Source organism: Apium graveolens, chromosome 5 (assembly GCF_009905375.1).
Source record: "Apium graveolens cultivar Ventura chromosome 5, ASM990537v1, whole genome shotgun sequence".
NCBI classification, from domain to species: Eukaryota; Viridiplantae; Streptophyta; class Magnoliopsida; order Apiales; family Apiaceae; genus Apium; species Apium graveolens.
In genome coordinates this window covers 229,507,515-229,651,693 of record NC_133651.1, presented here as the reverse complement: position 1 = coordinate 229,651,693, position 144,179 = coordinate 229,507,515, and positions in this window count along the sequence as shown.

Sequence of the window (144,179 nt, the reverse complement as noted above, 5' to 3'; positions counted from 1 at the left end):
AATGTTACGTACCTCTAAAAATCATTTAAAAATAGACATAGTTCCCAAGGATACTTTCTAAATTATTCAAAATTTCTCGGAAGAGATCAATCATCTGAAACTTATCAAAACCTTAGGGAACTTAGTCTAGAAGCATGAAGATTTTGCTTCCTCGCTCAATGAAAAACAAGTGAACAATATATGTAAAACTCTACTACGGTTTAGGGTCGAAAACGATTTGAAATTCAAAACTCCGACAACTCCCAAGGATCAATTGCAATAAAAGTGACGGATAAATTACCTTGTTTAAAGGTCAACTAAGAACGATCTATTCCTTCCATAAAGGATTTTATGTAAATGATATAATTGTTTTGGGACTGGAATGTGGCCTACCCGGCACGGAGAGGTATCGGGTAGTGACCAAGCGCGGAGTGGCGCAGTATACAGTTATATGGTCTCTGTGACCATTGACTTTCGGACTTGCATGGAAATGGGCAACCAGCGTGTAATGTCTTGATAAGCCCAAAGGCGGCTAGGTTTGTATTCCTTCTACTAGTAGAGAAAATTTCGTATTCGGCTGATCACCGGTACGTGGTTTATTCCAGTATAGTCCCTTCCTCCACTTTGGATAAATTGTTGTGAAACATACAACAGAAGGCCGATAAGGCTGAGTTTTAAATAAGGATGTTGATGTACATATATCACATCCATATGAGAATCTTGGTTCAAGCATCATATTGAGATTTTGAGATAAAATGAGTACGAGTATAAGCCGATTAAACTGATACAGTTAAAGTTGAGTTTTTCATAAAATTGACAAGCATATAAACTTTTAGAAACCTTGGATATAAAATGCCTAATGGTTGTTTTTCCCTAAATGATTATATTGAGATAATGGATATCTATATCTTGCTGAGCATTAGTGCTCACTCTTGCTTTTATAAATATCATATCACAACAGATTACCAGCATGGCCCGAACCAGGATGACTGCCCGCAAACGGGTAGGGACGCACGTGAGTACCGTAGACTGTTCTTCCGCCAGCCACCTCAGGTAGACGAATAGAGATAGTTTCCTTTTGAGTACTTGAACCAAGACTATTTGTGACCCGAGTCAGTCTCATGTAGAGCTGTTCTCGGCATTCACTCTTTTGAGATAACTTCCTATTAGATATATTTGATAATGTCATGACTAATATGTTTTATGTTTAGATTTCAGATCTTACTTGAACAGGATAAATCAGTACTTAACTGTTAATCAGAACTTATACTGAAGGTCAGGACTTAAGGGATATCAGTACTTATGTTATCAGGAGATAATCATTAGAAGATAGATATCAGAACTTAAGTGCTGAAGGACGATCAGATAAGGACAATAGCTGATTAAAGTAAAGAAGATCAAGATAAACATAGGAAGAGATATGCATGAAGAAGGAATTCTGTAAAGAATGGAATACTTGGAAGAAAAGATATCTGATTGATATATTTTAGGAAGCATAATTATATTCCATATCAATTAGCAATTATCTTGTAACTGTGTAGTATATAAACACAGACATAGGGTTTACACTATAAGTGTTATCATTATCGAGAAGATTATTTATTGTAACCCTAGCAGCTCTCGTGATATTTTGTTCATCACTGAGAGGTAACAGTTCCATACTGTAACAGAGTTTATTGTTTCAATAAAGTTTGTTTTCTGTTACTTAATATACTAAAGTTTGATTTGATTGTATTATACACTGTATTCAACCCCCTTCTACAGTGTGTGTGACCTAACAAGTGGTATCAGAGCCTATCTGTTAACACACATACAGTTAAAGATCCAAACACAATCATGTTTGACACAGAAACTCCAACTAAGCCTACCAAAACTGAGGAACCATCAAAGACACAAATTCAGAGTCGGTATGAGACCATCAGAGTTCCCATACTGAGACCATCTGAATATCCCATATGGAAAGTAAGGATGACCATGTTCCTGGAAGCAACAGATCCAGAATACCTTGATAGAATCAAGGAAGGGCCTCACAAGCCAACCAAGCTCGCTGTTGCAGTTGCAGGTGAAGCAGCAAAGACCGTACCAAAGGAGAAGAGTGATTATACTGCCGAAGATATAGCATCAATTGCTAAGGATGCTAAGGTACGACATTTACTGCATAGTGCCATTGATAATGTAATGTCAAACAGGGTAATCAACTGCAAGACTGCTAAGGAGATATGGGATGCTCTGGAAACAAGGTGTCAAGGAACTGACACAATTAAGAAGAACAGGAAGACAATACTCACTCAAGAGTATGAACACTTTGACTCAAGGACTAATGAGTCATTGACTGATGTATATGATAGATTTGTCAAACTCTTGAATGATTTGTCATTGGTTAATAAGGAGTATGATCTTGAAGATTTAAACCTTAAATTCCTGTTAGCCCTTCCTGAATGTTGGGATTTGAAGGCAACAACAATAAGAGACAACTACAATCTTGATGAAACAACTCTTGATGAAATCTATGGAATGCTCAAGACTCATGAACTTGAGATGGAACAAAGAAGCAAGAGGAAAGGAGGAAAGTCAAGAATGGTTGCTCTTAAGGCTGAAGAAGAATCCCCCAAAGTTGCTACCTCGAGGAAGGACAAGGGTAAAGCTCTTTTTACAAAGTCTGATACTGAGTCATCAAGTTCTGAAAGTGATGATGACTCAGATTCTGAAAGCTTGCCTCAGACTGATGCTGATGAGGAGATGATGAAGCTGTGTGCTCTTATGGTGAAAGGAATCACAAAGATTGCATACAGGAAGTTCAAGAAGGGAAAGAAGTTTTCCAGGAAAGGCATAAGTTCTGATAAGAAGAATTTCAAAAGATCTGAAGGAAGAGGAGGAAAGTCTGACAGAGGAGATTACAATAATGTTAAATGCTATAATTGTGGTGAGAAAGGTCACATATCTCCTGATTGCAAGAAGGTAAAGGGTGACAAAGGCAAGGCTCTTATCACAAAGCAGAAAAGCTGGACAGACACCTCAGATTCTGAAAGTGAAGAAAATTATGCATTGATGGCAATTGCTGATAAAGAAAGTGGTGAGAGCAGTTCTGAAGCTGCTGAAACAAAGGTACCTCAGACTACTTATGCTTTTCATACTGATGATATTAATGAGTTGAGAAGATATCTTAAAACCATGTTTGTTAGTTATAGAGATCAAACATTAACATGTGAGAGATTAACTTCTGAAAACCTTGCTTTTAAGAAAAGAAATGATTTCTTAGAAAAAGAGTTAGTCATATTCCATCAAACTCAGAAGGATAGAGATGATGCTTTCTATGTTAGGGATGAAGTGCTAAAAATAAATGAATCTCTAAAAACTGAGTTAGAAAAGGAAAAAGAGATTATCAGGACTTGGACTAACTCTGGCAAAACAACTTAAAATTTGCTAAGTAGTGGAAACTGGAAAGAGGGCTTAGGTTATGGAGAAGATAAGAATGATAAAGGAACTGTAGAAATTAAGCCTGTTGATAAGCAAAAGCCAAAGTTTAAACCTGTTAAGTTTGTAACTGTAAAGTCTGAAAATGAGAAATCAGAAGTTAAAAAGGAATTAAATTCTGACAAACTAAAACAGGAAAAGACAGCTGAAGTAAACATAGGCTTAATGACAAAGAAGCAGCTTAAGCATAAGCTGAAAGATGTCAAGAATGCAAACAAGATAAAAACACCTAGGAAAAATAGGAATGGAAAGGAAGGTGTGAATAAAAGCAATGATTATAAACCTGTTCCTGATGCTCCTAGGAAGACATGTCATAACTGTGGAAGTTCTAACCATCTGGCTTCTTTTTGCAGGAAGAATAAGAATATTAACTCCTTACCTTCAAAATCAGGAGTTAAGAGTCAGTCTGTTAGATACAAACCACAAAATCCTTGTTTTCATTGTGGTAGTTTATGGCATTCCATTTATACTTGTAAGGAATATCATAGTTTGTACAATGATTATTATCAAATAAAACCTTCTTTGAAGAAAGTTTCCATTGTTCCTTCTAGTGTAAATTCTGATTCAAAGTCTGATAGTGTAAGTTCTGATAAGAAAAATGTTAACATAAATTCTGATGCTAAATCCGCTGCAAATGTTAACAAACTTAAAAAGGCCAAAGGATCCAAGCAAGTCTGGGTCCTTAAAACTAATAATTAGTGGTCTTTGTGATTGCAGGGCAACAGGAAAAATATTCTAGTTCTGGACAGTGGATATTCAGGACATATGACTGGAAATAAGGCCCTGCTGTCAGACTTTGTGGAGAAAGCTGGCCCAAGTGTTTCTTATGGAGATGGAAACATTGGAAAAACTTTGGGATATGGCAATATCAATCTTGGGAATGTCATCATTAAAGAAGTAGCTCTGGTCTCAGGACTTAAACACAACCTACTGAGTATAAGTCAAATCTGTGACAGAGGTTAATATGTTGATTTCTTTGCAGAACACTGTGAAATAGTTAGTAAATCTAAAGGAAAAGTTGTTCTGAAAGGATTCAGGCGTGGTAACATTTATGAAGCTAAGCTTTCAACAAGTTCTGATGGTTCTGCAATCTGTCTGATGAGTAGAGCATCAATTGAAGAAAGCTGGAAATGGCAAAAGAAACTCTCTCATTTAAATTTCAATAATATAAATGAACTGATCAAGAAAGATCTTGTGAGAGGACTGCCAAAGTCAGTATTTGCTCCTGATGGTCTTTGTGATTCATGTCAGAAGGCCAAACAAAGAAAATCTTCATTCAAGAGCAAGACTGAATCATCAATTCTCGAGCCTTATCATCTACTACATGTTGATCTATTTGGTCCAGTGAATGTCATGTCTATTGCAAAGAAGAAATATGCGTTGGTCATAGTGGATGAGTTCACCAGATACACATGGGTGTATTTCTTGCACACAAAAAGTGAAACTGCATCTATCTTGATTGATCATGTCAAACATCTGGATAAATTGGTCAAAGATTCTGTGAAAGTTTTAAGGAGTGATAATGGCACTGAGTTCAAGAATTTGATATTGGGAGAGTTCTGCAAAAATCATGGAATAAAGCAGGAATTTTCTGCTCCAGGAACTCCACAGCAAAATGGAGTTGTTGAAAGGAAGAATAGAACTCTCATTGAAGCTGCACGTACAATGCTTGAAGAAGCAAAGCTTCCAACCTATTTCTGGGATGAAGCTGTGCAGACTGCTTCTTTTACTCAAAATGCAACACTCATTAACAAGCATGGAAAAACACCATATGAGATGGTGAAGAAAAAGAAGCCGAATCTGAAATACTTTCATGTATTTGGATGCAAGTGTTTTGTCCTCAAGACTCATCCTGAACAGTTATCAAAGTTTGATCTAAAAGCTGATGAGGGAATCTTTGTTGGATATCCACTTTCCACAAAAGCCTTCAGAGTCTATAATTTGAGAACAAAAGTAGTCATGGAATCTATCAATGTCTATTTTGATGACAAGAAGATTACTGGTCTTGAAGATTTCATTGACCATAATCAGCTGAGATTTGAAAATGAAGACTCAAATTCTGATACTGAAAATCCGGACAGTCTAAGTCCTGATACTGTAAACTCTGATGGATTAAACTCTGATGTTATTGAAACTGTGGTGACTACGTCAAAGGAAGATGCACCAATGCAGGGGGAGCATACTCCAGATCTTACCACATCTCAAGAAACATCAGAACATACATCTGGCTCTTCAAGTTCTGATTCGTCAAGTTCTGATAAGCCAAGTTCTGATAGTGCTGAAAATATAAATACTGGAGAATCCAACTCAGAGAGCATAGTTTCAGGGGGGCATCAGAAAATGAAAATGAAGACAGCATGGATCATGGGGGAGCATCCAGTTCTAGAGAAAACCTTCCATCTGCAAGGAAGTGGACAAAATCACATACACCTGATTTGATAATTGGAAATCCTGATGCAGGTGTCAGAACTAGAACAGGTACTTCAAATGAATGTCTTTACAATTCTTTTCTCTCTCAGACTGAGCCAAAGAAAGTGGAAGAAGCTCTTCAAGATGCTGATTGGGTGCAAGCAATGCAGGAAGAGTTGAATCAATTTGAAAGAAACAAAGTCTGGACCCTAGTGCCAAGACCAAAGAATAGATCTGTTGTTGGTATAAAGTGGGTATTCAGAAACAAAACTGACAGTGATGGCATAATTACAAGGAACAAGGCAAGGCTGGTTGCAAAAGGATATTCTCAACAGGAGGGAATTGACTATGATGAAACATTTGCACCAGTTGCTAGGTTAGAAGCCATAAGGATATTCATGGCTTATGCTGCTCACAAAAAGTTTACTGTCTTTCAAATGGATGTGAAAAGTGCTTTTCTAAATGGAGAATTGGAGGAGGAAGTATATGTTGAACAACCTCCAGGCTTTGTAGATTCCAAACATCCAGATTATGTCTACAGGCTTGATAAAGCACTTTATGGACTTAAGCAAGCTCCTAGAGCATGGTATGAGACATTAGCTCAGTTTCTTCTGGAAAGTGGATTCAACAGAGGAACAATAGACAAAACACTGTTCTACCTCAACCATGGAAAGGACTTACTTCTCGTCCAGATTTATGTTGATGATATCATTTTTGGATCTCCAAATGACAAACTTTGCAAAAAGTTTGCCAAACTAATGCAGTCAAGATATCAGATGAGTATGATGGGGGAACTTAGCTATTTTCTGGGCCTTCAAGTCAAGCAGACTGAAGAAGGCACTTTTATTTGTCAAACCAAGTACACCAGAAACTTGCTGAAGAAATTTGGAATGCAAGATTGTTCAAATGCATCCACTCCCATGGCCACTGCAACAAAACTGGATAAGGATACTGGTAAATCAGTAGATATTACTGACTACAGAGGTATGATTGGCTCACTACTCTATCTAACTGCTTGTAGACCTGATATCATGTATGCTACCTGTCTTTGTGCAAGATTTCAAGCAGATCCAAGAGAACCTCACTTAACAGCTGTAAAAAGAATCTTTTAGTATCTTAAAGGAACAGCTGATCTGGGATTATGGTATCCTAGAGAATTAGATTTTAAATTAATAGGTTACTCAGATGCAGATTTTGCAGGTTGCAAAATTGACAGGAAAAGCACAAGTGGAAGCTGCCAATTTCTTGGAGGCAGATTGGATTCTTGGTACAACAAGAAACAAAAGTCAATTTCCACATCAACTGCAGAAGCAGAGTATATTGCTGCAGGAAGCTGTTGTGCACAGATTCTTTGGATGAAGAATCAGTTACTGGATTATGGGTTAACATATTTCAAAATCCCTATTTACTGTGATAATCAAAGTGCTATTGCTATGACAGGTAATCCAGTTCAACACTCTATGACAAAGCACATCAGCATCAGGTACCATTTCATCAGGGAACATGTGGATGAAGGTACAGTGGAATTGCGTTTTGTTCCCACAGATCAACAAATAGCAGATATCTTCACAAAACCACTGTGTGAAGCTAATTTTACAAGATTGGTAAATGAACTTGGAATGGTTTCAGGTTCTTTCTCTAAATCTGCTTAGACTTGTTCTGTGTTATCAGACTTTATGCTCAGTATTTACAGAATTAATCTCATCGTGTATTCTGTGCTTAGTTGATAAATGTCTTTAAGTACTGACTGTTGTCTGATATATGTTTCTAAACTCTGATAAGTAATATGTCTGTTTAAGTACCTATTCAATCCTATGAGGATAACAGTGCTAGATACTGACCTAGTAGTCTTTAATAAACAAATGATCCCACGTAAGAAGTAATTATTTCTATGGAAATCTTTTGACAAAAGCAAATTCTGATAATTGAGCTTAGTTGAGTTTAGTTTGTTTATCTTATTACTAAGTCACAAATTAGAATAATGCTACTCATCTGTTAAGTTCTGATTCTAGTAAAACTGCTGAATGTACTAAGTGCTGATAAACCTCACTTATTAAAGAAAAAGCAAAAAGATCAAAGAATAAAATCAGGTACTCCTTTGAGATCTAGAGTAAAAATGTGGAAGGGACGACCCAAGTGCATTGCTGGTATTAAGTAAATATGCATTAGAAAAGCAAAAATATTTTCTTGGTGACTTTTCACACTCTATGATTACTGGAGAAATACTCTGATATTAGCATAAATTCTGATAAGCAGTCGTGACTCACTTACACTGAGAAGCCACTGTAAAAGAGAATTTCAAAAGATGCATAAAATTAGCACACAATAGTTGAGGTGGACTCAAGCATGAACTCATTCATCAGTAGGATTCAGACTAATGACAGCTCTTTAGCAAAATTTTAATTATGCCTTGTTTCTAAGATGTACTGAAGTGAATCAGACATTACTCTTTGTCTGTTATTTAGCTTAACACACACACTAATCACTCCATCTGAATGATAAAAAATTACTGTGGAGGTCTATATTATTTTAGATAAATAGTCAATGTGTCAATTTGCACAAATTCTGAGGACAAGTTCTGGTTGCATATTCTGATGATTAAGTTCTGAAGAGTATAACTCAGAACTTGTATGAAGACTTACCAAAATAGACATTTCTTTTTCGAGTTAAGAAATTATGTTCTGATGACTGTTAAGTTTCTTCTTCCCAACCAAAGAGGACACAGAATGTTCCTCAAACATCTCAAAAGAGAAGGAGAATGGCATTGAGAGATGAATCTGATTCTGAGGAACCGGTTTCTGCTAGAGAAACTGTGATCACTGAAGCTGAGAGAAATATTTCTCAGAAGGATTCTAAAATTGGGGGATCTAGGCTTCTCAAGAGGCTTAGAAGAATGACAGTTCCTGAAACTCCCAAGGAATCTAAATTAACAAGGAAGTACAAGAAACAGAGGGCAAAAAGGCCAGTTTCAGATGATGAAGAGGAAGCTGCTAAGGAAGGGGATCAGGAATCTCTGATCTCACAAGACAAAGAATTTGCTCCAGTTACTTCTTCTCCATCAACTCCATCTCAGGAAGCTGTTTCTGAAAAGGCTAACACACCATCTGTGTCTCCTGTTGCACCAGGCACAAGTGCTGATATTGTTATTCAAAACTTGGTAGTGCCTGGAGTAATTCTCTTAGAAGCTCCAACAGCAACTAATCCTTCAACCACACCTGTTACTGATGCTGTTCAGACTCCAGAGTTATCTACAACACCTTCTCCGCATCAAGATGCTGATGATCAGACTTTAGGTGAGCATCAGGATATGGCTGTTGATCAGAACTTAGAACCAGATCAAAAATTAGAGGATGCTGAAGTCTCCATTGCTACTCACACTGTTGTTTTAGCAGAAGATACTGATTCTTCAAGTTCTGATGCTGCACATGTTGGAGATACTGGTGATGCTGCTCCAACTGTAGATGTTGATGAAGCATGTCCTTCAGGACATACTTCTCAACAGACTATTCCTAAGTCTGAACTTGTAAAGAAGTTTGTTATCAGGGATGCACCAGTGCCTTGGAGTGAAACTCCTGCAGGTCAGGAGTGGACTAAGGAATGGAACTCAGTTTCATGTGTTCCAAATGTTTTACATCTTGCTGAGCACTTGACTAAAGCTGATGAAATGTTAAATTCTGATGATTTAAAAACCCAGCTTAGAGTCACTGCATTGAGTACTAAACATTTACAAGGTCTTCATTCAACTACTCATGCAGAGCTACACAAGATTCAGGAAGAATTTATCAAACAGGAACAAATTTGGAAAATTGATAAGAAAAAGTTCTTCCAACCTTCTATTGATAGGATTGCTTACATTGAGAAGACTCAAGATCGTCAACAAGCACAGATTGATGAAATTCTAAACAATCAAGCTTCTCAGCAATCACAACTAACTGAAATCCAATCCTCAGTGGAATTGCTTATCTCTCTTCTACTTCCTGCTGATGCCAAAAAAGGGGAGAAAGTAATTAAGTCCAAATGCAAGACTGACAAGACACTGCAAGGAAAGGATGATGAAAGAGATGACAAGGAAAGGATGATGAAAGAGATGACCAAAGAAACTCTGGAATGGGTAGAGGTCATAGTCAAGGTAAAAGATTCTCATCAAGAGAAGCTGAAATTGCAAGTCACAGGATAAGTTCTGATACTGGTAAAAGAATAAGTTCTGATACTGGTAAAAGAATAAGTTCTGATGAACTTTTAGATCTTGATGAAGAAATGTCAAGACGGTTATTTCTTCAAGAAAATCCAGGAATGGACTTGGAAAGTTTAAAGGAAGAAGAAGCCAGACTTAAATCAGAGAAAGTCACATCTAAATCTGAAGCTTCTGGTAAAAAGTCACTTCCAAAACTTAAAGGCATTGTGATCAAAGAAAGGACACATACTGAAGCAACATTGGCTAGATCACAACCACAGATAGATCCAAGATCCAAGGGCAAAGAGAAAGTTGGTGAACCTATCAAGATTTATATGCCACCTGAGGATGAAGAAATTACTGATGAAAATGATAATCTTGCTCTGACTTCAAGAAAAGTTCTTAAAACAACCTCTGACATGGCTCAAGTTGTTCAGATTCAAGAAATTGTAAGTTCTGATATTCAAAAGAAGCAAGTAACCTCTGACATAGCTCAAGTTAACTTGATATCAGAAAATAGATCAAAGACACTCCTACCAGGATTCACTAAAGCAAAACAGACTCAACCTTTGAAGACTGCTGCAAGTGGTTTTGAAGCAAGAGTAATTACAGGAAAGGAAGCAAGAGACAAAACTGGATTGGGAAGTGTTAATGAAAGAAGAGTACATAATACTACCAAAGATCCGACTTCCTTGAGTGAACCAGGTATTGGAGCAACTCCTGAGAGATTGAATCAAGTGGAATCTGTACAGATGGTTTATCATACCTACTTGAAAGAATACATCATGTTATATTTCATGACAGATGGTAGGGTTTATCATATAAGACAAAATGCCATTCCATTGAAGTATTTTGAAGAATTGGAGCATGTACTTTTCTTACTTCAAGTGGGTGACATAATAACAGAGAATGCTGCAAACTACTTAAAAGAAAAGATTCAGAGACAGAAAAGGCTTTATTCTGTTAAGTCTGACAGCATATATGTTCCAAAGTACAGAGATCACAATTGTGATATTGTTGATATGAAGCCTAATACTGCACAGATCAGAACATATCTTAGTATTAAGGGACTTGAATTCAATCTAGAGTCTAACAAAGCTTATGTAATAAGACTAGATCAGGAGTTGAGAAAAGCAAAGATTAATGATCTCAGAGCTGCAATCTTTCAAACTGGTGAAGATACTGCAGAGCTTAAAGATGTCAAAAGGAGAATGATTGATGAACTCAGATATGCTGAGAAATGTTTGTTGAAGAACTATCTTAGAACAACTCCTGACATCAGAGAGATCAAAAAATGATGAAGCCAAGTCGAAGATCTACAACTGCTTAAATTCTGATATTTATACAGACTGAAGTTGTTATCAGAAGTTGAAATTGGTAAAAGCTTTAAGGACTGTAAGTTTTAGTTATCTAGTCTAATTCTCATGCATTTGTACTTAATGTTTTTGACATCATCAAATATCTGTTAAACTTGTATATTATGTTAATTTACAAGTTGGGGGAGATTGTTAGATATATTTGATAATGTCATGACTAATATGTTTTATGTTTAGATTTCAGATCTTACTTGAACAGGATAAATCAGTACTTAACAGTTAATCAGTACTTATACTGAAGGTCAGGACTTAAGGGATATCAGTACTTATGTTATCATGAGACAATCATCAGAAGATAAATATCAGAACTTAAGTGCTGAAGGACGATCAGATAAGGACAGTAGCTGATTAAAGTAAAGAAGATCAAGATAAACATAGGAAGAGATATGCATGAAGAAGGAATTCTGTAAAGAATGGAATACTTGGAAGAAAAGATATCTGATTGATATATTTTAGGAAGCAGAATTATATTCCATATCAATTAGCGATTATCTTGTAACTGTGTAGTATATAAACACAGACATAGGGTTTACACTATAAGTGTTATCATTATCGAGAAGATTATTTATTGTAACCCTAGCAGCTCTCGTGATATTTTGTTCATCACTAAGAGGTAACAGTTCCATACTGTAACAGAGTTTATTGTTTCAATAAAGTTTGTTTTCTGTTACTTAATATACTAAAGTTTGATTTGATTGTATTATACACTGTATTCAACCCCCTTCTACAGTGTGTGTGACCTAACACTTCCTTTGGTCTGTAATAACTTAAATACTTTAACGTTAATTTAGTTATGTTTTTGAGCATTTAACCTGTGTGTGTGTGAGTTTGGTTAAAAGGTCGAGTAATGATGTGAGAAGAGGATTAATTATTTATTAGTCAATATTAAGTGATCGTAACGACCCGAATTCCCGACCTTGAATTTGGTGGTGTTACACATTTCTATTTAAATCATTATTCATTCTTTCTTCTTCACTCCTGATTTGTTTATTCATGAATCCTTCCGATTATTTTCTTGTATTCTTATCCCTTACAAAAAGTTTCCAATCAGAATCATATACATAAATTCCTTCTTGTGTAAAGTCTATCCTTTAAATTTTTTAAAAAGAAAGTAAAACTGTATGTATCAGATGAGGTAAATGATCGCTTGGACAACGAAGACGAATGAAAAAACCCTTAATAATAACCAAATAATCGATTAATATGTTATGAAAATAAAGCATACCTCAATTATGTGGGAGATACTTGTCATAAAGATTCAAGATCGAGGAAATGCTAGTTACGAACAAACTTTGAGTGCGTTCGTCAAGGAATGATTGGGTTTTCACATTCTAGTAAGTGAATTGTGGTAAAATTAATGCTTGTAGCTGGGTCGGCAAAGAAAGTTCAATATGAAAAGACATAAGGGGGGATGAAGGTATGGTGGTGACATAATAAGTTTAGAAGGTGGAAGTGAGTTGGTATATTGAAGGTTGATGGTTGTTTGTTTGAATGACTGTTGGTTGCTTGATTGATTGTTGGTGTCGACTTGAGCCGACTAGTAGTCAATAATATAAAGGAGATGCTGCCAAATTTTCAGAAATTATCCTACTTTTGAAGATAGAAAGTATACTTTCGTGTGTTTTTGATAATTATGTTGATACTCCAAACAACTGTGATCTCGGTTCTTGAAAGAGATTGTTATAGCCAATCCGACTGTATATAATTGGTCTTTGATTTCGTTTAGCTAGTCATCACTTGGTGCAATTGATCAATTAAGTAAGTTAGTTGGTTAATTTTTCCAATTAATGGTTAGTTAGATGGAAATCGATTCCAAATAGATTAAGTCAATTTTGATGTGACTTTATAATTCGAAATCAAAGCAATGAGGAATTTGAAAAATGTATGAACACTAGTAGAATTCAGAAGTTGCCGCAAGTGCATGAGGCTTTAATTGGATGAATATGCCTTTGTAATAGACAAAAGAAATAAAAAGTTATTTGTATGAACAAGTGAGAAAAATATGTTTTCAAGAACCAAAGATTGAAGATAGAGCAAAGGGAAGGAAGGAAAGGAAGAAGAGAGGCGGACTAAAGAGGAGATTAATAATCACACCAATATGGATTTTATTAGACAGTCAAAGAGATTTTATCATCTACAACAAAGTTTTATCAAAGGATGTCTTGTTTCTAAATTGTTTTGATAATCATACAATAAATGATTTGTCAAGTATTTCTGTTTTGGATAAAGTATGAGTTACAGTTTTAATTCAGTTTCCGATTGATGTTGATAATTAGGTTGTTGTTAAATATCGAAAGTGGTATTAATATAGATGATTGATGTTTACTTCAGAATGGAATGTTGTGAGCATCAAAGTTCGTATTAATATCTAATTTGATATGACAGAAAAATGAGTATTAATGTCAAGAGTTCAGTTTGGAAGGAGCTATGAGAATGAAGAACGGAAATAGGAAAGGAAGTGGAATCAAAAAGGTTGATAAAGAAACTTTATAAGATGTCAGGATTACCTCTGGATCGAGAAATCGAATTCACTATTGATTTGGCACCAGTGTTGTTCATGAAGAAGAAATACGGTAGCAGGCGTTTTGTATCGATTATTATGAGCTGAATAAGTTAACTATCAAGGACAAATATCCTTCGCCCCAAATCGATGACTTATTTGATCAACTGAAAGGAGCAACATGGTTTTCAAAAATCGATTTACGATCAGGTTATTATCAATTGAAGATCAAGGCAGAAGATATTTCAAAGAATGCGTTCCGAACAAGATATGGACATTATGATTTTCTTGTGAGGGCGGTTGGATTAACTAGTGCACCAGCAGCCTTCATGGATTTGATGAATCGAGTATTCAAGGAATACCTGGATAAGTTTATCATTGTATTTATTGATGACATCTTGATCTATTCAAAGATTAAAGAAGAACATGCAGAGTACCTGAGAATGACATTGGAAACATTGATAAAGGACAACTTTATGTGAAATTTTCGAAATGTGAATATTAGATGAAGTGAAATTTCTAGGATAGATCATCAGTATTGAAGGAATTCAAGTTGATCCAACAAAGATTGAAGCTATTTTAAACTGGGAGAGACCAAAGACTCCAACGGAAGTCAGAAGTTTCTTGGGGTTAGCAGGTTATTACAAAAGATTTGTTAAAGATTTTGCAAAGATAGCCATGCCATTGACGAAGTTGACCCGGAAGAATGAAAAGTTTGAATGGAACGAGAAATGTGAAGAAAGTTTCCAAGAATTGAAGAATCGATTAGTAACCGCACCTGTACCTGTTTTACCAGACGATCAAGGAGATTTTGTCATTTACAGTGACACTTCTTATCAAGGACTTGGATGTGTTTTGATGCAACATGGCAAAATAATTGCATACGCTTCTAGACAGCTAAAGCCTCATGAACAAAAATATCCGACACATGATCTCGAACTAGCAGCAATTGTATTCGCAGTGAAGCTCTGGAGACACTATCTATATGATGAAAGATGTGAGATTACATGGATCATAAAAGTGGAAGTATATTTTCACTCAGAAAGAACTCAACATGAGACAACGACGTTGGTTAGAGCTAAAAAAAATAGGACGTATCCATCAATTATCATCCAGATAAAGCGAATGTTATAGCAGATGTACTGAGTCGAAAGATAAGATTTAACTTGTTAACATCTCAGAGGATTTGACTGAGGAATTTGATAAATTGGAAATTGTGATGTGGCATGGAGTACATGTGTCCATTGTATTGGATCGAGATCCCCGTTTTAATTTGAGATTTCGGAGATAATTCCAGGAATGTCTAGGAACCAAGTTAAATATGAGCACCGCTTACCATTTACAAATAGACGATAAGGTGAAAAGGACTATTCAGACAATTAAAGATATGCTACGTCTATACGTGATAGATTTTGAAAGCAATTGGGATGAGCACTTACCGCTAGTGGAATTCTCTTACAACAACAACTATCATGTGAGTATCGGAATGCCACCTTATGAAGCTTTGCATGGAAGAAAATGCAAATTACCTACATGTTGGGATGAAATTGGAGAGCGCAAGATTCTAAGTCCCGAAATAATTCTGCAAACCAAGGAAAAAGTAGAACTTATTCGCAAGTGACTCGAAGCAGCACAGAATCGACAGCATAAATATGCAAATCCAGCCAGAAAGAATGTGGATTATCAAGAAGGAGAACATGTATTGTTAAAAGTATCGCCATGGAAGGGATCAACTAGGTTTGGCAATAAGGGCAAGCTAAAGCCTCGTTACGTCGGTCCTTTTGAAATTTTGACGAGAGTTGGAAAAGTTGCATACGAATTAGCTTTACCACCCCATATGTAGTATATTCATAATGTATTCCATGTGTCCATGCTTAAGAAGTATAACTCTGATACAAGGAATGTAATAGAGTATGAACCGATAGAGCTTCAGACAGATTTGTTGTGATATCCCATATTTTTCAGAATTATTATTATTATTATTTGAATATGTTTAGGTGATTTTCTGATTAGGAAGGAATAAAATTGTGGATATTTTATTCTTATTTGATGAGTTTGTGTTAATTAAATTGTAATGTGTTAATTGTTAAGTGTTATATTAGTCCTTGTTAATTTTCAAAAATATTTACTTAATGTATTATTTTTAAAAGTTTATTTGAAAGCTGGTCATTTTATCGATATCGGTAAATTGGGTTCGTTTAGTGATATTAGGGATTGAATGGATATTCTCTCTGCTATGTGTTGTATGTAATATTAATTGTGTGGGACTCAGTTGTGATTGAGAATTATTTGTATTATTAATTACTCAGTCGTATCATTTTATTTTGTCTTTAAAAGTGATTTTATTGAAATTTAATTTCATAAATATTTAAATTATCTTTAAAATTATTTTTATGACTTTATAATTACAATAATTATTTTTGGAATTTTATAAAATTTAGAAATCAATATTTCATTAATTATTTAGCCCTGTATGATTTTCTGATTTCATTTATTTGTAAAATCCATATTTAATTCCAAAATTCTTCAAAAATTACGAAACTCATATTTATGTAAGTTTGGAATATTCGGAGAATTTTAAAATTATTTTGGAAATTTTTTGGATTAATTTCACCCGCGCGTTGATTCGTTTAATTGTTAAAAGCGGGTATAAATTTCGTTTCAAAAATTGTCCTAAAATTTCGAAATTTATGTTTTATTAAAATTCGGGATATTTATAACATTTTAAAAATTATTTTGGGATCATTCCGATTAATGTTTATTTGCAAATTATATCGTTAAAAGATTAAAACGATATAAAGTTGGGCCTGCACTCGGGAAAGGGGAGACGTGTTTAATCCTAGAGAACCAGGAAGAGGCGTGGCATGCTAATACAGGTTGTTTTATTTCTTTTATTTTCTTTATTTCCTTCCTCCAATGGCAGCAACATCGATCCCCTGTTTTCTCTGGAATCTCTCTTCTTCTTCGATTTCTTCCCTTCTTACAATCTCTTCCGTTTCTCTCTCTTTTACTCCCTTTTTCTTTCTTTCCTTTTCCCTGATTTTCTTCCCCCGACTTCGGGTAAGTTCCGGCTGCCTTCCTTTTTGTTTTCCGGCCACGTTGGTTTCAGTTCCGTTTTTGTTGATTAACGTATGTATATATGTTAGATATATTTGATAATGTCATGGCTAATATGATTTATGTTTAGTTTTCAGATCTTACTAACAGGACAAATCAGTACTTAACTGGGAATCAGTACCTATACTGGAAGTCAGGACTTAAGGATATCAATACTTATATTATCAGGAGATAATCATCAGAAGATGGATATCAGAACTTAAGTGCTGAAGGACGTTCAGATAAGGACAGTAGCTGATTAAAGGAAAGAAGATCGAGATAAACATAAGAAGAGATATGCATGAAGAAGGAATTCTATGAAGAATAAAATACTTGGAAGAAAAGATATCTGATTGATATATTTTAGGAAGCAGAATTATATTCCATATCAATTAGCGATTATCTTGTAACTTTGTAGTATATAAACACAGACATAGGGTTTACACTATAAGTGTTATTATATTCAAGAAGATTATTCATTGTAACCCTAGCAGCTCTCGTGATATTTGTTCATCACTGAGAGGTAACAGTTCCATACTGTAACAGAGTTTATTGTTTCAATAAAGTTTGTTTTCTGTTACTTGAAATATTAAAAGTTCGATTTGATTATATTTTACACTGTATTCACCCCCTCTACAGTGTGGGTGACCTAACAAGTGGTATCAGAGCCTATCTGTTAACACACATACAGTTAAAGATCCAAACACAATCATGTCTGACACAGAAACTCTAACTAAGCCTACCAAAACTGAAGAACCTCCAAAGACACAAATTCAAAGTCGGTATGAAACCATCAGAGTTCCCATACTGAGACCATCTGAATATACCATATGGAAGGTGAGGATGACCATGTTTCTGGAAGCTACAGATCCAGAATATCTTGATAGAATCAAGGAAGGGCCTCACAAACCAACCAAGCTCGCAGTTGCAGTTGCAGGTGAAGCAGCAAAGACCGTACCAAAGGAAAATAGTGATTATACTGCTGAAGATATCGCATCAATTGCTAAGGATGCTAAGGTACGACACTTACTGCATAGTGCTATTGATAATGTAATGTCAAATAGGATAATTAACTGCAAGACTGTTAAGGAGATTGGGATGCTCTGGAAACAAGGTGTCAGGGAACTGATACAATTAAGAAGAACAGGAAGACAATACTCACTCAAGAGTATGAACACTTTGACTCAAAGGCTAATGAATCATTGACTGATTTATATGATAGATTTGTCAAACTCTTGAATGATCTGTCACTGGTTAATAAGGAGTATGATCTTGAAGATTCAAACCTTAAATTCCTGTTAGCTCTTCCTGAATGTTGGGATTTGAAGGCAACAACAATAAGAGACAATTACAATCTTGATGAAACAACTCTTGATGAAATTTATGGAATGCTCAAGACTCATGAACTTGAGATGGAACAAAGAAGCAAGAGGAAATGAGGAAAGTCAAGGACAGTTGCTCTTAAGGCTGAAGAAGAATCCCCCAAGGAAGCTACCTCAAAGAAAGACAAGGGTAAAGCTCTTTTCACAAAGTCTGATACTGAGTCATCAAGTTCTGAAAGTGATGATGACTCAGATTCTGAAAGCTTGCCTGAGACTGATGCTGATGAGGAGATGATGAAGCTGTGTGCTCTTATGGTTAAAGGGATCACAAAGATTGCATACAGGAAGTTCAGGAAGGGAAAGAAGTTTTTCAGGAAAGGCATAAGTTCTGATAAGAAGAATTTCAGAAGATCTGAAGGCAGAGGAGGAAAGTCTGATAGAGGAGATTATATCAATGTCAAATGCTATAACTGTGGTGAGAAAGGCCACATATCTCCTGATTGCAAGAAGGTAAAGGGTGACAAAGGCAAGGCTCTTGTCACAAAGCAGAAAAGCTGGATAGACACCTCAGACTCTGAAAGTGAGGAGAACTATGCGTTGATGGCAAATGCTGATAAAGAAAGTGCTGAGAGCAGTTCTGAAGCTGCTGAAACAAAGGTACCTCAGACTACTTATGCTTTTCATACTGATGATATTAATGAGTTGAGAAGATATCTTAAAACCATGTTTGTTAGTTATAGAGATCAAACTTTAACATGTGAAAGATTAACTTCTGAAAATCTTGCTTTTAAGAAAAGAAATGATTTCTTAGAAAAAGAGTTAGTTATGTTCCATCAAACTCAGAAGGATAGAGATGATGCTTTTTATGTTTGGGATGAAGTGCTAAAAATGAATGAATCTCTAAAAACTGAGTTAGAAAAGGAAAGAGAGATAATCAGGACTTGGACTAACTCTGGCAGAACAACTCAAAATTTGCTAAGTAGTGAAAATTGGAAATAGGGCTTAGGTTATGGAGAGGATAAGAATGATAAAGGAACTGTAGAAATTAAGCATGTTATTAAGCAAAAGCCAAAGTTAAAACCTGTTAAGTTTGTAACTGTAAAGTCTGATAATGATAAATCAGAAATTAGAGAGGGATTAACTTCTGACAAACTAAAACATGAAAAGACAGCTGAAGTAAACATAGGCTTAATGACTAAGAAGCAGCTTAAGCATAAGCTGAAAGATGTTAAGAATGTAAACAAGGTAAAATCACCTAGGAAAAATAGGAATGGAAAGGAAGATGTGAATAAAAGCAATGATTATAAACCTGTTCCTGATGCTCCTAGGAAAACATATCATAACTGTGGAAGTTCTAACCATCTGGCTTCTTTTTGCAGGAAGAATAAGAACATTAACTCCTTACCTTCAAAATCAGGAGTTAAGAGTTAGTCTATTAGATATAAACCACAAAATCCTTGTTTTCATTGTGGTAGTTTATGGCATTCCATTTATACTTGTAAGGAATATCATAGTTTGTACTATGATTATTATCAATTAAAACCTTCTTTGAAGAAAGTTTCCATTGTTCCTTCTAGTGTAAATTCTGATTCAAAGTCTGATAGTGTAAGTTCTGATAAGAAAAATGTTAACATAGACTCTGATGCTAAATCCACTGCAAATGTTAACAAACTTGATAAGGCCAAAGGATCCAAGCTAGTCTGGGTCCTTAAAACTAATCATTAGTGGTCTTTGTGATTGCAGGGCAATAGGAAAAAAATTCTAGTTCTGGACAGTGGATGTTCAGGACATATGACTGGAAATAAAGCCCTGCTATCAGACTTTGTGGAAAAAGCTGGCCCAAGTGTTTCTTATGGAGATGGCAACATTGGAAAAACATTGGGATATGGCAATATCAATCTAGGGAATGTCATCATTAAAGATGTCGCTCTGGTCTCAGGACTTAAACATAATCTGCTGAGTATAAGTCAAATCTGTGATAGAGGTTATCATGTTGATTTCTTTGAAGAACAATGTGAAGTTGTGAGTAAATCCAAAGGCAAAGTTATTCTAAAAGGATACAGGCGTGGTAACATTTATGAAGCTAAGCTTTCAACAAGTACTGATGGTTCTTCAATCTGTCTGATGAATAGAGCATCAATTGAAGAAAGCTGGAATTGGTACAAGAAACTCTCTCATTTAAATTTTAACAATATAAATGATCTAGTCAAGAAAGATCTTGTGAGAGGACTGCCAAAGTCAGTATTTGCTCCTGATGGCCTTTGTGATTCTTGTCAGAAGGCCAAACAAAGAAAATCTTCATTCAAGAGCAAGACTGAATCATCAATTCTTGAGCCTTATCATCTACTACATGTTGATCTATTTGGTCCAGTGAATGTCATGTCTATTGCAAAGAAGAAATATGCGTTGGTTATAGTGGATGAGTTCACCAGATACACATGGGTGTATTTCTTGCACACAAAAAGTGAATCTGCATCTATCTTGATTGATCATATCAAACATTTGGATAAATTGGTCAAAGATTATGTGAAAACCATAAGGAGTCATAATGGCACTGAGTTCAAGAATTTGATAATGAAAGAGTTCTGCAAAAACCATGGAATTAAGCAGGAATTTTCTGCTCCTAGAACTCCACAGCAAAATGGAGTTGTTGAAAGGAAGAATAGAACTCTAATTGAAGCTGCACGTACAATGCTTGAAGAAGCAAAGCTTCCAACCTATTTCTGGGCTGAAGCTGTGCAGACTGCTTGTTTTACTCAAAATGCAACACTCATTAACAAGCAAGGAAAAACACCATATGAGCTGGTGAAGAAAAAGAAGCCAAATCTGAAGTACTTTCATGTATTTGGATGCAAGTGTTTTGTTCTCAAGACTCATCCTGAACAACTATCTAAATTTGATCTAAAAACTGATGAAGGAATCTTTGTTGGATATCCACTTTCCACAAAAGCCTTCAGAGTCTATAATTTGAGAACAAGAGTGGTCATGGAATCTATCAATGTCTCTTTTGATGACAAGAAAATTACTGGTCTTGAAGAATTTATTGACCATGATCAGCTGAGATTTGAAAATGAAGACTCAAATTCTGATACTGAAAATCTTGACAGTCTAAGTCCTGATACTGTAAACTCTGATGGATTAAACTCTGATGTTATTGAAACAGTGGTAACTATGCCAAAGGAAGACGCACCTATGCAGGGGGAGCATACTCAAGATCTTACCACATCTCAAGAAGCATCAGAACATACATCTGGCTCTTCAAGTTCTGATTCGTTAAGTTTTGATAAGCCAATTTCTGATAGTGCTGAAAATCTAAATTCTGAAGAATCCAACTCAGAGAGCATAATTTCAGGGGGAGCATCAGAAAATGAAATTGAAGACAGCATGGATCATGGGGGAGCATCCAGTTCTAGAGAAAACCTTCCATCTGCAAGGAAGTGGACTAAATCACATACACCTGATCTGATAATTGGAAATCCTGATGCAGGTGTCAGAACTAGAACAGGTACTTCAAGTGAATGTCTTTACAATTCTTTTCTCTCTCAGACTGAGCCAAAGAAAGTGGAAGAAGCTCTTCAAGATGCTGATTGGGTGCAAGCCATGCAGGAAGAGTTAAATGAATTTGAAAGAAACAAAGTCTGGACCCTAGTGCCAAGACCAAAGAATATATCTGTTGTTGGTACAAAGTGGGTATTCAGAAACAAAACTGACAGCGATGGCATAATTACAAGGAATAAGGCAAGGCTGGTTGCAAAAGGATATTCTCAACAGGAGGGAATTGATTATGATGAAACATTTGCACCAGTTGCTAGGTTAGAAGCCATAAGGATATTTTTGGCTTATGCTGCTCACAAAAAGTTTACTGTCTTTCAAATGGATGTGAAAAGTGCTTTTCTCAATGGAGAATTGGAGGAGGAAGTATATGTTGAACAACCTCCAGGCTTTGTAGATTCCAAACATCCAGATTATGTCTACAGGCTTGATAAAGCACTTTATGGACTTAAGCAAGCTCCTAGAGCATGGTATGAGACTTTAGCTCAGCTTCTTCTAGAAAGTGGATTCAACAGAAGAATAATAGACAAAACTTTGTTCTACCTCAACCATGGAAAGGACTTAATTCTGGTCCAGATTTATGTTGATGATATCATTTTTGGGTCTACAAATTACAGACTTTGCAAGAAGTTTGCCAAACTGATGCAGTCAAGGTATCAGATGAGTATGATGGGGGAACTTAGCTATTTTCTGGGCCTTCAAGTCAAGAAAAATGAAGAAGGCACTTTTATTTGTCAAACTATGTACACCTGAAACTTGCTGAAGAAATTTGGAATGCAAGATTGTTCAAGTGCATCCACTCGCATGGCCACTGCAACAAAACTGGATAAGGATACTGGTAAATCAGTAGATATTACTGATTACAAAGGTATGATTGGCTCTCTACTCTCTCTAACTGCTAGTAGACCTGATATCATGTATGCTACCTGTCTTTGTGCAAGATTTAAAGCAGATCCAAGAGAACCTCATTTAACAGTTGTGAAAAGAATTTTCAAGTATCTTAAGGGAACAGCTGATCTGGGATTGTGGTATCCCAGAGAATCAGATTTTAAACTAATAGGTTACTCAGATGCAGATTTTGCAGGTTGCAAAATTGACAGGAAAAGCACAAGTGGAAGCTGCCAATTTCTTGGAGGCAGATTTGTAATATCCGGGATATATCGTGTAATTATTTTTGATATTAAATAATTATTATGTGTGCTCAGTATCTATTCTGTGAGTTAATTGTTAAGTGTTATCTATACTTGAATATTCAAAAATAATATTAATTGAGTATTTTAATTTTTATATGTCCAAAATAAAATATAGATAATTGTCATATCTTCCTAATTATTTTTATGTTGATTTATGGATTTATAAGAATCATATGAAATTTCTAAAATCTTTTTCCGGGTAATTAAAATCTATTTTATAAAAACGGGAACCAACCGACGTCAACCGTTGTTACTTTTTTGGAACCCGAAACTCTTCCGAGAACTCCTTCCTAACCTAATTGTAATATTCCGAGCATTTTCCATGTTTCGACTTTTTCGATCCGGCGTACGGTTTGTCCTGCGCGGGTCCCGGCGCAACATTTTCGATACAATATTCGTTTCGGTAAATTAATAAAACCCGTATTTTCGATAAATGGGAGATTTTTATTAAACTATCCCAATTATCACTTCGTAATACGTGTAACCAGGCTGAGACCAAGACCGCAGTATAAATTGTACTGATCTGGATAATTATCCCGAAAACTGATACCGTTTGGATCAGTTTTTATAAATAAACGTACCATTTTATATCCGGAATGATCCAACGGGATACTAATTTTCCGTAATTATAAATAGCCTTTTACCGTATTTTATTTCGTATCAAAATCATTTGCAGACAGATAATTATATAATTTTCAGAGAAAAACCCTAATTTCCTAAAACTGTTCTAAGAATCAAACAGCAAAACGAAGGCGTTACCGATCTCTGTTTTCAAAGCTTGAGTAACCAAAACGAAGGATTTGAGGTGTTCTATCAGATTCTGAGCTTTGTTTCACTGCAGAAATCAAGGTTATTTTTCTAAAAATTTATTTATTTTCGAAATTATTTTATTAAAAATATGAATTTTTGTTCGGATGATTGTTTGTATGATTTGATGATTGCATGTTGTAGAGCTTGTTTTCCTGATGATTTTCATATGTCATACGTCTGATTTGGAGTTCAATAACATGTTCAAATTTGAGTTTAATTTTCGAATTTCAAAATTAGGGTTTATAACCCGTATGAATGTTCTTAATTGAAATTTGGGGGTTTCTTATTCTGTGATAGATTGATGTTGTGTTATAATGGGTTATGTTCTCTGTGAAATTTGCAATCTAGTCGTATAAGTTTCATGAACCAACGACGTCTGTAGAGAAGGGAGTTGTGTTTTGAAGTTTTCCGATGTTCGCCGGAAACTGGAAAATTTCACGGCCAAATTCCGGCCAACTCGGGGATTGTTAGGATGAATTGATTGCATGGTTGTGTTCCTGATGTTGTGTAGATGTGATCTGGAGGTGTTGGTGGGGTGAGGACGCCGGGAACGTGTTCTCCGGCCATCCCCGATTTTTTTTCCGGCGACTGGACTGCAAAATTGCAGTTTGGTCCCTGAAGTTTTGAAAACGATACAGTTAGGTCCCTGAAGTTTCCAGACTTTGCAAAAATTGGATTCCTGTTTTAAAAATGTTTAAAAATCATATTTCCTAATTATTTTTATTATAAAAATTCGTTTTTAATTTCTGAAAATTCTAAAAATTATTATTTTAATTCTGAAAATTATTTTTAATTCATAAATAAATCTTTAATTTCAGTTAATTTATAATTGATTAATTGGTCAATTAATTCGAAAATTAATTGATTAATTGATTTAATTAATTATTAATTGATTTTAATTAATTATTTAATTAGATTTAATTATTTAAAAATGATTTAAAAATTCTGAAAAATAGTTTCGAGCTTTAAAATATTATTCTAAATTATTTTCAAGGCTCGATAATTATTCTAAAATTGTTTCGGAGCCAGAATTGGCCAACCGAACCCTGTTTATTAACTCGAAATTGATCCAACGACCCGTTTTAATTCCGAAAAATATTTTAAAAATTATTTTAAATACCCGAAAGCACATTTATGACCCGAGACTTCTTTATAAATGATATGTCATTGATTACGTGATGTATTATGTGTTATACGTGACCTGTTGTTTGACTATCGGTCTATATATTCGGTGTTTACTTCGTTATTGCATGGATTTCAATCCGTTAATCGGATTTGGGTAAAACGAAGGGTAGATAGAAGTGTGTGCTGAATAGAATCTTGTGAGTTGATGATTGATAGATGCTTATGATATGTGAGCAGAAGAGGCAAGACGTAGGAAAGGAAAACAGATAGTTGAAGAGTAAGACGGTTGTGATTGGAAGCGAGTGCAGAGTAGTAAGCTAATACCAGACAAGTGTTCTGAACTTTCTCAAGATATTGTAATTCTTGATAGTCTTGTTGACATTACAAGTGCTTTGAAGCACAGAAACCTAAATCCTTATTTCAGTTATTGTTCTTGAGCCATGAACCATATTCTTTCTAAGCCATTGATTATTGTATACCCAAACACGAACCACAAATCTACGATACTACTCCACAAATACATACAAACTAAATACCAGACACTGAACTGGATTACTATATACTCAATCCATGATATCTTATGCTTTGAAAGACCAAATCCTTGAAACCCTGAAACGTTGTTTCCTTTGTTATCCAATTCTTTCATTACCCAGCATTCAAGCTTTGAAAGTACCTTATTGATCCTTACAAGGATTGAAACCCTTTCATTGTTAAATATTTATTATTGTTAATGATTTCGGTTATTTTTTATTATTGCATATTCTGTTATTATGTTAGAATTGGATTGTTTTTATAAAATTGTGGACCAGATTCGTGGTCAGACCATATAATGGTCAAGTTAGGCCAATGTGTGCCTTGGATCCAGTAGTTAGAGCAATGCTGTGTGCCTTGCTCGGGGTTAGTGCATGACTGATCAGCAGCCTAACCTTGGTTTTTAAATTAAAAGTATAATATCCAATTTTAAATCATAATCCAATGTTCACTTGATATCATAATCATATTCACCTGATGATCATTATTCTCAGTTTTGTCATTGTGACTTGCTGAGCTAGTTAGCTCATTTGTGCGATGTTGTTTATATTCTTTCCAGTTAAAAAGGAACCAGTTGGTAGCGAGGATCCCTAGTCCAGCGCGAGAGCGAGGGGTTCAGGTTGAGAAAGCTGAGCTAGTAGGTTTCTTTTGGAATAATTTAAGTTTGTAAAAGTTTGTAATAATGTTTGATACTCAGTGTGAGTTTGAAATAGCTGGGATTTGAACGGTTTGTAATATATTAGTGTGTTTGGCTTGTGTGCATACTTTAACCTGTTGCGGTCCGTGGTGGTTGGTAAGTAGGGTCACTGCATATATTATTATTATCTTTATTATTGTTATAAGCAGGTTATAATTAAGGTGTGTGTGGACCCCAAACTTCTGACCCGGGTTTGGAGGGCGCCACAGGTTTGGTATCAGAGCTACAGGTTATAAGTCACTGACACAAGCCTAGGTTAATGGGAATGGGTAGAGGGTTAGGATTAGAAGTAAGGCATAGGATGATAGAACGTTGAGAGGTTGAGTGTTTCAGTATATCAGATATTAGTATAGTTCGTGTTATGGTACGAGATTCTTATATGGCGATATGATTTCAGATAGCAGAGATGGCCGACTCTTTTATTCCCGTATCAGCTGATCACTCAGAGCCTTCAGTTGGAGCACCAGCATCGGATCCACGTCCTGTTATTCCACCAGCATTGGCTATTTTACCTCCACCTGTGTTGCAGCCCGTACCACTGCAGGCTATTCCACCTCCAGGCATGAGGCCACCTGTTAGAGGACCCCCACCTGCTGATTCCGGTTTTACTAGTCATTCAGTTACAGGAGTACCTTTTCAGTTCTCTTCTTATCCTGTCCCATATTATCAGTTTGAGGCTTGCCTTATGGAGCAACGATTCCTTCAGGGTCAGATTCAGGAGTTACTACATATCATGCGTACCAGAGAGGTTGGGAGTGGTGAGAGGCGACTCAGAGAGAGGCTACAGGCATTTCGTAGGACAGCTGCAGTGAGGATTGCTGAGGCTACACATGAGGACATCACCCCTGACTTCCTAGTGGAGTGGGCTAAGTGGGTTCTAGAGGAGCTTGAGGAGATTGGAGGTCCAGACTTGCCATGAGTCAGAGATTCAGAGATGGAGATACTGAGCAGTGTTGTATGGTTATGTAGTATGGACAGTAGTGTGTAGTGTGTATCAGTAGACTCTTGAGTTGTATTTATAGACTAGCTATGCTGACTAGTGAGTAGGTTGTTGTACCCTTTTTGCTTTTACTTTCGAAGCGTCTTTACGCTTGTACTACCCTAAAACTTTTGATCTATATATATCAGTACCTTTTTCCTTTCCAACACTGTCATTTATTTTATCGCACCTATTTTACTTTACCTTATTTATTGCACCAGTAAACCCTGTGATACCATGTACCCTGTTTTCCATAACTGTTTATATTCTGTAAAGAAGCATGCAATTTACTTAGTTACAACTGTTTTCAAAAAGAGATATTCCTGTTTTACAAAACTTTTCTTTTATGCAAATATTTGATTCAAAAGCTAAATAAATTGATTGATTCTTTACAGAAAATGCCTCCCAAAAGAAATACCCGCACCAACACCCGAAATGAAGAAACCAACAACAACAACAATCAAGATGATACAAACCCGAATGTGAACCCAGGACCTATGGACCCAGCAATAGCCCAGATTCTTCAAATCTTGGCCCAACAAACAGTTCACCTGGCACAACAACAACAAAGACAGACCAATCCCCAGGTAACCTTCAAAACTTTTCAGGCAATAAACCCACCAGAATTCAAGGGTTCCTTAGAGCCAATTGAAGAAAATGTTTGGTTAAAGGAAATAGAGAAGGCATTTGCCTTAGTGAAAGTAAAGGAAGAACAGAAGGTTGAGTTTGCAAGTTACTATTTGAAGAATGAGACCACCTATTGGTGGGAAATGGTGAAGACATTGGAAGGCACAGATGTTATTAGTTGGGAAAGGTTCAAGGAATTGTTTTTAGAAAAGTATTTTCCTCAGTTTGTTCAGGATCAAATGGAGCTGAAGTTTTTAGAGTTAAAGCAGGGGAATATGTCGGTAACAGATTATGAGGGGAAGTTTGAGGAATTGTCAAGGTATGTGCCGTCATATGTTGATACTGATAGAAAGAAAGCTAAGAGATTCCAGCAAGGCTTGAAGCCATGGATCAGAGGGAAGGTAGCTATTTTTGAATTAGATACCTATGCCGGGGTTGTACAGAAGGCTATGATCGCAGAGACAGAGAGTGAGATGTTCCAGAAAGATAAGGAAAGCAAGAAAAGGAAAGTTGAGGGAAGTGAGGGTCAGTCACAAACAGGGAAGTTTCCAAATTTTAAGAAGGGCAAGTTTCAGCCAGGGAGAAATTTTAATTTCAGGAGACAAAATGCAGGAGACGGAGGCCAGGGCAATCGTCCAGCTAATGTGAATCAGCCGAATCAGTTGAGATTAACTTTTCCAGATTGTCAAGTTTGTGGAAAGAAGCATGGAGGAGTTTGTAACAAGTTGAATGTGGTATGTTTTAAATGCAACTAGAAAGGGCACTATTCAAGGGAGTGTCGAAATCAGCAGCACATAAGGATCAGCTTATCCGGAATCCAGCAGTGAAGGTTCCAGTCATTGGATTCACATGCTTTAAATATGGGAAGCCAGGACATATGGTCAGGGATTGCAAGACACCAGCCCCAGTTAGTAATGCATTGAGAATTATGGGATCTACCCCAACAGTGAATGAGACTCCAAGGGCTAGAGTTTTTGACATATTGGTGAAGGATGCGATCCAGGATACGGATGTCGTGGCAGGTACGCTTAATGTGAATTCTTTATGTGCCAAAGTGTTAATAGACTCGGGAGCAACTCGATCGTTTGTTTCACAAGATTTTGTTAGAAAATTAAACTGTCCAGTTGAGTGCTTAAATGAAATAATGACTGTGGAATTAGCAAATCAAGAACGTGTAACTGTGAACCAAGTTTGTGGAAATTGTGAGATTGAGATTTCTGGTAGTAAGTTTTGTGTAGATTTGATACCATTTAAGTTAGGAGAATTTGATGTGATATTAGGGATGGATTGGTTATCTAAGCATGATGCTCAGATAGATTGTCAAAATAAGAAAGTAATGGTGAAAACGCCAGAGGAAAGAATAGTAACGTTCAAAGGTCAGAAACAAGTAAAGAAGTTCTTAACGATGATTCAAGCCAAGAAGTTACTACGACAAGGATGTGAGCATTTCGTAGCATATGTGATCGACAGAAGTCAGGAGCCAGCAAAACTTGAAGATATTCCAGTAGTGAATGAATTTCCAGACGTTTTTCCCGACGAGTTACCAGGACTTCCTCCAGATAGAGAAATTGAATTTGCGATCGACTTAGCACCTGGAACAGAACCTGTGTCCAAGGCCCCGTACAGAATGGCGCCTGTTGAGATGAAAGAGCTAGCAAAGCAATTGCAGGAATTGTTAGAGAAAGGAGTAATTAGACCCAGCGTATCCCCGTGGGGAGCCCCGGTATTATTTGTCAAGAAGAAAGATGGAAGCATGAGACTGTGCATCGACTATAGAGAGCTTAACAAGCTGACAATCAAGAACAAGTATCCGTTACCCAGAATCGATGATCTGTTTGACCAATTGAAGGGAGCCAAGTACTTCTCCAAAATTGATTTAAGATCGGGATATCATCAACTAAAGATCAAGCCAGAAGATATACCAAAGACAGCTTTCAGAACAAGGTATGGGCATTATGAATTTCTAGTGATGTCTTTTGGATTGACCAACGCCCCAGCAGCATTTATGGACCTGATGAACAGAATTTTCAAAGAGTATTTGGATAAGTTTGTTATTGTGTTTATAGACGATATTTTAATCTATTCCAAGACGGAAGAGGATCATGCGAAACATGTGAGAACGGCTTTGGAGATTTTAAGGAAAAAGAAGTTATATGCTAAATTCTCGAAGTGTGAGTTTTGGCTACAAGAAGTTCAGTTCTTAGGACACATAGTCAGTAACGAAGGGATCAAAGTGGACCCGACAAAGATCGAGGCAATTACGAATTGGGAGAGACCGAGAACACCCACTGAGGTAAGAAGTTTCTTGGGATTGGCAGGATATTATCGATGATTCATTCAGAATTTCTCAAGGATTGCCACACCATTAACAAAGCTTACACGAAAGAATGAAAAGTTTATATGGAACGACAAGTGCGAAGAAAGTTTTCAGGAGTTGAAGCGAAGATTAATTACGGCACCTGTTTTGTCACTTCCAGACGATCAAGGGAATTTCGTAATTTATAGCGATGCTTCTCATAAAGGATTAGGATGTGTTCTTATGCAGCACGACAAGGTGATTGCTTATGCGTCAAGGCAATTAAAACCACACGAACAAAAGTATCGTACTCATGACTTGGAGCTAGCAGCTATAGTTTTTGCTTTAAAGATTTGGAGACATTATTTGTATGGAGAAAAGTGCGAGATTTTCACGGATCACAAAAGCTTAAAGTACATATTCACACAAAAGGAACTTAATATGAGGCAAAGGAGATGGTTAGAGTTGATCAAAGACTATGATTGCTCGATTAATTATCATCCCGGTAAGGCGAACGTTGTAGCAGACGCGTTAAGTCGGAAAGAAAAGTTAAATGAGTTATCAGTACCTGAAGATATATATAAGGAATTTCAGAATTGGAATTGGAAATTAAAGTTTGCAAACCTGAGGAAGCGAAAATGTACAATATGACTTTCCAGCCGGAGTTGTTGGAGAAGATAAAGAAATGTCAGGAAAATGTAATGGACCAAGATATAAATCGTTTGGTAGGTGAAGAATTATGCACGCAGAAGGATGATCAAGGCATTTTGAGATTTTCATCTAGAATTTGGATTCCACCGGTGACGGAGTTAAAGAATGAAATTTTACAAGAAGCACATAGTTCAAGATATTCCATCCATCCAGGGAGTACCAAAATGTACAGAGATTTAAAGAAGAATTATTGGTGGCCAAATATGAAGAGGGAAATTGCGGAATGGGTTAGCAAATGCTATACCTGTCAAAAAGTTAAAGCAGAGCATCAGAGACCAAGCGGATTGCTACAGCCATTGGAAATTCCAGAGTGGAAATGGGAACATATTACCATGGATTTCATAGTCGGATTACCAAGGACAAGGGCTAATCATGATGCCATTTGGGTTATAGTGGATAGACTTACCAAGTCAGCTCATTTTCTGCCTATAAATGAAAGATTTTCGCTCGACAAGTTAGTCCATATGTACTTGAAAGAAATTGTAGTTCGTCATGGAGTTCCAGTGTCTATCGTATCTGATCGAGATCCAAGGTTTAATTCAAGATTCTGGAAGAGTTTTCAAGAATGTTTGGGAACAAGACTGAATATGAGTACAGCTTATCACCCCCAAATGGATGGCCAAAGTGAAAGAACGATCCAGACAATCGAGGATATGTTACGTGTTTGTGCGATTGATTTCAAAGGAAGTTGGGACGAACATTTACCTCTGGTAGAGTTTGCTTACAACAACAGTTATCATGCCAGCATTGGAATGCCACCCTATGAAGCCCTTTATGGATACAAATGTACATCTCCAATATATTGGGACGAAGTAGGAGAACGCAAGATACTTGGACCTGAACTGGTACAGCAGACAAAGGAAGTTGTTGAACTTATCCAGAAAAGATTAACAGCCACTCAAGATCGTCAGAGGAAATATGCAGACCAGTCAAGGAAAGACATGGAATTTGAAGAAGGAAGCTTGGTATTACTGAAAGTATCACCATGGAAAGGACAAACGAGGTTTGGAAAGAAAGGGAAGCTAAGCCCAAGATATGTCGGATCTTTTGAGATCCTAAAGCGCGTTGGCAAAGTATCTTACGAATTGGCGTTATCTCCGCACATGGAGCACATTCACAATGTTTTTCATGTATCGATGCTCAAGAAATATAATCCAGACTACAGGCATGTAATCGAATATGAGCCAATAGAGCTTCAGGCAGATTTATCATATGTAGAGAGTCCGATAGAGATTCTAGAGGCAAGAGAGAAAGTATTGAGAAATAAAGTGGTAAAGTTAGTAAGAGTATTGTGGAGAAACCCAAAGGTTGAAGAGTCAACCTGGGAGTTAGAAAGTGATATGAGAGAAAAGTACCCTCATTTGTTTTCTTAGGAGATTCTGAGGACAGAATCCTTTTAAGGGGGGAAGGATGTAATATCCGGGATATATCGTGTAATTATTTTTGATATTAAATAATTATTATGTGTGCTCAGTATCTATTCTGTGAGTTAATTGTTAAGTGTTATCTATACTTTAATATTCAAAAATAATATTAATTGAGTATTTTAATTTTTATATGTCCAAAATAAAATATAGATAATTGTCATATCTTCCTAATTATTTTTATGTTGATTTATGGATTTATAAGAATCATATGAAATTTCTAAAATCTTTTTCCGGGTAATTAAAATCTATTTTATAAAAACGGGAACCAACCGACGTCAACCGTTGTTACTTTTTTGGAACCCGAAACTCTTCCGAGAACTCCTTCCTAACCTAATTGTAATATTCCGAGCATTTTCCATGTTTCGACTTTTTCGATCCGGCGTACGGTTTGTCCTGCGCGGGTCCCGGCGCAACATTTTCGATACAATATTCATTTCGGTAAATTAATAAAACCCGTATTTTCGATAAATGGGAGCTTTTTATTAAACTATCCCAATTATCACTTCGTAATACGTGTAACCAGGCGCTGAGACCAAGACCGCAGTACAAATTGTACTGATCTGGATAATTATCCCGAAAACTGATACCGTTTGGATCAGTTTTTATAAATAAACGTACCATTTTATATCCGGAATGATCCAACGGGATACTAATTTTCCGTAATTACAAATAGCCTTTTACCGTATTTTATTTCATATAAAAATCATTTGCAGACAGATAATTATATAATTTTCAGAGAAAAACCCTAATTTCCTAAAACTGTTCTAAGAATCAAACAGCAAAACGAAGGCGTTACCGATCTCTGTTTTCAAAGCTTGAGTAACCAAAATGAAGGATTTGAGGTGTTCTATCAGATTCTGAGCTTTGTTTCACTGCAGAAATCAAGGTTATTTTTCTAAAAATTTATTTATTTTCGAAATTATTTTATTAAAAATATGAATTTTTGTTCGGATGATTGTTTGTATGATTTGATGATTGCATGTTGTAGAGCTTGTTTTCCTGATGATTTTCATATGTCATACGTCTGATTTGGAGTTCAATAACATGTTCAAATTTGAGTTTAATTTTCGAATTTCAAAATTAGGGTTTATAACCCGTATGAATGTTCTTAATTGAAATTTGGGGGTTTCTTATTCTGTGATAGATTGATGTTGTGTTATAGTGGGTTGTGTTCTCTGTGAAATTTGCAATCTAGTCGTATAAGTTTCATGAACCAACGAGGTCTGTAGAGAAGGGAGTTGTGTTTTGAAGTTTTCCGATGTTCGCCGGAAACTGGAAAATTTCACGGCCAAATTCCGGCCAACTCCGGGATTGTTAGGATGAATTGATTGCATGGTTGTGTTCCTGATGTTGTGTAGATGTGATCTGGAGGTGTTGGTGGGGTGAGGACGCCGGGAACGTGTTCTCCGGCCATCCCCGATTTTTTTTCCGGCGACTGGACTGCAAAATTGCAGTTTGGTCCCTGAAGTTTTGAAAACGATACAGTTAGGTCCCTGAAGTTTCCAGACTTTGCAAAAATTGGATTCCTGTTTTAAAAATATTTAAAAATCATATTTCCTAATTATTTTTATTATAAAAATTCGTTTTTAATTTCTGAAAATTCTAAAAATTATTATTTTAATTCTGAAAATTATTTTTAATTCATAAATAAATCTAAATTAATTAGTTAATTAATTTCAGTTAATTTATAATTGATTAATTGGTCAATTAATTCGAAAATTAATTGATTAATTGATTTAATTAATTATTAATTGATTTTAATTAATTATTTAATTAGATTTAATTATTTAAAAATGATTTAAAAATTCTAAAAAATAGTTTCGAGCTTTAAAATATTATTCTAAATTATTTTCAAGGCTCGATAATTATTCTAAAATTGTTTCGGAGCCAGAATTGGCCAACCGAACCCTGTTTATTAACTCGAAATTGATCCAACGACCCGTTTTAATTCCGAAAAATGTTTTAAAAATTATTTTAAATACCCGAAAGCACATTTATGACCCGAGACTTCTTTATAAATGATATGTCATTGATTAAGTGATGTATTATGTGTTATACGTGACCTGTTGTTTGACTATCGGTCTATATATTCGGTGTTTACTTCGTTATTGCATAGATTTCAATCCGTTAATCGGATTTGGGTAAAACGAAGGGTAGATAGAAGTGTGTGTTGAATAGAATCTTGTGAGTTGATGATTGATAGATGCTTATGATTTGTGAGCAGAAGAGGCAAGACGTAGGAAAGGAAAACAGATAGTTGAAGAGTAAGACGGTTGTGATTGGAAGCGAGTGCAGAGTAGTAAGCTAATACTAGGCAAGTGTTCTGAACTTTCTCGAGATATTGTAATTCTTGATAGTCTTGTTGACATTGCAAGTGCTTTGAAGCACAGAAACCTAAATCCTGATTTCAGTTATTGTTCTTGAGCCATGAACCATATTCTTTCTAAGCTATTGATTATTGTATACCCAAACACGAACCACAAATCTACGATACTACTCCACAAATACATACAAACAAAATACCAGACACTGAACTGGATTACTATATACTCAATCCATGATATCTTATGCTTTGAAAGACCAAATCCTTGAAACCCTGAAACGTTGTTTCCTTTGTTATCCAATTCTTTCATTACTCAACATTCAAGCTTTGAAAGTACCTTATTGATCCTTACAAGGATTGAAACCCTTTCATTGTTAAACATTTATTATTGTTAATGATTTCGGTTATTGTTTATTATTGCATATTCTGTTATTATCTTAGAATTGGACTGTTTTTATAAAATTGTGGACCAGATTCGTGGTCAGACCATATAATGGTCAAGTTAGGCCAATGTGTGCCTTGGATCCAGTAGTTAGAGCAATGCTGTGTGCCTTGCTTGGGGTTAGTGCGTGACTGATCAGCAGCCTAACCTTGGTTTTTAAATTAAAAGTATAATATCCAATTCTAAGTCATAATCCAATGTTCACTTGATATCATAATCATATTCACTTGATGATCATTATTCTCAGTTTTGTCATTGTGACTTGCTGAGCTAGTTAGCTCATTTGTGCGATGTTGTTTATATTCTTTCCAGTTAAAAAGGAACCAGTTGGTAGCGAGGATCCCCAGTCCAGTGCGAGAGCGAGGGGTTCAGGTTGAGAAAGCTGAGCTAGTAGGTTTCTTTTGGAATATATTAAGTTTGTAAAAGTTTGTAATAATGTTTGATACTCAGTGTGAGTTTGAAATAGTTGGGATTTGAACGGTTTGTAATATATTAGTGTGTTTGGCTTGTGTGCATACTTTAACCTGTTGCGGTCCGTGGTGGTTGGTAAGTAGGGTCACTGCATATATTATTATTATCTTTATTATTGTTATAAGCAGGTTATAATTAAGGTGTGTGTGTGGACCCCAAACTTCTGACCCGGGTTTGGAGGGCGCCACAAGATTGGTTTCTTGGTTTAGCAAGAAACAAAAGTCAATTTCCACATCAACTGCAGAAGCAGAATATATTGCTGCAGGAAGTTGTTGTGCACAGATTCTTTGGATGAAGAATCAGTTACTGGATTATGGGTTAACATATTTCAAAATCCCTATTTACTGTGATAATCAAAGTGCTATTGCTATGACAGGTAATCCAGTTCAACACTCTATGACAAAGCACATCAGCATCAGGTACCACTTCATCAGGGAACATGTAGATGAAGGTACAGTGGAGTTGCACTTTGTTCCAAAAGATCAACAACTAGCAGATATCTTCACAAAACCATTGTGTGAAGCTACCTTTACAAGATTGGTAAATGAACTTGGAATGGTTTCAGGTTCTTTCTCTAAATCTACTTAGTTTTGTTCTGTTGCATCAGACTTTATGATCAGTATTTACAGAATTTAATCTCTTTGTGTATTCTGTGTTTAATTGAAAAATGTGTTTAAGTACTGACTGTTGTCTGATATATGTTTCTACACTCTGATAAGTGATATGTCTGTTTAAGTAACTATTCAATCCTATGAGGATAACTGTGCTAGATGCTGAACTAGTAGTCTTCAATAAACAAGGGATCCCATGTAAGAAGTAATTATTTCTGTGGAAATCTATTGACACAAGCAAATTCTGATAATTGAGCTTAGTTGAGTTTACTTTGTCTATCTTATTACTAAGTCACAAACTAGAATAATGCTACTCATCTGTTAAGTTCTGATGCTAGTAAATCTGTTGAATGTACTAAGTGCTGATAAACCTCACTTATCAAAAGAAAAAGCAAAACAATCAAGGATTAAAAATCAGGTACTCCTTTGAGATCTAGAGTAAAAATGTGGAAGGGAAGACCCAAGTGCATTGCTGATATTAAGTAATTTGCATCAGAAAAGCAAATAAAATATTTTCTTGGTGACTTTTCACACTCTATGATTACTGGAGAAATACTCTGATAATAGCATAAATTCTGATAAGCGGTCGTGACTCACTTACACTGAGAAGCCACTGTAAAAAGGAATTTAAAAAGATGCACAAAATTAGCACACAATAGTTGAGGTGGACTCAAGCATGAACTCATTCATCAGTAGGTTTCAGGATAATGACAGCTCTTTAGCAAAGTTTTAGTTATGCCTTATTTCTAAGATGTACTGAATTGAATCAGACTTTACTCTTTGTCTGATATTTAGCTTAATGCACACCCTAATCACTCCATATGAATGATGAAAATTGTTGTGGTGATCTATGTTGTTTTAGATGAACAATCATTGTGTCACATTGCACAAATTCTGAGGACAAGTTCTGATTATATATTCTGATGATTAAGTTCTGAAGAATATAAATCAGAATTTGTGAGAGGACTTACTAAGATAGGCATTTCTTTTTCGAGTTAAGAAATTATGTTCTGATGACTGTTAAGTTCTGATATAAGTCTAAGTTCTGATATTAACGTATGATTCCTTACTTGACTTATTTGTGGATAAAATTTGGAAACAGTCTCAGTTTAAACCTGAATATGTTGAAGTGGAAGATTAATAGTCACTATGGTTAGGGTTAATGGTACTCGTACTTGAACAGTCAACTTTTACTTGCTTCTTGTGCGCATTAAATCATGTTTTCCCTTTCCAATGAATGTTTTTCTTTTTCCAAGTCTGGGGAGATGAGGTAAAATTAATTCTACCTGTCAGCATTAAATTTCTTTGCGTCTCCTAGCATTCTCCTGCCTATATAAGCAACCACTTCACTTCAGCCTTCCCATCAAATCTTTTCTCATAAACTCATCTTCATACTTTTTCTACCAAAAATACCATGGTCAGATACAATATGTTTTTGAACTACGAAACCTTCAACATGGAGCTGAGCTGTGCCGATTGGCAGCAGGAATGGCACGTCACTGCCATTCCTGATGAGATATGGGACTCTGTCCCATAGTAGGTACTCACCCACCTCCTGTTCTTCTATATGGATTACCATCGCCATCTGGAGCGATTGGAGGAGGAAAGGCATGAAGCTCTCCACCAGCAAGAGCGAATCATTCAACTCGCCATTCTGTTTGTCGAGAGTAGGAAGAAGAAATGATTTATTTTCTTCTTCCTGTTTTTCTTCATCATCAGCCTTGCCCTGCTTCTTGAGCTAGGACAAAGGCTGTTGACGTTAGGTTTAGTAGCTTAGGGAAATCTTGTATAAGTTCTGATGTAATTTCAATTTCATGAATGTATTATCTTGATATATTAATGAAATTTGTTTTTGTTTCAAGATTTTGTCTCTGAGATAATTTGTAATGCATTGGTAAATCCTGATAAATAATCATATTCTGATGACCATATAAATTCTGTTTTAATTTAAGTTCTGATTTTCCTTTATCAGTACTTACTCATCTGATTTATTTTGGTCATTCTCACTCGAATTTATTTTCAGAATATTGATGTTGCAGTGAGAAGTAATTAAATAAGTGGGAACAGTTTCAATTTTGAATTAAAACTGTTTCACCGTCATTAATGGAATAACTGGGTAAGTGGAACGGTTTTTCCTTGAAAAACTAAAAGTGGGTAAGTAATGATTACTGTTTTCTCGAGCCCAGTAACTATCCGTTATTACTGCATGTCTGACAGGTGTCCAACGGTAACATTTTTTTAAGAGTATAAGTAAGAGAGAGAGAGAGAGGATTTTTTTTAATCCTTTATTTCCCTTCATACTTTTTCTCTCTACTTGCTTTTACTCTCCTTCTTCTTCTAACGTTGATTTTTCATACAGACATTTTATCAAACACCTAACAGGCACTCTTAAATCTCAATTTTTCACATGGCACCTAAGGATTTAATCATTGATGGAGTTAAATTTGTTCAAAACAACTATGTTACAATTCTTGATCATGCTGAAGCTCCATCTGAATTACATTTTGTGCAAGATCTTCTTGCACACAGTGAGATTGGGTATGCATTGACCTAACCTTCAGTCTTTTCGAGTCAACAAGTTCTGACATTTTGGCGGACTGGGCACTTTGATAATGGTGGTACACATGGCACTCTCGAAGTGAGTGATTCTACATATGCAGTCACTCCTGGTACAATACGCAAGGCTCTACATCTCCCAGAAGGATGTACCTTTTCAATTCCAGAGGAATCAGCTCTTCAGGAGTTAATGACCAATTTTGGGTATGAACAGAGTTTGGAAAAGCTTGGGCAGTTGAAACGGGCTCATATCAGAAGAGAATGGAGCTTCTTCTTCGACTGCATCACTAAAGCTTTTGGGAACAAGTGTTCGAATTTTGATGTTATCCCTATTATGAGTCAGCACATCGGGTATGCTATTATAAACCAAACTCATTTTGATTTTGCAACTGCTATAATTGGTTTTATTGGGGATAGGATGACAGAGGATAGGAATGTTGTTTACTTTGCTAGATTCTGTCAACTTATATATACTTTTTGTACTGATGAACCTCAATTAGTCAGTTCCTCAACTCCACCTTTTAAGGTTGCAAAACGCTACTTTAATGACCTGATAAATGCTGACACTAAGAAATCAGTAGTTAGACCTTTACAGATTCCTCAGTCTATTAAACAGATCTTAGTAAATGCTGATCCTGATACTTATAGATCTGTTTATTCTGATGTCCAACCAACAACAACCTCCCAAACACCACAACAACCATCAGCACCTACCACTCATTCTACTCAACCTACCCTCAGGAAATATATCAAATCCTATCTCTCCACATCACAGACAGTTCAACCCTCTTCCTCAGCACCTACTGTGAAGCCTTCCTCTTCCAAACCTAAGAGGACAAAGAATGTTCCTCAAACACCTCAAAAGAGAAGGAGGATTATTTTGAGAGATGAATCTGATACTGAGGAACAGGTTCCTTCTTCAGAACCTGTTGTTACAGAAGCTGAGAAAGTGACTTCTCAGAAGGATTCTGGAATTGGGGGATCTAGGCTTCTCAAGAGGCTTAGAAGAATGACAGTTCCTGAAACTCCCAAGGAATCCAAATCTTCAAAGAGATACAAGAAACAGAGGGCAAAAAGACCTGTTTCAGATGATGAAGAAGCAGCAACTCAGGAAGGGTATCAGGAATCTCTGATCTCACAAGAAAAGGAATTTGCTAAAGTCACTTCTTCTCCATCAACTCCATCTCAGGAAGCTGTTTCTGAAAAGGTCAACACACTATCTGTATCTCCTGTTGATCCAGGCACAAGTGCTGATATTGATGTTCAAAACTTGGTTGTGCCTGAAATAATTCTCTTAGAAGCTTCAACAGCATATAATCCATCAACAACACCTGTTACTGATGCTGTTCAAACTCCAGAGTTATCTACTACACCTTCTCTGCATCTAGATGCTGATGATCAGAATATAGGTGAGCATCAGGATATGGCTGTTGATCAGAACTTAGAACTAGATCAGCAATTAGAGGATGCTAAAGCCTCCATTGCTACTCACACTGTTGTTTTATCAGAAGATTCTGATTCTGTAAGTTCTGATGCTGCAAATGCTGAAGATACTGGTGATGCTGCTCCAACTGCAGCTGCTGATGAAGCAGGTCCTTCAGGACATGCTCCTCAACAAACTATTCTTAAGTCTGAACTTGTTAAGAAGTTTGTTACCAGAGAAGCACCAGTGCCTTGGAGTGAAACTCCTGCAGGACAGGAGTGGACTAAGGAATGGAACTCAGTCACCTGTGTTCCAACTGCACAGAATCTGGCTGAGCAATTGACAAAAGCTGATGAGATGTTAAATACTGATGATTTCAAAACACAGCTTAGAGTCACTGCATTGAGTACTAAACATTTACAAGGTCTTCATTCAAATACTCATGCAGAGTTACATCTCGTAAGGGAAGAACTAATTAAGCAAGAACAAGTTCACAAGATTGATAAGAAAAAGTTCTTCCAACCTACCTTTGACAGGATTGCTTATATTGAGAAGGCTCAAGACACACAACAAGCTCAGAGTGATGATATTCTGAAAAATCAAGCTTCTCAGCAATCTCAACTTACTGAAATCCAAGCCTCAGTGGAATTGCTTGTCTCTCTTCTACTACCTGCTGATGCCAAAAAGGGGGAGAAAGTAATTAAGTCCAAATGCAAGACTGACAAGACACTAAAAGGGAAGGATAATGAAAAGGATGATCAAGGAAACTCTGGAATGGGTAGAGGTCAGTCCAAATGCAAGACTGACAAGACACTGAAAGGGAAGGATAATGAAAAGGATGATCAAGGAAGCTCTGGAATGGGTAGAGGTCATAGTCAAGGTAGAGGTTTCACATCAAGAAAAGCTGAAATCATAAGTCACAGGATAAGTTCTGATACTGGGAAAAGAATTAGTTCTGCTACTGGTAAAAGGATAAGTTCTGATGAACTTTTAGATCTTGATGAAGAAATGTCAAGACAGTTATTTCTTCAGGAAAATCCAGGAATGGACTTGGAGAATTTAATGGAAGAAGAAGCCAGACTTAAATCAGAAAAAGCCATATCTAAATCTGAGGCTTCTGGTAAAAAGACACTTGCAAAACTCAAAGGCATTGTGATAAAAGAAAGGACAAATACTGAAGCAACATTGGCTAAATCACAACCACAGATAGATCCTGTCACACCCCAACTTAAACAGCAGATTAAATATAGCTATTACAACATTTTAAAAGAAATAACATAACCAAATCCAAGATCTTACATTTTAGGGTTTGGAACAGCCCAACACTACCAATTATTACATCTGATTATAAATACCGAGTCCTCACACAAACTACTATCACTTATTCTACCTGAGCTCGAACATAAGCATCAGCATCACAGGTCTTACGGGCAGTCTGCTTGAATCTAACCATAGCTGCTAGCTGTAATATCAGGGTAAAGCAAGGAGTGAGCCAAATGCTCAACAAGTGCTAAACAATATGATACAAAACATAGATCGAGATATACATTAAAGAATGACAATGGAAAGACATAACCACTGATAATGAGGGATAAAACTTTGGGTGATGGCATCATTTTATTTGTATCAAAACAATTTCAAAATCATACCGTTTAATCAAAATCATTTTATGACGCTACGGATTACAGCCGGTGATCATCCGCGAAGTAATCCCGAACCTCGCTGGGTTCTAAAACATTAATGGGAATCCCTAGGCAACTTTTAAGCCTAATATAACTGTGGAAAGGACTCGCGTCTCAGTCCAGATCCACTATTCAAAGAAAACATTTATCCCCCATTGGGACTGAAAACCCACATTTTATTTATTTCAAAAACTGATGCCGAATTATAACAAAATCTCTTTTTACAGTAAACATCTTTATCGAGGGATTGTAGATCAACTCGAAACACGGGGAAATGGTACTAACTCTCAGAGCCATGAATCACAAAACTATACTCTATTAGGGTAACTGAATGGTTTTCATATTTCAAAGTTTGGACAAGGGAATTTAGTGAGGCTATTGGATATCATGAAGGGAAATGCCAAATTGGGCTTAAAGCAATGGTTTCTCATCAAGGTTCGAGTGCTGGATCATCAAGAAGGTAAGCTTCATGAATACTAAGGGTGTTAAGGTATGAAGAAATGATTTTTAGCTCAGGATATATCAGAATTGTCAAGCTTTAGGATAAGAAAGAGGGGTATCAATCAATGAGGAATCACTTTGATAAGTATCTGACTTTCAGGGTTCAAGGTAAGGTTCTATAGGGGTTCAAGTATCAGGATGAGATATCAATACTTAGGAATCATCAGCATGTTAATCAAGAGAATCAACCAAGAGTTATAATTGCCCTTTTCTTATATCATGGCATTCGAATTACTTTAATATACTATCATGATAAGACTACTTTACAATACATACTCGAGGGTTCATGGCAACATAAGATATGCTTGATTTAATATATCAAATGACACAGGATAGTTGCAACAATGTATGAACTATTAGCAGTAAATACGAAGGACAAGTTGAATCACTTACCTTGAGAAAGGCTGGTCTGGTCTGACTGGTAGGAGCAACTGGAGCTTCACTCGACCTTTATGGCAAGTTTTCACTCGTCTCGAGATCCTACATAAATAATAATAATCTTCATTATAATATACTCTCACCAACTAAACCTATTTACAACCCGAAATTAAACACGGATGGCACTTAGGCCTATATGCACTTAATTTTATATTCACCTTTAAATTACAATTGCACACACATAGCCACATAATCACATATCATATATTAATACCAAATAACACCATATACACCATAATGTAACACTAGGCTTGGATGATCTCGACTCACAACTTAAGTCACTTGGTCGCTAAACTAGACAAAGTCTTCAAATTTTGGCTTCCTAACTCGATGTGCCTTTACTAAACTATCCAAAACCTATTGACCCTCACTTGTGCCTTTTGCTCTACTGACCTTATACTATCTTACAACTATGTTGGTCAACCTAAATCTCACTCCTAAGTGTTCTAAAACTATGTGATAAGTGAAAGTGCTCACTGGTCCAAATTTCAGAATGACAACTATGGTTTCTTGAGTGCATTAGACACTCTTAAACTACAAGTATTCCTTCAAAACTTTTACACAAGACTCTCCTGACCTAAGGGCATCTCACAAACTTGATGTGGCTCAAGGGCCTGGCTTGGGCCTTCTTGGGCCTAAGCTAAAAGTCCAAGGTTCCCCTATTTTTCTGGGCAGACAACGCCCTGACTTGAATTAACTTGTGACACATGGTTCTAACTCATATCCTATGAACTATGATTGGAAAAACTTCTCTGACACTCCCTCTAACTAAGGCCCAACAGGTCCTAATGAGGGCCTACCCATGACATGGTCAAATCTCCCTATTTCTAAGTTGCAACAAAACTGTCCCCTGCTGGTCAGATTTTGTTATTCTACTTGTGCACCTAACCAAATGACATGCAAACCTCCAACCAACACCTAAAACCTTTTATATACTCCCAATAATAACTTCTGGTGGCTTGGGCCTCGAAGTGCACATCAATGACATGGTCAAAACTCACTCTAAACCTCAGGGTACTAAACTGATTTTCTGCAGAAACTATAACTCTCCTTTCTCCAAGGTTTTGACTTGACAAACTCAACTACCAACAACCCAATACCCAAACCAAGACTTAAACATGGTGATCTACTGAACTAACTCCCTTATTCTCAAAATAACTTTGGTGGAGATCATCCTTTACCTATGGTACAATTATGGCAAAACAAAAGAAACTACACTTCCCAACTCACAAATCATCAAGTTTTTGAAACAACAAGATATGCATTTTTATAAAAGATAACCACGAATTATTACCATGCATCAAGGAGCATTAATCAATATTAACACCTTAATCCTACTGAAATTAAAGCTTACTAACAAAATCTTTCCAAATGATCAAAATCTTATAACATTCCCAAAGAAATTCACATGCGTGCATGTCCTCGAGTTTTGCAAGCCAAACAACATATTTTCTAAATATGTTTTACCAAAAAATTTACATGCAAGCCTAGCATGAGCTATATCTAGATGATCACTTAGCATGCAAGGAGTTTCATCAAATTTTCACCATAAAATTCAAGCCATTATCACATAAACATGCAAAAATTGAACAAAGCAACAAGAATAGTCTTAAGGACCATTCATTCGGCTCCCCTATGGTCATGGCCGAATGAAATGTAAGGGAATGGCCATTTAATCATCAAGAGTTTCCTTCTCAAGACTTGGCACTTCTCCATTCCTTGTAGTCCTCTCAAAAACAACCCTAAACTCACAAGAATCAAGGTTGTACTTTGAGTTTCAACTAAAACCTTTACATGCAACCTTAAAACTTAAACTTTCTACTCAAAACTCTTTGAAATATGAGTGATCATTGTATGGGAAGTAACATTTACTTGTATAGAGGGTGGAAGCTTGGTTGAGGAATGAAGAAAAAATGGGGAAGGGGTGGTTTCGGCTAAAAGCCGAGAGTGAAGGAGGGAGTAGCCGAGAGTGAGAGAGATGAGGGAGAGAAGAATGAGTGTGGTGGTGAGTGATGTGTGAAATGATCATGTCTTTACTTGTTTTATGGTTTTTGTGTTGACAAATGTGAGTGGAAATAGGAATTGACATGATTACCCTTCCACTTGTACTTGGTTCAATTTGCATGCAAGGGTAAAGAAGGTATTTGGCTAGAAAATAAGAGTTAGTGGGGTGGTTATTGACTCTTTAGCCCTTTTAGATTGAATAGAAAGGGTTTGCATGCAAGGATAACTATGTAATTTGCTAATTATGAAAATTAATTCATATAAAGATTTAATTTTATAAAATAAAACACAAGTTCAAAAATTATAAAATTTATACCATAAAATATCTTGGATTTTTGGAAATTTTATAAAACTACTTTTGAAATTTGTGAGCAAAATAACTTTTAAAAAGAAATTTATTCAAGGTTTAAAATATTCCTTATAAATCAAAAAAAATGAAAGAAATAAATAAACTTTTGATTTGAAAAATCATATACCACATATCGAAAATTTAAGACGCGGAAATTCTCATTCACACAAGCATACAATAGTTGAATATATTGTCATTCGGCTTTATAATTACACCAAATTTACAATTAATATTACACAGAAATGTCGGGTGTAACATCCTCTCCCCCTTAAGGGATTCTGTCCCCAGAATCTAAGAGAACATATGAGGATACCGGGAACGCATATCAGACTCTAACTCCCAAGTCGATTCTTCGACCCTAGGGTTCCTCCAAAGCACTTTTACTAACTTTACTGACTTATTTCTAAGGCTCTTCTCTTGCCAGTCGAGTATTTTAACCGGTTGCTCCACAAATGACAGGTCTGCCTGAATTTCTACAGGTTCATATTCTATTATATGGCTAGCGTCAGGATTATACTTCTTAAGCAATGACACATGGAACACATTATGCACATGCTGATACTGAGGTGGTAAGGCCAACCCGTAGGCCACCTTTCCCACTTGACTTAATATTTTAAAAGGACCTATATATCTAGGTGTTAACTTCCCTTTCTTACCAAATCTCATCAACCCTTTTCTAGGTGACACCTTCAACAAAATAGCTTCGCCAATTTGGAATCGAACATCCTTACGCGCTGGATCCGCATACTTCCTCTGTCTATCTTGAGCAGCAAGCAACCTTTTCTGAATTAACTTGACTGAGTCATGCAACTATTGTACCAATTCCGATCCGAGAATCTTTCCTTCTCCTACTTCGTCCCAACTTATTGGTGATCTACATTTTCGCCCGTACAAAGTTTCGTATGGTGGCATGCCGATACTGGAATGATAGTTGTTGTTGTAAGAGAATTCAATCAACGGCAAATGGTCGTCCCAACTTCCTGCAAAATTGATTGCACAACTGCGCAACATGTCTTCAATTGTTTGGATTGTCCTTTCACTCTGGCCATCAGTCTGCGGGTGGTACGCCGTGCTCATATTCAACTTTGTGCCCAGACATTCCTGAAATTGCTTTCAAAATCTCAAGTTAAATCGGGGATCTCTGTCTGAAACTATTGATACAGGTACTCCATGCCTTAGTACGATTTCGCGCACATACAGATGAACCAACTTGTCCAGTGACGACTTCTCGTTAATTGGAAGGAAATGCGCTGACTTCGTAAGACGATCAATTATAACCCATATTGCGTCATGCCCGGATTTCGTTCGCGGTAGTCCTACTATAAAGTCCATAGTGATATTTTCCCATTTCCATTCTGGAATCTTCAGGGGCTGAATTAATCCGCTTGGTCGTTGATGTTCTGCCTTCACTTTCTGACAAGTATAACACTTCGCAACCCATTCTGCCACGTCTCGCTTCATATTTGGCCACCAAAAGTTATTCTTTAAGTCTCGATACATCTTGGTACTTCCCGGGTGGATTGAAAATTTCGAATTGTGGGCTTCATGGAGGATCTCATTCTTTAATTCAGGTACATGAGGAATCCATATTCTGGAAGAAAACCTTAGTATCCCTTGCTCATCCCTTTGAGTATTAATCTCCTCTCCAGATAATTGATTCTTCTCTTTCTCCATTACTTCTTCTTGACATTTCTTTATCTTTTCCACTAGTGTTGGCTGAAAAGTCATTGCGCGACAAACTTCCTCAACTTTTCCACAATCACAAAGTTCCAGTTCAAATCTCTTGATTTCTTCAGATAATTCCTTTGGTGTTGTCATCTTATTCAGTCTCTCTTTCCTACTTAGAGCATCGGCCACAACATTCGCCTTTCCAGGATGGTAATTTATCGAGCAGTCATAGTCCTTGATCAATTCCAACCATCTCCTCTGCCTCATATTGAGCTCCTTCTGAGTGAAAATGTACTTTAAACTCTTGTGATCTGTGTAGATTTCACACTTCTCTCCGTAGAGGTAATGTCTCCAAATCTTCAGTGTGAACACTATGGCGGCTAGTTCCAAGTCATGCGTCGGGTACTTTAACTCATGCGGTTTCAACTGTCTTGACGCATATGCGATCACCTTACTGTGTTGCATTAACACACAACCCAGTCCCTTATGTGAAGCGTCGCTGAATATTACAAAGTTTCCTTGATCATCCGGTAGCACTAACACCGGAGCTGTTACCAATCTCTGTTTCAACTTTTGAAAACTATCCTCACATTCTGTACTCCATTCAAACTTTTGATACTTTCTGGTTAACTTGGTCAATGGCGTGGCGATTTTCGAAAAATCCTTGACGAACCTTCTATAGTATCCTGCCAACCCTAGAAAACTTCGCACTTCTGTAGGAGTCTTTGGCCTCTCCCAACTCATAACTGCCTCAATCTTTGCCGGATCCACTTTAACTCCTTCATTTCCAATGACATGCCCCAAAAATTGAACTTCCTTTAACCAGAACTCACATTTGGTAAACTTGGCATACAACTTCTCTTGACAAAGTATTTCTAATGCTATCTAGAGGTGCTGCTTATGTTCTTCTTCTGACTTAGAATAAATAAGGATTTCATCAATGAATACCATGACAAATTTGTCCAAATACTTCTTAAATACTCGATTCATCAGATCCATAAATGCGGCCGGGGCATTGGTCAGTCCAAACGGCATTACTAAGAATTCATAATGCCCATATCTGGTCCTGAATGCGGTCTTGGGAATATCTTCTTCTTTGATCTTTAATTGATGGTATCCCGATCTCAAATCGATCTTTGAAAAGCATTTTGCTCCCTTCAGCTGATCAAAAAGGTCATCTATTCTTGGTAGCGGGTAGCGGTTCTTGGTCGTTACCTTATTCAACTCTCGATAATCTATGTATAATCGCATGCTCCCATCTTTCCTCTTGGCAAACAGAACAGGTGCTCCCCATGGCGACGTACTTGGCCGTATCACTCCCTTATCCAACAATTCTTGTAGCTGGCTCGCCAACTCTTTCATTTCTGCTGGTGCCATCCTATATGGGGCCTTTGAAACTGGTTTCGTGCCTGGAGCAAGGTTGATCTCGAACTCGATTTGGCGATCTGGTGGTAAGCCTGGTAGTTCGTCGGGAAACACATCGGGAAACTCGTTAACTACAGGAATATCTTCTATGTTAGGGCTTCCTTTTTCTGAATCCACTATATAAGCTAGGAATGACTCACAACCTTTTCTAAGTAGCTTCTTAGCCTGAACGATTGTAAGAAATAGTTGCTCTTGCCTCTGCCCCTTGAATACTACCTTCTCTCCACTCTTCGTCTTTAAATACACTTTCTTGGTCTTACAATTAATCTGAGCACTATTTTCTCCTAACCAATCCATGCCTAAAATTATGTCAAACTCTCCCAACTTGAAGAGTATCAAGTCGGCTGAAAACTTATACCCCGAAATATCAATCTCACACTTTGGACAAAATTAATTCACATGAATCTTCTCTTGGTTCGCAATTACCACATTTACTACCTCACTCATAATCATTTTATCACATTGAAGCTTATCAACAAAAGATTCTGATATGAAAGATCTTGTTGCTCCCGAATCAATCAATACTTTAACTTTGACATTATTGAGTAAAAGTGTACCTGCTATCACCTCAGAATGAACAGCATCCTTCATCTTCAAATCAAATGTCCTTGCTGTTGCTTGCGGGGTTGGTGTAGGTGGTGAAGGTAATGCCAATACCTCGGCTGGCACGCTCGCACTAGTACTTGCCACGTTCATTAAAGCTTTGACTGGTCCGGTTGCCTTGCACTCCCTAGCTATGTGTCCAGTCTTCCCACATTTGTAACACGTAACTCCTGGCTTCGACATCTTGCACTCATTCGCCAAATGTCCCTTCTTATTGCACCTATAGCATGTCATGATCAGCTTATTACATAATCCAGGGTGCCTTCTTCCACAGTGCTTGCATTCCGGTCTCGGGAACTTATTTTCTCCAACTTGCCCTTGGCTTGCCTGACTGCTCCCCTTTGATTCTTGCCTTTTACCCAAATTTCCCTTCTTTTGAAAATTTCCACCCTTCTGGAATCCGATCCTCTTTACATTCCGATCTTGTGAACTTCCCGCTTCAGACTTTTCTCCATAAAATGGAACCTTCCTCTTCTTGTTATCCCTTTCCTTTCTTGACAACATCCCATTATTCTCAATCAGAGCAGCTTTCTGTACTACTCCCACATAAGTATCAAGCTCAAACATAGCCACTCTATCTCTGATCCAAGGCTCCAATCCTTGCTGAAATCTCTTCGCTTTTTCCTCCTCAGTACTGGTATACTTTGTCACAAACCTTGACAACTCTGTGAACTTCTTCTCATACTCCAATACAGTCATGTTCCCTTGCTTCAGCTCCAAAAATTTGAGCTCCATCTGATTCTGCATGTACTTAGGGTAATACTTGTCCAGAAATAACTTCTTAAATCTCTCCCAAGAAACCTGCTGAGTGACTTCCATAGCTTTTACTGATTCCCACCAATAGATGACTTCACCCTTCAAGAAGTAAGTAGCATACGGCGTCTTCTGATCGTCTCCTAACTGTACCAACTCAAAAGCCCTTTCCATCTCCTTGATCCATGTGTTAGCTATTACTGGATCAGTGGTATCATGAAATGTAGGTGGTTTCACATTCTGAAAAGCATTGAAAGTGACAATTTGTCTAGGTGGTACTGGTGGTTCAGGTGGTTGGTGTGGTTCACGGTTATCTGGGTTTTCAATTCGTTGTTGAAGAGTTAGTTTTTGTTGAGCTATATCATTGGTTTGTTGTTGCAAAGTTTCCAGTAGTCGAAGAATATTTGGGTTTGTGGTGGATGTGGTTGTTGGGTTCTTCTTTTTGGGAGGCATGATCCTGAAATAAGAGTTATGTTAAAACAGATATGAACAATTCGAGGGTATCGTATGGCATTCTTATCTACATCTGAGGTCAAGTTTCAAATTAAGCAGATATGGTGATGCATATAAAAACGTAAAATAACAGTTGAGAGCAAATGGAACGATAGAACATAATTATTGAAATTTTAAAGGTCACAATACATAGGATTAGGACAAAGTCTGATTCTAGGAATAACAGGCTTATTTAAAGGAAACAACGGAAACAACTGGGGATTCCACAGAGTCTGATAGTACAACAACATGAAAGGTAAATGGAAAGAACTAAGGCTCCACTCTATCTGAACGGGGCTTGGTAGTCTTTTCCTCTCGAAGCGTCTTCACAATGATCTGGAGCTCATCCGCCACCATCTGAATGACATTCTGGCTGGTACGGTCCCGGTGCGCTGGCATCTCCTCAAGCTTAGTGTTGACGTACTGAACCAAGGTCTCAAGTCTCGCAGTCATCTGCTCCTTGGGCTTCCCTTCGTAGTTTCGGCTGTCCGGATTCATGTTCTTCAGTCGGTCTATCAGTCGGTCGTACTTGCCCTGAAGCATGTCGAACTCGTGCCTCAACTCAGCATACACAGTGAAAGCAATAGTGTCGTCCGACCCAGAGGATGACGAGGAATGCGCCCTTTGCTGACAACCAATAAGAGGAGTATTAATAATAAATTTACTTAACCTACTCTCTCGCATAATATCTATAACCTACACACATATCCTGGAACCTATTTGGGCTGTCCAGGGACTCTAAACCATAGCTCTGATACCAAAACCTGTCACACCCCAACTTAAACAGCAGATTAAATATAGCTATTACAACATTTTAAAAGAAATAACATAACCAAATCCAAGATCTTACAGTTTAGGGTTTGGAACAGCCTAACACTACCAACTATTACATCTGATTATAAAAACCGAGTCCTCACACAAACTACTATCACTTATTCTACCTGAGCTCGAACATAAGCATCAGCATCACAGGTCTTACGGGCAGTCTGCTTGAATCTAACCATAGCTGCTAGCTGTAATATCAGGGTAAAACAAGGAGTGAGCCAAATGCTCAACAAGTGCTAAACAATATGATACAAAACATAGATCGAGATATACATTAAAGAATGACAATGGAAAGACATAACCACTGATAATGAGGGATAAAACTTTGGGTGATGGCATCATTTTGTTTGTATCAAAACAATGTCAAAATCATACCGTTTAATCAAAATCATTTTATGACGCTACGGATTACAGCCGGTGATTAGCCGCGAAGTAATCCCGAACCTCGCTGGGTTCTAAAACATTAATGGGAATCCCTAGGCAACTTTTAAGCCTAATATAAGTGTGGAAAGGACTCGCGTCTCAGTCTATATCCACTATTCAAAGAAAACATTTATCCCCCTTTGGGACTGAAAACCCACATTTTATTTATTTCAAAAACTGATGCCGAATTATAACAAAATCTCTTTTTATAGTAAACATCTTTATCGAAGGATTGTAGATTAACTCGAAACACGGGGAAATGGTACTAACTCTCAGAGCCATGAATCACAAAACTATACTCTATTAGGGTAACTGAATGGTTTTCATATTTCAAAGTTTGGACAAGGGAATTTAGTGAGGCTATTGGATATCATGAAGGGAAATGCCAAATTGGGCTTAAAGCAATGGCTTCTCATCAAGGTTCGAGTGCTGGATCATCAAGGAGGTAAGCTTCATGAATACTAAGGGTGTTAAGGTATGAAGAAATGATTTTTAGCTCAGGATATATCAGAATTGTCAAGCTTTAGGATAAGAAAGAGGGGTATCAATCAATGAGGAATCACTTTGATAAGTATCTGACTTTCAGGGTTCAAGGTAAGGTTCTATAGGGGTTCAAGTATCAGGATGAGATATCAATACTTAGGAATCATCAGCATGTTAATCAAAAGAATCAACCAAGAGTTATAAATGCCCTTTTCTTTTATCATGGCATTCGAATTACTTTAATATACTATCATGATAAGACTACTTTGCAATACGTACTCGAGGGTTCATGGAAACATAAGATACGCTTGATTTAATATATCAAATGACACAGGATAGTTACAGCAATGTATGAACTATTAGCAGTAAATACGAAGGACAAGTTGAATCACTTGCCTTGAGAAAAGCTGGTCTGGTCTAACTGGTAGGAGCAACTGGAGCTTTACTCGACCTTTATGGAAAGTTTTCCCTCGTCTCGAGATCCTACATAAATAATAATAATCTTCATTATAATATACTCTCACCAACTAAACCTATTTACAACCCGAAATTAAACACGGATGACACTTAGGCCTATATGCACTTAATTTTATATTCACCTTTAAATTACAATTGCACACACATAGCCACATAATCACATATCATATATTAATACCAAATAACACCATATACACCATAATGCAACACTAGGCTTGGATGATCTCGACTCACAACTTAAGTCACTTGGTCGCTAAACTAGACAAAGTCTTCAAATTTTGGCTTCCTAACTCGATGTGCCTTTACTAAACTATCCAAAACCTATTGACCCTCACTTGTGCCTTTTTCTCTACTGACCTTATACTATCTTACAACTATGGTGGTCAACCTAAATCTCTCTCCTAAGTGTTCTAAAACTATGTGATAAGTGAAAGTGCTCACCGGTGCAAATTTCAGAATGACAACTATGGTTTCTTGAGTGCATTAACACTCTTAAACTATAATTTTTCCTTCAAAACTTTTACACAAGACTCTCCTGACCTAAGGGCATCTCAAAAACTTGATGTGGCTCAAGGGCCTGGCTTGGGCCTTCTTGGGCCTAAGCTAAAAGTCCAAGGTTCCCCTGTTTTTCTGGGCAGAAAACGCCCTGACTTGAATTAACTTGTGACACATGGTTCTAACTCATATCCTATGAACTATGGTTAGAAAAAATTCTCTGACACTCCCTCTAACTAAGGCCCAACAGGTCCTAATGAGGGCCTACCCATGACATGGTCAAATCTCCCTATTTCTAAGTTGCAACAAATCTGTCCCCTGCTGGACAGATTTTGTTATTCTACTTGTGCACCTAACCAAATGACATGAAAACCTCCAACCAACACCTAAAACCTTTTATATACTCCCAATACTAACTTCTGGTGGCTTGGCCCTCGAAGTGCACATCAATGACATGGTCAAAACTCACTCTAAACCTCAGGGTACTAAACTGATTTTCTGCAGAAATTATAACTCTCCTTTCTCCAAGGTTTTGACTTGACAAACTCAACTACCAACAACCCAATACCCAAACCAAGACTTAAACATGGTGATCTACTGAACTAACTCCCTTATTCTCAAAATAACTTTGGTGGAGATCATCCTTTACCTATGGTACAATTATGGAAAAAGAAAAGAAACTACACTTCCCAACTCACATATCATCAAGTTTTTGAAACAACAAGATATGCATTTTTATAAAAGATAACCATTAATTATTACCATGCATCAAGGAGCATTAATCAATATTAACACCTTAATCCTACTAAAATTAAAGCTTACTAATAAAATCTTTCCAAATGATCAAAATCTTATAACATTCCAAGAGAAATTCACATGTGTGCATGTCCTCGAGTTTTGCAAGCCAAACAACATGTTTTCTAAATATGTTTTACCAAGAAATTTACATGCAAGCCTAGCATGAGCTATATCTAGATGATCACTTAGAATGCAAGGAGTTTCATCAAATTTTCACCATAAAATTCAAGCCATTATCACATAAATATGCAAAAATTGAACAAAGCAACAAGAATAGTCTTAAGGACCATTCATTCGACTCCCCTATGGTCATGGCCGAATGAAATGGAAGGGAATGGTCATTTAATCATCAAGAGTTTCCTTCTCAAGACTTGGCACTTCTCCATTCCTTGTAGTCCTCTCAAAAACAACCCTAAACTCACAAGAATCAAGGTTGTACTTTGAGTTTCAACTAAAACCTTTACATGCAACCTTAAAACTTAAACTTTCTACTTAAAACTCTTTGAAATATGAGTGATCATTGTATGGGAAGTAACATTTACTTGTATAGAGGGTGGAAGCTTGGTTGAGGAATGAAGAAAAAATGGGGAGGGGGTGGTTTCGGCTAAAAGCCGAGAGTGAAGGAGGGAGTAGCCGAGAGTGAGAGAGATGAGGGAGAGAAGAATGAGTGTGGTGGTGAGTGATGTGTGAAATGATCATGTCTTTACTTGTTTTATGGTTTTTATGTTGACAAATGTGAGTGGAAATAGGAATTGGCAGGATTACCCTTCCACTTGTACTTGGTTCAATTTGCATGCAAGGGTAAATAAGGTATTTGGCTAGAAAATAAGAGTTAGTGGGGTGGTTATTGACTCTTTAGCCCTTTTGGATTAAATAGAAAGGGTTTGCATGCAAGGATAACTATGTAATTTTCTAATTATGACAATTAATACTTATAAAGATTTAATTTTATAAAATAAAACACAAGTTCAAAAATTATAAAATTTAAACCATAAAATAGATTGAATTTTTGGAAATTTTATAAAACTACTTTTGAAATTTGTGAGCAAAATAACTTTTAAAAAGAAATTTATTCAAGCTTTAAAATATTCCTTATAAATCAAAAAAATAAAAGAAATAAATAAACTTTTGATTTGAAAAATCATATACCACATATCGAAAATTTAAGACGCGGAAATTCTCATTCACACAAGCATACAATAGTTGAATATATTGGCATTCGGCATTATAATTACACCAAATTTACAATTAATATTACACAGAAATGTCGGGTGTAACAGATCCAAGATCCAAGGGTAAAGAAAAGGTTGGTGAACCTATCAAGGTTTATGTGCCTCCTGAGAATGAAGAAATCACTGATAAAAAGGATGATCTTGCTCTGACTTCAAGAAAAGTTCTTAAAACAACCTCTGACATGGCTCAAGTTGTTTCAAAGTCAAGATATAGTAAGTTCTGATATTTCAAAGAAGCAAGTAACCTCTGACACAGCTCAAGTTAACTTGATATCAGAAGATAGACCAAAGACACTCCTACCAGGATTCACTAAAGCAAAACAGACTCAACCTTTGAAGACTGCTGCAAGTGGTTTTGAAGCAAGAGTAGTTACTGGAAAGGAAGCAAGAGATAAAACTGGATTGGGAAGTGCTGATGAAAGAAGAATACAGAACACTACCAATGATCCAACTTCCTTGAGTGAACCAGGTATTGGAGCAACTCCTGAGAGATTGAATCAACTAGAATCTGTACAAATGGTTTACCATACCTACTTGAAAGAACACATCTTGTTGTACTTCATGACAGATGGTAGGGTTTATCATATAAGGCAAAATGCCATTCCATTGAAGTATTTTGAAGAACTGGAGCATGTACTATTCTTACTTCAAGTGGATGACAGATTGACAGGAAGTGCTGCAAACTATTTGAAGGATCAGATTCAGAGACAGAAAAGGCTTTATTCTGTTAAGTCTGACAGCACATATGTTCCAAAGTACAGAGATCACAAGGATGATATAGTTGAAATGAAGCCCAACACTGCTAAAATTATAACTACCTTTCTAGGTTACAGGGCTGTGGAATTCAATCTTGAGTCTGATAAAGCTTATTTGATCAGACTGGATCAGGATATAAGAAAAGCAAAGATTAATGATCTCAGGGCTGCAATCTTTCAAATTGGTGAAGATACTGCAGAGCTTAAAGATGCTAAAAAGAGGATGATTAATGAACTTAGATAGCTGAGAGATGTTTGTTGAAGAACTATCTCAGAACAACTCCTGACATCAGAGAGATCAGAAGATGAAGCCAAGTCAAGATCTACAACTGATTAAATTCTGATATTTGTACAGACTGAAGCTGTTATCAGAAGTTAAATGTTGGTAAAGCTTTAAGGACTGTAAGTTGTAGTTATCTAGTCTAATTCTCATGCATTTGTACTTAATGTTTTTGACATCATCAAATATCTGTTAAACTTGTATATTATGCTAATTTACAAGTTGGGGGAGATTGTTAGATATATTTGATAATGTCATGGCTAATATGATTTATGTTTAGTTTTCAGATCTTACTAACAGGACAAATCAGTACTTAACTGGGAATCAGTACCTATACTGGAAGTCAGGACTTAAGGATATCAATACTTATATTATCAGGAGATAATCATCAGAAGATGGATATCAGAACTTAAGTGCTGAAGGACGTTCAGATAAGGACAGTAGCTGATTAAAGGAAAGAAGATCGAGATAAACATTAGAAGAAATATGTATGAAGAAGGAATTCTATGAAGAATAGAATACTTGGAAGAAAAGATATCTGATTGATATATTTTAGGAAGCAGAATTATATTCCATATCAATTAGCGATTATCTTGTAACTGTGTAGTATATAAATACAGACATAGGGTTTACACTATAAGTGTTATTATATTCGAGAAGATTATTCATTGTAACCCTAGCAGCTCTTGTGATATTTGTTCATCACTGAGAGCTAACAGTTCCATACTGTAACAGAGTTTATTGTTTCAATAAAGTTTGTTTTCTGTTACTTGAAATATTAAAAGTTCGATTTGATTGTATTTTACACTGTATTCACCCCCTCTACAGTGTGTGTGACCTAACAATATATGCATATACGTGTAGTATAGATGCGTGTTCTGTAATGAATTGTTGCCTGGTCGGTGTTGATTTTCATCGCCGCCTGTTCTCCGTTAGTTGCCGCCGGTATTTTCCGGCGAGGCGACCCAGCTGTACGGCGCGTGCATAGTTTTGTTCCTGTGGTTTTGGTCGACTAGTTTTATGTATTCTTATATATATAAAATCCTGTAAGGATTATTTTATTACAAATTTCGTGAAATAAATAATTTTGTGCGGGTGGAATTTTATTTATTCGGTAAAATTCGTAGTGGACACCCGAAATAATCGGGCACCGATGAATTTTGCCGCCGTCAACAGTGATTCTCGATGAGTTGACGGTGGACTATGATGATTCGATCTGAGTCCTACGATTTAAAACACAAAATATGATTTAAAAATACAAATGACGAATAAAATAGTAAAATACAAAGTAAAACATAAAAATACGGATGATAACGATTAATACTGGTATTTAGTTGGTATTGGTGAAATTGCGAATTGGCGTTGATACTGAAGTTGGTGGTTGAATTTTGGGATTGTGATTGATTGTGTTATTGTGTTTTGACGTTGGGATGTTCGATGGGTAGGCCGATAAACAAAGGAGACGCTGCCCGATTTTTCGGAAATTAATTCCGAAAATACGGGAACGTAACCTATAATTATCGGAGACGTCGAACGAGGATATGTAATTTTATGAAACCTAATTACGTGCGAGGACAAGATATTTTTATAAACAAACCGTTCGTTCGTATTACGCCTCTAGACTCAGAAAAATATTCCGATTTCAATAAAAGTACTTTTGAGACCTAATTTCTTTTGTATTCAAGGACCATTTGATTTTTTTATATCATTCTGAGTTAATTTTTGAGCGATAAATCATATTTTTGACCCGATTTCAGTTTTAAACATATCGAGTTGAACCTTTTGACGAACCGAGTCATATGTGATATGAATTATGTGATACGTGAGTTATGTGTTTATGTGTTATGTGAATTACATGTGTATGTGGATCAAGGGTCCTGTGTTTGTCTGTTATATTTATGTGTGGGATATCGTATGGGTAGACGATAGGTTTTTGACGCGTAGTTCGTCGAGTGGTTATCGATTAGACAATTAAAGTTCTATATTTTAATTATAGATGCAGATCATTCGAGTTGATCAAAACAAGATGTTGGATAAGGAGTGAGATGGAATGGAATTGGATAACTGGCTTCTAGCAATCGCAGAAGCAGCATATTAGTCAAGTGTTGAAAAGAAGGACGGTGATATTTTAAGACAGAATGTCAGAATAGATGCGTCTTTACGAGTGTGACTAACTACTAAAACCCAAAGGCAAGTATTTCCATCATCACTTATTGTTCAAGTGATATTTATTTTAAATTTTATCATGCAAGTATTGCTTTCCCTATTCTCAATTTAGAATCGATAAATGTTTTACATATCGCTGAATTAAATAATTCTGTTTATGTAAGTATTCTTCCGCTATTTTATGTTCAGAGTAGCTACGTGATTTTACTTATCCAATTATCAAATTTATAAATGTTGTGGATTTTGAGAAAAATGACGTTGTTTTGGTTTTCTGCCCAAGTGAATGGGCGAATAAAATTTATAAGGGTGTCGAGTATTATGACCCCTTTCAATAAAAATGTTTTAAGTATGGTTGCGTAAGAGGCCGTGGCGGCGGTCCAGCGTGAGCTATGTGTTATACAGGATATAACACCTTACAAGGCCGATATGTGCCTTGGGTACCCCTTTGTTTAGTTGGATATGATTCGGCATACCGGTGTTGCTCCGCGGCTGATCACTGGCGGCAACACACCGTCGTTCGAGGATTCCAATCTAAATTATTATACTGCTTTTGACATCTTACAAGGAATGATTTATTAAGTATTTTGTTTTCAGATAAAAGTTGAAATGTGGTTTTGATTCAGTTTCTTATTTTGAGAATACTTAGTTTGTTGTTAAATATCAAAGGTGGTATTAGTACAGATGATTGGTGTTGACTTCAGTATGGGATGTTGTGAGCATCAAAGTTCGTAGTGATATCTAATTTGATATGATAACAAAATAAGTATTAATTTTAAGAGTTCGGTTTTCAGTAAAGTTTATGATTCAATCTAGAATCATTGTTTCATGTTAGAATTGTTTACGATATTTCCGTAAACACTGTTTTACGAGTTTTATTCTCGTCAAGATTCAAAGTATTGCTGAAGCATTTCGCTCAAAAATATCAAAATGGTTTTGAATACAATTAAGGAATCAATTCTGGGGTTCCTCAACTAAAGTTTTATGATTCAACAATTATGATTTTAAATGTTCTGCTCTAATGCAGATGTCGGTTTTATATCAAAAGACCCTATATATGTCATAATGATCTTGCTGAGCATTTCTTTCGCTCATACTTGCTTGTTTTCAAATTTAACCTCCAGTGAGGATTAGCTTGCGCTGTTTAGCTGCGTAATTCGCGGAAGCAAAGAAGAAGCTCTTGGAAGGTGGTTGGTCCAGGGTTTGCGGGCTAGTGTAAGTTTTATTGTATAAAGTTGTTTATATTATATTATATTATAGTTTTGTATTTTATTTGGGCCTAGTATACTTCATTTCGAAGTTATACTAGTGGGTTTAATTTTGAGATTGAGATTTATGGAAAGATTGTTAAAAGAAAGTGGAAAATTTATTTGTGGAATTTGGATATCTTGTTTCTAGAACTGTAACCTTAAAAGATCTTGGATTAGTTGGGGTCATTTATATTAAATATCTTCCGCTGGCATTTTGTTTATTGATTAAACAGGTTAATTTGGATTGAGGTTTCATAGTGACGACCAAATCCCTTGACCCCGGATTTGGGGGTGTTATAGGTTGGTATCAGAGCTGAGGTTATAGTATACTAAAAACGAGAGTGTGTAGGAGTGTGTATAGCTATGTAAGGATGATTGAGCTCATATCAAGTTCCTGTTGGACTATCGGATATAGTACCAACGAGTAAGTTAAGATAGACGCATTCGTTTGAGATGGTTGTGTTGAGCTTGATAAAACTCCTGGCAGTTGCAAACTTCTATTGTGGAATCTTTCGAGGCTAATATGATTTAACGACGACGAAGATTCTCGATATCCTCAGAACATGAAGAAGTATCTAGAATCGGATGACGAGTCAACAGAAGAGTTCAAATAGAAGATAAGTATTAAGACTTTGGCAATACCTTCTTTTTTATATCTTCTTTTATCATCTCTCAAAAAGAGGTATTTGTTAGAAGATATATTCCCTAACACTCATTTTCAATCATATCTGTGTTTTAAATATGCCAGAGGCTATCATAAAGCCTATTTTTCAGGTTTTGATAGCTCTGCCAAGTTATGATAATTTAACTTCCACTTTTCTTATTTGGTGGATGGTTTCTTGGTAATGTGACACCACTTGCTCATTTGGTGCCATAATTTTGTTCTCTGGACTTCATTTCCTTCAGAAATATCATCTTTGAAATCTTTTCAGTTTTATTCATTTGATTTTGGATTCTTTTGATATTCTTTTATTCTGACTGAGATGAACAACCCTAACTATAGGGGACGCAAGGTATACCTGTCTGTATGATAGGAGTTGGATGGGACGCCATCACTTGTGTGTGTTGTGAATACATGAAGGTTAACAACCTTTAGTACTGTCTTAATTTGGACATGCAATGCCAATTTCATTTGATCATATTGATCTCTCAGTTATTCCTTCATTTCAACAATACTTTTTCTCAAATTCAGATTTTGGTCCCGTTATGATATCAAATTCTCTTCTTTTTAAAATTCTATGATTTTATCATTCCAAATATTCGAAGGTATGTCAATCAAGTTAAGCTGAGTTATCCTGTTCAAGTCAAAACAGGGTTATGTGATGGAATTACCAATACCAACAGTGGATTGCGATGTGATTAAAATATCAGTGGCATATACCGAAGTCAGTCTATTTCTTTATTTCTCTCTCTATTTATCTCTATCTCTTTTTCTTTTTCTTTCTCTCTATTTTCTCTCTATTCTTTTTCTCGCGATCAGTAAAAGCGATTCTATTGAGGAATTGGACAAAAGGTATGTGGAAGGAACAATGGTGCGGATTGAAGCTCCCATGATAATTGTGTGGTATAAGGAATTACGGTGTTATTTGGAATTTTGAGAGAAAGTTAAGTAAGCAGTATTGGAAAGTTGAAAAGAAAACCCCTAGTGTTCACTTCTGCTGATTCCGAGGACGGAATCCTTATAAGGGGGTAGATTATGATATCCCATATTTTTCAGAATTATTATTATTATTATTTGAATATGTTTAGGTGATTTTCTGATTATGAAGGAATAAAATTGTGGATATTTTATTCTTATTTGATGAGTTTGTGTTAATTAAATGGTAATGTGCTAATTGTTAAGTGTTATATTAGTCCTGGTTAATTTTCAAAAATATTTACTTAATGTATTATTTTTAAAAGTTTATTTGAAAGCTGGTCATTTTATCGATATCGGTAAATTGGGTTCGTTTAGTGATATTAGGGATTGAATGGATATTCTGTCTGCTATGTGTTGTATGTAATATTAATTGTGTGGGACTCAGTTGTGATTGAGAATTATTTGTATTATTAATTACTCAGTCGTATCGTTTTGTTTTTGTCTTTAAAAGTGATTTTATTGAAATTTAATTTCATAAATATTTAAATTATCTTTAAAATTATTTTTATGACTTTATAATTACAATAATTATTTTTGGGATTTTATAAAATTTAGAAATCAATATTTCATTAATTATTTAGCCCTGTATGATTTTCCGATTTCATTTATTTGTAAAATCCGTATTTAATTCCAAAATTCTTTAAAAATTACGAAGCTCATATTTATGTAAGTTTGGAATATTCGGAGAATTTTAAAATTATTTTGGAAATTTTTGGGATTAATTTCACCCGCGCGTTGATTCGTGTAATTGTTAAAAGCGGGTATAAATTTCATTTCAAAAATTGTCCTAAGATTTCGAAATTTATGTTTTATTAAAATTCAGGATATTTATAACATTTTAAAAATTATTTTGGGATCATTCCGATTAATGTTTATTTGCAAATTATATCGTTAAAAGATTAAAATGATATAAAGTTGGGCCTGCACTCGGGAAAGGGGACACGTATTTAATCCTAGAGAACTAGGCAGAGGCGTGGCATGCTAATACAGGTTGTTTTATTTCTTTTATTTTCTTTATTTCCTTCCTCCAATGGCAGCAACATCGATCCCCTGTTTTCTCTGGAATCTCTCTTCTTGTTCGATTTCTTCCCTTCTTACAATCTCTTCCGTTTCTCTCTCTTTTACTCCCTTTTTCTTTCTTTCCTTTTCCCTGATTTTCTTCCCCCGACTTCGGGTAAGTTCCGGCTGCCTTCCTTTTTGTTTTCCGGCCACGTTGGTTTCAGTTCCGTTTTGGTTGATTAACGTACTTATATATGCATATACGTGTAGTATAGATGCGTGTTCTGTAATGAATTGTTGCCTGGTCGGTGTTGATTTTCATCACCGCCTGTTCTCCGTTGGTTGCCGCCGGTATTTTCCGGCGAGGCGACCCAGCTGTGCGGCGCGTGCATAGTTTTGTTCCTGCGGTTTTGTTCGACTAGTTTTATGTATTCTTTTATATATATAATCCTGTAAGGATTATTTGATAACAAATTTCGTGAAATAAATAATTTTGTGCCGGTGGAATTTTATTTATTCGGTAAAATTCGTAGTGGACACCCGAAATAATCGGGCACTGACGAATTTTGCCGCCGTCAACAGTGATTCTCGATGAGTTGACGGTGGACTATGATGATTCGATCTGAGTCCTACGATTTAAAACACAAAATACGATTTAAAAATACAAATGACGAATAAAATAGTAAAATACAGAGTAAAACATAAAAATACGGTTGATAACGATTAATACTGGTATTTAGTTGGTATTGGTGAAATTGCGAATTGGCGTTGATACTGAAGTTGGTGGTTGAATTTTGGGATTTCGATTGATTGTGTTGTTGTGTTTTGACGTCGGGATGTTCGACGGGTAGGCCGATAAACAAAGGAGACACTGCCCGACTTTCGGGAAATTAATTCCAAAAATACGGGAACGTAACCTATAATTATCGGAGACGTCGAACGAGGATATGTAATTTTAAGAAACCTAATTACGTGCGAGGACAAGATATTTTTATAAACAAACCGTTCGTTCGTATTACGCCTCTAGACTCAGAAAAATATTCCGATTTCAATAAAAGTACTTTTGAGACCTAATTTCTTTTGTATTCAAGGACCGTTTGATTTTTTATATCATTTTGAGTCAATTTTTGAGCGATAAATCATATTTTTGACCCGATTTCAGTTTTAAACATATCGAGTTGAACCTTTTAAAGAACCGAGTCATATGTGATATGAATTATGTGATACGTGAGTTATGTGTTTACGTGTTATGTGAATTACATGTGTATGTGGATCAAGGGTCCTGTGTTTGTCTGTTATATTTATGTGTGGGCTATCGTATGGGTAGAGGATAGGTTTTTGACGCGTAGTTCGTCGAGTGGTTATCGATTAGACAATTAAAGTTCTATATTTTAATTATAGATGCGTATCATTCGAGTTGATCAAGACAAGATGTTGGATAAAGAGTGAGATGGAATGGAATTGGATAACTGGCTTCTAGCAATCGCAGGAGCAGCATATCAGTCAAGTGTTGAAAAGAAGGACGGTGATATTTTAAGACAGAATGTCAGAATAGATGCGTCTTTACGAGTGTGACTAACTGCTAAAACCCAAAGGCAAGTATTTCCATCATCACTTATTGTTCAAGTGATATTTATTTTAAATTTTATCATGCAAGTATTGCTTTCCCTATTCTCAATTTTGAATCGATAAATGTTTTACATATCGCAGAATTAAATAATTCTGTTTATGCAAGTATTCTTCCGCTATTCTATGTTCAGAGTAGCTAAGTGATTTTACTTATCCAATTATCGGATTTATAAATGTTGTGGATTTTGAGAAAAATGACGTTGTTTTGGTTTTCTGCCCAAGTGAATGGGCGAATAAAATTTATAAGGTTGTCGAGTATTATGACCCCTTTCAATAAAAATGTTTTAAGATTGGATGGTTGCGTAAGAGGCCGTGGCGGCGGTCCAGCATGAGCTATGTGTTATACAGGATATAACACCTTGCTAAGCCGATATGTGCCTTGGGTACCCCTTTATTTTGTTGGATATGCTTCGGCATACCGGTGTTGCTCCGCGGCTGATCACCGGCGGCAACACACCGTCGTTCGAGGATTCCAATCTAAATTATTATACTATTTTTGACATCTTACATGGAATGATTTATTAAGTATTTTGTTTTCAGATAAAAGATGAAATGTGGTTTTGATTCAGTTTCTTATTTTGCGAATACTTAGTTTGTTGTTAAATATCAAAGGTGGTATTAGTACAGATGATTGGTGTTGACTTCAGTATGGGATGTTGTGAGCATCAAAGTTCGTAGTGATATCTAATTTGATATGATAACAAAATAAGTATTAATTTCAAGAGTTCGGTTTTGAGTAAAGTTTATGATTCAATCCATAATCATTGTTTCATGTTAGAATTGTTTACGATATTTCCGTAAACACTGTTTTACGAGTTTTATTCTCGTCAAGATTCAAAGTATTGCTGAAGCATTTCGCTCAAAAATATCAAAATGGTTTTGAATACAATTAAGGAATCAATTCTGGGGTTCCTCAACTAAAGTTTTATGATTCAGCAATTATGATTTTAAATGTTCTGCTCTAATGCAGATGTCGGTTTTATATCAAAAGACCCTATATATGTCATAATGATCTTGCTGAGCATTTCTTTCGCTCATACTTGCCTGTTTTCAAATTTAACCTCCAGTGAGGATTAGCTTGCCCTGTTTAGCTGTGTAATTCGCGGAAGCAAAAAAGAAGCTCTTGGAAGGTGGTTGGTCCAGGGTTTGCGGGCTAGTGTAAGTTTTATTGTATAAAGTTATTTATATTATATTATATTATAGTTTTGTATTTTATTTGAGCCTAGTATACTTCATTTCGAAGTTATACTAGTGGGTTTAATTTTGATATTGAGATTTATTGAAAAGATTGTTAAAAGAAAGTGGAAAATTTATTTGTGGAATTTGGATATCTTGTATCTAGAACTGTAACCTTAAAAGATCTTGGATTAGTTGGGGTCATTTATATTAAATATCTTCCGCTGGCATTCTGTTTATTGATTAAATTGGTTAATTTGGATTGAGGTTTCATAGTGACGACCAAATCCCTTGACCCTGGATTTGGGGGCGTTACATTTGTCGTATGTAAAGCAGCCGATAAGAATTTTAGATCGGCAAGAGAGAGTATTAAGGAATAACTCTGTACCGTTAGTGAGAGTTTTGTGGAGGAACCTAGTGGTTGAAAAATCAACCTGGGAGCTTGAGAGTGATATGTTAGAAAAGTATCCTCAATTATTCTCGTAGCGTGATTCTGAGGACAGAATCCTACTAAGGGGGAAAATGTAACGACCGAGAAAATTACGCTTGTATTATAATATAATAAAGATAATTTTGTGTATTATTATGTGATTAAGTGTGTTGAGTCTTAAAACCCTAACTGCTATGTGCTATGTGTTGTCTATTTGGATCGGAATGTGTTTCAGGTATTTATCGAATCTTTTATTAAAAAAATTTCTATTTTATATTAAAACCCGTACAGCTCAAACGGTGTTTTAAAACCCCGTATTTCAAATAAAATTATTGGCCCTACTTTTGCCAAGAACGACCTATACCATATCGCTATTCTGAACCCCTAGACGCTTTACAAATTTACCCTTTTTCGCGAAAAATGACTTTTCCGGACCCATTTGGGTACCAAAAACCCCATAAAAGTCATATTTTTATTTTTATATGATGATGAAATTATTAAATATCATTTTTCTTTGTATTTTTGTAATATTCACAATTTTTGAGAATTTTTGATATTTATTTTGTATTTATTGGATACTTAATTCATAATTAATATCCAAAAATTATAAAAATAGGGGGCAAATATTTTTATTAGATGTGTAATTAGCCCCTTAATTTTATTTAGGGGTATTAGTTTCATAAATATAAACAACTGGATTTTTATTGATTATTCATTAATTAATTATTAAAAATCAGAAAATATAAAAATAGGTTTGGGGGTGAAGTTCTTGTTCTTGAAAAAGCTTGAGAATCAAACAATGATTGTGGAAGATTTACTAAACCTCTGATTTTGCTCGAGTAACCAAATTAATCCTCTCAAAGAGATGGATCTTTTGACACCAACATCATCAATCGAGGTTGGATAATTGTTAAAATCAATTTATACTGTTCTTGAGATCAAATTCGCCTTTTGATTTTAAGTGATCGTTTGCTTGTTTTGATGTTAGATATAGTTTCCCCTGAATATGAGGAATGATTTTGTATGTTTATATGGATCGTATAACCCCTGGATTGTTATGACCTTGTTCTTGGTTTTTCGTTTTTTGATTTCATTTTTTTTATGATGTATAGATGTTTGTGATTGATTCTGATTATTGGAAATGATTATAGAAGTTCGTAGCTTCGATTTGTTATAGGTATTGCAGAGTATGGATTCGAGTTAGGGAGGGTAATTTTTCGATGAACTCGACGGAAAAAGCTTGAAAACCGTCGGACTTCATCGGGGAAGAACGTCGGGACGTCGTGAACGGGGCGGAGGGACGGCTGTTACAGGGAGGAATTGATCTGGGCAGAGAAACGAACGAAACGGCAGTGGTTTCGTTGAAAACGGGAGCTCGCAGGAAAAAAAACGGCCGCCAGATTTTCCCAGAATCCGGCGGGTTGACCCATGTTCATATTAACCCATATTTTGACCCGTTAACCCGAATCAAAAGACCCGGTTTTGATCCTCCAAGCCCCAATCCCCTTTCCTGTTGCTGTTTATGCATATTTAATTATTTATTTTTATTTTAATAATTCGAAAATCAGTTTTTATAATTCTAAAAAGCAATTAAAAAAATTAGTTTTAAATTCTGAAAATTATTGTAATGAATTTGTAAATTATTTTATTAATTTATAAATTCGAATTTAGTTATTTAAATAATTATTTAATTATTTATGTAATTATTTATTTAGTTATCTATTATTTAATAATTAAGTAATTAAGTAATAAATAGGATTAAAAATAATCGAATAATATGATTAAAAATTCGATAATTAGTTGAATAATACGAGTAACTCGTACCTATACGAGTAAGTGGATGATAAGTTGGATTATTATTATTATTATTATTATTATTATTATTATTATTATTATTTGAGCAATAGATATTTATTCGAAGAATATCGTGATAATTATTTGTATCGAATAAATAAATATTGATGACCTATTAATCGTATAAGTTGTAATAATTCAATAATTATACGAGGAATGCGAGTAGCTCGTATTTATACGAGTAGTGGATCGATGAGTTGGTAACCTTATTCGAATAGTAATTATTTATTCGATGAATATCGTAATAGGTAGTTGTATCGATTATTTATTTGTAAATAATTGATAGTAAAGTGTAAATAATTGTAATAATTTGTAATTAATTCTAATAATTAAGGATTAATTATTTTGAAATAAAATAAATATTAAATAATTATTTAAAATATAATTAAGGCTTATTTAATTTTAATCAATTATTTATAATTAAACTAATTAAATCTTGTTTAATTCATTATAATTAAACCGTTAGTCCGATTTGGGCGAAACGAAGACCCCTAGACTCAGAAAAATGAAATGATTCCAATAAAAATAATTGTAAATCATAATTTCCTCCGAAAGAGAGTGGTCTTGTGTTAGTTAATTGTTTATATGCCCTAATAGGGGTAGAATTGAGTCAAATAAATTCCGAAAAATTATAATAAAATCAAATAGGGTTAGTTAATACAGGTATGAGTCTAGTATCGATTCTAAAAATATTTATAAGTCCAAAAATCAATTATGTGCCTTATGTGTTATGTGCTTTACGTGATTATGTGAACCTTATATGCTATATAATTGTATATTTATTTATGCGAGTCTGATATGATCGTATGGGTAGACGATTAGGGCAACGTGGTATCAATTCGAGATACGCATATGTAGTAAGTTATCTAAACGACTATATTTCTATGATTGATTCAGTATCAGCAAAGCAGGTCTAGCAGGAGATAGAAGGCGGTGAGTTGAACCAGATTAAGTACGCGCAATGCAAGTTTTTCCCCTATTCTAAATCCAGAATAGTGAATTATACCTCATTTTCCATATCAGTTACACTTTGATAATTCTTGTTCATATACACTGTTACACGATTATTGATTCTTGTTTCTATTTCATTTCGATTCTTGATTTCTCCCAGTTTATTGAATCCTTTACTCATATTCCAATACTCTTACCCTTGTTACATATACTCTGATATATCCTGATGTTGGGATACATCAAAAGCATTCCGATTGTTCCGGATGCTAAACTTTGGACTGGATGGTTACGATACAGGCTGGGTTTTACCCAGACCTATAATTAATAGGCCATAGTTGCTTGAGTACTCCTTATATTGGTTGGGTCTATGCAGTTGGGTATAGATCCGCACTGTATCCTGACTGATCAGCAGGTTATAGTGCATATGTTGGTTCTTGTTTCCAGTCTTGTTCATTTGGCACTCGCCAGTGTTGGCAAACTATTATTCTTTATAGAAACAGATGATTGTTCAAACCAGCAGCTTACCGATTCATTTATTCTTCTCCTTTACACTATTTATATATATATATGTGTGTGTATTATTGCAGGCTTGTTGAGCAATTTTGGCTCATCCCCTTTTATTGTTATTCCTATTGTTTTACAGTTAAGGTAGAGAATGAAACCCATCAGAACCCGCATAGTCAAGAAGCGAGTCAAGCAGCGGGACCCTCTTATATCAAGAGTGTTCATCCTTAACCCAGAAGAGAGCTTTGAGTTACCAAATCTGGTGTAACAGGATAAGTAGTAATGTTAGTTTGAATAAAAGTTGTGTGATGAGAATGTAGATAGAATAAAGTTTTGTAATAAAGAGAGTTCTTGAGACAGATTATTTTTAAATGGGTTTGTAATAAAGTTAGTATGTCATTCTTGTTTTCAACTCTTAACCTTAAAAGATCCTGAGTAGCCATAGTTCGGGTTAATTATTATATTTATATTCCGCTTGTGCAGGTTTAGTTTGTAGTTGATATTAATAATGCCCCAAATCTATACCCCGGATTTGGAGGGTGTTATACTCAGGATGTCACCTCTATCAAAGGTGAAATTGATCAAATGAAGAGGGACATTTCTGACAGATTGGATTCTAAACTTCCAGAAGCTACAATGCTTGACATTAAGAGACAACTCAGGAAGAATTCTGATCTTTCCACAAAGATAAATTCCTTGGATACCAGAATGATAGCAATGTAATCCTCTCTAACAGCAATTCATCTCCACCAAGCACAACAAACAGACTTGCTTCAAAGGCTAGTGGCAGCACAAACCTCCTCTTACACTCAACTTGCTGATAACAAAAAGGGGGATAAAGAAACCTCTTCTAAGGGAGAAAGCTCAATTGTCTTATTCAGTCAAGGGGAATCAAGAAGTGAGGGGGAGAAAAAAGTGCTCAATGTTTAAGTAAGTAAAGCAATTATGCCCATAATTGTTTTCACAAAGCCACCTGCTAAAGATAGCATAGATCTAATCAAAGAAGCAACGGCCAATTTGAGAGCAGCTGAGAAGAAGCAATTGAGTCTAATCAATTCGAAGAAAATTGATGAGAACATCCAAAAGATATTTGGCCCAACACAGAAGCCAGACAAAGTCTTCAATCATCACTCTAAAGTAATGAAAATCTTTGTGAATGATATAAGTATGAACTATCTGGAAAGGGGTCAAACTTCCTGTGTCAAGTCTCCAAAGAAAGATCTCATCATGAAGGCCAAATGGAACTATCCTAAGGGTTCAGACAAGAATTATATGGATACAGTGTTTGAGACACCAAAGCCAGATGAAAAGAAACTAATGTCAAGATCTATTACATTCTACAAGGATCCAGCTGAATCAACATTAAAAAGAAGAATTCCAAAATTTACAGAAATGGTAAGTAGATTTGTGTGGTGGTTGGACACCCACTATTTATGGAAGCTAAGAAGGAAGAGAAAGAAAGAATCAAGCTTTAGAAGAAGCAAGCTACTTTGGATGCTAAGAAGCAAAAGCAAAAGAAAGAATAAGCTGCTATCTTGGCCAAGCTTCAAGATGTAAAACCACTACAGAACCTCCTGTACAACCAACTGTAATCACTGAACCTAAGGATCTGAAAAAGCAAGAAGAATCACAGCAGAATAGAAGGTTTAGATACAAACTTCATTCCAAGAGGAAAGTGAACTTTGATGAAGAGGAATTAGAAGATTAGTTTCCCAAAAAGCCTACAACTACAACTCAGACATTAAAACCCTCAGTGGTATTTGAAGAATTCAGAGTGGTTGATCCAACAAGAAATATTCAGGGTGAACCAATTGTTCCCAAGGATGAGCCAGTAGACTGGGATAGTTTACCAATTCCTGAGCTAAATTTTCCCATCTTCAAGACAAAGAAGACAAAGACTAGAGCCATGAAGAAAGTGAAGCCTGTATCTCTCAAATCCAAAGCTCTAACCAAATCTCAACCCACAGTCAACAAGAGAGATCTCATGTATATTTGTGATATCAAGGAATTTTCAGAATTGAATCTCTACTTGAATGAATTAGAAGAAGTGAGAGGAATTGATTCTTACAGACATCTTCCTGAAAGACTGGTATTCAAATACAAGGGAGGGAAAGAGATGACATGGCCTCTTCATAGGATTCTCCAAGAAAGCCAATATGTTCTAATTAAAGTCTACTCATCCTTCAAGAAGAACTTTGGATATAATATGACTGCAAGAAGAACAGTTCTAAAGAGGACTGAGGAACTAAGGAGTATTAGAGCCAAAGATGCACTTCCAAAAACTCTATCCATTCCCTTTACAGGAAAGAGAGTGCATCTAAGGCCCTATTGGCTGATGGAGTTCATGGATGATAAAGGTGTTAGAAGATTCTTCAGAATGGAGGACCAACTGAGTATCTCTAGCAATGAGACTCTTTTGGAAATGCAGGAAATGCTAAATCTCTCAGAAGCTGATGAACTAGAATTCTACAGTATTACGAATGGTATTTCTAAATCTTATATATAATTGTGTGTTTATAATTAAGATTTAAATTGTGTGGAATTATAAATGTGGATGATCTATATGATGAGTGCCTATAAATTAAGTGTTTAATGTATTAGTTTATATAAAAAAAACTGAAAGGAAAATCTTATCATTTAGTATTTTTAAATAATAATCGAAAGTACTTCATTTTATATGAAAAATCGATTTTAAAAATCTTTTAACAATAAATTTTTAAATTTTATATCACTAAATTTCTAAAATCATAAGCTATTTTATGGCATATATTTTGTGATTTATGGAGGTGCATTTATATTTATAGAAATTGTTTTATATAAATTAGTTGATTTTTAATTTGCAAATTACTTAGTTGCCCATGCATGTATTTTGCTCCCAAACACAAGTTATGGGTAAACTTGGAATTTCCAACCCCACTAACTACTAATTCACTAGCCAAATTACTACCTTATCCTGGCATGCAAAATATCACAAGTTTGCTTGAAGGTTACTCTTGTCAATTCTCAATTCAACTCACTTCTTTTAGTCAAATCAAAACAATAAAAATCAAGTACAAGATGTTATAATCATCTCACTTCACTCCACACTCCACCCTCACCTCACTCTCTCCTCCCGCTCCACTCTCTCTCTCGGCAAACCCCCCCCTCTCGGCCTTTCCCTTAGCCGAAGCCCACCCCCCCTCCTTTTCTTCATTTTTCATTCAAACATCCATCTTTCATTTAAGTAATCTCACTCCCCATATCTTGTTCTTTAATAATCCAAAGCGTTTAGGGTGAAAAGTTTATGTTTTGATCTTGCATGTCATAGTTTTTACTAGAACTCAAAATATAATCTTGATCCTCGTGGATTTGGTTGATGTTTAATTTGGTTTGTCAAGTGGGAAACATGGTGAAAAGGGGTACATTAGATTATTCAGAATTTCAGTCTGGTTCCATGAGGTTTAGAGTGAGATTTGACCTTGTCATTGTAATGCACTTTGAGGCCCAAGACACCAGAAGATAGCACTAGGAATATACTTTATATTTCAGGTGTTTATTAGAGGTTTGTAGGTTGTTTGGTTAGGCGCACGAGTGGAAACATTAAATCTGTCCATTAGGGGACAGTTTTGTTGTAACTTAGAAATGGGGAGTTTTGACCATGTCATGGGTAGGCCCTCACTAGGCTTTGGTTATCCCTAGTTAGATGGAGTGTCATAGGAGTTTTTTCAGCCATAGTTCATAGGAATTGAGTTAGAATCATGTGTCATAAGTTAGTGCAAATCAGGACACTTTTCTATCCACAAAACGGGGGAACATTGAACTTTAAGCTTAGGCCCATGTAGGCCCAAGCTAGGCCCTTGAGACACACCAAGTTTGGGAGTTGCCTTATGATCAGAAGAGTCTATTGTAAAAGTTTTGGAGGTAAACTTGAAGTGTAAGGGTGTCAATTGTACTCAAAAACCCATTGGTGTCATCCTGAAATCAATATAATGAGCACAATCACTTAACCTTTAGTTTTAGGGCACTTATGAGTGAGGCCTAGGTTGACCATTGTTGTGCAAGACATGCCTGTATCATAACAAGACTAAGTCATATTGACAACCCTAAGATTAGTTGTATTGTAACCTTAATCTGTAATTTATACTTGTAACACTTAATGTCTGTAAAATGTAAATGGAGCAGAGTGGAGCATTTTTCCCTAAACAATGTCAAGCCTAAGAATTCTATCTGGAAGAAGATCAAGAAGGTCATGCCTCAGAAGAATTATGAAGAAGCTTGGAGTTGAATAATTCTGTTTGGTGAAAAATATTCTAAGTCAAGATCTCTACAAGTCACGGAATTAGTGTTATAGAGAAGTCATTCGAGAACTCAGAAAGACCTATCGAGAACTCAGAAAGACCTATCGAGAACTCAGGAATTGTCTATCGAGAACTTAGGAAATGCTATTGGAGATATTGATAAGTCAAATACCTATTCGAGAACTCAGAGATATCGACAAGTATACATTCATTAGAGAACTCTGAGTTATCGATAAGCCAAAGTCCATTAGAGAACTCTGAGTTATCGATAAACCAAAATTCACTAGAGAACTCAGAGTTGTCGATAAGTCAAGTCAACAATAAAGTTTCAGAGAAATCGACAAGCCAACATGCCTATCGAGATGTCGAGTTCTCTACAGCTTAATTGGAGATCTCGAAGTGAAGAAATTTCTCTAAGTACAGAATTGCCGAACAGTTCAATATCCAAGGTTGCAAATCAACAAACAATTCACACAGTTGAATTGACAAGTCTACAAAAAGCAGTTTGAGAGATGTGCAAGATTAATGGTGAAGATTAACTGACAAAGGAGGATCAACCAATACACATTGGATGAAGATATGCTAATCTAGATATGGAAATCTCACTTTTCCTTTAAATAGAAGTGATTAGTGACAGGTTAGAAAAGTGATTAGCACTTCTTATTGTTCACTGTGTAAACCAAAGTTAACTATCATATAAAGTTAACTGAGGTCCTTTGTTTAAGTAAAGACTGAACAAATTAGAAATTGTATTCTCTCTCAAGAAAGAAGCTAAGTTCTAAACCAAGAACTTGGAGATTTTGTAGCAAAACACTGCTTGATTTTTAATATAAAATTAAGTGAGTTTTGAAGATCTTTGTTTTACATATTTGCATTGTTATTTATGTTTAACATCTATTCTACAAAATCAATGATAACAACCAACTGCTAAACCCAAAGTCGATCAAAAATTAAACATTTAAGCCAAAACACATTCACCCCCCCCCCCTGTGTTGTATTCATATCTAACAAATGGTATCAGAGCAAAATCTGAAAGTAAACAGATTAGATCTTGAAAAAATGAATACACAGAAAATCAGTAGTATCAAGATTCCTCCCTTTGATAAGGCCAACTACACTTTATGGAAAAAGAAAATGTTGCTGTTTATAAGAATGGCCAATCACCTTTACATTCAGATCCTCAAGAATGGGCCCTTCACTCCTATGGTTAGAGTTGAAGAAACCACAGATGGAGACATGGTTATTCCAGCTCATTTTGCTCCCAAAGATGCCTCTGAGTATACTGATATTGAAAGAGAGAAAGTTTCCCTAGACAGTGCTTTGCAACTGATATTAATTGAGTCACTTGACAATGTAATCTATAATAACATTGTCAACTGTGACACTGCTAAACAGATCTGGGAAAAGATTGAGATACTCTGTGAAGGAACTGAGGAGGTTAGGTCAAATCAAAGAAGGATATTGATATCTCAGTATGAGGGTCTTATGACTAAACCAAAAGAAGGTATTACTGATGTGTTTGAAAGGTTTAATAAGCTGATAAATGACTTGCAACTTCATGATAAATTTTATGATGTTGAAGAAGTGAATTTGAAGTTCTTGCTTACTCTCCCTGATCATTTGGAACAAAAGATCTCTACAATCAGAGAAGGAAGGGATTTTAGTAGAATCACACTGGAAGTGCTCTATTGTAACGACCGGGAAATTTACGTTGTATTATATCATATTTGTAATAAAATATGTATTAATATGTCAGTTATGTGTGATTATCTGTTAAACCCTAATTGTTATGTGTTACGTGTATTCCGTATCATTTCTGTATTTTTAAGGTATTTTTCAGATGTTTTATATCGTATTTGTAGGTTCCATTTCAAACGTTTTGCAATCCAAACAATGATTTTAAAGCCAGTATTTCAAATAAAATAATGGGCCTTATTTTTCATCAAACGGCTTTTACAATCGCAATATTCTGAACATCTAGATATTTTATAAATTTTCTCATTTTACGAAAAATAACTTTTCCGGGCCCCATTGGGTGTTAAAAACCCCACAAAAATCACATTTTTATTTTTATAAAATTATAGTACTTTTATTTATACCATTTCTATGTATTTTTTAATTATTCAGAATTTTTGGGAATTTTTGGCATATATATTGTATATATAAAATATTTATAAATTAAATTTTAATACCCAAAAATTATAGAAATTAGGGCCAAATATTTTTACTATGAGTGTAATTAGACCCTTAATTTTATTTAGGGGTATTATTTTCATAATTATAAATACCTGATTTACTATTAATTTTTCAGTTAATTTTCATTAAAAATCAGAAAATAATTAGAAAATTCAGAAAAATCCCCAAATTCCTAGAATTAGGGTTTGGAGGTCTTGGAATCAAAGTTGATTTTGAAGGCGTTTCTGTTCACCAAATCGAGCATGTAAGTAACCGTTTTGAAGCTTATTGAATTCTCTATTCGATTTTGTAGTTGATTTTGTTGTTTGATTAGCCTATGTTGATTTCATATTTTTGGGTTTTAAATTTTAATTCGGGTTTGAATTTCTAGTAGTTGTTTGATGTTGTTGTTGCTGGAAACGATTAGATCGTCGAGTTTCCTATCGATTCGTGTCGGTTTCATAGTTTTTGGTTTTGATTTTGAGCTCGCCGGAATCGCGGCATCGCCGCCGCTGTTCTTAGTTCGCCGGCATCGTGTTCGTCGAGGACGAAGAAGGAGAAGGCAGGGATATTGATTCGATGTTGTGGCTGACTGAAATCACTAAGAAACGAGACCGAATCGTAACGTTTAGGCCGCGTTTTTACTCGCCGGGAAATGCCGCCGACGCCGGTTTCTGGGCAGTCGGGGCAGTGTTCTTGAGAGACCCGGGTTCGACCCGGTTTGCAACCCGGTTTCGACCCGGGTTTGATCCTGAAAACCTAACCCTGAACCCTAATTTTGTGTTTCTGGTTATTTTAGTATTTATTCTATTTTTCTAAAAATCAGAAATTAGTTTTAGTAATTCTTAAAATTTAATAAAAATCAGTTTTAAATTTTGAAAACTAGTATTATTAATTTCTAAATTATTTTATTAATTTATAAATTCGAATTTAATTATTTAACTAATTATTTGATTATTTATCTAATTATTTATTAGTTATCTAATTAACTAATAATTAGATAATTAATTAGTAATTAGGTAATTAATTAACAAATAAGGATTAAATAATACGATTAATAATCCGATAATTAGTAATATTACGTATAACTCGTATCTATACGAGTAGTGATTTGATAATTAAAACTATTATTCGAGCGATAACTATTCGAAGAATACCGTAATAATTATTCGTATCGAATAATTAAATACAGTTAATTAATTGATTAATTAATCGGATAGGTATAGTAATACTAGCGATTCGATAGTTATTCGAGAATTGCGAATAACTCGTAATTATACGAGTAATTGAACGATAAGTTCGATTATTAATATTCAGACGATAGTAAATTATTCGTATAGTATCTTAATAATTATTCGTAATGAATAATTAAATACATAAAATTAATTTTAAAATGTATACGTGCAATAATAACAGTAATGTTTCGATAATTATGCAAGAAACGCGAATAACTCGTAGAAATACGAGTAGTGGATCGTTGCGTTGAAATATGATTCGAATAATGGCTCATTTTTTTCAATAATTAACGTACCAGTTAATGATATCGATTATTTATTTATAAATAATCGATCTAATCGAATAAATAATGATGAGTTGCAAATGTTTGTAATAAATTGTGATTAATCCTATTAATTAGGGATTAATTATTTTAAATTGGTAAATAATTATCTATAAATATTTATTAGTTATTTATTTATTAAATATTTAAAAAGGTGATTAATTATTTCGATAATTAATCACATTATTTTCGATAAATCATAACTTCTTCATTTTAACTCCAAAAATTATAAAAAAAATTATTTTTGACTTTGATTTTTCTTAAATAATTATTAAAAAAATTATTTTAGGATTTAAAAGGTTGTAATAATTATTTATATTGAATAATAAATTGAATTATCACTGTTTAATTGATAATAATTCAACCGTTAGTCCGATTCGAGTGAAACGAAAGCCATTTTACTCAGAAAAATGAATTCTTTTTATTAAAAATAATATGAAGACCTAATTTCTTCTCGAAATTAGTTGAATTTATTGATTGCTTGATTATCAATCGAAATACGCGCCGAGACGAGTCCGAAAAATTCCGGAAAAATGGGAAATGAAGCAGAAGGTGATCAACGGAGCAATCAGCGAGTCGATTTTGATTCTAAAAATTATTTTAACTATAAAAATGATTATGTGCTTATGTGCTTATATGTATTATGTGGTTAATCGAGTCTTACTTGCTTATATGTAATATAAGAGTCAGTTATAAGCGTATGGGTAGATAATAGGAACGAAATGAAGTCAATTCAAGATGCAAATTGAAGTATAAGATGACTTAATCAGTCTATTTTGCTAACAGAAGCTAAGCCAACAAGGCAGGTCAAGTAAGGGATAGACAGAAATGATTTAATTGCAGTAAGTCGCGCAGAAGGCAAGTTTCTCCCCTATTCTAATTTCAGAATAGTAATATTCATTTCAAATTCTTATTACGCTTGTATTCCTTTAATTTCTTTATTCATATTTCAGTTAGATTCTTGAATTATTCTTTTCATTTGAATTCATTATTCATATTCCAATTGTTACTCACAATTATTGATATATTCTGGTGATTAGAATATATCAAAGCATACCGATTTGTTCCGGTTGCTATTCCAGGGACTGGATAATACTACTTTTGGGATTAAGTCTACTTAATCCTAAGGACCGGGACATAACCGGATCCTTGAAATGGGCCGTAGTGCCTGGGTGCCCGACAGGATCTATATAGTGAGATATAGATCTGTACTGTATCCTGGTTGATCAACAGGGTATAGCTGCGAATTTGAGTCCAGTTTAGTTCAATTGTATTCGCCAGTAAAGGCCTTCTTTTGATTCTTATGAGGTTATATCTTTGCAGATATACCTGGGTTACGGATTCAATTATAATGCTTTAACACTGTTTATATTTTGTGGACTTGTTGAGCAATTTTGGCTCACCCCTTTTTTTTGTTATTCACTTTATTGTTTTCAGTTAAGAAGGAATATGAAACCCATCAGGACACGAGTGGTAAAGAAGCGGGTCAAGCCTCGGGATCCTCTCATACCCAAGATGTTCATCCCAATTCAGGAAGAAAGCTTTGAGTTGCCCGAGCAGGTGGAGTGTTGATAGATAGTATGTGTGTTTGAATAAAAGCTGAACTTAGTTTAAAAATAAATTAGACAATGGTTTGTAATAAAGAGAGTTGTGATATTTTAAATGTTGGGTTGTAATAAAAGTAGTTAGTGGTTCTTATTTTCATATTTCAACCTAAAAGGTCCTGGTTAGTGTTAAAGAGGTTTAATTTCATTTTTTTGTTATTTATTAATAAGCTTGTACAGGTTTGGTGATTAGCTCGTAACCCCCAGACTTATACCCCGGGTCTGGAGGGCATTACAGTTTGGTATCAGAGCTGTAGGTTTGGTCCCTGAAAATAAGAACATTAGGACTAAGATAGGATATGGAGATCACATAAGATAGGGATAGTCAAATTAGGAAGAATAGTATTAGGATTTAGGTCAAATTAGAATATGAAAATATAAATTTTAGGATTGTTTAGTGACCTTTTCTTTTCTTTGGTATATTATCAGATGGCATCTTTTGGTTATTCTGCATCTTCCGAGAGGACAGTCACTGGGCCAGCAGCACCAGTCATACCTCCAGTATCTGAGTATATGTTTCCTCCTCTACCACCTTCACCACTATTGCCACAGGATCCGGTACCCCCAGTTCAGGGGATAGTTCATGACCCCATAGAGATGTTTGATCTTTTTGAGTTCTTCGAGCCGATAGTTCCTTTACCTATTGAGCATCAGTTTATTCCGGTTATTGAGCAGGAGTTACCACCACCACCATTGTTACCTCCTATACCAGTGCATGCCCCAGAGCCGGACATAGTTCAGATGATTCCAGTCGAGGGAATGGGAGAGCATGATGTGGATCTACAGCTAGGCTTACCACAGCCGGGTGCAGGTATTCCGAGGGTTCCTTCCCAGGAGTCAGTAGGTCAGGTTGCTCAGCCGCACATGGTACCATACCATGAGTATAGAGTCATGAGGGATGATATGGAGTATTGGCGGGCACAGTGTCGTGAGATTATGCATCTATTTGATCAGAGGGACAGAAGACCGTTAGCAGCCCTACATCCGGATTATTATATGAGACAGCGATTGCAGTCAGTGTTGATGAGTGCTACTTGAGAATTGGATGATTTGACTCATGATGGACCTCCTTCTTTTGCAGAGTTCTACAAGGCGTATTCCGCTTGGCACAGACTTTGGTCCAGGCACTTAGAGAGGAGCTTAGGCGTATTCCGCCTGGGTTCTGAGACAGGGACAGTTGAGACAGTGACTTCAGAGTATAGATGTATATAGAGGCAGCATAGTATAACCTAGTGAGTAGTGTGTATGTGTGTACTAGTAGTTTAACCTGTAGTAGGATTTTGACCTGTAGTGGTAGTATGACTTGTAGCCGCGGTGATTACCAGCAGAGCGAGACTTTTTGTATCAAGCATTTACACCTGAGGCTGGTGTCATATATATATAAACTGAACTTTTCAAATTTCTTTTATTTAAATTTCAGTCTTTACAGTTTACAGCATTTACTTTCATTTTTATTGTTTTGCAGCTTTCCATATTATAATTCCTGTTGAAAAAAAAATATAGGGGAAAAGAAAGAAACAGAAAAGAAAAGAATAAACATTTTATTTAACTGCTTACATTTCTAGTTTTTTTTTACATTCAGTAGCTGTTTTCTTTAAATAAACCATGTTATTAATACAGGATAAATTGTTTTCCTCACATATTATTAATTGTTTATTAAACTGTTAAATAAATATCACTTGTTTTATTATCAGAAGAAGATGGCACCAAAAAGAAAGACTAGGGCTGAAACCTCTAACAGCAATTCCGAAGGTCAGACTAATGAGACCATGAACCAAATGTTCCATCTGATGCAACAACAGATGGTAATGATGCAACAGAAGATGTAGTATCAGCAACAACAGATACAACAACAATTGTTACAACAACCACCTCATCCTGAGCCTCAATTACCACCAGTATTACCTGTTGTTACTTTTAAGCAGTTTCAGTCGGTTAAACCTCCAGAATTTGATGGGTCTACTGATCCTATTAAAGCCACCACCTGATTAAAAGAAATAGAGAAAGCATTTGCACTAGTGAAGATAGGTGAGGACCAGAAGACTGATTTTGCTAGTTACTTGTTGAAGGGAGAGGCAAATTATTGGTGGGAATCTAAAAAGGCTTTAGAGGGTGAAGATGTTATTGCTTGGGATAGGTTTAAAGAATTATTTTTAGAGAAGCATTTTCCTCGCTATGTGAAGAATCAGATGCAGATAAAGTTTTTAGAGTTGAAGCAGGGAAGTATGTATGTAACAGAATATGAAGCCAAATTTAATGAGTTGGCTAGGTTTGTTCCGGAACAGGTGGACACTGAAGAGAAACGAGTGCAGAGATTTCAAGAGGGATTACGACCATGGATACGCGGACAAGTTGCAGTTTTTGAATTAATAACATATACTGCTGTAGTCCAGAAAGCTTTAATCATCGAAGGGGAAAGTGAAAGGTCTCAACGAGACAGAGGACATGGGAGTTTCCAAGACCGTTTCAACAAGAAGCCGGGATTTCAAGCCCGGGCAAATCTGAATTTCAAAAGGATAGGACAGGGTACACAAAAAGCAAGTAATCGTTTCCAAGTCTCCAACCAACAGGGAATTGTTAAGGTTCCAGTGCCGTATTGTAAAACTTGTGGACGTAAGCATACCGGCGTATGTATTAAAGCAGATGTGACATATTTCAAATGCAAACAGAAAGGGCACTACTCTAACGAATGTCCGACAGGAAAAATAGCAGAAATCACTAGCTATCAATGCGGAAAGAAAGGGAATATCGCTAGGAATTGTAAAGGACCAGCAATGGCAGCCAGTATTCCGAAAGTATTGGCATTACCTCCGCCACCACCGCCAAATCAACCTAGAGCAAGGACTTTTAACATGACAATGAAAGAGGCAGTGCAGAATCCAAGTGTAATTGCAGGTACGCTTTTGGTGAACTCCGTAGATTCAAAAGTATTAATTGATTCTAGAGCTACCCATTCATTTATTTCTGAAGAATTTCTTGATAAGTTACATTACGAAATTGAATGGTTGGGCGAGACGTTAATTATAAAATTAGCGAATGACAACCAAGTTCCGGTAAATCGAGTATGTCCTGCGTGTGATGTAGAAGTAGCCGGACATCATTTTTCTGTAGATTTAGTTCCTTTTAAGCTAGGAGAATTCGATATCATTTTGGGAATGGATTGGTTAGCATGTCATAAAGCTCAGATACATTGTGCGAATAAGAAAGTTGAATTGCGAACTGCGGAAAATGCAACGGTAATATTCAAGGGCGAAAAGCAGCAGAATAAATTTCTCACTATAGTGCAGACCAAACGATTGCTTCAACAAGGATGTGAGGCGTACATAGCTTACGTGTTAGATACTGAAAAAGGAAGTCCTATAATAGAAAACATTCCAGTTGTATGTGAATTTCCAGACGTCTTTCCAGACGAGCTTCCAGGGTTACCGCCAGATCGAGAAATCGAATTCACGATTGATCTAGCACCAGGCACATAACCAGTTTTGAAAGCTCCGTATCGAATGGCTCCAGTCGAGATGAAAGAATTGTCAACACAACTGCAAGATCTTCTAGACCGAGGCATCATACGACCTAGTGTATCCCCATGGGGTGCACCAGTGTTACTTGTGAAAAAGAAGGACGGCAGCATGCGATTATGCATCGACTATCGGGAGTTGAATAAACTCACTATTAAGAACAAGTATCCTTTACCGAGAATTAACGATTTGTTCAACCAACTAAAAGGAGTTGCATGGTTTTCAAAGATAGATTTGTGATCAGGCTATCATCAATTGAAGATTAAAGCTGAAGATATTCCTAAGACTGCGTTTCGTACGAGATATGGACATTATGAGTTTCTTGTAATGGCATTCGGTCTGACAAACGCGCCAGCTGCATTCATGGATTTGATGAACAGGATATTCAAGAAATATTTGGACCAATTCATGATTATATTCATTGATGACATTTTGATTTACTCCAAGACAGAAGAAGAGCATGCAGATCACTTGAGGATAGTTTTGGAAATCCTGAGGAAAGAGCAATTATATGCAAAATTCTCAAAATGTGAATTCTGGTTAAGGGAAGTACAATTTCTAGGACATATCATCAGTAGAGAAGGCATCCAAGTCGATCCAGCAAAGATTAAAGCTGTGTTGAACTGGGAATGACCAAAGACACCAACAGAAGTTCAAAGTTTCTTGGGATTGGCAAGATATTATCGAAGGTTTGTCAAAGATTTTGCAAAAATAGCAACGCCGCTGACCAAGTTAACTCGAAAAAGTGAAAAGTTTGAATGGAATGATAAGTGTGAAGAAAGTTTTCAAGAGTTGAAGAATCGGTTAGTGACCGCACCAGTACTAGTATTGCCAGACGAGCAAGGGAATTTCGTTATTTTCAGCGACGCTTCGTATCGCGGGCTAGGATGTGTATTGATGCAACACGGTAACGTCATCGCATATGGTTCGAGACAACTTAAACCTCATGAACAGAAATATCCTACGCATGATCTGGAATTGGCAGCGATTGTATATGCATTGAAGCTTTGGAGACATTATCTCTACGGTGAAAGATGTGAAATCTACACGGATCATTAAAGTCTGAAGTATATCTTTATGCAAAAGGAACTGAACATGCGACAACGTCGGTGGCTAGAATTGATAAAAGATTACGATGTTACAATCAGTTATCATCCAGGAAAAGCAAATGTTGTAGCGGATGCGTTGAGCAGGAAAGAAAGATTGAATTGGTTAACTTCATACGAAGAATTGGCCAAGGAATTCGATAAATTGGAAATTGAGATTCGTGTTCCCAATGAATCTGCAGAATCTATCTACGCTATGACCTTCCAACCGGAGTTGCTAGAAAAGATTCGCCGCTGTCAAGATCAAGTAATGAGTCAAGATGACGACCTGACGGGAGAAGAGATCACAACTCAGAAAGATAGTGAAGGAATTTTACGCTTTGTGTCGAGAATCTGGATACCTAATGTGGTAGAATTAAAAGAAGAAATAATGCGAGATGCGCACAATTCGAAGTATTCCATTCATCCAGGAAGTACAAAAATGTATCGCGATCTGAAAGAAAACTTCTGGTGGCCGAACATGAAGAAGGAAATAGCAGAATGGGTGAGTAAATGCTACACATGCCAGCGAGTTAAAGCAGAACATCAACGTCTGAGTGGGTTATTGCAACCGTTAGACATTCCAGAATGGAAATGGGAACATCTAGCGATGGATTTTATGGTAGGACTACCAAGGACTAAGGCAAATCATGATGCGATATGGGTAATCATTGACAGACTTACGAAGTCGGCACATTTTCTACCGATTAACGAAAGATTTTCGCTCGACAAATTAGTGCACATGTATCTTAAGGAAATTGTGATGCGACATGGAGTCCCAATATCTATCATGTCTGATCGAGATCCTCGTTTCAACTCAAGATTTTGGAGACAATTTCAAGAATGCCTTGGAACGAAATTAAACATGAGTACTGCGTATCATCCGCAAACCGATGGGCAAAGTGAAAAAACTATTCAAACGATTGAAGACATGCTACGAGTTTGTGCGATCGATTTTGAAGGCAGTTGGGATGAACATCTATCCCTAGTGGAATTTTCTTATAATAACAGCTATCATGCAAGCATTGGAATGCCCCCATATGATGCACTATATGGAAGAAAATGTAGATCACCAATACACTGGGATGAAGTTGGGGAACGTAAGATTTTGGGTCCAGAATTAATTCAGCAAACGAAAGAAAAGATTGAACTTATTCGAAAATGACTCGATGCAGCGCAAAACAGGCAACGTAAATACGCAGACCCAACAAGGAAGGATATGAACTATCAGGAAGGAGAACACGTATTACTTAAAATATCGCCATGGAAAGGATTGACCAGATTTAGCAATAAGGATAAATTGAAGCCACGATACGTCGGACCATTTGAAATTTTGAAGAGAGTAGGGAAGCTTGCATATGAATTAGTTTTACCGCCTCATATGCAACATATTCACAATGTGTTTCACGTGTCAATGCTTAAGCGATATAATCCTGATTCTAGGCATGTAATAGAGTATGAACCGATAGATATCCAACCCGATTTGTCTTTTGTAGAACAGCCGGTAAGAATTTTAGATCGGTGAGAGAAAGTGTTGTGAAATAAGTCTGTATATTTAGTGCGAATGTTGTGGAGAAATCCGATGAATGAAGAATCAACTTGGGAACTTGAAAGTGAAATGTTAGAGAAATACCCTCATTTGTTTTCATAGAAGATTCTGAGGACAGAATCCTATTAAGGGGGGGAGAATGTAATGACCGGGAAATTTATGTTGTATTATATCATATTTGTAATAAAATATGTATTAATATGTCAGTTATGTGTGATTATCTATTAAACCCTAATTGTTATGTGTTACGTGTATTCCGTATCATTTATGTATTTTTAAGGTATTTTTCAGATGTTTTATATTGTATTTGTAGGTTCTATTTCAAACGTTTTACAATCCAAACAATGATTTTAAAGCCAGTATTTCAAATAAAATAATGGGCCTTATTTTTCATCAAACGGCTTTTACAATCGCAATATTCTGAACATCTAGATATTTTATAAATTTTTTCGTTTTACGAAAAATGACTTTTCCGGGCCCCATTGGGTGTTAAAATCCCAACAAAAATCATATTTTTATTTTTATAAAATTATAGGACTTTTATTTATACCATTTCTTTGTATTTTTTAATTATTCACAATTTTTGGGAATTTTTGGCATATATATTGTATATATAAAATATTTATAAATTAAATTTTAATACCCAAAAATTATAGAAATTAGGGCCAAATATTTTTATTAGGAGTGTAATTAGACCCTTAATTTTATTTAGGGGTATTATTTTCATAATTATAAATACCTGATTTACTATTAATTTTTCAGTTAATTTTCATTAAAAATCAGAAAATAATTAGAAAATTCAGAAAAATCCCCAAATTCCCAGAATTAGGGTTTGGAGTTCTTGGAATCAAAGTTGATTTTGAAGGCATTTCTGTTCACCAAATCGAGCATGTAAGTAACCGTTTTGAAGCTTATTGAATTCTCTATTCGATTTTGTAGTTGATTTTGTTGTTTGATTAGCCGATGTTGATTTCATATTTTCGGGTTTCAAATTTTAATTCGGGTTTGAATTTCTAGTAGTTGTTTGATGTTGTTGTTGCTGGAAACGATTAGATCGTCGAGTTTCCTATCAATTCGTGTCGGTTTCTTAGTTTTTGGCTTTGATTTTGAGCTCGCCGGAATCGCGGCATCGCCGCCGCTGTTCTTAGTTCGCCGGCGTCGTGTTCGTCGAGGACGAAGAAGGAGAAGGCAGAGATATTGATTCGATGTTGTGGCTGACTGAAATCACTAAGAAACGAGACCGAATCGTAACGTTTAGGCCGCGTTTTTACTCGCCTGGAAACACCGCCGACGCCGGTTTCTGGGCAGTCGGGGCGGTGTTCTTGAGCGACCCGGGTTCGACCCGGTTTCCAACCCGGTTTCGACCCAGGTTTGATCCTGAAAACCTAACCCTGAACCCTAATTTTGTGTTTCTGGTTATTTTAGTATTTATTCTATTTTTCTAAAAATCAGAAATTAGTTTTAGTAATTCTTAAAATTTAATAAAAATCAGTTTTAAATTTTGAAAACTAGTATTATTAATTTCTAAATTATTTTATTAATTTATAAATTCGAATTTAATTATTTAACTAATTATTTGATTATTTATCTAATTATTTATTAGTTATCTAATTAACTAATAATTAGATAATTAATTAGTAATTAGGTAATTAATTAACAAATAAGGATTAAATAATACGATTAATAATCCGATAATTAGTTAATATTACGTATAACTCGTATCTATACGAGTAGTGATTTGATAATTAATACTATTACTCGAGCAATAACTATTCGAAGAATACCGTAATAATTATTCGTATCGAATAATTAAATACAGTTAATTAATTGATTAATTAATCGGATAGGTATGGTAATACTAGCGATTCGATAGTTATTCGAGAATTGCGAATAACTCGTAATTATACGAGTAATTGAACGATAAGTTCGATTATTAATATTCAGACGATAGTAAATTATTCATATAGTATCGTAATAATTATTCGTAATAAATAATTAAATACAAAAAATTAATTTTAAAACGTATATGTGCAATAATAACAGTAATGTTTCGATAATTATGCAAGAAACGCGAATAACTCGTAGAAATACGAGTAGTGGATCGTTGCGTTGAAATATGATTCGAATAATGGCTCTTTTTTTTTAATAATTAACGTACCAGTTAATGATATCGATTATTTATTTATAAATAATCGATCTAATCGAATAAATAATGATGTGTTGCAAATGTTTGTAATAAATTGTGATTAATCCTAATAATTAGGGATTAATTATTTTAAATTAGTAAATAATTATCTATTAATCATTTATTAGTTATTTATTTATTAAATATTTAAAAAGGTGATTAAATTAATCACATTATTTTTGATAAATCATAACTTCTTCATTTTAACTCCAAAAATTATAAAAAAATTATTTTTGACTTTGATTTTTCTTAAATAATTATTTAAAAAATTATTTTAGGATTTAAAAGGTTGTAATAATTATTTATATTGAATAATAAATTGAATTATCAGTGTTTAATTGATAATAATTCAACCGTTAGTCCGATTCGAGTGAAACGAAAGCCATTTTACTCAGAAAAATGAATTCTTTTTATTAAAAATAATATGAAGACCTAATTTCTTCTCGAAATTAGTTGACTTTATTGATTGCTTGATTATCAGTCGAAATACGCGCTGAGACGAGTCCGAAAAATTCCGGAAAAATGGGAAATGAAGGAGAAGGTGATCAACAGAGCAATCAGCGAGTCGATTTTGATTCTAAAAATTATTTTAACTCTAAAAATGATTATGTGCTTATGTGCTTATGTGTATTATGTGGTTAATCGAGTCTTACTTGCTTATATGTAATATAAGAGTCAGTTATAAGCGCATGGGTAGATAATAGGAACGAAATGAAGTCAATTCAAGATGCAAATTGAAGTACAAGATGACTTAATAAGTCTATTTTGCTAATAGAAGCTAAGCCAGCAAGGCAGGTCAAGTAAGGGATAGACAGAAGTGATTTAATTGCAGTAAGTCGCGCAGAAGGCAAGTTTCTCCCCTTCTAACTTCAGAATAGTAATATTCATTTCAAATTCTTATTACGCTTGTATTCCTTTAATTTCTTTATTCATATTTCAGTTAGATTCTTGAATTATTCTTTTCATTTGAATTCATTATTCATATTCCAATTGTTACTCACAATTATTGATATATTCTGGTGATTAGAATATATCAAAGCATACCGATTTGTTCCGGTTGCTATTCCAGGGACTGGATAATACTACTTTTGGGATTAAGTCTACTTAATCCTAAGGACCGGGACATAACCGGATCCTTGAAACGGGCCGTAGTGCTTGGGTGCCCGACAGGATCTATATAGTGAGATATTGATCTGCACTGTATCCTGGCTGATCAGCAGGGTATAGCTGCGAATTTGAGTCCAGTTTAGTTCAATTGTATTCGCCAGTAAAGGCCTTCTTTTGATTCTTATGAGGTTATATCTTTGCAGATATACCTGGGTTACGGATTCAATTATAATGCTTTAACACTGTTTATATTTTGTGGACTTGTTGAGCAATTTTGGCTCACCCCTTTTTGTTGTTATTCACTTTATTGTTTTCAGTTAAGAAGGAATATGAAACCCATCAGGACACGAGTGGTAAAGAAGCGGGTCAAGCCTCGGGATCCTCTCATACCCAAGGTGTTGATCCCAATTCAGGAAGAAAGCTTTGAGTTACCCGAGCATGTGGAGTGTTGATAGATAGTATGTGTGTTTCAATAAAAGTTGAACTTAGTTTAAAAATAAATTAGACAATGGTTTGTAATAAAGAGAGTTGTGAGATTTTAAATGTTGGGTTGTAATAAAAGTAGTTAGTGGTTCTTATTTTCATACTTCAACCTAAAAGGTCCTGGTTAGTGTTAAAGGGGTTTAATTTCATTTCTTTGTTATTTATTAATAAGCTTGTACAGGTTTGGTGATTAGCTCGTAACCCCCAGACTTATACCCCAGGTCTGGAGGGCGTTACATCTATGGGGTTCTGAAAACTTATGAACTTGAAATGATTCAAAAGAAATTATTAAGGGCTGGTCAAGGATATGTAATGGATGGCTCAAGTGCACTGATTGTGAATGATAGCCGGACCACTAATGATGAGCAAAGATCCCAAACTCCAGAAATTTCTACAAGTGAGAAAATAGTCAATGACACTAAATAGCAAGTCATACTGGAATTAGATGAAGAAGATGAGTTCTACACTCATGATGAGCTTGATGAGCTAGACAAATTAATGGCTTACTTGGCTAGAAAATTCTCTAACATTAGAGTGAAGAAACCAAGATTTTTCAAGAGCAAAGGACAGTCCTTTAACAAAGACATCAGCTGGAAAGGAAAAGGGAAGTACACTCCTGATAGCAAAACTGGCTACAAAACTGGATCTGTTGATAGATCAAACATAAGGTGCTTTAATTGTGATGAGTTGGGCCATTTTGCTACAGAATGTAGGAAACCCAAGAAAGCAAAGAAAGACAAAGCCTATCTTGAATTGGAAGCAAAGTATGATGCTCTTCTAAAGAAGCAACAAGGGAAAGCTTATATTGCTGAGGGCAAAAGCTGGGATGATTCAGATAATGATGAAGATGAAGAAGTTGGAAACTATGCACTCATGGCCTTGGAGCAAGGAGATTCTTCATCATCTAAATCACAGGTACCAACTCTTACCACAATTGATTTAAATATGAGTCAATATAAGGAAACTGTTGAAAAGATGAGCACAGAAATGTTCCACATTCATACAAGCATGGTTGCTGCAAATGAGGAAGTTAGCAGATTGAAAAAGATCAATGAAAAACTTGAGAGTGAAAAACAAGAGACTGATTTGTTGCTGGTTGAGCCTGATGCTGCTAAGCAAGAAAATGCATACTTAAAGAACAAATTAAAGTGTGCAAGTGAAATTGAAGCAGTATTGAGAGAAAGGCTGGAGAAGAATGAAGTGAAGCTGAAATCTTTCAAAAATGCTTCTGAGTTGATTGGCCAATATCATGAAAAGAACAAGCCATGTGCAAACATTGCCATTGGTCTTGATTATGAGGGTTTGAACAATAAAAAGAAGTCTGTCAGTGACAAAGGAAAATCAACTGAAACTGAGAATGTTCCAATTATTTTGAAGAAAGTTGAATCACCTTTGTTCAAGGCATGTGAGGTGAACTTCAGTGAAGAAGAGTTGATCATCAAACATGAGATAGCTGATGAGGACAAGGAAAAGAAAAATGATGAGACAACTCAGTCTTCCATCTCTGTTGAAACATTAAAAGCCAATCAAGAAACTAAGGAGCCTGTGAAGGAGATTAAAGCTGAAGAGGTCAAAAAGAAAAAGAAGAATAGAAATGGAAAGATTGGGATAAAAAAAGCAATAATTTTGCTTATGTTGCAGATGCTCCTAGAAAGAGGTGTGAGAATTGCGGATCAATGAATCACCTAACTCACCTTTGTAAAAAGATTGTTAGAAATCCACCTGAAGGAGTCTGCAAGTACAATGAAGCTAAGGCTAATGATCCCTATTCATTCTGTGACAAGTTTGACTGAATTCCGTGCAACATGAAAGTGATGAAGAGTTGCCACAAATTGAGAATTGATCTCATAGAATAAAAAATTGGTTCTATATCTGAAAGGGAAAATGCTCAACAGTCTATGCATTCCATTTTATCTGAAATTTCTCATTTTACTTCTGTAAAATCAGTTAACAAGAAGAAAGTGCCCAACACAGCTTGGGTAGCTAAACACACTAATCCTCATTGTGTGCAGGGAAAAGGAAAGAAGGTCATATGGATCATTGATAGTGGATGTTCCAGGCATATGACAGGTGATAAGACCCTGCTATCACAATTTGAGGAGATGGCTGGCCCTTTGGTGACCTTTGAAGACAACAGCAAAAGATTCACAATGGGATATGGCAAGATTGTTTCTGGAAATATTGTCATTGAAGATATAGCACTAGTTGCTGGATTAGAAGTAAATCTTCTAAGTGTTAGTCAATTTGCAGACAGAGGTTTTAAAGTTATTTTCAACAAAGAAGATTGTGCTTTTATTAGCAAAAAGACTGGTGAAATTGCTTTTAAAGGAGTAAGAAAGGGAAGCTTATTTGTCGCAGACTTAGACTCAACAAATAAGGATGGAGTGTGTTGTTTCTACACCAAGGCATCAGAAGAGCAAAGCAAATTGTGGCATAAGAAGCTATCTTACTTGAATTTCAAAGCAATCAACACCTTAGTCAAGAAGGAGCTCGTGAGAGACATGCCTAGTCTGGAATTTGCTCAACTGGAAGTTTGTGAAGCTTGTCAGAAAGGAAAAATGAAAAGATCAAGTCACAAGTCAAAATCTGTGAATTCTATAAGTGCACCTCTGCAACTTATTCACATGGACTTGTTTGGGCCAGTAAATGTCTTGTCTATTTCAAGGAACAAATATGCCCTTGTCATGGTTGATGATTTTTCAAGATACACTTGGATTGAGTTCATGTACAAACTCCAAACATTATAATTGAGCACGTCAAGAAAATTGAGAAGCAAGTTGAAGGAAAAGTTAGTGTGAAAAGATTGAGGAGTGATAATGGAACAGAATTCAGAAACTCAACATTAAGTGAATTCTACAAAAGCAAAGGCATTGTTCAAGAATTTTTAGCAGCTAGAACACCTCAACAGAATGGAGTAGTTGAGAGGAAAAATAGAACATTGGTTGAAGCTGCTAGAACCTTGCTACAAGATGCTCAGTTGCCAACTAGTTTTTAGGAAGAGGCTGTTAATACTGCATGCTACACTCAAAACAGATATATCATCAACAAAGCTCATGGCAAATCACCTTACTCAATCATGTCTAACAGGAAGCCTATAGTGAAGCATCTACATGTGTTTGGAAGCAAGTGTTATATTCTAAAAGACAACTCTGAATATGTGGGAAAATTTGACTCTAAAGTTTTTGAAGTAATTTTTCTGGGATATTTATTGGAAAGAACAGCCTACAAAGTTTATATGATTGATCAAAAGAAAATTATGGAAAGCACATATGTGACTTTTTATGATGACAAGTGTCCATGCTTGGAATGCCTTGATGTAAATGATGTTGAAGCCCTTGCATTTGAGAATCTAACCATTGATAGTGATTCTGATGAGGAAGATGAAGTTGTGGCACAACAAATAACAAATGAAGAGACCTCTGAACAAAATCATGGGAATGAAAGCTCTCTTCAGACACCTGAATTTGATGGCACAAACTCAGGGGGAGAAGGAGAGAATGGAAATGACAGTCATGGTAATACTGAAGAAAATAATGAAGGCACTAGTCAATAGACACACACTAGAAAGTGGGATATGAGTCATACAGTAGAAGCTATTATTGGTGATCCCTCAGCTGGTGTGAGAACTAGAAGTGCAACTGCTAATGAATGCCTACATGCATGTTTTCTATCTCAAGTAGAGCCCAAGAAAACTGAAGAAGCCCTATTGGATCCTGATTGGATATGTGCTATGCAGGAGGAGCTGAATCAGTTTGAGAGAAACAAAGTGTGGAAATTAGTATTTGCACCAAAGAACAGAAGCATAATTGGAACTAAGTGGGTGTACAGGAACAAAATGGATGAAAATGGAATTGTTACTAGAAACAAAGAAAGGCTGGTTGCTAAAGGCTACTCACATGAAGAGGGAATTGACTATGATGAGACTTTTGCTCCTGTTGCAAGACTAGAAGCAATAAGAATTTTTCTGGCATTTGCTACACACTCAAATTTCAAGGTGTATCAAATGGATGTCAAGAGTGCTTTTCTTAATGGTGAACTAGAAGAAGAAGTTTATGTGCAACAACCACCTGGCTTTGAAGATCCAGAATTTCCTAACTTTGTTTACAAATTACTGAAGGCTTTATATGGATTAAAACAGGCACCTAGAGCCTGGTATGACACACTGTCAGAATTTCTACTCAAACATGGTTTTACCAGAGGTACTATTGATAAGACTCTCTTCTACAAGAAGCATGGTGAAGATATGATCCTAGTTCAAATCTATGTGGATGATATCATCTTTGGATCTACAAAAGAAAAGCTTTGTCAAAGATTCTCTAGGCTAATGCAGAGTGAGTATGAAATGAGCATGATGGGAGAATTGAGTTACTTCCTTGGCCTTCAAGTTAGTCAAAGAAGTGATGGTATTTTTATCAGCCAAACCAAATATGTGAATGACTTATTGAAGAAATTTGGTATGATGGATAGCTCACCTGCATTTACACCAATGTCTACTGCAACCAAGTTGGATGAAGACAAGAAAGGCAAGAGTGTGGATATTTCAAGCTACAGAGGGATGATTGGATCATTGCTTTATTTGACTGCTAGTAGACCAGACATCATGTTTGCTACTTATCTATATGCTAGATTTCAAGCCAATCCAAAGGAATCATAGTTGATGGCTGTGAAAAGGATTTTCAGATACTTAATTGGAACTCCAAACTTGGGATTATGGTATCCTAAGGGAACTAGTTTTGAAGCTATTGGATACACAGATGCATATTTTGCTGGATGCAGGGTTGATAGGAAAAGTACTAGTGGAAGCTGTCAATTTCTTGGTCAAAGACTTGTATCCTGGTATAGTAAGAAACAACAATCTGTGTCAACTTCCACACCTGAGGCTGAATATATAGCTGCTGGAAGTTGTTGTGCTCAGGTGCTTTGGATTAAAAATCAACTAATGGACTATGGTCTAGTGTTACACAAAATTCCTATTATGTGTGACAATACTAGTGCCATATCTATAGTAGCTAATCCATTTAATCATTCTAGAACAAAGCACATTGATGTTAGGTACCATTTTATCAGGGAACATGCTGCAAATGGTACCATTGAGCTCATTTTTGTTCCAACAGAGAAACAATTAGCTGACATTTTTACTAAACCTTTGGATGAAGCAACCTTCACTAGACTTGTGAGTGAAATTGGAATGCTCAACTCTTCATCCTAAGGCAAGAACTCAGCTAATGTATTGCAACAGATTAATTTCTAATAAATCAACCTAGTTTGATTTAATTGCAAATTAACTGAAATATGAATTATAAATATTTCAGAATCTCTGTATATTTATTTTTTTTAAAACTCAAAAATTAACTTAGAATATTTCAAGTTTTAAGTAAACTGCTTAGTTGTTAATTTACATCTTAAATGTGTAAAATTAACACAAGGCAGAATAACAATACTCAAAGGTATAGAGAACTGAGTTCTCGATAAGTCAAAATGACATATTGACAAGTCATTTTAGAGTTCTCGAGTGAGTCCTCGATAAGTCTATTTACAGACTTCTCGAATGACTTCTCGATAAGCTCTGTTATGACTTATTGATAAGACCATGACGAGTTCTCTAATAGTGTTAATTCACAGAGTTCTCGACAAGGATATTTTGAGACTTATCAATAACTCAGAACTAAAATAATTTAATTCAATGAATTATTTTAGACAAATACTTTTGGAAAATTTATTCTGATTTCAATTTGATTCAATTCAAATAAATTAGAATCATTTTTAGTCCATTTTTGGACAAATTGGGCATTTATCAGAGTTCTCGATAAATCATTTCTTAGTTCTCGAAAAGAATTAATAAAATGACTTATCGAATGTACTTTTTCAAATTCAAAATTACTTCTCGATAAGTTTTATATCAAACGTTTATTTGACCTCTCGATAAGTATTTTACCTTTTCTATAAATACCTACCCTTCTCGATACATACACTGTACTTACACTTTTTCGAGATCTCAAGTGACCTAGCTTTCAGACAAAAGGCGATTTCTCTCTCGTTTTTGCTCCTTTCACAAAACTTTTTCTTACCCACTACTTCTAAACACTAAAATGGTACAAAACATTGTTAGAGCTATCATTCCAGAGAAGGAAACCAACTTTATTTGCTTTTCTTGATGCTAACCAAGCCCCTGATAGTTTCAAGCGATTTGTGAAGTTTCTTTCTGAATTCTATATTGCAGGTGCTTTAACTGCAAGTCCTGTGCTGTATTTGGACGTTCTTCATGAATTTTAGACATCAGCTATAACTAGGACAGTTGTTCTAGAGAATGTCACTTCTATGGTGGTCACCTTCACAATTGGAGGCCAAGAAATTGAGTTTTCAGCTGCTGATGTGAATACAACCCTGGGATTACCAACTGAGAACTATGGAGAGATGTCAACTGTAGATGAGCTGAGTGAATTCATGGACTTCATCAACTACAGTGGCTCAATCAACTTGGCAAGCCTGAACAGGACAAACCTTAGGAAGGAATGGTCCTTTGTGTTTGATTCTGTAGTGAGGGCTTTCACCTGCAGAAAAACTGGCTTTGACAATATCTCAAGTGTGGTGCAGAAGCTGGTGTTCTCAATAGCTCACAACAGGAAACTGAATGTTGGGGGCTCTAATTCTGGAGGAGCTGGCTACCAGGCTTACTATGCCTTTGAAGAATAGAGGTAAAGAAATCGTTTTGCCAAGGTTTATTATGTCTACTTTAGCTCATAAAGTAAATGACATACATTTGTTAGCTAGTATTGATAGTAGTAGAATTGACAATTGTAAGAAAGTGTCCAAAATAATATTTGGCTCACTTACTACAAAGAATAAGGTGAGTGTAAGTCTTAGAATCACTCCATTTATGTTGGAGAGATTCAGGACTTATCCTTACCCTATGCTAGACATGAGGGCTCCTCAATTTGCTAGTTCAGCTATGATTCCTGAGCCTGTGGAAGTACAAACACAGGCACACCAACAGGGACCTTCCAAAGCTACAACCCCTTCTTCTAAACCACTAGATGCTAGCAAACCAACCACTTTAGTCTCTCAAAAGACTGAGGTGAGTAAAAAGAAGAGAAAGGAACCAACCCTTGGTGTTGTAAATGAGAGTGAAACAATTCAAACTGAACCAGAGTCACCCTTGGTCAAGAGACCAAAGAAGAGTAAGATACCTGAGTTGACCACTCAAAACACCTCCGTGTCCTCCCAAAAGGGCACAATTGAACAAATGGGGAGTAAACAGTTACTAGATGTATTCTCTCAACATGGTGTATCTATTGAAAAGATCATTCACCCCAATGCATCCTGTAATGAGTCAGCACAACCTGCACCTAGAGTGTATGGTAGAAGATATAAGGATGGCACACACATTGAGGGAACATCATTTGAAGCTCCCTCATCCATTCAGGGGGAGCTGCCAACACTCATAACTGAGCAAACCTCTCTAATCTCTCAAATTTCTTCATCATATAGAGCACTTGAATATGATTCTCAAGTGCACCAACCCTCAAGTGACATGGTTCATGAAACTGTGCTCACCACCCAGAACCAACATCTAGATGGTGAGAGGCTACTAGCTGGGGTAGACCTTGATGACACCATCAAAAACATGGGGGTTTCATCAGTTTTTACTGAAGACCCCATGGTCACTCTTGCACCTTCATGTGCACAATCATCTTCACAGATGGATAGGTTTGAGGGTATTACTCTTTAGGGAGAGCTATCTAAATGCTCTCCAATTCAATTGGAGGTTCCTCTAGAAGGAACAACTCCCCTCAAAACCCTAGCTGAAATTGCCTTGATAGTTGAAGCTAGGAGTACAATTGCCAATGACCCTGTTATGGGAGAGGCAAGTTCATCACATTTATGTGACAGTGCTCTGCAAGGTGCACAAAGGTTTGAGGCTGGTGTACATGACAGTAACCCAGTCAAATCCTCTCCAATTCCAATGGAGGTTCCCACTACATGTGGTGCACAAAAAACTGTCAAAACCATAGATTTATCTGTGAGTCAAACTGTGACTTCAGTCACAAGTGGTAATCTGGAAATTTCTCAACAGCCATCACATCTCAATCCAGCTAACCACATGTCATGGCTCAATGGCTACAAGATATAGAAGCTCAGCCTTCTACAGTTGATGACATGTTGGTAGATCAAATCTCAGGCTTGGCCAATCTCTCTCAGTAATTGCTCACTTCAGACATGGGGAACCAGGACTATCAAGCTATACTACTATGCTTTAATGAAGAGGTTGAACAACAGAAGGAGAAGATAGTAGATGAGGCTGAAGAGGATGGCAATGTAGATGCCTGGTTGTCTCATGACCATGTTACAGAAATGGATGAAGTTTTGGCTAGATTCAGGAGGGAGTACATAACTATCATGGGAAGCAATGCTAAATCTCTCACTCATTCTGAAGTCTATGATGCCATCATGGAAGTGCACAAAGCTCAACTCAAGGCTTTCCATCTCTTTGGAAAGGCCCTTGAAGTAAAATTGACTGGACATGAAGATAAAATCAGGAAGCTAATCAAGGAAAATATGGATGACATTGTGCCTTCTCAAAAGGACATCAAGAATCAATTCCAGTCTTTCACTGAGCAAATGTCAAGGATGAATCTGGCCTCCATAGAGAAGGAAGTGTCAAATATGAAGAGTTCTTTCAAGGCCCTGTTTGATCAAGTTCAAGCTCATATCACAAATTCAAATGATACCAGGGTCAAGCTAAATCAAATGCATACTACTAGGTATGAGCCTTAATTTCTTCTCATGGAGGTTGTCAGAAAAGCTGTTGATGAACACTTTGGGTCCTTCTCAGCTACAACAGTCTCCACTACCTCTACTCATCAAATAAAAGAACTTCAAGATCAAATTTCTTCACTTCAAGCTTCCAACTCAGATTTATCTTCACAAGTCAGAGCTCTAACCACATTGGTTGAGAGTCAACAACATGATATTCAGGCCCTAGTGGAGTCACATAAGCATTTACAAATGAAGAATACAGTTGCTTTGGGAGCCATTATGGGAAAACTCAATATACCACTGCCAGCATTGCCTGAAGCTGTAAGACCTGAGATTCATACTCCCCTACTCATGCCTGTCACCAAGACTAAGGGGGAGATCGATGCAAGGCTAGCACAATCAAAACTCAAAAGTCAAGTACAAGGTCTAGAACAAGAGATGCTCCTTATGGCTGCCCAAGGTCCAGGAATGACACAAGAGTTTGATAATTTGCTCACTGGACTAAGGAACTCTCTCAACAACAACTTCTTCACTTACAAAAAGACCTTGGAAAAGACTATCAATTACATCAGGGTGCTGCAGATCCCAGTCAAGGACCAGTTTTTGGAGAAAAGGATAGTAATCAATCTTAATGATTCTGGTGTAGACAGATGTATGCAAGTCAATTTCAATTATCTAATTTCTAGAAGAGCATCTGAGGTGGATATTTTGATTAACAAGGTCAGGATAATCACCAATGATGAGAAAATGCTACTAGCAGAGTTAAAGAAGGCTCAAGAAGGTGCATTCCCAGAAGCTTATCTACATCCAAGCAAAGGGGTGCACTATATCTGCTCTACAACCAAGCAACTGAAACATTTCCAAGTACCTAAAAACTGTGTCATGGCCAATAGAAGACTGATAATGGTGCTTGAGACTGGGCTAAAAAGTAAGAAATTGAAGACTAGTGAAGATGAAGCTATGATCAAGATTCTGAGGAGATACATTGATAACCCTGAAGCCAATTTGCCTAAAACTCAAATCAACAAAGATGACTTGGGTGATGATGAGTAGAAGAAAGATGGTCAAAAGCCTTCTGGCTCAAACTCAAGTCAATCTAGCAAGGCAATTGGTGGAAAAAGTGATAGTGAGAAAGAGAAGGAGAAGGAAAGTGGATCTGAGACTCAAAGGAGGGGTGGAAGGAGACAAAGACAAAAGAATGATACCTCACAACCCCTCCAAACCTTAAATATCCAAATACCAATTGCTAAACCTTCACATTCAACCTCATCAAAAACTGCTCAACCTCAAACCTCTAAGTCTAAATATTTCTACAAGCTCACTGCAAACTCTCTCATCAAAACTCAAATCACTCATAGCCATACTTCTCTGAAAAGACTCAAAATTGTACCTTCTTTCAAGCCACCCCATAAAACACACTTCAAAACAGTTGGAATAGGTCCAAAAGAAGCCAAGGTCAAGAGAAGATTCAGAAGACAAAGAAGACAAAGAAGAAGACAACTGATAGCTGAATTTCTCAATGATCATGGATTTGGTGAAAAGGCCATCTGGAACAGATATAATCAAGATGATTTCCAACCTCTAAATGTTGTTGATTCAGATGAAGACTACTTCCAACAGCTAGCTGAAAGAATGGTCAGAGTTTGGGTTGTTAACATCAAAGAAGTTAGAATCTACTACAGTGATGGGTCCTTTGAACAGCTTGGAAATAGACTAATGGATTCTCTCTCAATTGTTGAACTGAAAAGGGTGCTAAGCTTGATGAATGGTAAAGATACAGCCACTAAGGCATGTAGAACAGTATTGGCAGTGTTTGTGGTTAATAGAGAGGAGATGAGAGATGAGCATAGAGCTTTGCTAGCTGAAAAGAGGAGAAAATATGAGCATGACATTGAAGAGTATATTAGAAGATCAGAAGAGTTGAAGGCAGCAGGCAAGAACAGAATATCAAAGGATGGAAGAATTCTGAATGTAAAAGCTGGCTCTTTGTCAAGATACATGATAGGGATATTAGCTAGTCATCCTAAGCTAGATTTTCTGAAACTAATGGAGGCTCTAACTGACACTCCCATCCTAGAAGAATTAGAAATACTTGTACAGATTAAGAACATATTTGAGAAAGGATCAGAAAGCTCATTCTTTACTTAATTATTATAAGCTGTGAAATGTTCAATATAAAAGTGTTGTATCAGCTTTTGTATTGTTTTATTTTCATTCTTTAACTTGGGGTTAGTCTTGTTAACAGGCATGAATTTGTGATAAGAAATCTTCTCACAAATTGGGGGAGATTGTTGTGCAAGACATGTCTGTATCATAACAAGACTAAGTCATATTGACAACCCAAAGATTAGTTGTATTGTAACCTTAATCTGTAATTTATACTTGTAACACTTAATGTATGTAAAATGTAAATGGAGCAGACTGGAGTATTTTTCCCTAAACAGTGTCAAGCCTAAGAATTCTATCTGGAAGAAGATCAAGAAGGTCATGCCTTAGAAGAATTATGAAGAAGCTTGGAGTTGAATAATTCTGTTTGGTGAAAAATATTCTAAGTCAAGATCTCTACAAGTCACAGAATTAGTGTTATAGAAAAGTCATTCGAGAACTCAGAAAGACCTATCGAGAACTCAGAAAGACCTATCGAGAACTCAGGAATTTTCTATCGAGAACTTAGGAAATGCTATTGGAGATATCGATAAGTCAGATACCCATTCGAGAACTCAGAGACATCGAAAAGTATACATTCATTAGAGAACTCTGAGTTATCGATAAGCCAAAGTCCATTAGAGAACTCTGAGTTATCGATAAACCAAAATTCACTAGAGAACTCAGAGTTATCGATAAGTCAAGTCAACAGTGAAGTTTCAGAGATATCGACAAGCCAACATGCCTATCGAGATGTTGAGTTCTCTACAGTCTAATTGGAGATCTAGAAGTGAAGAAATTTCTCTAAGTACAGAATTGCAGAACAGTTCCATATCCAAGGTTGCAAATCAATAAACAATTCACACAGTTGAATTGACAAGTCTACAAAAAGTAGCTTGAGAGATGTGCAAGATTAATGATGAAGATTAACTGACAAAGGAGGATCAACCAATACACAGTGGATGAAGATATGCTAATCTAGATATGGAAATCTCACTTTTCCTTTAAATAGAAGTGATTAGTGACAGGTTAGAAAAGTGATTAGCACTTCTAATTGTTCACTGTGTAAACCAAAGTTAACTATCATATAAAGTTAACCGAGGTCCTTTGTTTAAGTAAAGACTGAAAAAATTAGAAATTGTATTCTCTTTCAAGAAAGAAGCTAAGTTCTAAACCAAGAACTTAGAGATTTTGTAGCAAAACACTGCTTAATTTTTAATATAAAATTAAGTGAGTTTTGAAGATCTTTTTTTTTATATATTTGCATTGTTATTTATGTTTAACATCTATTCTACAAAATCAATGATAACAACCAACTTGTTATGGATAAAAAACTAATATTATTATTTGCTGTATTTATTGCTAAGGTTCGGGAGCTCAAGGCCTTTAATGGCTGCTCTCGTGTTTCGTGGCTTAATTCTGCCTTTATGAGATGCCTACGTATCTCTGTGAACAAGAGAATCAAGCCAAAAAACGTAGTTCTTGGTGATACTTGCCCTCGGGGCTATGACGGCGAGGGCTCACCAAGGACGTAGTGACTTTCATGTCCTTCCAGGACTAAGTCTTAAAACGTCGTTCCAGGTAATGGCCTCGTGGCTTGTAGGATGCCTTCTCGGCTTTGTGACGTATGGAGCTCTTGTCCAAAACGTAGTTCTGATCTGTGGGGTGAGGCCCCTTATTTGGTGGTCCTTGAATTGGACTTGGATTATGAGACTTAGTGGACAAGTCAAAATTAGAATGGACTTTGGAGTCCTAAGAGGTAAGAAGTTGATCCCTTATCTTACCAGGTTCCTTGGAGGCCAATCTACAAGGATTTATTTCTCCATTAGGACTCATCTTGTTAGCTGATTTATCCCAATTTAATTAATTACGAAATTAATTAATATTCTGGGTTTTGGGCCTTCCAAAATGGGCCTAGCTGTTGACTCAATCCTGATATGATTAATGCAGCATTAATTACATATCCAGACCTTATTTTCTTCCCTATCATTTGCCCCCCAACTTTTGGGAAACCGTGACTAGGTTTCACAGAAGTTAAGTTCATTCGTTCCCTTACAGGGTATCGCTTTGCGCAAAGTGTGGAGCGACCTACACGTTTACAACGATTTGCTTTTATCCCTATTATTTTTAGGAATTATCTTAATTTCCAGGAATTTTCCCTGAATTCTGGGATTTTTCCTTAATTTTCAGGAATTTTTTCCTTAATTCTGGATTTTTCCTTAATTTTCTGGATTTTCCCTTAATTTTCTGGATTTTTTCCTTAATTCTGGGATTTATCCTTAATTCTGGGATTTTCTCCTAATTTTCTGGATTTTTCCCTTAATTCTGGGATTTATCCTTAATTTTCTAGATTTTTCCCTTAATACTGGGTTTTTCTCCTAATTTTCTGGATTTTTCCCTTAATTCTGGGATTTATCCTTAATTTCCAGGAATTTTTCCCTTAATTCTGGGATTTTTCCTTAATTTTCTGGCTAAAAATCGATCAGGAGATGTGTCAAATCGATCAGGAGATGTGTCAAATCGATCAGGAATCCTGATCGAAATCGACCAGGATCCTGATCGAATTAACCGTCAATCTGTCACTCTGGTCGATGGAATTTCGCCCAGGATTTTGTGCCAAAATCGACCAGGATTCCTGATCGAAATCGATCAGGATCCTGATCGAACTAGCTCACGATACACCACTCTAATCTTCGATCAGGATTTATACAAAATCGATCAGGATTCTGATCGATTAATACATACTTCTAACTTTCTGTTCGCATGAAACTTCGATCATGATTTTATCCTTTTTTGATTAGGACTCTGATCGAATTAATTAACCCTTTGACCTTCTAATCGAATGAAGTATCGATCAGGGTTCTTTCCTTTGTCGATCAGGACTCTAGTCGAACTAAGTGGATTTTTACCCTTCTAATCGAATGAAATATCGATCAGGGTTCTTGCCTTTGTCGATGAGGACTCTGATCGAACTAAGTAGATTTTTACCCTTCTAATCGAATGAAATATCGATCAGGGTTCTTGCCTTTGTCGATCAGGACTCTGATCGAACTAAGTGGCTTTTTACCCTTTTAATCGAATGAAATATCGATCAGGGTTCTTCCATTTGTCGATCAGGACTCTGATCGAATCATTTCTTCAAAATTCTGGTCGATTTTTGTCTCTTCAGTTTCCATTCCTGCTTCTAGAATATCCCTGAAACTTCCCTATGATGGGCTTTCCTCAAATTAGGCCTGGCTACATGGGCCTTCTCTTTTTCTAAATCCTAATTGGATTTGGGGCTTTGATTTGTTCCTTATGCCTCTTTGTGGGCTTTTTTATATTTGGGCCCTTTTGTTGATTTTCTTTAGAAAATCCTGGATTTGGGCATTGATACTGGGCTTCTTGGACCCCTACTTTTCCAAATCCTTTTTGGATTTAGGCCTCGTTTTGAATCTTCGAGGACATTCCGGAAAGTTCTGGAATGTGGGCCTTTTCTTATCATGGTGATTAACATAATCGTCCCTTAAGACTATCGATTTGTGTTTAGCCTCAGCCAAACTTTTCTGATTGTTTTCTAGTGAACGTTCTATTCTTCATGAAACTTGTTTTCGTGGATGTCCTGGTCTTCAAGAAATTTGTTCTCATGGACTCTTTAGCCTTCACGGAACTTATTTCCCTCCGTAAAGGTTCTTAGTCGGCCTAGCCCTTCCTTGTGGAGGACTAGGCGTCACTGACTCTTGGTCGGCCAGAATCTCACCTCCGTGAGCGTCTTACTCATCATGAAACTTATTTCCCTCCATAAGGGTTCTAGTTCATGGTTTTCTTAGAACCTTCTCTTAGGGGCCATCCCTATTAGTTCCGGACGTCTGTAGACATTACTTCGAGGGCATCCTTTAGACGGTCAAAGATCTTCATGGATGGCTACTCGGCCTCCTCTGGTCGGTCAAGGGGAAACATTTTTGCTTTCTTGGACAACATGTCTCGATGGACCTCAAACATAAACTATCACGTTCGTGTTCTTGATGGGTCCTCATAATTCAAAGGAACCTTTTTAAAGCTGGCTTAACCCCTCTTATTTTTCCATTGGTTAAGTTTGTTCCAATTAGGCGAACAGCTTCCTGAGGCGGGGATGTGCGGGGCTCATGCCTTGTATTTGGTACACCTATTCTTTTTAGAACTTTCAATACCTCACAAATTAAAGGAGGAGCCTAGCTGGCTTAAGGCATCCCTTGGAGGCCTGTCTGCTGGAGCCCTTTCCGAGGGATCTCTAGTTGGTCAAAGACTTTCTCTTGAGCCTGATCTGCCTTCTTTGGTAGGATGGAGTTTGTAATGTAGACTTCAATTGACCATATACATTTTGTGAAGTTAGCTTTCTAATATCTTTTTCTTATTAGGCCAACGCCTACTTCGCAGCTTCTTTCACTAGGAGTGCAAAATGAAGGAGTGAGCACATGGTCTTGGATGCATTGATGAAGAAACTTGAGAGAAAGTTTCAGGACTGGGATTCTAGAGCTCTCTTAGCGTTTATCGACGGTTGGGAGACTTATTCAATATGATGGACACCCATGATGAGCTGCGCTTTGTTAATATGTCCATTGGCTCTGTTCATAGCTTTTACCCGGATATGGTAAATTTGCAGGGCTTTCCTAGCCTTTGGGTTGTTTCTGAGGTTGCCATTATTGGCCAATCATCTGATTTTGGACTATAGATTGTCCTTCAGTGTTTAGGCCTTGCATGGCTTTGTTTGCCGTGTGTGACTTTTATCTATTTGCGGTCCTTCATGGACTTGAACACCTTCAGTGTGTAACCTAATTGTTGATCATGACTTGATTTCTGATCCTTCATGATCTCCTGCATTTGTAGTTTGATTTCATATTCGTCTTTTATTTTTGGTACTTTGGTCCTTCGGGAATTTTATTCATTGGATGCTCGTACATTGGTCGACCTTATTCCTCCATTTACTACTAAGTGCCAGGAACATGTCTTTCATGTCCTAAACATATTAAAACTTTCGCTTCGAAACACGACAGGAAGGGGCACTTTATCACTGCTCAGGGTTTCTGACTTGTAGGATCCTCGTCCTCATGTTTCCTTGACCTTATACGGCCTTTCCCAGTTTGGGATTAACTTTTCTTTCTCTTCAACTCCTGAAGCCTCAATCTTTCTTAAGTTCAAGCCTCCTTGATAAAAGAACCTTTTTTTAACCCTCTTATTAAAATAGAGGGAGGCTCTTCGTTGATGGTCTATATTGCGGGCGCTGGCCTCATCTCTGACCTCGTCAATGGGATCAAGAGCGAGCCTCATGCCTTCTTCATTGGTTTCCGATTCATAATCTTCGATCCTAGGGGATCCATGTGTGATTTCAAGGGGAACCACTGCCTCAGCTCCGTATGCCGGCATGAATGGGGTAGCTTCAGTTGTCACTTTACAGGTGGTATGATATGTGCATAGTATAGGCAGCAACTCATCCACCCAAGTATTTCTCAAGCGTTCAGCCCTCTTTTTAAGTCCGTCCAGGATTATTCGATTTGCCACTTTCGTTTGCCTATTGGCTTGCGGGTGAGCCACAGAGGTGAACCGTAATTCAATTTCATTCTCCTCTCAATACTTTTTGAATTCCTCATTGTTGAACTGTGTTCCATTATCGGTGACTAGGATGCGGGGAATTCCATACCGGCACATGATATTTTCCCACAGGAATTGTGCAAACCTGCTTAGTTGTGATTTTGGCCAAAGGCTTGGCTTCAATCCACTTAGTAAAATAATCAATGGCTACAATCAGGAACTTCCTTTGTGCCGTGGCCATGGGGAAAGGCCCAAGTATATCCATTCCCCACATAGCAAAGGGGATGGGTGAGTTGATAGAGGTCAACATCTCGGGAGGTTGTCTAACAACAGGTGCATGCTTCTGACAGCGGTCACACTTCTTCACATATTCTTTGGCATCAGCCATCATTTCCGGCCAATAAAAGCCTAGACGAGTTATCTTATGAGCTAGCGCCCTGCCCCCCAAGTGTTGTCCACAAATACCTTCATGAACTTCTTCAAGAGACAAGCGAGCCTCATCGGGCCTGAGACACCTTAAGTAAGGAACTACAAAAGATCTTTTGTACAGAATCCCATCTATCAAAGAGTACCTTAGTGCCCGAACAGCTAACTTCCGTGCTTCAATTGCATCGTTTGGTAACCAACCGGTTTGAATGTGAGCCTTAATGGGATCAATCCATGACGTCCCCAGGCCTATAGGAGCCACAAGCTTAACATCAATGCTCCGTGTTTTCAAAACGCGGAAGTACACACTTCCTGAACTTTCTTCTATCTCGGATGAAGCAAACTTTGATAATGCATATGCCTTAGCATTTTCCTCCCTTGGAATGTGCTCAACATGGTATTCATTGAATTGAGTCATCACAACCCTTACTAGGCGGACATACTTAGCCATCGTATCATCCCTTGCCTCAAATTCTCCCTTTACCTGGGATATGATTAGCTTTGAGTCTCCACGGACCTTTAAGTTTTTGACTCTAAGTGTCCCAGCTAGACCAAGGCCAGCTATCAGGGCTTCATATTCTGCCTCATTATTTGTGGTTGGGAAGTCTAGCTTCATGGCATACTCAATTAAGAACCCATCAGGGCTTTGCAAAACCAACCCTGCTCCACTGGAATTTGTTTTTGATGCTCCATCAAAATAGAGAACCCAGTATTCTTTCTCCTTATCATCCTTCTCTTTGTCCCCATTATCGGCTTCCTTGTCTTGAGGTATGGTATCTTCTTGCCCCCCGACTTCCTGGTTGGGTATGGTACATTCCACCACGAAGTCAGCTATTGCCTGGGCTTTAATGGCCGTACGTGGCTTATACTTGAGATCGAACTCTCCCAGCTCTATTGCCCACTTAATCAATCTCCCACTTGCCTTGGGACTGTGAATGATATTTCTCAGTGGCTGATTCGTTAGCACCTCAATTTGATGAGACTGAAAGTAGGGACGCAGCTTTCTTGAGGCCATTACCAAGGCTAGAGCAAATTTCTCAATAGTTGAATAATTCAACTCGGCGCCGTGTAGAATTTTGCTTACATAGTATACGGGTTTCTGGATTTTCAATTCTTCCTTAACCAACACAGCGCTCAAGGCACTCTCTGAAACAGCCAAGTACAAGTACAAGACTTCATTCAAAGCTGGCTTGGCCAACAACGGGGCCTGTGCCATATACTTTTTTAACTCTTCGAATGCCCTTTGGTTTTCCTCATTCCATACAAAGTCCTTGATGTTTTTTAGTGACTTGAAGAATGACAAGCACTTGTCCCCAGATTTGGAGATGAAGCGTCCCAACGCAACAACCCTTCCAGTGAGTTTTTGAACATCTTTGATAGTTTTTGGTGGCTCCATGTCTAGGATTGCCTTTATTTTGTCGGGATTGGCCTCGATCCCTCTCTTGGAGACCATCAATCCCAAAATTTTTCTAGATCCTACTCCGAAAGCACATTTCGCAGGGTTTAACATCATCTTGTGGTATCTCAGGACCCCAAAAGCTTCCCTCAAATGGGTTATATGGTCAGTCTTTACTAGACTCTTGACTAACATGTCATCAAAATAGACCTCCATGGTCTTGCAAATAAGATCCTTAAAAATCTTATTTACCAACCTTTGATAGGTGGCTCCTATATTCTTGAGACCAAATGCCATAACAAGATAACAAAAAACACCAAAGTCAGTAATGAATGATACTTTTGGGATGCCGTCCTTGTGCATCTTAGTCTGATTGTATCCACTGAATCCATCCATGAAGCTTAGCATCTCATGTCCAACAGTGGCATCTATCAAAGTATCTATCCTTGGCAACGGGAAACAATCTTTAGGGCATGCATCATTCAGATCAGTGAAGTCTATACACATCCTCCATTTTCCATTGGCCTTCACCATTACAGGGTTTGCTAACCATTCCGGAAACTGTATATCCTCAATGAAACCAGCCTCTAAGAGCTTCTCGACCTCCAGCTTTATAGCTTCCTGCCTTTCTGGAGAAAAACTTCTTTTCTTTTGTTTCACCGTCTTCCGATTTGAATCCACATTCAATTTATGAGTGATTAGTTCCGGGTCTATGCCTGGCGTATCAGCTGCCGACCATGCAAACATATCGTTATTTTCTTGTAAAAACCTTACCAACTTCCCTCTAAGGGGCTCCTGTAGTGTTGCTCCAATGAAAGTCACTTTCTTAGGATCCTCAGAATCTAAAGAAATTGGAACCAAGTCTTATGCTGGCTTCCCCCTTTTATCATCATTCTCAAGGATATCCAGATCTTCAATGGGCAGAACCTGCCCCCTGACTCCGTCTGCCCTTAAAGAGGCTACATAACAGCTTCTAGCCATTTTTGTAACACCCCCAGATCCGGGGTCGGGGATCCGGGTCGTCACGGTCTTTCTTTCCACAATATCACTTCACTTAATTAATAATAATAATCTTGTGCTGTGACCCCACGCTAACACACACCACATCCCGTTATAGTCTCAGAGATGAAATTGAAATAAGTACAAGTCTTTGAATCCACCATTTAAAAGTTATTACAACCCAAAATGATTACTTGATAAATTTACAGTTAATTGCCATTATCTGCCACAAGTTATAATTATACATAATTTGATTCTCAAAAGTAGATGGTCTGAACTACAATGGATCTACCTCTGCAGCTATAGCAGCTACAACATCATCGGGAAGACGCGGGACGCTTCCCACGCGCTTGCGCTGGGTCTGCTGGAGTCTGGCCATCTCTCCTAACTGTTGTTGTGTGATGAAGAAATAAAGCAAGAGTGAGCCTTACAGCTCGCAAGATAATACATAGTGATAACAATAATATAAGTATCTAAATGGATACTTACTAGAATCTTTATCATGTGTAAGATAATTACTTACTAGATATAAGTAAAAACAAGGAATGAAGTTACCAATACTTCACTACACTTATATCATTTATAAAGCTACTTGAACTACCACCGTTCAAAGTATTATAAGTTTTAAAAAAAAACATCTCATAGATGAGACCACAAGTTAAGACTTGAATAGATTCAATCTTTGAAATATTATTGAATGAAATAAAGTTACGAGATACTTTATTTAATCCCGATATATATATCCACATATATATCTCTTAAACATTTCCTGGAACCTCTGTTATGTAAAGTATGAACAGAGTTTGAAACATCCAATGAATTTTGAAAAGGAAAAGAATTTTGGCATAAAACAGATATCTTGCTGATCAGGCAAAGATACCAATAAGTAACCTTTTCTACTGTAGATGGATGAATTCCTCACCGGTCATCACCCTGGCCGCATTAGGACCTCGCGCTAGACCGTTACCCGGCCCCTCACGCGTTGATGGACTGCCACCCAGCCACTTACACTTTGATAGACCGTACCCCGGCCTGTCGCTTATGCCGACTCAATTAGATGGGCTTACTTCCCGAACATTGGGCAAGTAATCAATTCATTTACCAAAACTGCAACCTCGTTGCGAATATAAAATACACCACAGAGCCGGATTCCCTAGGTTTTGAGCGAGTATTTAAATCCCCTTAAAAAGGAAGATCTTAAATATAAAAATGAGTTTTGGGATCCGCTCTGACTTTTAAAAATCATTTTGAAGACTCGAAAACACTGTAAAGAGTGTTTGGAGTAAAGCTGATTTAATGAAGTAAATCAGTCCCCATATATTAGAAAATATCTGAATATTATTATTTAAATAATATTCCCATAAAGAATAATCTTTATAAAAATAATTAAAGTAGAAGTATTAAAACTTATACTTGAAATAAACATTAAATAACCAAAAATATACTTATATGAAAGTATTATCTTTATTTGAATAATCGAAAATAAGTTTGATTATTGACACCTTATTCTTTAATAAAATAAAGAATATATTTCAGTAATAATCGGAGTCATAATACCTCGAATGAATATTATAAATAATATTCATTAAATAAAATAAAGGAGTCATACATCCTCAAATGAATATCCAAGTAATATTTAATAAATAATATAAAGGAGTCATAAGTCCTCGAATGAATATTCAAGATAATATTCATTAATAAAATAAAGTTATCGAATAAACCTTATTCGATTAATAGTTTGGAAAACTATAACCATATATATATATATATATATATATATATATATATATCCATATCCATATATATACAAAATCTACTCGGGATCCTCGACTCCCGGTTTTAGAAAATATTTTCACCTTTGGGTCCCTATACTAAGGGTATATGCAAGTTACCGCTATCCTCTAGCATAGGCATTATCAACTGAATCAACAGATATATATATGACAAGAATACGAAACAGGCATGCATATATACCATATCACATGCTACAATATATCGCAAGAATTTGCTAATAACAAATGTGCATTTATCGTAAGATCATGTATATACACATATACATCACAACAACAGTTATAACGGGTAGAAAACTTGCCTGAGCGACTTGGGGTGATAAAAGGCTCGGGACGAGTTTGGTAACCTATAAACAACAAGTAAGTTGGAATTAAACCAAAATCACATGTAAATCTATACTTTAACTAACTTAGACTCTAACGCTTGTTTTGCGCTCACTGATTCGCTTAAGTCACTCGGGTATCCTCGGCTCCACCATTTTTAATAATTTAACCTTTACGAGTTTTAAAGCGATTCCTTCGCGAGTGTCTTACCAACTGCCTAACACACTTACCATAAATGTTTCATACATTAATTAACCCTTTTTGGTCTTTAACCTATGTTTCAAAGTAAGGCGAGGGAAAAAGTTTCGTTCGCGAAATGCCGTTACTTGAAACGGTCGTTTCTCCTAAACCGTGCATCGGAATCGAATGAACTACATATCAAAACGAAGCTCGTAACATGAGCTATCTAAACATGGCAGTGGTCATAATCTAGCAGGGGGTTCTTGGGTCCTAATGCTATGCACAAAAACAGTCCAAAGAAAATCGGACGTTACGACGGCTATGTTTACGCGATTTCCAATATTTTAAACCATTCAACACCATCCCAAATCAACCTCAAATCCAACATACAACCAACATCCATCCTTATCACATCATAACAACCCCAATAAATTCAATTTAATCATTCATACTTATGCCTAAGCTTAAATTTAATCATACTTAAGTTCTTTTCATCAAAACCTCAACATTTACCATTCCATTTCACTACCATTCAAATCCCAAACTCTAATTACAACAACAAGCTACAATATCATCCTACTAATCAAAATCACCTTATAATACATAGGAATCTAGGGTTTGGAGATGGTATACCTTCCTTGAAGTGGTGGGATGAGCTAGGAAGCCTTAAGAAGCTTTGAGAAGTCTTAGGAAAGCTTGGATCTTCAAGAAAAACAAGAAAAACTTCAAGTTAAAAACTTGAAAACACTATTCATTGTCTTCTTCTTTGATTAAATGAAGAAGATTGAGAAGGAATTAATGGCTTAAATTCATGGTATAGCCCTAACTAAGCATGAAGATGATTAGGGAATTATCTTACCAATTTAGGAAGCTTGGATCTTTGATTTTGAATTTCTTCCCCTTTTGAAATAGTAAAAGCCGAGAGCTCTCAAGAACAAAGCCTTGGTTCTTTTTGATTTTGATGAAAAAATGATTTTACTTGGCTTGGTTGATGTGTTTTTGTGTTTGATTTAGCCAATTACCTTCTTGCCCTTGAATTTGTGTGGTTCTCATTCAACCACACCTCCTTCCTTCCCATGTCATGCTTGTGTCATCCTCATGATGTCATCCTCCCCTCCTTGTCCTCTTTCTATTGGTTGGATGACATCATCCACACTAATCCCTTTGATTAACTTCCTAATTGTTTGCCTAATGACCGCTGATCTGTTATACGGTTCGCTTATCTTTCGTTTTCGTTTATCGTTTGAAGGATCGTACCCGGGATCTTATTACTTAGGTTCCCTTAACCTTTCTCAATAAATTTAATTCCTTTTTATGATCCTCTATCATAATCCTTTAATTTAAATCCTTTTTATCCTGTTACCTTATACTCAATTCTCTCCGTATCTAGTGGATTTCCGGGAAAAACCAAAGTGTTCGGAATTGGATTCTGACGATATTTACATACACTTATATACTACATAGAGTACTAATAATATCCCAGAATATCCATAACAGAACCCCTACATAGTGTGGCATGAAAAGTTTCTTCATTCAGCTAAAACACTATTCACAAGGGTTACAAAAAGTTGAAAATTTTGGGGTTATTACAGTCTCCCCTCCTTAAAAGGATTCCGTCCCGGAATCAAACAGAAAACAAATGGGGGTACTTTTCTAGCATTGCGCTCTCTAGTTCCCAAGTCGATTCTTCCACATTATGATTCTGCCATAGTACTCTGACTAGCTTGATCACTTTGTTCCGAAGCACCTGCTCCTTCTTATCCATAATCCTTACTGGCTTCTCCACGTAAGTTAGATCTGGCTGCATATCCACCTGCTCGTACTCCACTATGTGTCTGGCATCCCGATGATACCTCCTTAGCATTGACACATGGAACACATTATGAACTTGTTGCAAATTAGGGGGTAGGGCTAGTTCGTAAGCTAACTTTCCAATCCGCCTTAATATCTCAAAAGGTCCAATGTATCTTGGGCTTAGTTTTCCTTTCTTTCCGAACCTCATTAATCCCTTCCAAGGGGATACTTTCAACAGTACTAAGTCCCCTACTTCATATTCCTTGTCCTTTCGGGCTAGGTCTGCATATTTCTTCTGTCTGTCTTGGGCTGCTACAAGTCGCCCTCTGATAAGATCCACTATATCTTTGGTCCTTTGGACCACTTCGGGTCCGAGCATCTTCCGCTCTCCTACTTCATCCCAGTATAAGGGAGATCGACACCTTCTTCCATACAGGGCCTCGTAAGGCGGCATTCCGATGCTAGCATGAAAGCTATTGTTATAAGAAAACTCGATCAACGGCAAGTGATCATCCCAACTCCCTTTAAAGTCTATTGCACAGACTCTCAACATATCCTCTAGTGTCTGGATGGTCCTTTCACTCTGTCCATCCGTCTGGGGATGGTACGCGGTACTCATATTTAACTTGGTCCCCGCACATTCCTGAAAGCTCCTCCAAAATCTGGAGTTGAACCTGGGGTCTCGGTCTGAGACAATGGACGCTGGGACTCCATGTCGCGTCACTATTTCCTTAAGGTAAATGTCCACCAGTTTATCGACTGTGTATCTCTCATTGATAGGAATGAAATGAGCTGACTTTGTCAGTCGGTCTATAATTACCCAAATGGCGTCGTGATTGGCTTTCGTCCTTGGCAAGCCTACAATAAAATCCATCGCTATCTGTTCCCATTTCCATTCGGGAATCTCCAGGGGTCACAAAAGTCCATTGGGTCTCTGGTGCTCTGCCTTTACTCTTTGGCAAGTCAACACTTGTTTACCCATTCTGCTACGTCCCTCTTCATGTTGGGCCACCAGTAATATTCCTTCAAATCCCTATACATCTTGGTACTTCCCGGGTGAATGGAATACCTTGAACTATGGCTTTCATCCAAAATCTCATCTTTAAGTTCTTGAACATTCGGAACCCAAATTCGGTAGGAGTACCTCATTACCCCTTTATCATCTTTCTCGGTATGGATCTCCTCTCCAGCCATTGACTCTCTGCCTTCATTCATTATTTTCTCCTGGCACAATTTGATCTTTTCCAATAACTCTAGCTGCATTGAGATCTCAAAAAGCTTTTCAGGTCCAGTTCCGGTTACCTTTACTTCTATTTCCATTCTCTCAAAATCCCTTATCAACTCTTCCGAAGTCGTTATCATTCTGAGTCTTTCCTTTCTACTAAGGGCATCAGCCACCACATTGGCTTTCCCTGGATGATAGAGAATCTCACAATCATAGTTCTTGATTAGTTCTAACCATCTCCTCTGGCGCATGTTGAGCTCTTTTTGCGTAAATATATACTTGAGGCTCTTATGGTCTGTGAAAATCTCGCACTTCTCTCCATACAAGTAGTGCCTCCAAATTTTTAAGGCAAATACTATTGCCGCGAGCTCAAGGTCATGAGTAGGATATCTAACCTCGTATTCCTTCAGTTGTCTCGACGCATACGCAATCACTTTACCGTGCTGCATAAGCACACATCCTAATCCTTTGTGCGACGCGTCACTATATATCACAAAATCTCCTTTTCCGTCCGGCAATGCCAACACCGGAGCCGTTATCAACCTTTTCTTTAATTCCTGAAAACTGTTCTCGTATTTCTCCGTCCATTCAAACTTCTCTGTCTTACGAGTAAGTCGTGTCAAAGGGGCTGCGATCTTCGCAAAGTCCTGTACAAATCTACGATAGTAGCCGGCCAATCCTATGAAACTCCTTACCTCTGTGGGTGTCGTTGGCCTTTCCCAATTTGAGACCGCCTCTATCTTGGAGGGGTCGACCAATACTCCTTCTTTATTGATCACATGTCCTAAAAACTGTACTTCATTCCGCCAGAATTCACACTTCGAGAATTTGGCATATAACTGCTCCTCTCTGAGTATTCCTAGAGCTATCCTCAAATGCTCTGCATGTTCTGCCTCAGTCCTTGAGTAGATCAAAATATCATCGATAAAAACTATCACACACTTATCCAAGTACTTCTTAAATACTCTATTCATTAAATCCATGAAAGCCACTGGGGCGTTGGTTAATCCAAAGGACATTACCAAGAACTCATAATGCCCATACCTGGTACGGAACGCTGTCTTGGAAATATCTTCGGGTTTAATCTTTAGTTGGTGATATCCAGTTCTCAGGTCAATCTTGGAAAAATAAACAGCATCCTTTAGCTGGTCGAACAGATCGTCTATTCTAGGTAATGGGTACCTGTTCTTTATGGTTAGCTTGTTCAACTCTCGATAGTCTATGCACAGCCTCATGCCCCCATCTTTCTTCTTAACAAATAAAACTGGTGCTCCCCATGGAGACACACTGGGTCTTATCATACCCTTATCCAAGAGTTCCTGCAATTGGATAGCTAATTCCTTCATTTCTAACGGGGCTAACCGGTAAGGTGCTTTTGAAACTGGCGCCGTCCCTGGGGCCAACTCAATAGCAAATTCAATCACTCTATCGGGTGGTAATCCCGGAAGGTCTTGTGGGAATACATCTTCAAATTCGTTGACTACTGGAATATCTTGTAAGTTGGGCACCTCCTTCTGCGTGTCCACCACATAGGCTAGGTAAGCCTCACTTCCTTTCCGTAGCATCCTTTTGGCCTGGGCCATGGTCAAAAATTTCTGCGTCTGCCTCTTTCCTCTAAATATAACTTCTTTCTTCCCTGGGACATTTAGCTTAACTTTCTTCCCTTTACAGTCTATCTGAGCATCATTGCTAGATAGCCAGTCCATTCCCAAAATCACATCAAACTCCCCTAATTTAAAAGGAATCAGATCAACACTGAAAGATTGCTCCCCTATGCCTATCTCACAGGCGGGGTGAATCTGGTTAACAGGAATAATTTCATGATTGGCTATTTCTACTAGTAAGGGTTCTATCAAGGGTTCAGCCTTAAGTCTTAACTTACGCGCAAGGTCCTTTGATATAAAAGATTTAGTTGCTCCCGAATCAAATAAAACATTTGCACTGACTGAATTGAGAGAAAGGGTACCTGCTATCACATCTGAATCTTTCATAGCATCCTGGACTGTCATGTTGAAAGTCCTCGCAGTAGGTGGCTTATTAGAAGCAGCCCTGCTTGCTCCCGAAGCTGCTGGTTTGTTCATTGGGCATTCCCTCCTCCAATGACCCGGGCGTCCACACAGATGACAATTGGTGGTTGGAACGACGGCAGGGGCTGACGAAGGGCATTTATTTGAGTAGTGGCCTTCCCGACCGCACTTAAAACAGGTTACTGGCTTTTCTTTACACTCCCCAATGTGATTCCTTCCACATATGTTACAGGCTGGAAATGGGGGTCGAGACTGGTTGGAATAGGACATTCTTGACTTCTGGCCGCCCTGGCTCATACTCACACTCATTGGCCGCTTAAACCCAGTGTTCCTTCCTGGCAGGGACACTGCTCCTCGATTAAATCTAGTTGGGAAGCTCCTTCCTGCGGAACCTCCACCCATGCTCATACTTTTCCTCTTTATTCCTTTCTTCTCTCTTTCCTTCTGCATCTGTTCACTTCCGACTTCTACAATCGTTGCCTTTTGCACCAGAGTGGCATAGTCCGTAAGCTCAAGGATTGCCACCCTATTCTGAATCCACGGTTTCAGTCCCTGCTGAAACCTCCTAGCTTTCTTTTCCTCGGTGCTCACAAACTCTGGCACAAACCTTGATAACTCAGTAAATTTCACTTCGTACTCTGCTACAGACAAGTTATTCTGCTTTAGCTCCAAGAACTTGAGCTCCATCTGGTTTTCCATAAACCTCGGGAAATACTTCCCGAGAAACAACTGACTAAATCTCTCCCAGGTTATAATAGCGTCTGTCTCCATATTTTTCTTGGCCTCCCACCAGTAGTTAGCTTCTCCTTTCAGAAGGTAGGTAGCAAATACAGTCTTCTGTGCCTCATCGGTACTCAAAATCTCAAAAGATTTCTCCATTTCCTTTAACCATGCCCTTGCCTCAACTGGGTCGGCTGATCCGTGGAACTCAGGGGGCTTAAGGGACTTAAAAGCCCTGAAAGAGTTTGCCACTGCATTGTTACTTCCTTGAGGGGGTGGGTTGGGTTGACGTTCCAAATTCTGCCTTAGGAGTTGCATGAACTGGCTCATGGGATCCATGCCGGGGTTTGGTACTGGTTGCTCAACCTCGGTTTCTCCTTCTTCAGCCTCTATCTCAAATCCCTCAACATCATATGTTTCCTCTTCCTCTTCATACAGGGAGTCATCCTGTTCCACATAATCCTCATCTTCCTCTTCACTGTGTTCTTGGTTTCTATTGTCCTGATTATGGCTTCCCTGGTCCTCAGATCCAGGGTTCGCCCTAGTTCCAATCTTTCTTGGCGGCATGATTCTGATAATAATTAAAAAAATTATTGGGAAAATTCAATGTTAGGTCGCAATCATATACAACATTGTGCCTTGCACAGCTCTTATAATGGGGAGAACGTATATCGCAATTCTATTATTTTAAGAAAGTTCTACTACGAAGTGCAGTAATAATAATGATAAAAACAGTGATCCCGTCACTATGGAACTGAACCGAAAGGAAATAAATATATACATAATACGAGAAATACATAGTTTGATCTGGTCAAAAGTACAAAAGTGCTACAGTCATCTGTCCCAAAAGTGATACACAAGAGTCTATCTGTCTAGTCAGAAAAAGGGATGCTATATACAAGTCAACTATCCCGGAAAATTGGCTCTTACTAAGGCCTCGGCTAACTAGACAACTAGACTATTCCATCATCAATCCTGAATCACACACCGGAGCGGGTCAGCTCCCATACCCTTTCCATCGCACGACGGAAGATATAGTCGGTCTGCCGCCTGGAGATCCTACCATGCCTGTCCCCCTGGAGGGATCTGAGCCTCGCTCGGGATGTGAGCTCTATCCCCGTAAGCTCCCTCCTCAAGGATCGGGGTATAGAAGCCCTAGTCTCATAAGCTCGGGTACGCCTACCCGCCCTCTCTGCATCCAACTCCCTCCTGGCCTCATCTAGTCGGCCCTCGGCAACAGCCACTCGGGTCCTCAATACATCCTGAACATATCCATGAGCTAACGAAGACTGCCTGTGGGCAGGGTCAAGAGGTGGTGAATCCGGAGCCGCTGAGGGTGCCTCCTCGGTCTGCCTAGGCTCGGAAGTATGGGTCTCTGAGCTGTCATCATCCGGAATCCAAGATAGTGGTGGAGGGGTAGGGGCTCTGACCACCGGAAGTGTGGGTAATGGGATACCAGCATACACTACCATAGGTCCAACACGCTCCTCAGCTACTGGGACCTCATCTGGAATAGCAATAACCTCTGTCTCTGACTCCTCTGAGGGGTCCTCCTCATCTGAAATAGCAATGACCTCCGTCTCAGGCTCCTCTGAGGGGTCCTCCTCATCCTCCTCCATCTCAGGCTCCTCTGAGGGGTCCTCCTCATCCTCCTCCATCTCAGGCTCCTCCTGATCCTCAACATCTAGCAGTGCCTCATCATGCTCACGCTCGAACATCTCAGGGTCCTCCATCTCAGGCGCCTACACATTAAACGAGCTAAGTTACTATCATGATACTTATAAGGGTTCCCGTAAGGGTTTTAACTGTCAGCACTACTTTAAGTAGTCCGACCATTAACTTGGAAAGAGTTCTTATTATCTTTATGCGTTTGTTATTATATCGACGCATCATCTCTGAGGGTTATAACGCTTAGCTCTAATACCATTTCTGTAACACCCCCAGATCCGGGGTCGGGGATCCGAGTCGTCACGGTCTTTCTTTCCACAATATCACTTCACTTAATTAATAATAATAATCTTGTACTGTGACCCCACGCTAACACACACCACATCCCGTTATAGTCTCAGAGATGAAATTGAAATAAGTACAAGTCTTTGAATCCACCATTTAAATGTTATTACAACCCAAAATGATTACTTGATAAATTTACAGTTAATTGCCATTATCTACCACAAGTTATAATTATACATAATTTGATTCTCAAAAGTAGATGGTCTGAACTACAATGGATCTACCTCTGCAGCTATAGCAGCTACAACATCATCGGGAAGACGCGGGACGCTTCCCACGCGCTTGCGCTGGGTCTGCTGGAGTCTGGCCATCTCTCCTAACTGTTGTTGTGTGATGAAGAAATAAAGCAAGAGTGAGCCTTACAGCTCGCAAGATAATACATAGTGATAACAATAATATAAGTATCTAAATGGATACTTACTAGAATCTTTATCATGTGTAAGATAATTACTTACTAGATATAAGTAAAAACAAGGAATGAAGTTACCAATACTTCACTACACTTATATCATTTATAAAGCTACTTGAACTACCACCGTTCAAAGTATTATAAGTTTTAAAAAAAAACATCCCATAGATGAGACCACAAGTTAAGACTTGAATAGATTCAATCTTTGAAATATTATTGAATGAAATAAAGTTACGAGATACTTTATTTAATCCCGATATATATATCCACATATATATCTCTTAAACATTTCCTGGAACCTCTGTTATGTAAAGTATGAACAGAGTTTGAAACATCCAATGAATTTTGAAAAGGAAAAGAATTTTGGCATAAACCAGATATCTTGCTGATCAGGCAAAGATACCAATAAGTAACCTTTTCTACTGTAGATGGATGAATTCCTCACCGGTCATCACCCTGGCCGCATTAGGACCTTGCGCTAGACCGTTACCCGGCCCCTCACGCGTTGATGGACTGCCACCCAGCCACTTACACTTTGATAGACCGTACCCCGGCCTGTCGCTTATGCCGACTCAATTAGATGGGCTTACTTCCCGAACATTGGGCAAGTAATCAATTCATTTACCAAAACTGCAACCTCGTTGCGAATATAAAATACACCACAGAGCCGGATTCCCCAGGTTTTGAGCGAGTATTTAAATCCCCTTAAAAAGGAAGATCTTAAATATAAAAATGAGTTTTGGGATCCGCTCTGACTTTTAAAAATCATTTTGAAGACTCGAAAACACTGTAAAGAGTGTTTGGAGTAAAGCTGATTTAATGAAGTAAATCAGTCCCCATATATTAGAAAATATCTGAATATTATTATTTAAATAATATTCCCATAAAGAATAATCTTTATAAAAATAATTAAAGTAGAAGTATTAAAACTTATACTTGAAATAAACATTAAATAACCAAAAATATACTTATATGAAAGTATTATCTTTATTTGAATAATCGAAAATAAGTTTGATTATTGACACCTTATTCTTTAATAAAATAAAGAATATATTTCAGTAATTATCGGAGTCATAATACCTCGAATGAATATTATAAATAATATTCATTAAATAAAATAAAGGAGTCATACATCCTCAAATGAATATCCAAGTAATATTTAATAAATAATATAAAGGAGTCATAAGTCCTCGAATGAATATTCAAGATAATATTCATTAATAAAATAAAGTTATCGAATAAACCTTATTCGATTAATAGTTTGGAAAACTATAACCATATATATATATAAATATATATATATATATCCATATCCATATATATACAAAATCTACTCGGGATCCTCGACTCCCGGTTTTAGAAAATATTTTCACCTTTGGGTCCCTATACTAAGGGTATATGCAAGTTACCGCTATCCTCTAGCATAGGCATTATCAACTGAATCAACAGATATATATATGACAAGAATACGAAACAGGCATGCATATATACCATATCACATGCTACAATATATCGCAAGAATTTGCTAATAACAAATGTGCATTTATCGTAAGATCATGCATATACACATATACATCACAACAACAGTTATAACGGGTAGAAAACTTGCCTGAGCGACTTGGGGTGATAAAAGGCTCGGGACGAGTCTGGTAACCTATAAACAACAAGTAAGTTGGAATTAAACAAAAATCACTTGTAAATCTATACTTTAACTAACTTAGACTCTAACGCTTGTTTTGCGCTCACTGATTCGCTTAAGTCACTCGGGTACCCTCGGCTCCACCATTTTTAATAATTTAACCTTTACGAGTTTTAAAGCGATTCCTTCGCGAGTGTCTTACCAACTGCCTAACACACTTACCATAAATGTTTCATACATTAATTAACCCTTTTTGGTCTTTAACCTATGTTTCAAAGTAAGGCGAGGGAAAAAGTTTCGTTCGCGAAATGCCGTTACTTGAAACGGTCGTTTCTCCTAAACCGTGCATCGGAATCGAATGAACTACATATCAAAACGAAGCTCGTAACATGAGCTATCTAAACATGGCAGTGGTCATAATCTAGCAGGGGGTTCTTGGGTCCTAATGCTATGCACAAAAACAGTCCAAAGAAAATCGGACGTTACGACGGCTATGTTTACGCGATTTCCAATATTTTAAACCATTCAACACCATCCCAAATCAACCTCAAATCCAACATACAACCAACATCCATCCTTATCACATCATAACAACCCCAATCAATTCAATTTAATCATTCATACTTATGCCTAAGCTTAAATTTAATCATACTTAAGTTCTTTTCTTCAAAACCTCAACATTTACCATTCCATTTCACTACCATTCAAATCCCAAACTCTAATTACAACAACAAGCTACAATATCATCCTACTAATCAAAATCACCTTATAATACATAGGAATCTAGGGTTTGGAGATGGTATACCTTCCTTGAAGTGGTGGGATGAGCTAGGAAGCCTTAAGAAGCTTTGAGAAGTCTTAGGAAAGCTTGGATCTTCAAGAAAAACAAGAAAAACTTCAAGTTAAAAACTTGAAAACACTATTCATTGTCTTCTTCTTTGATTAAATGAAGAAGATTGAGAAGGAATTAATGGCTTAAATTCATGGTATAGCCCTAAATAAGCATGAAGATGATTAGGGAATTATCTTACCAATTTAGGAAGCTTGGATCTTTGATTTTGAATTTCTTCCCCTTTTGAAATAGTAAAAGCCGAGAGCTCTCAAGAACAAAGCCTTGGTTCTTTTTGATTTTGATGAAAAAATGATTTTACTTGGCTTGGTTGATGTGTTTTTGTGTTTGATTTAGCCAATTACCTTCTTGCCCTTGAATTTGTGTGGTTCTCATTCAACCACACCTCCTTCCTTCCCATGTCATGCTTGTGTCATCCTCATGATGTCATCCTCCCCTCCTTGTCCTCTTTCTATTGGTTGGATGACATCATCCACACTAATCCCTTTGATTAACTTCCTAATTGTTTGCCTAATGACCGCTGATCTGTTATACGGTTCGCTTATCTTTCATTTTCGTTTATCGTTTGAAGGATCGTACCCGGGATCTTATTACTTAGGTTCCCTTAACCTTTCTCAATACATTTAATTCCTTTTTATGATCCTCTATCATAATCCTTTAATTTAAATCCTTTTTATCCTGTTACCTTATACTCAATTCTCTCCTTATCTAGTGGATTTCTGGGAAAAACCAAAGTGTTCGGAATTGGATTCTGACGATATTTACATACACTTATATACTACATAGAGTACTAATAATATCCCAGAATATCCATAACAGAACCCCTACATAGTGTGGCATGAAAAGTTTCTTCATTCAGCTAAAACACTATTCACAAGGGTTACAAAAAGTTGAAAATTTTGGGGTTATTACAATTTTTTTCATCTCCTCTCTCTTCTCCAATCCCATTCCAGTGGGAAACTTAATAACTGAATGCTAGGAAGAAGGGACTTCCATGAAGGCATGTACCCTGTTCTCCCCATGATAGCATAATAAGTTGAACTAGCCTTCACCACCACAAAGTCCAACATCTGTGTTGCTTGCCTTGGTTTCTGGCCTATGGTTGTTGGCAACTTGATTATCCCTTCCACGGGGCACTCTACTCCCGCAAATCCATATATTGGCATATCGGTTGGGGTTAATTGAGAATCATTATAACCCATCCTTAAAAAGGTGTTATGGAGCAAGATATCCACCGAAGCACCATTATCCACCAGAACTCTCTTGACTGGGTTATTTTCTATTATGTTATGACCAGCGGGTCGTCATGAGGAAATTTCACACCCTCTAGGTCAGAATCATCAAAAGCCAATGTTACTTCTGTCCTGACCCTCTTCGGGGCTTCTCCAACAATATGCATAACCTCTCTAGTATATGTTTTCCTGGAGTTTTTAGATAATCCAGCAGCATTTGGTCCTCCAAAGATTGTGTTTATCACAGGCCCTCGAGGTCGTGACCCTCCAAAAATTGTATTTATAACCGGTCCTCTAGGCTGGGGATTCCGCCCCTGATCGTCTTGGTCCCTCCTATGATCTTCAAAGTTTTTCCTTGCATTGTTATTCCTATCCCCTCCTCCAGTGTATTTGTTCAATCTTCCTTTTCGAATGAGGAACTCAGTTTCATCTTTCAGTTGTCTACACTCATCGGTGTCATGACCCACATCTTTGTGAAATCTGCAATACTTGCTCTTGTCTAGCTTGGCAGGATCAGCCTTCAAGGGTTTAGGTCAACGAATATCCCGATCTTTCTCGATTTCCATCAAGATCTGGCTTCTAGGAGCATTCAGCTTAGCGTATTTAGTGAACTTTTGCCCAGGTCCTCCCTTCTTGGGGGTTGAATCAGGGTTTTGTTCGGTTCTAGGATACTTGTCCTTAGCGATATATTCCAGGTCAGTTTTCCGCTTCTTGCCTCCAACGGGCTCATTACTCACTATGGTCCTCCTCATGCTCTCTTCCACCTTGATGTACTTCCCTGCCCTATCCTGGAGCTGCAACATGCTTTCAGGGGGGCGCTTGACCAAGGACATCTTGAAGAACTCATCCCTTGTTCCTTGTTGCAGCGCTATCATGGCTACCTTGTCATCAATGTCCGGGACTTTCAAAGCCTCATTTGTGAAACGATTCAGGTAGTCTCTCAAAGATTCCTTTGCTCCCTGCACAATGCTCATGAGGGATGCTGAACTTTTCTCATGCACTCTCCCGCTGATGAACTGCTTAATAAAAGCCTGGCTTAATTCTCTGAAGGACCCGATAGAGTCCAGGGGCAAACGGCTATACCATCTTTGAGCCATACCCGACAGGGTTTGAGGAAAGGCCTGACACTTTAATTGCGTCATTCACAGGCTGCAACAACAGTGCGTGAGAGAATGTCCTGACATGATTAGCGGGATCTCCCGTGCCGTCATAAGCCTTGATAGTGGGCATCTTGAACTTTCTTGAGATATGGGTGTTCATTATTTCTTCGGTAAATGGTGGAGTAGGATCATCAGGATCTCCAAGGGGAAGAAGGTTGCTTGGATCAGCCCTTGGGACAACAGCCCTTCTCTGTATTGGACCATCCAGGTCTATAATAGGAGGAGGATTCCTCCCCCTTGGAGGTAGTGGGGGTCTGGTGTTCTGGTGCGCCTCCAAGTCGCGCTTCAGCCTTTGAATCTCAGCCTCGTGAGCCCTGATCCTTTCCTGCACTTCTTGGGAATTCGTCCCTTGGGTGCTCCTAGGACGTTGGCGATCATCAGCCATTGGCTCTTTGCCAGCACGCCTCCTTCTTGGGGCCACTTCATCATCTCGTATGTAAGGTGGTGAACGCCCTCTTGCTTCTCTCCGTCCAGCATGTCCACTTCCTCCAACCTCGGGATAAAGGGGCATCCCATAAGGGGGGTTAGTGGTTACAACAGTTGAATATTCGTACCCAATGGGTCAAGAATTCACAGGTGTATGAAGTTGTTGAAGTTGGGGATTCGTACCTTGAATAGCCGGGGGAATCGTCCCTTGTGGCTGAGGTTGAGTTGCCCCTATCTGGGCTTCCCCTTGGGTATATGCATAAGTTGAATAAGGAGGTATTTCCACGGTGGATGAAATCACCTGGGTTGTCCCTGATGGTGTTCCTCTTTCAAGGGCTCTAACTGTTCTCCGTGTTTACGCCATGGTTATTGTTGTGCTTTCCCACAGACGGCGCCAAATGTTATGGATAAAAAACTAATATTATTATTTGCTGTATTTATTGCCAAGGTTCGGGAGCTCAAGGCCTTTAATGGCTGCTCTCGTGTTTCGTGGCTTAATTCTGCCTTTACGAGATGCCTACGTATCTCTGTGAACAAGAGAATCAAGCCAAAAAATATAGTTCTTGGTGATACTTGCCCTCGGGGCTATGGCGGCGAGGGCTCACCAAGGACGTAGTGACTTTCATGTCCTTCCAGGACTAAGTCTTAAAACGTCGTTCCAGGTAATGGCCTCGTGGCTTGTAGGATGCCTTCTCGGCTTTGTGACGTATGGAGCTCTTGTCCAAAACGTAGTTCTGATCTGTGGGGTGAGGCCCCTTATATAGATGTTGGTGGTCCTTGAATTGGACTTGGATTTTGAGACTTAGTGGATAAGTCAGAATTAGAATGGACTTTGGAGTCCTAAGAGGTAAGAAGTTGATCCCTTATCTTACCAGGTTCCTTGGAGGCCAATCTACAAGGATTTATTTCTCCATTAGGACTCATCTTGTTAGCTGATTTATCCCAATTTAATTAATTACAAAATTAATTAATATTCTGGGTTTTGGGCCTTCCAAAATGGGCCTAGCTGTTGACTCAATCCTGATATGATTAATGCAGCATTAATTACATATCCAGACCTTATTTTCTTCCCTATCACAACTGCTAAACCCAAACTCGATCAAAAAGTAAACATTTAAGCCAAAATACATTCACCCCCCTCTGTGTAGTATTCATATCTAACAACCATCATAGTTGTAAGATAGTATGAGGTCAGTAGAGTGTAAGGCCTAAGTTAGGGTCCATAAGAACTTGATTGTTTAGAAAAGGCACTTCGAGTTGTGAGGTCGATATTAAGAGTTTTGGCTAGTTTAGCATAACTAAGTGACTTGAGTAAGTGGAGTGAGATCATCTAAGCTTAGTGATGCAATATTGTGTGTGGATATATCATTATGTACTTAAATGTGTTATGTGAACATGTGTGGCTATGTGAACTATTATGCTTAAAAGGTAATTATAAGCGTGTATGTATATATAGGCCTAAGTGCCAATGTGCGTAATTTCGGTTTATAATTAGGTTGAGTTAGTGAGTATATATTATAATGAGGTTATTATTATTTTGTGTAGGCTCTCGAGACGAGGGTAAACTTGCCATTAAAGTCGAGTGAAGCTCTAGTTTCCCCCACCTTCCAGTCAAGTCAAGCCTTTCTCAAGGCAAGTGTTTCCACCTACCTTTTGTTTATACTGCAAGTGTGTGTTAGCCCAGCTTTTATATATGATGCCAGTATATATGATCCAGCTTTTATTCACCTTGGTATATATGATCCGAGTGGTTTCAAATCTATCTTTTGTATTATATGCAAGTACCATGAACCCTCAAGTATTTAGTGCAAGTAGTTTACCTTTACTTGAAGATTTTTATGCAAGTAATTCAAAAGTCATACCATGCTAATATACCAAAGTAATTGTGATGTTGAACGCTGTGCAATTTATACTCAGTAACTTTATCTTGATACCTAAAAGTCAGTTATTCCTTAAAGTCGTTCATGATTGCTTGATAACCCTATTCTTACCCCTAAAACATGATACCCTGTTATACTTTGAACTGATGGTCACCTTCTTTATATTTTAATACCTATGTCTTATCTGGAACCATTACCTTAAACCTAGTTTGACTTAGTTCCTTTATACTATCCAACAACCCTGTGAAACCTCATTGTCAGATTCCTTGTGAATGGAAACTTTGCGATTCCATTTGATAAGGTTTTTGATAAAGAAATGGTTTTGAATTGTTTTATTACAAGAAAAGATGCCATCACCCTGAAAGTTTATCTCTTGATACTATATTGTTGAATCTTTTATTTCCATTGTTATTCTTTCATTCTTGTTTATGTATATTATAGCTCTTATTGAGCATTTGGCTGACTACTTGCTTTCACCCTGATATTACAGCTAGAAGCTATGGTTAGATTCAAGCAGATAGCGTGTAAGACTTGTGATATTAAAAATCAGGTTATAATAGTTAATAGTATTGGGCTGTTCCAAACCCTAAACTGTAAGATCTTGGATCCGGATGTATTTACTTCCTTTTGTTAACTATTGCAGTGATTTGTAAAATATCTATTGTTAAGTTGGGGTGTGACAGGTTTTGGTATCAGAGCTACGATTTAGAGTCCCTGGACAGCCCAAATAGGTTATATATGTATATAGATTTATAATAATATACGAGAGTGAAGGTATAGGTGATGGATTTTTAATCGCAGCGGAGGCATGGTAAAACACTTTTACACATATAAAATCCAAATAAAAGCATATAAATCGTGATTAAAACATATGAATCGATTACTAACCTTTAATAGCGATCCAAAAGCAACAATCGGAGATCCTTAGCAGCTGTTCCTCAAACGTGAAGCACTCCACCGGTATCCACCAAGAAAACGATGCTAAGGAGGAGGAGGAGGTGGAGAGAATTAGGTTTTCTAAAATTTTTTGGGTTGGCATAAAAATAGGGTTTATAATGGTATATTTATAGGCAAAATTTTCAGCTGAAATTTTCCCATAAAATATTATTATTATTAACCCATTTATTATTCTCATTATTAATTAAAACACCTTTTAATTATTAATCCTTTTTCTAAACACTTTAGAAATAATTCTCTCTCTTGATTTAATTTCCAAAAATTAAATTCTTAATTAATAATATTAAGAACTTTTCTTAATTAATTTATAATCAATTAAATCTCATTTAATCAATTATTAAATTTGCCAATTAATTATTTATTTTATAAATAAATAATTATCAGCCATTATTAATTAATTCCTCCACCATTAAATCATTCTCTTTTTATGGTGTGACCCAGTAGGTTCAATATTAAGCCGGTAGTAGAAATAAATAATAATAAAACTATTTTATCATTATTTATATAAATTCTCTAATTTATTAAATATGATTAATTAATTAATCATATTTATTCTACATCGTGAGGGATACTTCTCAGCATATCGCGACTATCCGGATAATACGAATTCACTGCTTAGAATACCAAGAACATATTCAGTGAATAGTTACCGTACAATAAACTCCTTCTTCCCTACAATGTCCAGATTAAATACAAGGCATGGATCTCGTGTCAAGCCTATCTAATTTAATCACTTGCTTATCATTTACTATGCTTAGTTCTATGCAAATTAGAAACTCCTTTCTAATTTCATTCACTCTGGCCGGGGATTCCTGAACTAGCATAAGTGGATCAGCCTTGAACATTCGCTTCCTTCACTGGAAGGGGTAGATCCTTTATTGATCATACATTATCTTCGTGTACAAATTCCTATACCCAGTAGAGCCCTAATAATTGTCCCTGGAGACTAAGAACTAAACAAAGCATAGTTCAGTGTACACAAGATGACTATGATGACCTCAAGTCTAAGGATACTTGTACAACTATCACTATGTGAACAACTGCTGACACGTGAGTGAACTCCATCAGTTGTTCAGCTGTGCGAGTCATGTTCAGTGAACTTATTCTATAATAAGCACCTACATACTAGCTATAGTGTCACCACACAAATATCTATGAGAACAGACATCCTTCAAAATGAAGCAAGCATAGTATGTACCGATCTTTGCGGATTATTAATTACCAGTTAGTAATCCTATTACCAGGAACTATTTAAGTTTAGAGTTATCATCTTTTAGGTCTCACTATTATGATCTCATCATAATCCATAAAAGCTTTACTCTAAACTATGGTATATCTTATTTAAACACTTAAATAGATAGAGCCCATAATAAAAACAAAACAAGTCTTTTATTAATATCAATGAAATCAAAACAGATTACATAAAAGTTATTCCTAAATCCTAATACATGATTGGACTTAGGACATATTCCTTTCAATAGGATATTCAAGTCATCCGCTAATAATTCTCTTATATATATATGCATTGTTTGGCAGCAAAGGGCGCATTCCTCATCATCCTCTGAACCGTCCGACACAATTGGTTTCTCCATGTATGCTGAGTTGAGGCATGAGTTTGACAGGCTTCAGGGCAAGTACGATTGACTGTTAGATCGATTGAAGAACGTGTGTCCCGGCATCCGAAATTATAGAGGAAATCCTAAGGAGCAGATGACAGCGAGACTTGAGACCTTGGTTCAGTACGTTAACACTAAGATTAATGAGATGCCATTACACCGAGACCGTACCAGCCAGTATACTATCCAGATGATTGCGGATGAGCTCCAGATTATTGTGAAGATGCTTCGTGAGGAGAGGACTATTGGACCCCGTTCTGATGGAGTGGAGCCTTAGTTCTTTCCATTATCTACTTTTCATGTCGTTCTATTATTGGACTTTGTTGAATTCCCTGTTGTTTTCCTTTAGTTAAGCATGTTATCCCTAGATTCAGACTCCATTCCGATCTTGATGTACCTTGACCTTAATTTCAATAATTATGCACTATCATTCTATTTGCTTTGAATTGTTCTTATGTCTTTACATGCATCACCCTTATTGTTTAATTTGAAACCCGATTGAATGAATATAATGACTTGTGACACCTTAACCTTGAAATTTTCCGTATTGTTCATACCTATTTTGATATAACTTCTATTTCAGGATCATGCCACCTAAAAAGAAGCACCCGACAACAACTTCTACCACAGATCATAATATTATTCGATTACTGGAAACCTTACAACAACAAACAAATGTTACAGCTCACCAACAAAGAACTCTTCAACAACAATTTGAAAACCAAGATAACCGTGAACCACGCCAACCACCTGATCCACCAGTACCACCTCGACAAATTGTCACTTTCAAAGCTTTTCAGAATGTGAATCCACCTGCATTTCATGATACCACTGATCCGGTAATAGCTAATACATGGATTAGGGAAATGGAAAGAGCTTTTGAATTGATTCAGCTAGGAGAAGATCAGAAGACGCCATATGCTACTTACTTTATGAAAGGGGAAGTCATCTATTGGTGGGATTCAGTGAAAGCTATGGAGGCAATTCAACCGATTTCTTGGGAAAGGTTTAAGAGGCTATTCCAGGAAAAGTATTACCCTAAGTACATGCAGAATCAGATGGCGCTTAAATTTCTTGAATTGAAGCAAGGAAGTATGTCTGTATTGGAGTACGAGACGAAGTTTAAGGAGCTTTCAAGGTTTGTGACTAAGTATACCAACACTGAGGAAGAGAAAGCAAAAAGATTCCAACAAGGATTAGAGCCTTGGATCAGAGATAGAGTGGCTATGTTTGAGCTTGATACTTATGCTGGAGTAGTACAGAAAGCTGCTCTGATTGAGAGTAATGGGATGCAGTCAAGGAAAGAAAAGGATAATAAGAAGAGAAAGGTTCCATTTTATGGAGAGAAGTCTGAAGCCGGAAGCTCACAAGACAGGAGTGTGAAAAGGATTGGATTCCATAAGGAGGAAATTTTCAGAAGAAAGGAAATTTGAATAAGAGACAAGATCCTAAGGGGAACAACGAGTCAAGCCAAGGACAAGTTGGAGAAAATAAATTTTAGAGACCAGAATGCAAGCATTGTGGGAAAAGACATCCAAGAGTGTGTAATAAGCTGAACATGACATGTTATAGATGCAACCAGAAGGGGCACTTGGCTAATGAGTGTAAGATACCGAAGCCGGGAGTTACATGCTATAAGTGTGGAAAGGCTGGACACATAGCTAGGGAATGCAAGTCAACTGGACCAGTCAAGGCTTTTATGAACGTGGAAAGTACCAGTGCTCACATGCCAGCTGAGGTATTGGCATTACCTCCACCGTCTACAATAACTCCACAAGCAACAGTAAGGACATTTGATCTAAAGATGAAGGATGTTGTTCAGAATTATGAGGTGATAGCAGGTAAACTTTTAATGAATAATATTGAAGCTAAGGTATTGATTGCTTCTGGAGCTACTAGATCTTTTATATCAGAAACTTTCGTTGATAAACTTAAATGTGATAAAATGACCCTGAACAAGGTAATAGATGTGGTAATTATGAACCAAGAGAAGATTCCTGTAAGTCAATTCTGTCCTAAGTGCGAGATTGATATTTCGGGGCATAAATTTTCAGCAGACTTGATACTTTTTAAGTTAGGGAAGTTTGACATAATCTTAGGCATGGATTAGTTAGGAGAGAATAACGCTCAGATAAATTGTAAATCTAAGAAAGTGTATTTAAGGACGGAGAATGGAGAGAAAGTGGTATTTAAGGGGCAGAGGCAAGAGCGATTGTTTCTTACAATCGTCTAGGCTAAGAAGTTGCTTAGAAAAGGTTGTGAATTGTTCCTAGCCTATGTAGTAGAGTCAGAAAGAAAGAGCCTCACCATGGAAGATATTCCCGTAGTCAACGAAAATCCAGATGTGTTTCCAGATGAACAGGTTTACCGCCCGATCGATAAATCGAGTTTGAGATCAACCTTGCTCCAGGCACATAACCAGTTACAAAGGCACCTTATAGAATGGCACCATCATAAATGAAAGAGTTGGTGAGCCAGCTACAAGAATTGTTTGACAAAGGAGTGATACGGCCAAGTACGTCGCATGGGGAGCACTTGTTCAGTTTGTAAAGAAGAAGGATGGAAGCATGAGGTTATACATGGACTATCGGGAGTTGAACAAGATGACGATTAAGAACCGTTACCCGCTACCAAGAATAGATGATTTATTTGATCATCTAAAATGAGCTAAGTGCTTTTCCAAGATTGATTAAAGATCAGGATACCATCAACTGAAGATCAAAGAAGATGACATCCCGAAGAAAGCATTCAGGACAAGATACGAACATTATGAATTCTTAGTAATGCCTTTTGGGTTGACTAATGCTCCTGCAGCATTTATGGATTTGATGAACCGGGTATTTAAAAAGTATTTGGACAAGTTTGTAATGGTATTCATTGATGATATTCTTATATACTCAAATTTAGAAGAAGAACACATGTAGCATCTATGGATAGCATTGGAGATACTCCGACTGGAGAAGTTGTATGCCAATTTTTCTAAATGTGATTTCTGGTTAAAGAAAGTTCAATTTTTGGGACATGCTATTGGAAGTAAAGGATTCAAAGTGGATCCGGCAAAGATTGAGGCAGTTATGAGTTGGGAGAGACCAAAGACACCTACGGAAGTGCCAAGTTTTCTAGGATTGGCGGGATATTATAGAATATTTGTTAAAGAATTCTCGAAAATCGCCATGCCATTCACTAAGTTGACCAGGAAGAATCAGAAATTTGAATGGAATGCAGAATGTGAAGATAGCTTTCAAGAATTAAAACAGAGGTTGGTTAGAGCTCTGGTGTTAGTGTTACCAGACAATCAAGGAGATTTTGTGATTTTCACTGATGCTTCACACAAGGGTCTGGGGTGTGTGCTAATGCAACGCAGCAAGGTGATTGTGTATGCGTCGAGACGGCTAAAACCACATGAATTGAAGTATCCTACACATGACTTGGAAGTAGAAGCTATAGTATTTGCACTTAAGATTTGGAGACATTACCTTTACGGAGAAAGGTGTGAGATCTACACAGATCATAAGAGTTTAAAGTATATTTTCACTCAGAAGGAGCTCAACATGAGGCAAAGTAGATGGTTGGAATTGATTAAGGACTATGATTGCTCGATTAATCATCATCCGGGAAAGGCAAACATGGTAGCTGATGCTTTGAGTAGGAAGGAGAGGTTGAATATGGTCGCAATGCCAAAGGAATTATCTGAAGAAATTAGGAGATTTGAATTAGAACTTTGTGGATGCGGAAAAGTTTAAGAGATTTGTCATACTATGAATTTTCAGCCAACATTATTGGAAAAGATAAAGAAATATCAGGAAGAAGTGATGAAACAGGAGAATAATCAACTGACCGGAGAAGAGATGTGTACTCAAAGGGATGGACAAGGTATACTAAGGTTTTCTTCAAGAATTTGGATTCCCCGTGTAACTGAGTTGAAGAATGATATACTACAAGAAACTCACAATTCTAGATTTTCAATCCATCCGGGAAGAACCAAGATGTACCAGGACTTGAAGCGGAACTTTTGGTGGCCAAATATGAAGCGAGAAGTAGCAGAATGGGTTGCAAAGTGCTATACTTGTCAAAAAGTAAAGGAAGAACATCAAAGACCAAGCGGATTAATTCAGCCCTTAAAGATTCCAGAATGGAAGTGGGAAAACATTGCCATGGACTTTATAGTAGGATTACCATGAACGAAATCCGGACATGACGCTATATGGGTTATAGTTGATCGCCTTACGAAGTCGATACATTTTCTTCCGATTAATGAGATGTCTTCGTTGGACATGTTGATCCACCTGTATGTGCGTGAAATCGTATTACGACATGGCGTCCCTGTATCAATAGTTTCGGACAGAGATCCACGATTTAACTCGAGATTCTAGAAGCAATTTCAAGAAAGTCTTGGCACAAATTTAAACATGAGTACGGCGTATCATCCGCAGACTGATGGTCAAAGCGAGAGGACAATTCAAACAATTGAAGACATGTTGCGTAGCTGTGCAATTGATTTTGCAGGAAGTTGGGACGACCACTTGCCATTGGTGGAATTCTCCTAACAACAGCTATCACACAAGTATTGGCATGCCACCACATGAAGCTTTATACGGACGGAAGTGCAGATCACCAACCAGCTGGGATGAAGTGGGAGAAAGAAAGATTCTATGACCGGAATTGGTACAACAAATGCATGAGACAGTTAAATTGATTCAGAAGAGATTACTTGCTGCTCAAGATAGGCAAAGAAAGTATGCAGACCCGGCATGGAAGGATATCAGATTCCAAGTAGGTGAAGCTGTATTACTGAAAGTATCACCGAGGAAAGGATTATCTAGATTTGGCAAGAAAGGGAAGTTAACGCCTAGATATATTGGTCCTTTTGAAGTTTTGAGTCAAGTGGGAAAGGTGGCCTATGAATTAGCTTTGTCGCCTTAGTATCAGCATGTGCATAATGTGTTTCATGTGTCATTACTTAAGAAGTATAATCCTAATGCCAACCATATGATATAGTATGAACCTATAGAGATTCAGGCAAACCTGTCATTTGTGGAGCAACCTGTCAAAATACTCGACTGGCAAGAGAAGAGTCTTAGAAATAAGTTGGTCAAGTTGGTAAGAGTACTTTGGAGAAATCCCAAGGTTGAAGAGTCAACGTGGGAACTAGAGTCGGATATGCGTATCCGGTATCCTCATTTATTCTCCTAGATTTTGAGGACAGAATCCTTTAAAGGGGAAAGGATGTTATGACCGGTATTTCTAAATCTTATATATATAATTGTGTGTTTATAATTAAGATTTAAATTGTGTAGAATTATAAATGTGGATGATTTATATGTTGAGTGCCTATAAATTAAGTGTTTAATGTATTAGTTTATATAAAAAATTTGAAAGGAAAATCTTATCATTTAGTATTTTTAAATAATAATCGAAAGTACTTCATTTTATATGAAAAATTGATTTTAAAAATCTTTTAACAATATTCAAATTTTATATCACTAAATTTCTAAAATCATAAGTTATTTTATGGCATATATTTTGTGATTTATGGAGGTGCATTTTTATCTATAGAAATTGTTTTATATAAATTAGTTGATTTTTAATTTGCAAATTATTTAGTTGCCCATGCATGCATTTTGCTCCCAAACACAAGTTAAGGGTAAACTTGGAATTTCCAACCCCACTAACTACTAATTCATTAGCCAAATTACTACCTTATCCTTGCATGCAAAATAGCACAAGTTTGCTTGAAGGTTACTCTTGTCAATTCTCAATTCCACTCACTTCTTTTAGTCAAATCAAAATAATAAAAATTAAGTACAAGATGTTATAATCATCTCACTTCACTTCACTCCACCCTCACCTCACTCTCTCCTCCCTCTCCACTCTCTCTCTCGGCAACACCCCCGGCCTTTCCCTTAGCCGAAGCCCACCCCCCTCCTTTTCTTCATTTTTCATTCAAACATCCATCTTACATTTAAGTAATCTCACTCCCCATATCTTGTTCTTTAATAATCCAAAGAGTTTAGGGTGAAAAGTTTATGTTTTGATCTTGCATGTCATAGTTTTAACTAGAACTCAAAATATAATCTTGATCCTCATGGATTTAAGGTTGTATTAATGAGAGAACTACAAGGAATGGTGAATGCCAAGTCATGAGAGTGAAACTCTTGCTTATATGGTCATTTCCCTTCCATTTCATTCGGCCATGACCATAAGGGAGCCGAATAAATGGTTCTTAATGGTGTTTCTTTGTTGCTTTGTTGATTTTTGAATGTTTATGTGATAATATCTTGGTTTTGGAAATAAAAACTTGATAAAAATCTTTGTATGCTAAGTGATCACATAGTTATGGTTAATTCTAGGCTTGCATGTTGATTTTACTATGAAATTATTTTGGAAACCATATTGTTTTTGGCTTGTAAACTCGAAAGCATGCATGCATAGGTTCAACTCATGATTTTCGAAAGTTCTTGATCATTTGGTTTGATTTTTGTTAATAATCTCTAATTTCAGTTGAGTTAAGATATCAAATATGATTTGTTCTCCTTGTTATTTATTTTTGATTCATATATATATATTTGAAGGATTTAAGTGTTACTTTCGAATTTGAGATGACTTGTAATTAGTATATTGTGTTAACTCTTGTTTTGCTATATTGCACCTTAGGTTAGGATGATCTCCACTAAGCCAATGTTGTGTGTGGGAGTTTAAGTGCCGTAGGTTGCCTTGGTTGGGGTTTGGTTTGAGTTTTGGTTGATATTTAGTTAAATCAAGTGGGAAACATGGTCAAAAGGGGTACATTAGATTCTGCAGAATTTCAGTTTGGTTCCATGAGGTTTAGAGTGAGATTTGACCTTGTCATTGTAATGCACTTTGAGGCCCAAGACACGAGAAGCTAGCACTAGGAATATAATTTAGATTTCAGGTGTTTATTAGAGGTTTGTAGGTTGTTTGGTTAGGCGCACGAGTGGAAGCATTAAATCTGTCCCGCAGGGGACCGTTTTGTTGCAACTTAGAAATGGGGAGTTTTGATCATGTCATGTGTAGGCCCTCACTAAGCCTTGATTAGCCCTGGTTAGAGGGAGTGTCAGAGGAGTTTTTCCAGCCATAGTTTATAGGAATTAAGTTAGAATCATGTGTCATAAGTTAGTGCAAATCAGGACACTTTTCTGTCCATAAAACAAAGGAACAATGAACTTTAAGCTTAGGCCCAGGTAGGCCCAAGCTAGGCCCTTGAGCCACACCAAGTTTGGGAGTTTCCTTATGATCAGAAGAGTCTAGTGTAAAAGTTTGGGAGGTAAACTTGAAGTGTAAGGGTGTCAATTGTACTCAAAAACACATTGGTGTCATCCTGAAATCACTATAATGAACACAATCACTTAACCTTTAGTTTTAGGGAACTTATGAGTGAGGCCTAGGTTCAGCATCATAGTTGTAAGATAGTATGAGGTCAGTATAGTGTAAGGCCTAAGTCAGGTTCCATAAGAACTTGATGGTTTAGAAAAGGCACTTCGAGTTGTGAGGTCGATATTAAGAGTTTTGGCTAGTTTAGCATAACTAGGTGACTTGGGTAAGTGGAGTGAGATCATCCAAGCCTAGTGATGCAATATAGTATGTGGATATATTATTATGTACTTAAATGTTTTATGTGAACATGTGTGGCTATGTGAACTATTATGCTTATAAGGTAATTATAAGCGTGTATGTGTATATACGCCTAAGTACCAATGTGCATAATTTCGGTTTATAATTAGGTTGAGCTAGTGAGTATATATTATAATGAGGTTATTATTATTTTGTGTAGGCTCTCGAGACGAGGGTAAACTTGCCATTAAATTCGAGTGAAGCTCTAGTTTCCCCCACCTTCCAGTCAAGTCAAGCCTTTCTCAAGGCAAGTGTTTCCACCTACCTTTTGTTTATACTGCAAGTGTGTGTTAGCCCAGCTTTTATATATGATGCCAGTATATATGATCCAGCTTTTATTCACCTTGGTATATATGATCCGAGTGGTTTCAAATCTATCTTTCGTATTATATGCAAGTACCATGAACCCTCAAGTATTTATTGCAAGTAGTTTAACTTTACTTGAAGATTTCTATGCAAGTAATTCAAAAGTCATACCATGCTAATATACCAAAGTAATTGTGATATTGAACCCTATGCAAGTTATACTCAGTAACCTTATCTTGATACCTAAAAGTCAGTTATTCCTTAAAGTCGTTCATGATTGCTTGATAACCCTATTCTTACCCCCAAAACATGATATCCTGTTATACTTTGAACTTATGCTCACCTTCTTTATATTTTAATACCTATGTCTTATCTGGAACCATTACCTTGAACCTAGTTTGACTTAGTTACTTTATACTATCCAACAACCCTGTGAAACCTCATTGTCAGATTCCTTGTGAATAGAAACTTTGCGATTCCATTTGATAAGGTATCAGTTTAGTTGATCATGGCTTTAAAGTTGATCAAGAACCTTAGATAAAGATATTCATTGTTTAATAGTTTAACCGTCACTTGGCATCAAATAAATATTTAAAATGAAAAAGTTAAAATGCGGATTTTCAGTCCCAAAGGGGGACAAATATTTTCTTTAAATAGTGGATATGGACTGAGACGCAAGTCCTTTACGCTCTTAATTTATAGGCTTAAAGGTTGCCTAAGGATCCCATTAATGTTATAGAACCCAGCGAGGTTCGGGATTACTTCGCGGCTGATCACCGGCTGTAATCCGTAGCGTTATAAAATGGTTTTTGATAAAGAAATGGTTTTGAATTGTTTTATTACAAGAAAACATGCCATCAACCTGAAAGTTTATCTCTTGATACTATATTTTTGAATATTTCATTTCCATTGTTATTCTTTCATTCTTGTTTATGTATATTATAGCACTTGTTGAGCATTTGGCTCACTACTTGCTTTCACCCTGATATTATAGCTAGCAGATATGGTTAGATTCAAGCAGACAGCGTGTAAGACTTGTGATGCTGATTCGTATGTTCGAGCTCAGGTTGAATAGTGATTCGTTTTGTGTGAGGACTCGATATTAAAAATCAGGTTGTAATAGTTAATAGTGTTGGGTTGTTCCAAACCCTAAACTGTAAGATCTTGGATCCAAATTTATTTACTTCCTTTTGTTAACTATTGTAATGATTTGTATAATATCTATTGTTAAGTTGGGGTGTGACACACAGACAACTTCATAATCAAATTTAAGAAAACAACAGAAGACTTGGGAAGAAATCCAGAAAATCAAGGAAATAGATCTATCTGCTCAAACTAGATGAGCGTCTTGATAACAATTGTGAGCAATTTCTTTTTGTACTTTACATTGTTCGACTTTCAGCAATGCTGTAGCACTTATTAGTTTTATCTACTATTTTTCAATCTATATTTTCTTTTTGGTGTTTTGTTATCATCAAGTTTCTCTTAATTTATGGCTACAATTCCAGTAGACATAAATTGGGGGAGATTGTTAGGAATATGCAGTGTACTTGATGATAAGCTAAACAAAACACCTTAGTAGATTTAACTTAGTGAATTTTGTAGCACCCGACGGATGATTAATTATAGTCCCGGCGGATGATTTAATATAGTCGCGACGGATAACTAATTGATATACATCGGGTGAGTAGCTTATGTAACAATAAGTCATATAACACATTTCTGCAAACAACTTTGTATAGTTTCTATAGTAGCTTATGAGTCATGGAGACTGCTATTAGATGTGCAGAATAACTTGATTAAATGTAAATATAATATGTCTTGTCATTCTGCACAAATTAAATGGAGTCAAGTGCTAAATGGCTACCCGATAGATGATTAACAAAGCTACCCGACAGATGATCAATAAGGCAACCCGACGGATAATAAGCATGTACCCGACGGATGATCAATTCAAACATCTGTTGACAGTGACAACACAGTCACATGCATTGGATGTTTGCAAAAGGAATGTGGCAGCCTGTTTAGCAGGAAAATGAGAACAAAGAAGCATTACCATTTTCATGTAAGCTATGAAGGTTTTCAAAGATGCTGGAATAGAGTATTGAAGTAGCATAGAGTTAGACTTGATAGTTTTGTTTTATTATCGTGTCTTTTTGCTATGTAAACTTGGTGATATATAAACCAAGTGCAGCAAGCTGAACAACAACTAACAAGACTAAGAAAATACATTCTCGGAGAAACATTTGTAAGTTGTATCCTTTAGCATTTCTCTGCAAGTTTTAGTTGTTCATACTTGTAAGCAGCTGTTAGCTTACTTGAGCTACACAGAGTTCTCTTGATATATATATATATATCTTTGGTGGCTACATTCAAATCCACCAGAAAATTTTAAAGACTTGTGTTTTTTATTACTTGTGTTTTGATTTATATAATCCTTTCATTCCGCACTTTGCAAATCAAACACATATATATTATTGAGTTAGAACCAGTTTTCGTAAATCTTAAAAAAGAAGTCAGAATTACATTCAACCTCCACTTCAGTAATTCTTGTTGTATTGTTAGGAAATAACAGGTCTATCCAATACCATATATATTTACATCTGCCTGTGTTTTTTACTTTAGTATCACTATACCTATTATCAATGAGATGTGATCATCCATCAATAAATATACTAGTCTTAATGCATTAATCTTGTCCTTTAATAATACTCAACTAGGGATATTTAAGAATATTGATACTATTAACATAATCTCATTTCTAAGTCACTTACTTAGAGTTATAGAATGCATATCATATTCCAAGATTATTTATCAATCTAATATTTATATCATAGTAAATTAAGACATAATAAATTATAAAAAGAATAATCGATTGAACATAAAAATTAATAATCCAAATGTCGTAAAAACATAATAGTGTTGTCTCTAAGGCACAAATACTAACAATCTCCCACTTGCACTAAAGCCAATCACCCATGTATCTAATACCCATGGAACTAGTATGACCGTTGTGCTTCTGCTACAACAAAGCCTTAATCAGTGGGTCTGTAACATTATCATCAGTATGCACTTTACATAGATGTATATCTCCACTCTCATTAATCTCTTTAAGACGGTAGTATCTTCTAAGTATATGTTTTTCTTTGGAATGGGACCTTGGTTATTTAGCCTGCACAATGGCTCCATTATTAGTGCAATAGAGATCAACTGGATATGTGATCGATAGAACCACACCAAGTCCCGTTATGAATTTCCGCATCCAAACAGCCGCATTGGCTGCTTCAGTGGCAGCAATATCCTCAGCTTCCATGGTAGAATCAATTATTGTCTCTTGGTCTGAACTTTTCCAGCTTATAGCACCTCCATTTAGGCAAAACATAAAACCTGACTGAGATACTGAATCGTCTCTGTCCGCCTGGAAGATTGCACCTTCTCCACAAGTAGCTGCTTTTGGAGCAACTGGTTAGCACTGGATCCTAACATAGTATATGCTCGTTATGCTCAAAGCTTACGAAACATCATGACAAGTACATATCATCGCATACATTATAGATCCAGCTTTCGAAGCATATGAAACTTTGTTTATACGACCCTTATCATCTGATGATTTAGGGCAGTTATCTTTTAAGATTACTATCCCATGAGATAATGGGACATATTCCCTTTTTGCCTCTTGCATCCCAAAATGATGCAATACTTTGTCAATGTATGTACACTGACTTAGGTCGATTAATCTCCTTGATCTATATTTATATATCTTGGTCCCAAATATATAGGTAGTGTCTCTTAAGTCCTTCATCGAGAAACTATTTCCCAACAAGGTCTTAACAACCTGTAGAGAATGTATGTTATTCCATATTAATAATACGTCATCTACATATAGTACTAGGAATGCCACAGGGCTCCCACTAACCTTCTTGTAAATATATGGTCCATCTTCATTTTAAATAAAGGCAAACTCTTTGACTGTTTCATCAAAAGGACGATTCCATCTCCTTGACGCTTGCTTTAGTTCATAAATTGATCGAAGAAACTTATAGACCGTCTTAGGAAATCTTGGATCGATAAAACCCTTAACTTGTATCATATATACATCCTCTTTCAGGATCCCATTTAAGAAGGCAGTTTTGACATCTATTTATCAAATCTCATAGTCGTAGTAAGCAGCTATTGCTAAAAAAATACTGATGGACTTGACCATAGTAACTGGTGAAAAAGTCTCATCATAGTCTATACCATGAATTTGTTTAAAACCTTTTACCACTAGTCCCATCTTATAGGTCTGTACTTTACCATTCATGTCAGTTTTTTCTTGAAAACCCACTTGCACCCTATAGATTTTACCCCTTCGAGTGGATCAACTAAAGTCCATACTTTATTTTGATACATGGATTCCACCTCGGATTTCATGGCCTCTAGCTATCTCTCGGAGTCTGGACTATTCATAGCTTCTTGGTAGGTTAGAGGCTCATCATTGTCTATGAGCATCACATCATCATCTTGAGTAAAGAGAAATCCATAATATCTCTCTGGCTCATGACGAACCCTACTAGATCTACGAAAAACCTGTGTTTCCGGAACAGGAACATCTTCATATACATCCTGTCCATTTTCCAACCCCGGTTCAATGTTATTTTGTACATGTAACACCCCCAAATCCGGGGTCGGGGATTCGGGTTGTCACGAGTTCCATTTCCCTTATTAATACTTAATCTTAACAGTCAACCAACTACTGAGTATTGTGACCCTACAATATACACACACACACACACCACCGGTTATAGTCTCAGAGATGAATGCCAAAAATAACACAAGTCATTTTATTCCACAATTATAAACCGTTACACCTTAAAAGGGTTTCTGAATAATTTACATATTCCTTGCCATTATTACAATTCATATTATACATAAGTCTGGTTCATTAATAGTTGAAAACCTAGCCTATTGGTAGCTCCTACCTCAGCTACGGCGGCATCAACGCTTCCAGAAAACTGCGGAACGTTTCCTAACTGCTTGTGAATTGGAAGCTTGGTCTTGTTCATCTATTTTATTTGTTGTTGTGTGATGAAAGAAGAAAGAAAGGGTGAGCAACAAGCCCACCAAAATAATATGTATAATGATTAACAATATATGAGCATTCTCATAGTACTCATGAAAGTCTTGGTCAAAAGAAATGAACCAAGCTGATATCTTAACACGACCAAGTCGCAAAATATTCAATATATATATATATACATATATATACTTTTCACAATATTTGAAATAATCTGACATGTATAACATCCACAGAGTTCCAGTTTATAACTGTATAAAAATATCATTGCAAGGTGATCTCATATATCTAACCTTGTCTTAACGTTTTTCTGAAAATCTTTGACATGCACAAGATAATCATTTACTAGATATAAGTTTAAAAGATGAAGTTACAAGATACTCCAATAGACTTATATCTTTTCCGTATACTACTTGAACTACCACCATTCAAGTTATAATTAGTTTCTAAAAGTTCATCACATAGATGAGACTACAAGAAAAGACTTGAATAGATTCAATCTTTGAAATATCCTTAAAATGAAATGAAGTTACGAGATACTTCATTTGATGAAAACATCATTTTGAAAACTTGACCCTGCCAACACTCAACAATCGCCCAACCGTAGCCTTTCTATCGAAGTGCTCTGGGTAGTGTTGCAGAAATATCCAACTGGATGATGAACTCATAACGGTAGTTTGCCACGCCAGGAAGACCACTTACGATGATCAGTCGTAGTAGTGCAACCCCACAATTTTCTACATGTAGAGGAGAACCTGTCGGATTTACTTGTCAACTGAACACTGGACTCCTAAGGAATGGACCGTCTTAGCGGAACTTCCAGGCCAATTGGGCCAATATAATAAGGCTGGGCCGGCGCCACTCGACCACTTACGCCACTCCTAGTTCAGATGAAATCCATGACTCTGAAACGTAAAGCTTGTCCCCCCTTTCCCCAAGTAGAAACTTGTTGATACGGCTCCACCAAGAAGTCGTATCTAGCTGGAGAGGAGAACTCACCGATATTTCCCAGGCAATGCCTGTTAATGGATTAACTTGTTCCAAGAATTTTACTTCCCGAGTATTGGGTAAGTAATCAAAAACTCTTTTATCAAAATAGCAACCTTGTTGCGAATATAAAATACACCACAGAGCCAGATCCCTCAGGTTTTGAGCGAGTATTTAAATCCCCTTCGAAAGGAGGATCTTAAATATAAAAATGAGTTTTGGGATCCGCCCTAACCTTTAAAATCATTTTGAAGACTCGAAAACATTTTTAAGAATGTTTGGAGTGATGCTGATTTAATAAAATAAATCAGTCCCAATATATTAGAAAATATCTGAATATTATTATTTAAATAATATTCCCATAAAGAATAATCTTTATAAAATAAATGAAGTAGAAGTTTTAAAAACTCATCCTTGAAATGAATAATAAATAACCAAAGGTATACTTATACGAAGTACGACCTTTATTTGAATAATCGAAAATAAGTTTGATTATCGAAACATTATTCTTTAATAAAATAAAGAATATTATTTAGTAAATAAGCAGAGTCATAAGTCCTCGAATGAATATTCAAAATAATATTCATTAAATAGAATAAATAGAGTCATAAGTCCTCGAATGAATATTCAAGATAATATTCATTAATAAAAATAAAGTTATCGAATAAACCTTATTCGATTAATAGTTTTGAAAACTATATCAATATATATATATATATTATACTCGGGAACATCGACTCCCGGTTTAGAAAAATGTTCACCTTTGGGTCCCCTATACTAAGGGTATACGCACCTACTGCTTATCTCTAGCATAGGTATTATGCACCTTATAAGCAATTGAATCAACAATTAGATATCAAGATTACGAAACAGACATGCATATATACCATATCACATGCTCCAATATATCACAAGATTTGCTAATAACAATCATGCACTTATCACAAGATAATGCATATACATATATAGACATCACAATAACAGTATAACGGGTAGAAAACTTGCCTGAGTGTTCCCGGATAGACTTAAGCTTAGAGTGGGTCCGATAACCTATGAACAAAAACATAAGTCAAAATTAGACCCCGGTCGCTTAAGAAACTAGACTTTAACCAATTGAACCCTAACTTTTACTTTTGCGCTTAACGATTCACTTACGTCGCTCGAGTACCCTCGGCTCCACCATTTTTAATAAATTAACCATTAAGAATTTTAAAGCGATTCTTTCGCGAGTACCTTACCAACTGCCTAATCCACTTAACATAATTGTTTTATACCACAATTAGTCATTTAAAGTCCTTAACCAAGGTTTCAAGGTAAGGCGAGGGGTAATGGTTCGGTCGCGAAACGCCGTTACTTAAAACGGTCGTTTCTCCTAAACCGTACATCGGATTCAAACGAACCACATATCAAAATGAAGCTCGTAACATGAACTATCTAATCATGGCAATGGTCAAAACCTAACAGTGAGTTCTCGGGTCCTGATGTTATGAACAAAAACAGTCTAGGATAATCGGACATTACGACGGCTATGTTTACGCGATTACCAAATTTGTACAACTCCAAATCAATCCACAATCAACCCACAATCAACATTACAACCCAAAATCCCTCCAAACCTCACCACATCGGTCCATTACTTCATGTTTTAACCAACTCATTCAATCACAACAAAAGCTACTAACCATATTAAGGTTCATTAACTAATAACCAAGATTCAACCATCAAAATCTCTACAAACTCAACCAAACTTTAAACAAACAAGCATCATGCTTCACATATACTATATCAATCATATCCATTCCTAATTACTCAAAACTAAAGCTAGGGTTTGGAGTTTATACCTTCTTGAAGCTTCTTAACACAACACAAGAGCTTTGAATGCCTAAAAGAACCTTGATCCTTGCTTGTATAACCTTAAACTTTCATAAAAATTCAAGAAAACTAAAGTTATTTTTTGAAAGTTACTATTCACCATCTTCTTCCTTGAATTATTGGAAGAGATTGTGAAGGAAATTGAAGCTTAGATTCGTGGGATAGCTATATCTATGTATAAGGAACCTTGGATAATTACCTCATGATTTAACAATGCTTGGATCTTGGATTTTGATTTTTTTCTCTTTGAAAATGAAGAAAAGCCGAGAGCTTGATGTTCTTGAAAGGGAAAGTCAACTTGTGTTTTGTGTTTTTGATTTGTTTTGTCTTGGTTGCTTTATTTTTGTTGTTAATTAACCTTTTACCATGGTAAAATTTGTGTGGCTTGAAATCAACCAACAATACCTTCTCATTTGGTCATGCTTATATCATCCACTTATGTCATCTTCCCACACTTATCTTCTTCTTGTTGGTGTGATGACCTCATCATCATTAACCTCTTTGATTAACTCCTAATTACTTGGCTAATGATCACTGATCTGTTATACGGTTCGCTTAACTTTCGTTCTCGTTTATCGTTTGAGGGATCATACCCGGGATCTTATTACTTAGGTTCCCCTAAACCTTTCTCAATACATTATATTCCTTTTATGATCCTCTCTTATAATCCTTGAATTTAAATCCCTTTAATCATGTTACCTTATACTCAATTCTTTCGGTATCTGGTGGATTTTCGGGAAAAATCAAAGTGTTCGGATTTGGATTCTGACGATCTTTACATACACTTATATACCACATAGAGTACTAATAATATCTCAAAAGATCAATAAAAGAACCCCTACATAGTGTGGTATGAAAAGTTTTCTTATTCAGCATAATCAGCAAAATCACTAT